Here is a 144,179-nt window from a genome sequence, read left to right as displayed (position 1 = left end):
ATGCACCTACTAGACCATACAATTAATATAAATATCTGAATTCTTTTATTTAGTTAATATCCATAAACATATTGAACTATATTTGCAGTAAAAGGAAACTAAATAAAAGTTTATATGCGTTAAAACCAACTCTTAAAATATGCTATTCTTCTTACAAAACCCAGAAAGATATACCTTCACAATTCAGCCTTTTATTTATTTAACACAATGGGACTAAAAACCTTTAACATCCAAGCAATACAATTCTAAACAGTGTTTATAAAACAATAGGATAATATATATTCTGCTATTTAACTGCAATTTATCCTAATACAAAATTAACTGACAATATCAGAACTTGCATAGATGAGTTACTTGGTCAATCAGACGCAGATTTAAACAATATATATATAGGCTGTGAAATGCTAATTAAAACACACTGTTTCTTTAAATCTATTAAATACAAATTGACTATGCATATAACTTATCTTACAAAACCTTGAATACGTTACCAAAGTAAAAAGCAGTCGATATCCAATATTTCTTGGTAGGAATTATTTTACCTCAGATCACCAATAAGTGTATATCGCAATCAATGAGAAGGGTAGATTAGCTTTGCTCAAGTAAAGTGGTATCTCGCGTCCAGCAGGAACCAGTTACAAGTTTTAGCTTCAGCAGAAAATCTGTCCCTTTCTCTCCATTGCATTCACTTTTTATTTGGTTTTCCCATCACTGGTAAATTGTGGGTGGCCCTGCGGGAGCTGACCTTCCCATTGGTTATCTGGGAAGTCTAAATCGGATTGGCCCTTGGAAATTTCATTTTTAACAACCAGAGAGAACCTTCTGGCTGTAGTTCTCGCAACATAACACCAGGTGGCAGCAGACGTACAAACAAACAAATACAACAAGACCATCTCTAACATTTTTAAGCAAGTTAAAAAAAAAATTTCTTTCATAAAATGGTTATTTAATCAGATCACACTCTCTGCATTAATCATATATAACCCCAATTACAGATGGTTAATATTAGGTTATTTTTTTCTGATTATTCTGATACCAAATATGTTATATTATTAACATTTTATTTTATTTAGGTAATTTAATACTGCTAATTATTAGTTTAAAATGCATTACAATGTTATCGGTATCCTGGCATTTATATGTGAATAATAGCTTATTTTTAATTCAGTATTGTACTGTATTCCAAGTGAATCCTGTCTATGTAGATCTGAAATAAAAATAAATGTTAATAATGACTTCTCTTCAGGTCCATAAACATCTATTCATGTTCTTAAACACACAGAGGCTAAGATATTCATGCTTTCAAAACATACACATATATATACACATATATATATATATATATATATATATATATATATATATATATATATATATATATATATATATATATATATACATCTCATATCCATTAAAATATATACAGTTGTTTTGAAATCATAATGTAAGTCATGGGCCTTCACTGTATTATCCTAACATTCTAACTTTTCAGTAACTTCAGTTGCCAGACTTTTTGTCTCATACTCACCACATGGGGTCAATCCACGAGTAGTTGTAAAAGTCTTAATGCAGCATATTTCCTGTTTAGCTAGTAGTGCAGATGTGTATTTGATGTTTAAGGATGATTAACACCTATGTGTATAAAAGCTGTTTCTCTATGATTTTGATCAGTTCCAAGATGGGTATTTCAGACATTTCGTCTCCATATATTTTGTGTGGTGTTACCTATCTGACAATCTATCCTCTTAATTTGCCTTTTATGACTCATCCTGTTCTCTTTCAAAATTACTTCCCCCAACATTCCTCTAAGTGACTGTATTAAATTGGGCAGGCCAAATGTTCCATTGTATCAAAGTGCTGTCATTTAACATTGGTTCCCAGGCAATCATACAGAGGTTCCTGAAACTGTGTTAATTTTAGTTCCTTGCTAAATTATACAATTGCATAATTTAACATATTGAGTGTGTGAGATCTCTTGTGTAATTGAAGAAATGGGAGAGAACTGAACCTGTCCTACAGACCATGTTCATATCCACAGATCTATTAAATAAAGACAAATATACCTCTATATATTATTTAATAATATTTCAAATACCTTGACATAAATCCCCCTTTCCAATTCAAAAATATGTAGGACACATGTATTTGAATTGGATCAAAGTTAGTGGTATTTGGTGAGGATCAACCGTATACCTCATAGACAGTCTCTTATGAAGAAAGTTTGTTATTTTGAGCTTTCATGTTTATCAGTTAGGCATCTTTAAACTATAGTATGTCTTTAGTTCATTTGGGGATGTGACACTTCATTCTCCCTCTATGACTTGTAGTTGGGATCTGGGATGACACGCTCGCAATTGATTGATATGGACCCATTTATCTATGAAACTTTCATTTTTGGGGATCCGTATTTTATAGGCCACTGGAGATATTTTGTCAGTAATGACAAAAGGACCTTTCCATGAGGGAAGAAATTTCTTCTCCCTAACCTGACCTCTTCCAAAGTTATAAAGATAAACTTTATCATTTATTTCATATTCCTTTTTGGATGTTTTGAGATCATAATAGGTTTTAGTGGCAGTTGCGGCTCTTTCTAAATTCCTTTGAGCAAATGCAAAGGCATATTGCAGGTGCTTTCTTAAGTTTTCCACATATTGATGTGTATTGGCAGCGTTTATCAAATTTTGGTCTGATGTACGGTACAGCAGATGCTGAGGTAGAACCATTCTTCTACCAGTCATCAGCTCAAAAGGTGACATCTTGGTAGCACTACTTGGAGTTGCTCTTAATGCCATTAAGACTAGAGGTAGTTTTATATCCCAGTCTTTACCTGTTTCACTCACAAACTTTTTGAGGATTTTAACAATGGATTGGTTGTAACGCTCTACACCACCACTTGAGGCAGCTCTATAAGCAATATGGAGCTTTCTTTTAACCCCTAGTATTTTCCACATTTTTGTCATCACTTCGCTAGTGAAGTGGGTCCCCCGATCTGATTCGATTCTTTGGGGCAAACCAAATCTGGAAAATACATGGTTGATGAGCAATGCTGCACATGTTTCAGCACTATTGTTAGGTGCACTAATGCACTCTACCCATTTAGTGAACAGGCATGTCACTGTTAACATGTACTTGTTACCTCTTGATGACCTTGTTACCGGACCAATAAAATCAATTTGTATATCTGACCATGGCATTACCATCCCCCTTTTCTGCAATGGCGCTCTATGCGTTGGTGCAGTGGGTTGGAACTGTGGGCAGATTAAACACCCTTGACAGTAGGTTTGAACGTCTTTCAACATGTGTGGCCAAAAAGCGTAATCACGCAATATTTCATACGTGAGTTTGGCACCACGATGACCAGATGTGGGAGCATCATGGGCATGTTGAAGCATTAGACCCCTGAACTTGGTGGGTACTACCCACTGCTGGATGCCAGTTTTGGAGGTTCTAATTAACAAACCATCCTGTAACTTGAATTGTGATCGGGATTTCATTAAGATTCTAAGATCTTCTTTGCCAATGCAATCATCTTTTGAGATGGGGTTGCTTTCAGGATCTTCTATGTGTTTATAGAAGATGCCTACAATGGGGTCTTCTTTTTGACTAGTGATCAGGTCCTCACTAGGAGAATCCTGACTCCATTGTACCAAGTTAGGCTCACTCTGTTGTTTTGCCTGGTTTCTGGTAATGGCTTCTACCTGAATTGCACCCATTAAGTGGTCAATATTAAGGAGTTCTCCAGTTATGGCTCCTTGTTTGGCTAATGAATCCGCAAGGTCATTGCCTTCCTTATCAGGACCTAAAACTCTGGAATGACCCTTGGTCTTTTTCCAGTGTATGGTTAAATCATTGGATACTACCAGATTATCAATCTCGCAGAACAATTTGCCATGCTTGACTGGTTTGTGATTGCTTTTCTGCATGCCATTTCTTTTCCAAGTTGGCAGGTATTCAACAAAGCTGTCACGCACATAATTTGAGTCAGTTATGATCACAAATTCATTAATACTATGTTCAATAGCCATTTCAATGGTTTTGAAAACAGCAGTTAGTTCTGCAACCTGACTTGATCTTGGTCCAATGTTGAAACCTATAGATATATTTGGGAATCCATTTGCCCCAGTTATACCAATGCCAGCGACTAATCTGCGCTCATTATCAATAGTGGCATGGTAAGAACAACCATCAACATATACCCAAGGTAATGTTTGACAATGGTCCTCATTGTACATTTTATATGGGGAAAGCAATTGTTCTTCCAGAAAATCATCTTCTGATAATTCTTCCCCAGGATCTCTAGCAGTACAGTCGTGGAGCTCAGCAAGCCCTTGTGCGACTGGATTCTTTTTATTCTGCTTGTAGCGAATTTCTAATGGCCAGCCTTGCAAGGAAAGAGTCCACGCTGTTATGCGGCTATTAGACAAATTCCCATCTCTTATTCTCTCACTTTGCAAATATAGCAAAGGCTGGTGGGCCGTTTCCACAATAATTTTCTCGCCCTGTATATAGCTGCGGAAATTTTGTAGAGCCCATACAGTAGATAAGAGGGCTTTTTCGCAATCGTTAAACTTTATTTCTACTGGGGATAGATTTTTGCTTGCATAAGCAATGGCTTTGTTCAAATTATCCTGCTTTTGGTATAACACAGCACTCATGCTTACATCTGTGTACCCTGTTTCTAAGTAGAAAGGTTTACCACCTTCAGGGTACGCTAAGCAAGGTGCTTGAGTGAGTTTTCTCTTCAGCTCTCTGATGGCTGTCTCTTGAGACTCACTCCAGTGCCATTTCACATCCTTCTTTAGAAGAAGTAGTAGTGGTTTAGCTAATTCCGCATAATTATCAATGAATTTGCGAGAATAATTCGTCATACCCAGGAATGATCTCAATTCCTTTAAGTTAGTTGGGTTTTTAGAATTCACTATAGCTTCCACCTTTTTCTTCTGGGGATTTAATCCATCAGAGGTAACTTCATGTCCCAAGAAGTTTACACGAGTGCGGCACCATTGAGCTTTTTGCAGGGATAATTTGACACCTGCCCTTTTAAGTTGGCTGAGGACGTGTTTAAGCTCTGCAATGTGTTTTTCAAAGTCTGTGCTTTTGATTAAAACATCATCAACATAAGATAAGGTCCCCCTTTCCAGTGCGTCAGGCATAGCCTTATGCATGAATACAGCAAATTCATGTCCAGAATTTATGTATCCAAATGGAAGTCTCTGGAATGCATATTGGACCTTTTGGAAAGAGAATGCCAGCTTATATTGGTCCTCTTCATGTACCTTTATGGTCCAATATCCCTGTGCACAATCAATGGCAGTGAATATTTTGGATCCTTGCATTTGTGCTAGGCACTGGTCAATGTATGGTACAGGCCAGCCAGACATGTATACTCGTTTGTTTAGCTGTCTTAAATCAGCACACAAACGCCATTGTCCATTGGGCTTAAGGACACCTAGAATAGGATTATTATAAGAGCTGTGCACCTGTCTGATAATACCTCTTTCTTCCAAATTCCTTATGATCTCTGCAAGAGAATCATATGAGGCTAAGGGAAGTCTGTATTGTTTGACAAATACAGGTGGTGCATTAGGATCTGTTTGTATCCTTGCAATGTGCAAGTCTGTAGTACCACAGTCATAAGAATCCTTAGCGAAAATATCCTTGTATTCCATTAGGAGTTCTCGCAGCTGTTGGCGTTCATCATCGCTGGAACAGCCATTAGCTAAGGATATTTGCTCTTCGACTATTTGCTGAAATCCTGGAAAGATTTCAGGCTGTCCTATTTCATAGGCTTCTTCTAACCTAGAGGTGAGATCCCCTTGATTATAATTTACATTGCTCCCATGACTCTGGGTATTGGGGTAATCTTGCTGTTTGATTGGCTGATCAAACACTAGAGAGGCTTCTTCAATTTTACAGATGCCTTCCTCTGAGCTGAAGGGATAAATAGATTGAACATTAAATAGACCCTCTGGCATAGATGCAAAGGATTGTTCTATTAATTGTTCTTCAGTTAGGTATCCTTCAGGTATTAGCCCAATTACATTATTCTGGAATCCAAAAGTGTAATAACTTGATTCCAGTGCATATCCTAAGGTAGTTCCCTTGGATAATGTTATATCCTGTGGGGTCATGTTATGCACAATAATATGTATTGGAACAGTTCCAATATTCACCATAGGAGTGTAGGTTACTGTGACACCCAGATTTTGTATTCTATGGGAGAGGCAAATCAGTGTTTCAGAAGTTTTTAATTTCTGACCTCTCTTTACCTGTAAGGGTAACAGAAATTTATCAGCCCCAGCAGGAATTATAACATCGCTAGATACCTGCATATTCACAGCATATGGCAATTGCTGGTTTGATTTCAGGGCTGCATTTTCATCCTGAAATACTTCAGGGTCCCCCTTTAACCTGCTCCAGAGGCAAGAATTAATCAGATCTATTTGTATGGCATATCTATGTAAGATATCATTGCCAATGTATATTTGATTATGGGGAGTATTTAAAACTAAAAACAGGTGCTTCACTGACTTATTACCAATAGAGATAGATAATAAGCACTTAGCTGTGATGTTATAGCTTTCAGACCTGTCATCCAGGCCGTTGACACTGTGGTCTTGGGGAGAAAGATATTTAATCACTTTAGGTTCAGCTATTTGCGTTAATAAACCTTCGCTTATATAGCTAGCTTCCTGTTTTAAGTTTATTTTAGCATGCTCGGTTTTACCAAGGTCATGCACTTGTATAGGGATAAATAGATCCTCTTTAACTCTCTCAATCCCTGTGAGGTATTGAGTGTGGCCTCCCCCCTTAGGGATTTTATGATCCCCCTTGTGGAGTGATATGGTTAATACATCGCTATCTAGGGAAATATTCGCTATCTTTCCAGGCGATATTTTAAAAGTATTACCATCAGAGCCACTAAAAGGAGTCTGATCATCTATTTGTAGAATAGTGATTTCAGGTGTAGAGTTATTCCTGAAATGAATCTCCACAGCATCTGGTTTCTCTTCCACCACGTGACAGCTGTGTCGGGTGCGAGATATACCAGATTTTTCATAATTGATAGGCCGTTTAACTTGCGACCAAATTACATTATTTATGCAATCAATTATCGTGCTTAATCGTTTCAGGAGATCACTACCAATAATTAAACGATCAGTTGGCAGATCCACTATAATGACAGGGTGTCTTATGACCCTGTTCCCCAATTTAAATTTTAACCAGGCAGTACCGTAAACTTTTAGGGAGTCACCCCCAACACCTATTAGAGAACCGTCAAATTCTTTTATTTTAGGTTTGTGGGGTGTTAGCTCATTTAGCTGTGTGTAGTACCTGTGGGATAAGATAGTTGCCTGTGACCCAGTGTCAATTAATCCCCTGATAGGGTTGGAGACTGAATCTTGCAGCTCAACTAGTACATAATATCTTCCTGCAGTTTCTATCATTTCACACATAAAATTTGCATTCTTGTACATCTGTGGGCTTCGCCACGTTTTACCTGAATTCGCTGTGTCATTCGATGCAGAGGAACCTTCATACCTACCTGTTTCCTCTATGACAGGGTTGGTTGGATTCTTTTGTACTGCATCTGTGGAGATAAGGTTAGGAGAGAGCTGCAAGGGAAGAGATTTGTTAACTTTTCCCGGATGAGGTTGCTTGTCATCACGGCCAAATCGTCCGTTTCCGGTCTGTGGGGAGATAACATGATTAGTATCATTGATATTTATTATTACAGTTTGTATATCTCTACCCTCCCCTTCAGGTGATACTGCAGTATTTATGACTGTGCCTGTGGTCCACTGCTGACCACTGGCTGTACCCCTAAAAAAGTATTGTTCGGTTGCTGAGCCGTAGATTTTTGACTCATATTAGCGATTTGTTCGCTCAACCGATTTAATTGGGTAAACAGCATATCTACCTGATTGTACAAGTTACCTCTACCCCTGGGCCTATCTCTTGGTGCCCCATTGTACTGATTCCTGGACCATTGGGTTCCCTCAGAATCAGGGCCACTATTTCTATTCTGGCGTGGTTGCCCCTGGGGTTCAGCTTGTTCAGTATTAATATTTTGGGGAGCATTATATACCTGGGGTGTCTGGTTACCCTGAGAATATCTTCGCCGTTTATTGTATCTACCGTTGCGCGGATACCAATTATTTGGTGAGTATTCTCTTTGTGAGTAATTATTCACCTGATTATGTCCCCCACTTTGGTTATAGTCTCCCTGCGCCTCAACCTGTGTAGGGGGAGGGGCAGAATTAAACCTCTGTGGAGATGGCCTGTTTTGACTGGCCACCTCTGCATAAGTCCTCTTGTTAGACTCCAAATTGAGGGGGCTAGGTGACACCCTAGTTTCTGCCACAATTTTGGGTTTTGACTCCTTTTTAACCCCCTGCTCACTGGACTGCTGAATAGAGTATAACTTCGTACTCTCTTTGATCAGCCATTCCAATGAGCAGTCCTCATCAAAATCTCTAGCTAAGTTGATTTTGATGGGTGTAGGCAATGCTTCAAAAAATAAATTTACAAATTCTGAGCCATCAAATCTGGGATTATCTTCAGCCATACTGTACGCATTTTTCAATACAGAAAGGAATTCGACTGGACTCTGATTCGCACGACACTTTAAACCATATACCGCTATTTTCGCGGCAGTTTTAGTGCGATATTGCCCGAATTCTTTTCTGCATTGTTGTTTTACCCCATTCCAGGAATGAATATTCATATCCTTTAGTGAAGCAAAGAATTTGTGATGCTTACTGTCAAATACCCAAGGCAGAAATTCAATTTTCAATTTCTCACTTGTAACATTCATTATAGCTAACGCATTTTCAAAAGCCTGTAAATGATCAATTACAGATGTTGTTCCCTTATTGGAGAATATAGGTACTGCGCGTTGTACGAAGGTGATTATTTTATGGGAATCATAGACTTTATCAGACTTATTTTGGGATTCTCTGTTAGAGTTTCCCTCCCCCGCATCAGCTGCGCTACAGCTGTCCTCTGGATTTACATCCTGCGGGGATTGTCTATTTGGGAAATCTACTTCTGACCCGTTAGGGGTCATTTGTCTATGTTGTTCTATATATTTTCGTACCTCGTCCCTTACGCGTTCGCTAAAGGAGTTAGCATTATCTGTATTATTCTCACTGCTAATATAGGGGTTTTCATTATGGCGATATGACCTTTTTAAATCGCTTAATTCTCTCTGGCTTTGCGCAAGCTGTTTATTTAAATCTTGTATCTGCGCGATTAAGTCCATATTGTGCTTATCTAAGGTGGCTAGGTTTTGGGCAAATTCATCCATTTTATTTTTGGCTATTTTTAAACCCTCTTCGCGTCTGCGCGAGGAACGAATACTATTTTCTAGCTCCTGTATTTGCAATCGTTTGTCTGTGACACAAAACGACATTTCGTCAATTATGCATATTAAAAGGGGCCAGGATTTTAGTATTAGTTCGTCTCGCTTTTCGGGAGCTTCGCATTGATTAATCATTAATAATTCCTGGAAGAATTCATTCTCTTCATTCCACATATTATTATTAACGGTAATATTTTTAGCCCTAGTTTCAAGCATATCCATAAAATCATTTAATTCACCCGCAATATTAAACTTCCCTTTAAGGTAACTTAAGATATCTTTCTTAAGGACCTGACCTTTAGTAATAGGTATGGTTATGGGACCAATTTCATTGCTATGTATAGAATTAAATGAGTCACTTCTGGCTACAGACATTATTATATTGGTTTAGTACTTAGTTAAACTAAAACGCTAATACAATTTTTGCCAATAAAAAGAGAGAAGGAAAATTTTTATATTTCAAAAAAAAAATATTATTAATTTTGAAATATGAAAAATTAATATTCCAAAATATGAGAAATTAATATTTTTGATTAACTTTGAAAATATGAAAAATCAATATTTTTGATTAATTTTGAAATATGAAAAATTAATATTTTTATTAATTTTTCAAAATTAATCTTTAATAATATTTCAAGATATTAATGTCAATCTCGAAATATGAAAATTAATATTTCAACTTTTCAAAAAAAATTATATCTTCAAAATATTAATATCGAAATATGAATTTTTTTTTTTATTTTTTTTTCTCTTTTATAATAATTTCTATTTACTTACAAATATATTATATCAATTATGATGGAATATTAATAAATCTCAGAAAAAGTGCCTCCAATTATTATGTCAGTATATTTATGAAAATCTTAGCAGTGCTATCCAAATAATATATATAAGTTTATGGCAGGGTTATAAACACAATACAAAGAAATAGAAACCCTTATCAACCATGCACCTACTAGACCATACAATTAATATAAATATCTGAATTCTTTTATTTAGTTAATATCCATAAACATATTGAACTATATTTGCAGTAAAAGGAAACTAAATAAAAGTTTATATGCGTTAAAACCAACTCTTAAAATATGCTATTCTTCTTACAAAACCCAGAAAGATATACCTTCACAATTCAGCCTTTTATTTATTTAACACAATGGGACTAAAAACCTTTAACATCCAAGCAATACAATTCTAAACAGTGTTTATAAAACAATAGGATAATATATATTCTGCTATTTAACTGCAATTTATCCTAATACAAAATTAACTGACAATATCAGAACTTGCATAGATGAGTTACTTGGTCAATCAGACGCAGATTTAAACAATATATATATAGGCTGTGAAATGCTAATTAAAACACACTGTTTCTTTAAATCTATTAAATACAAATTGACTATGCATATAACTTATCTTACAAAACCTTGAATACGTTACCAAAGTAAAAAGCAGTCGATATCCAATATTTCTTGGTAGGAATTATTTTACCTCAGATCACCAATAAGTGTATATCGCAATCAATGAGAAGGGTAGATTAGCTTTGCTCAAGTAAAGTGGTATCTCGCGTCCAGCAGGAACCAGTTACAAGTTTTAGCTTCAGCAGAAAATCTGTCCCTTTCTCTCCATTGCATTCACTTTTTATTTGGTTTTCCCATCACTGGTAAATTGTGGGTGGCCCTGCGGGAGCTGACCTTCCCATTGGTTATCTGGGAAGTCTAAATCGGATTGGCCCTTGGAAATTTCATTTTTAACAACCAGAGAGAACCTTCTGGCTGTAGTTCTCGCAACATAACACCAGGTGGCAGCAGACGTACAAACAAACAAATACAACAAGACCATCTCTAACATTTTTAAGCAAGTTAAAAAAAAAATTTCTTTCATAAAATGGTTATTTAATCAGATCACACTCTCTGCATTAATCATATATAACCCCAATTACAGATGGTTAATATTAGGTTATTTTTTTCTGATTATTCTGATACCAAATATGTTATATTATTAACATTTTATTTTATTTAGGTAATTTAATACTGCTAATTATTAGTTTAAAATGCATTACAATGTTATCGGTATCCTGGCATTTATATGTGAATAATAGCTTATTTTTAATTCAGTATTGTACTGTATTCCAAGTGAATCCTGTCTATGTAGATCTGAAATAAAAATAAATGTTAATAATCACTTCTCTTCAGGTCCATAAACATCTATTCATGTTCTTAAACACACAGAGGCTAAGATATTCATGCTTTCAAAACATACACATATATATACACATATATATATATATATATATATATATATATATATATATATATATATACATCTCATATCCATTAAAATATATACAGTTGTTTTGAAATCATAATGTAAGTCATGGGCCTTCACTGTATTATCCTAACATTCTAACTTTTCAGTAACTTCAGTTGCCAGACTTTTTGTCTCATACTCACCACATGGGGTCAATCCACGAGTAATTGTAAAAGTCTTAATGCAGCATATTTCCTGTTTAGCTAGTAGTGCAGATGTGTATTTGATGTTTAAGGATGATTAACACCTATGTGTATAAAAGCTGTTTCTCTATGATTTTGATCAGTTCCAAGATGGGTATTTCAGACATTTCGTCTCCATATATTTTGTGTGGTGTTACCTATCTGACAATCTATCCTCTTAATTTGCCTTTTATGACTCATCCTGTTCTCTTTCAAAATTACTTCCCCCAACATTCCTCTAAGTGACTGTATTAAATTGGGCAGGCCAAATGTTCCATTGTATCAAAGTGCTGTCATTTAACATTGGTTCCCAGGCAATCATAAAGAGGTTCCTGAAACTGTGTTAATTTTAGTTCCTTGCTAAATTATACAATTGCATAATTTAACATATTGAGTGTGTGAGATCTCTTGTGTAATTGAAGAAATGGGAGAGAACTGAACCTGTCCTACAGACCATGTTCATATCCACAGATCTATTAAATAAAGACAAATATACCTCTATATATTATTTAATAATATTTCAAATACCTTGACAGGTTAATAAGTGTAAGGTTAGGGGTGTTTAGACTCGGGGTACATGTTAGAGTGTTAGGTGCAGACGTAGGAAGTGTTTCCCCATAGCAAACAATGGGGCTGCGTTAAGAGCTGAACGCGGCTTTTTTGCAGGTGTTAGGTTTTTTTTCAGCTCAAACAGCCCCATTGTTTCCTATGGGTGAATCGTGCACAAGCACGTTTTTGAGGCTGGCCGCTTGCATAAGCAACTCTGGTATTGAGAGTTGAAGCTGCGTTAAAAATGCTCTACGCTCCTTTTTTGGAGCCTAACGCAGCCTTTATGTGGACTCTCAATACCAGAGTTATTTTTATGGTGCGGCCAGAAAAAAGCCGGCGTTAGTTTTTCGGGTCGTTACCGACAAAACTCCAAATCTAGCCGTTAGTTAATAAGAGAAATATTATTTAGATTTATTTAATTAATATTTAAGTTAGGGGGGCGTTAGGGTTAGGGTTAGACTTAGGTTTAGGGGTTAATCATTTTATTACAGTGGCGGCGGCGTAGTGGGGGGCAGGATAGGGGTTAATAAATTTATTATAGGGGGCGACGGTGTAGGGGAGGCAGATTAGGGGTTAATAAATTTATTATAGGTGATGACGGTGTAGGGGGGGCAGGATAGGGGTTAATAGGTTTAATATAGGTTGTGGCGGGTTCAGGGAGCGGCGGTTTAGGGGTTAAACTATTTATTTAGTTGCGTAGAGGTGCGGGATCAGCAGGATAGGGGTTAATAACTTTATAATAGAGGGCAACGGTGTAGGGGGGGGCAGGATAGGGGTTACTAGGTATACTGTAGGTGGCAGCGGTGTCCGGGAGCGGCGGTTTAGGGGTTAATACATTTATAAGAGTTGCGGCAGGGTCTAGGAGCGGCGGTTTAGGGGTTAATACATTTATAAGAGTTGTGGCGGGGTCTAGGAGCGGCGGTTTAGGGGTTAGTAACTTTATTTCGTTGCGGGGGGCTCCGGGGGCGCCGGTATAGGGATAGAACAGTGTAGTTTAGTGTGAGTGCTTAATGACAGGCTAGCAATAAAGCTGGGAAAAAGCAGAAGAGCAGCGAGATCGGATGAGTGATAACTGTCACAGTCCGCTGCTCATCGCCCCGCGGCTTTTTGACAGCTTTATTTGATAACTTAGGCGTATTTTTTCAGGTCCGCGGCGGCGAAGGTAGGCGAGCTTAGGCGGGCGTATTGGGTCGGCGAAGCCAGAAAAGTAGACGGCTTGATAACTACCCCCCCATGTGAAGTCTGCAATATAATTCCTCTCCAAACTAGAGAATCTTTGCTTATCGGGCCCTTAGAAAGTAATAAAGCTCTCTGGGAAACTGAAGCTATCAGTTTTCCAGGCTTCTGTAAATAGGTTAAATACAAAGTACAATGTAATTTGTAGAAAATACACATAAATATACAAAGTATGAGCCTAATTTGTTAAAGTTACACAGAAACTAACAAAGCATAATTTGAATTTGTAAAATCACAATCCTAATTACACTGCGGTATACAAAAAATCAAACAAATACAAAATAGAAAGTGCAAAGTTTAAATGTAATAAATAAAAAAGTCTAAAGTAATATAAAATACAAAGCACAAATGTAACCTGCCTGGTTACAAAACAGCTCAGTCAGCACATAGATGGGAATGCGTCAGCAGTTAAGGGGTTAAACCATATAGAAGAAAATTCAAAATTTTGGTGTTTTGGTGCCATATGTTGGACTTTAGAGAAGAATAGCGATGCCTATTAGAATTTCACTAGGGTCCTCGCATGATTTTATATCATTTTGTCTGAGGGGAGAGTTTTATATCATCAGGCTCTCACTGAGAAGTCAGAGACATTATCATTGACGTTATCCTTACTGAGAGACAGCTGCCACAGTGAATACACTGCAACAGACTATGCACATGATTGGAACAGCCAATAGAATGCATGCTCAATCTGATTGGCTGATTGGATCAGCCAATCGGATTGAACTTGATTCTGATTGGCTGATTCCATCAGCCAATCAGAATATTCCTACCTTAATTCCGATTGGCTGAAAAAATCCTATCAGCCAATCGGAATTCGAGGGACGCCATCTTGGATGACGTCCCTTAAAGGAACCGTCATTCTTCAGTTGGACGTCGCCGGAAGAAGATGGGTCCGCGGTGGAGGTCTTCAGGATGGAGCCGGTCGTCATCGGATGAAGATAAAAGATGCCGCTTGGATCAAGATGGTTGCCGGTCCGGATCGCCTCTTCTTCCCGGATAGGATGAAGACTTTGGAGCTTCTTCTGGACCTCTTCAGCCACCGGATGATGGATCGCCAACCGCCGCTTGGGTTGGATGAAGATTTTGGAGCTAGGACGGATCGGTGATACCTGGTGAGGTGAAGACAAGGTAGGATGATCTTCAGGGGCTTAGTGTTTGGTTTATTTAAGGGGGGTTTGGGTTAGATTAGGGGTATGTGGGTGGTGGGTTGTAATGTTGGGGGGGGTATTGTATGTTTTTTTTTTACAGGCAAAAGAGCTGAATTCTTTGGGGCATGCCCCGCAAAGGGCCCTGTTCAGGGCTGGTAAGGTAAAAGAGCTTTTAACTTTATTAATTTAGAATAGGGTAGGGCATTTTTTATTTTGGGGGGCTTTGTTGTTTTATTAGGGGGCTTAGAGTAGGCGTAATTAGTTTAAAATTGTTGTAATATTTTTCTTATGTTTGTAAATATTTTTTTATTTTTTGTAACTTAGTTCTTTTTTATTTTTTGTACTTTAGCTAGTTTATTTAATTGTATTTATTTGTAGGAATTGTATTTAATTAATTTATTGATAGTGTAGTGTTAGGTTAATTGTAGGTAATTGTAGGTAGTTTATTTAATTAATTTATTGATAGTGTAGTGTTAGGTTTAATTGTAACTTAGGTTAGTATTTATTTTACAGGTAATTTTGTAATTATTTTAACTATTTTAGCTATTAAATAGTTCTTAACTATTTAATAGCTATTGTACCTGGTTAAAATAAATACAAAGTTACCTGTAAAATAAATATAAATCCTAAAATAGCTATAATATAATTATAATTTATATTGTAGCTATATTAGGGTTTATTTTACAGGTAAATATTTAGCTTTAAATAGGAATAATTTATTTAATAAGAGTTAATTAATTTCGTTAGATTAAAATTATATTTAATTTAGGGGGTGTTAGTGTTAGGGTTAGACTTAGCTTTAGGGGTTAATCCATTTATTAGAATAGCGGTGAGCTCCGGTCGGCAGATTAGGGGTTAATAATTGAAGTTAGGTGTCGGCGATGTTAGGGAGGGCAGATTAGGGGTTAATACTATTTATTATAGGGTTAGTGAGGCGGATTAGGGGTTAATAACTTTATTATAATAGCGGTGCGGTCCGCTCGGCAGATTAGGGGTTAATAAGTGTAGGCAGGTGGAGGCGACGTTGAAGGGGGCAGATTAGGGGTTAATAAATATAATATAGGGGTCGGCGGTGTTAGGGGCAGCAGATTAGGGGTACATAGGGATAATGTAAGTAGCGGCGGTTTACGGAGCGGCAGATTAGGGGTTAAAAATAAAATGCAGGTGTCAGCGATAGCGGGGGCGGCAGATTAGGGGTTAATAAGTGTAAGGTTAGGGGTGTTTAGACTCGGGGTACATGTTAGAGTGTTAGGTGCAGACGTAGGAAGTGTTTCCCCATAGCAAACAATGGGGCTGCGTTAAGAGCTGAACGCGGCTTTTTTGCAGGTGTTAGGTTTTTTTTTCAGCTCAAACAGCCCCATTGTTTCCTATGGGGGAATCGTGCACGAGCACGTTTTTGAGGCTGGCTTCTTGCATAAGCAACTCTGGTATTGAGAGTTGAAGCTGCGTTAAAAATGCTCTACGCTCCTTTTTTGGAGCCTAACGCAGCCTTTATGTGGACTCTCAATACCAGAGTTATTTTTATGGTGCGGCCAGAAAAAAGCCGGCGTTAGTTTTTCGGGTCGTTACCGACAAAACTCCAAATCTAGCCGTTAGTTAATAAGAGAAATATTATTTAGATTTATTTAATTAATATTTAAGTTAGGGGGGCGTTAGGGTTAGGGTTAGACTTAGGTTTAGGGGTTAATAATTTTATTACAGTGGCGGCGGCGTAGTGGGGGGCAGGATAGGGGTTAATAAATTTATTATAGGGGGCGACGGTGTAGGGGAGGCAGATTAGGGGTTAATAAATTTATTATAGGTGATGACGGTGTAGGGGGGGCAGGATAGGGGTTAATAGGTTTAATATAGGTTGTGGCGGGTTCAGGGAGCGGCGGTTTAGGGGTTAAACTATTTATTTAGTTGCGTAGAGGTGCGGGATCAGCAGGATAGGGGTTAATAACTTTATAATAGAGGGCGACGGTGTAGGGGGGGCCGGATAGGGGTTACTAGGTATACTGTAGGTGGCAGCGGTGTCCGGGAGCGGCGGTTTAGGGGTTAATACATTTATAAGAGTTGCGGCAGGGTCTAGGAGCTGCGGTTTAGGGGTTAATACATTTATAAGAGTTGTGGCGGGGTCTAGGAGCGGCGGTTTAGGGGTTAGTAACTTTATTTAGTTGCGGAGGGCTCCGGGGCGCCGGTATAGGGATAGAACAGTGTAGTTTAGTGTGAGTGCTTAGTGACAGGCTAGCAATAAAGCTGGGAAAAAGCAGAAGAGCAGCGAGATCGGATGAGTGATAACTGTCACAGTCCGCTGCTCATCGCCCCGCGGCTTTTTGACAGCTTTATTTGATAACTTAGGCGTATTTTTTCAGGTCCGCGGCGGCGAAGGTAGGCGAGCTTAGGCGGGCGTATTGGGCCGGCGAAGCCAGAAAAGTAGACGGCTTGATAACTACCCCCCCATGTGAAGTCTGCAATATAATTCCTCTCCAAACTAGAGAATCTTTGCTTATCGGGCCCTTAGAAAGTAATAAAGCTCTCTGGGAAACTGAAGCTATCAGTTTTCCAGGCTTCTGTAAATAGGTTAAATACAAAGTACAATGTAATTTGTAGAAAATACACATAAATATACAAAGTATGAGCCTAATTTGTTAAAGTTACACAGAAACTAACAAAGAATAATTTGAATTTGTAAAATCACAATCCTAATTACACTGCGGTATACAAAAAATCAAACAAATACAAAATAGAAAGTGCAAAGTTTAAATGTAATAAATAAAAAAGTCTAAAGTAATATAAAATACAAAGCACAAATGTAACCTGCCTGGTTACAAAACAGCTCAGTCAGCACATAGATGGGAATGGGTCAGCAGTTAAGGGGTTAAACCATATAGAAGAAAATTCAAAATTTTGGTGTTTTGGTGCCATATGTTGGACTTTAGAGAAGAATAGCGATGTCTATTAGAATTTCACTAGGGTCCTCGCATGATTCTATATCATTTTGTCTGAGGGGAGAGTTTTATATCATCAGGCTCTCACTGAGAAGTCAGAGACATTATCATTGACGTTATCCTTACTGAGAGACAGCTGCCACAGTGAATACACCACAACAGACTATGCACATGCATTCCGTATTTTTCTGCACATGCATTTATGACTAGATAACATTTTTTTCTAAATGAACTTTCTCCAGCTATTGTGAAAATTAACTTTCTCCAGCTATTGTGAATGCATAAAACTAATACAAAACAATAATAAATATGCATTTTCACTGACTGTGTATTATAAAATCATATATGAATTTTCTGCATCAAGGAATTTTGTTTTAATACAAGAGTAAGTGATTTCAATTGTAATATCACATTAGAATAAGTGGCAATAGAGTTTTTATATATGTTATACTATTATTTTATGTCCCTGCCTTTAATTGTATTATATGTTTAATGTATTTTATATTAGTAGAGGTAATCCCTCTAGTAAATATTAAAAGAAGATAAAATGCAGAGGGAATCTGTAGAGAGTTTAAGTATTAAGCTCTAAACAAACATTTAAGAGTGAATGGTCTATGTATATTAAAATTTTAGGGATTAATTAAGATATATCCTATTGATAATTACTAGATCATTAAGAATATGTATAGATTGCACCTACTTGTACAGTATCTGTCATTAATATGAAAATTAGTAATCAGATTAATTTTTCAGTGTAAGACCTGTTGACCTGACCCTTATCCAATGTTAATGATGAATAGGGGCTCAGCAATTACAGCTTTCTACAATTATTCCAATGAACTATAATGCACCTATTAGAGTCGTGAAAATAGTTGTTTAGCATATAGTGACTAGATATCTGCGATTCGTTTCGGATCGATTCGGAAATTCGGAAAATTCGGAAAATTCGGCAATTCGAATTGAACCGAATTTCCGAATTAAAATACTGCCGAATTACCAAATAAATCCGAATTACTTTGGATTTATTCGGTAAATTCGGATGGCCATGGATTACACTAGTATTGTACAGTATAAATCTAATCCCACCTAACACTTACCGAAATTCCAAATCGAACCGAATTCAGCCGAATTTAGTACATAATACTAGTCTAATCCCACCTAACACTTACCGAAATTCCGAATTTCCGAACCAAACCGAATCGAACCGAATCCAGCCGAATTTATTCGAATCCGAATGAATCTGAAACGAAACCGAATCAAATTTATTTGAATCCGAATGAATCCGAAACAAATCCGAACCGAATCGATTCAAATTTTTCCGAATTTGAATCGCTCCGAACCGAAATTAGAAAAAATCAGAATCGATCCAAACCGAACCGAACCAAATTTTTTCGCCATGCACATGTCTAATAGTGACAGATTTTGTTATGAAAATTGTAATATAAAATGCATAATTGTGCATAGTAAAAAAAAAAACCTTTGTAAAGTATATCCACTTTTAATTTTGCCACATTTTCCAGCAATTTATCTCTAAAAATTGTAGATTTTTCCCATTTTTATTTGAAAGTATGTATTTCAGACTTCACAAACCTTTTGCAGCATTTTACACAGTCATTATTTAATGGCTGTAGAAGCTCATTTATATCTGTCTCTGACCTTTGTAGAGGATATACCTTTATGTCTCATTTCCATTGAGTCGTAAAATGGTTTTGCGCGCTGTCACAAAATAAAAAAACTGCTGCTGGATGCCATTACGCTTATTGGCAGTTTCCAATTGCAAGTTTTCCATCATTAGCATCATCGGACGCCGCCTGCTGAAAAATTTACACGCAAAGAAAATAAAAGATGCTCAATAGCACAAAATTGCACTATTTAAAGACACTGAACCTAAATATTTTCTTTTGTGATTCAGATAGAGCATGCAATTTTCAGCAACTTTCTAATTTACTCCTATTATCAAATTTTCTTCATTCTCTTGGTATCTTTATTTGAAATAAAGGAATGTAAGTTTAGATGCCGGCCCATTTTTGGTGAACAACCTGGGTTGTTCTTGCTGATTGGTGGACTAATTCACCCACCAATAATCAAGCTCTGTCCAGGGTCTGAACCAAAAAATAGCTTAGATGCTTCTTTTTCAAATAAAGATCGCAAGAGAACGAAGAAAAATTGATAATAGGAATCACAAAAGAAAAAAATTGGGTTCAGTGTCCCTTTAACACGCAAACAGGTAAAACAACTTTCGAGTGCTGTTGTTAAAGTCTCAGTGATGCTAAACTAGGTGTAAAATAGGAAAAATAAGTTTTTTTAAGGCATCTTTCCCATTAAGCTCCTAAAATTAATGTAAGCTTTTCTCTTTTTTAAATGTATTTGTATATGTAATATTTAGTGATGTCCCATGCAGGTTGGAGTTATATTCATAATTATATTTCAGTATGTACGTACATATAAAAATATAATCAAGAACATAACCCTAACTAGGCCTATGCCTATGCCTGGGGCAGCACTAAATATTACATTTAAAAATAAATTGAAACAAACAAAAATAAAAGGTTTGCATTAATTTAAATAAATAAATTCTTTAAATTCTTTTGATTATTTATTAGGTGACCAAATCACTTTACCTAGCTCAAAAAACACCAAACTCCTAACACTGCAACTAACTACCATGTCTTTCCCTTTCTAGTCGATCATAGGTAAAGAGTGCATGAGCTAACATTATATTTTTTAATCTAAGGTCAGGTTACCATAGCAACAAACTGGCTATGGTACAATTTTCAAGAAATCTGACGTTTGATGGAAGCATTAACACAATGTTAATTTACACATACATGTAAACACCAACTGAACGCATTGCGCAAAATATTTCAATGGAAACCATATACTAACATGGAATCGTGAATTACTTTTAGCTGTCAAAAACAAACAGAAAGAGAAGCAATCTGCCAGGAATGAACAACATCTCAGTGGCTTGTTCTATTGCCTGCTAACCACCTGGAAGTAGCTTGTTTTAGCCCAGTTGTGCTTTTCACAGAGTAGAACTTTCCTTAAAGGGACAGTCAACACCAGAATTGTTGTTGTTTAAAAAGATAGATAATTCCTTTATTACCCATTCCCCAGTTTTGCATAACCAACACTGTTATAGAAATACACTTTTTACCTCTGTGATTACCTTGTATCTAAGCCTCTGCAAACTGCCCCCTTATTTCAGTTCATTTGACAGACATGCATTTTAGCCAATCAGTGCTCACTCCAGGGTAACTTCACGTGCATGAGCTCAATGTTATCTATATGAAACACATGAACTAATGCCCTCTAGTGGCCAAAATGCATTTAGTTTAGAGGCAGTCTTCATGGTCTAAGAAATTAGCATACAAACCTCCTAGGTTTAGCTTTCAACTAAGAATACCAAAAGAACAAAGCAAAATTAGTGATAAAAGTAAATTGGGAAGTTGTTTAAAATTACATTACCTTTTTTTGGACTTGACTGTCTCTTTAAGTATATCTTTCTGATCCCACCTAACAAGGTTAATACAGCCCCAAAATACCAGGAATTTATCCTCTAAACAAGGAAAATGACAACCCCTAATGGTGATGGGGGAAATTAGATGTGGACTCCTTGCCCAATGTTCTTTGAGGAGTATGGCTTCACCTAACTAATGAGGCCCAAAGAAGGCCGAAACGATCATCTGAGGTTGCCATGTTTTTTGTTCAGAGAAGGATTGCCTGGTATTTTGGGGTTGGACTGACCTTGTTAGGTGGGATCAGACATACACTTTAGGAAATTTCTTCTATGTGAAAAGCACAATAGAATAAGCTACTGAGCTTTTATTCATTCCTGAGAGAGTGCTTCTCTTTTTAAATGTACTTCTAGCTGTTGACAACTTTGCTAGTTTATTGCTCTATTTTTAATAACTCAATGGAAACAAGCCCTAAGTGGGTATTTAAAAAATGGCATTTTGCAAATGAAAGACTTTTAAAAGTATGTTTGCTTGTATTAATTATAGTATGAATCCCTGTTATCTCCATAAATAAATGACCTTATAAATATCATTGGACAAGTCTATGTTGTATTAATTTGTATTTTGTCATCAGTTAATATAAATATTATGAAAACAACCATATATAACAACTGCATTTCATGATGTGTCCTTTAATGTGACAGACGTGACACTAAAGAACCTATACATTTCACTGGATTATGAGATATTATACTATGGAATGTAATACATTTTAATTAATATGTCTAAATGACTGCAGAACCACAATGGCTATAAACATTTTAACTGTTGAGCCATTTTTCACCCCTGTACTGTTTTTTATATGTTGCTCACATTTAAGCCCCACTGTAGGTAATTTTTCAATGACTAACCCACACATATCGTATATTGTTTTTTTTTTTTAATCAGATCCAGCAACGATACCATCATTGTATGTGTATATCATGGAAACAAAACAAGATATGTGGAAAATAAATATAAGTTGTAGTAAATAGTGTGTGTGTATATTTTTTAAACACTATAGTCAAAAGAAGAAGGGTTTATCCTCATATAAATAAGGGCCTTTAAATAACTTTGATGTGCACATATTGGCTCCCATCTGCCTCTACACAATGAAATGCACATTTATTCACTCCAGGTGATAACTATTACCCCAGATTTCCCCTGACTATTACAAATTATTTTTGGGGTTTTGTGCGTCTCCAACCCCCCAAAATAAAAACATCCCCGAATCTAACAATAAACTACCAATAGCCATTTTAAAGGGCCTTTTGTAGGGCATTGCCCTAAGTTAAACAGCTCTTTTACCTAAAAAAAATTACAAAGCACCCCCTAAAAGTAAACCCCCCACCCACACAAACCCCAAAATAAAAAACATAAGTCTAAAAAACCTAAGCTACCCATTGCCCCTAAAGGGGCATTTGTATGGGTATTGCCCTTAAAAGGACAATCAGCTCTTTTGCTGGCCATTAAAAAATAAAAAAAATCCCTAATTTAAAAAAACCCACCCAAAACTCCCCCCCCCCCCAAAAAAATGAAGTCTAACCCAGTTCCTGAAGTCCGGCGGTGAAGGTCTTCTTCCAGGCACCTCCATCTTCATCCAGCATGGGGACATCTTCTATCTTCATCCGGAGCGAAGGCGGTGCGGAGCGGAGTTGACCGCGGAGCAGGACCGGTGGCTGCAGAGCAGGACTGGCGTGGGGGATCCTCTTCATGCGGTCGCCGCCGCACACTGAAGGTTGAATGCAAGGTACCCCATTTAGGTACCTTGCATTCCTAATGGCTAAAATTTTTAAATCAGCCAATAGGATGAGAGCTACTGAAATCCTTTTTCCTATTAGCTGTTCAAATCAGTCAACAGGATTTCAGTAGCTCTCATCCTATTGGCTGATTTCAAAATTTCAGCCAATAGGAATGCAAGGTACCCCAATATAAATAGGGTACCTTGCATTCAGTTTTCAGTGTGGGGTGGCGACCACATGAAGAGGAACTTCCGCCGCTTTTGCTCTGGATGAAGTTAGACATTTATTTGTTGTTTTTTTGGGTGGTTTTTGTTTTTAGATTACGTATTTTTTTATTGGTAGCAAAAGAGCTGATTGCCCTTTTAAGGTTTTTTATTTTGGGGGGTTGGTTGGGTGGGGGGTTTAACTGTTAGGGAGTACTATGAAAGGCCCTTTTAAGGGCTATTGGTAGTTTAGTGTCAGATTAGGGGGTGTTTTTATGTGTGGGAGGGTTTATAGGGGTATTGGTTTAGGTTTTAAAAAACTATTTTGGATAATTACGTGTATTTTTTCTGTAATTTTAGATTTTTTTTATTTTTGGTAATTTTAGTGTTTTTTTTGTAATGTTAGATTTTTTTTATTTTTGTAATAGTTTTTTTTTAAATTTAATCTTAATTCTTGTAAAATAATTGAAGTTAAATTATGGGGTTTAGGTTAGGGGGCTTAGGGATTATATTGATTTTTTTGCAATGTGGGGGGTTGGCGGTTTAGGGGTTAATGCTGTAATTAGATACTTGGCGTTGTAGAGGTTTTAGCAGTTTAGGGGTTAATAGTGTAATTAGATAGTTTGTGTTGTGGGAGTTTGGCGGTTTAAGGGTTAATATTTTAATTATGTTATTTGCGTTGTTTCATTTGCAGATTAGGGGTTAATTACTTTCGGCTAGATTACGAGTTTTGCAGTATGAGTGAAAAAGCAGCGTTAAGGCTCATAATGCTGCTTTTTCACTACCGCTGGTATTACGAGTCTTGCAGGTTTAGGGGCACTGCACACTTTTTTGATTGGAACAGCCAATAGAATGCAAGCTCAATCCTATTGGCTGATTGCATCAGCCAATAGGATTTTTTCACCTTTAATTCCGATTGGCTGATAGAATTCTATCAGCGAATCGGAATTCAAGGGATGCCATCTTGGATGACATCACTTAAAGGAACCTTCATTCGGGAAGAAGACTTCGATTGAAGAGGATGCTCTGCACCGGATGTCTTGAAGATGGACCCGCTCCGCATGGATGAAGATAGAAGATGCCGTCTGGATGAAGACTTCTGCCTGTCTGGAGGACCACTTCTGCCGGCTTGGATGAAGATTTCTCCTGGCTTCATTGAGGACTTCTTGCTGCTTCGCTGAGGACTTCTCCCGGCTTCGTTTAGGATGGATGTCCGGTCTTCAAAACTGTAAGTGGATCTTCGGGTGTTAGTGTTAGGTTTTTTTAAGGGTTTATTGGGTGGGTTTTAGTTTTAGATTAGGGCTTTTGGGCAATTGAAAAAGAGCATTTTTTGTAACGTTAGATTTTTTTAATTTTTGTAATAGTTTTTTTTTAAATTTAATCTTAAATCTTGTAAAATAATTGAAGTTAAATTATGGGGTTTAGGTTAGGAGGCTTAGGGATTAGATTGATTTTTTTTGCAATGTTGGGGGTTGGCGGTTTAGGGGTTAATGCTGTAATTAGATACTTGGCGTTGTAGAGGTTTTAGCAGTTTAGGGGTTAATAGTGTAATTAGATAGTTTGTGTTGTGGGAGTTTGGCGGTTTAAGGGTTAATATTTTAATTATGTTATTTGCGTTATTGTTTAATTTGCAGATTAGGGGTTAATTACTTTCGGCTAGATTACGAGTTTTGCGGTATGAGTGAAAAAGCAGCGTTAAGGCTCATAATGCTGCTTTTTCACTACCGCTGGTATTACGAGTCTTGCAGGTTTAGGGGCACTGCACACTTTTTTGATTGGAACAGCCAATAGAATGCAAGCTCAATCCTATTGGTTGATTGGATCAGCCAATAGGATTGAAGCTCAATCCTATTGGCTGATTGCATCAGCCAATAGGATTTTTTCACCTTTAATTCCGATTGGCTGATAGAATTCTATCAGCGAATCAGAATTCAAGGGATGCCATCTTGGATGAAGACTTCTCTTAGCTTCATTGAGGACTTCTTGCCGCTTCGCTGAGGACTTCTCCTGGCTTTGTTTAGGATGGATGTCCGGTCTTCAAAACTGTAAGTGGATCTTCGGGTGTTAGTGTTAGGTTTTTAAAAGGGTTTATTGGGTGGGTTTTTGGGCAATTGAAAAAGAGCTAAATGCCCTTTTAAGGGCAATGCACATCCAAATGCCCTTTTCAGAGCAATGGGGAGCTTAGGTTTTTGTAGTTAGGATTTTATTTGGGGGGTTGGTTGTGTGGGTGGTGGATTTTACTGTTGGGGGGTGTTTGTATTTTTTTACAGGTAAAAGGTCCTTTTAAGGGCTATTTGTAGTTTATTGTAGGCTAGGGGGGGGCGGGTTATGTGCAAAACAAGAAGAGCCATCAAAGATAGAATAACAGAACATTGTGATGATGTTAAGAATAAAAACCCCAAAAGCAATGTGGCCAAACATTTTGAACTAGCCCATGTATGTAATCCTGACTCTCTATCCTTCATAGGCATAGACAGAGGCATCACCAACAAGGAGGGGACAATGATAAAACCCTACTCCGCAAAGAATGCCGGTGGATCTCCATTTTGGAAACACAATTGCCCATAGGCCTCAATGATAGAATAGACATGGCATGTTTCCTCTAAGATGACACAGCCTTACTATTATTACAGCTTTCATTAATTAACATAGATAAGGCTTTTAGAATTAAGCCATACTTAGTGATCCTTCAATATTAAATGTAGGTGTGTACATATTAATGTGTTTAATTTTGAAATGATGATTGTCTAATTTTTTAATGCTCACTTTTGTTATTGATATGTCTCAACTCTGGACACATTATGGTGCTCTATTGTGTCCTTGCAAACCTTTTTTGTTGTTAATTTAAAGGCTCATGTAAATATATTCACCCTCCAGTAGAGGCACTCACACAATCTAGAATAAAAGAGGACGTAATGTTCTCTGTAGTATTACGCCCTGTCGAAGCCCGAAACAAGGAACGGGTGAAACGTGCGTCGGCATTGGTCCAGCCGACCGGAACATGTGATCTGTGTGTGTACCGGAGGTTATCGAAAGAACACTGCTCTAGCAAACTTTGCTTGGAAATAGACTTATAGAACAAGCATTTTGGAGGTCCATCTGGTTTGGATCGGCACTGAGGAGAAAAATCTTAAATCTGAGATACTTGCATCACTGGAATCAGGTCGTATTTCCTTTTGCTGCTCTCATTTGATTGATGACCGACAGCTACTTATCTGAGTGGAAGCATATGTGCACTGAGTTACCCTGTCGAGGGGGCTTATACCACTTTAATAACTTTTAGCGATATGCTATGAATACAAGACGCACATGCATAGGCACATAGACTGACAAGTTGCTTACAGCGCTTTCTTGCATCCTGCCTGGTTTAGGATAAGAATTGCTTATGCTTGCATGCTTCCTCAAAATGAACTTCGCTACTGACCGACCTCTTCTGTTTCCATAAAGTTTATATGCTATCTCATTATTACTGTTGCCGATTCACTTGTGCCTAACCATTTCTAGTGATACTGTACATATTCAGGGGAAACGATCCCATTTGACTACTTAGATCCCATTTTCGTTAACCTGCTCGGTAATAAGCCTCTCATTGAGAGGTGCCGTTTGCAGCAGGGTGTAGTAGTCAAAGTGGTTTTCCCTCTGTTTATTTCATATTATGCCTTTGTGAACAACATTTACAAAACGAAGTATGATAACTTGCTGCTATTATTGAGGATAATGACTTACCTCTTTATATCCTAAACAGATTTATCTGCCCAGTATTTAACCTCAATGTTTGGTAGGTTTAGACTGTCTAGCTGGTGGGGAATCTAGCACACCTGAAGTAAACTTTATCCCAAAGTTTAAAGAGTTATAGTTAGTTGTAGTAGGTGGCGCAAAACAAGTTGCTATTCCCAATGTGTCTTACTGTAAATATGTGTGATAATATTTAATGTCTAGAGGCTCTCAGTGAGAGAGGTGCCATAAGCAGCAGGGTACTGAAGGGCTAACTAATAACCTCAGTTATATTTGCTCTATTGTTGTTACATGTAATCATTTTCAGTGTGCTCACACAGACCCCTGACCGGTCAGGTTTAAATGAAAATCTATAAATACTTACACACACTACATTTTTTGTATCTTTGTATATAATAATTTAGATGGTAAATCATCATACATTTTGTGTGAAGGTACCGCTCTCCTCTCCTTTGCGGCCTAAGCAATTTCAGGATATACTATTATTATATTTGAGTTAATAAATGTCTTCATAAAAGAGTGCTGAATTCCCTGTCTTTTGTCTTGAATTATATTTCAGGATTTTCTTTCATATTAATCTCATTACAAATACCCTCTACATGAGGGTATCCTAATATAAGGATTTTAGAGGTACCAATATTAACTCTAGCAGTTGCTTCCCCACCGTATATTTCTTGAATATATATATATATATATATATATATATATATATATATATATATATATATATATATATAGTGTTATATAGATGAAAACATGAAAAAGAATATTTATGCAATATTCATATTTATATCGTGTTATACTGTGTATTTACTATAAATATTTCACATTCCAATGTTCTGTACATAGAATATGTTGTATGTATTTTTAAGTCCTATAGTGCAGTATATTTATTACAAGTTAATACATAAAAATCTGTAGCCCCAAACCCTTTTTCAGAGCTACTCACAGGATTTAACCTAAAACAGGTGATGTAATAGCACTCAAGCAAGCAGGATATACCCGAATCAGCATCCTCCAAGCAGTGTAAGATAACGTCCACTGGAAACGTTCACTCTGGGCAATCCTTCAGGCGCTGTTAGATTTGTCTCATCCAGTTAAAATCCTCCAAAGGCAAACTCTCTTTTAGAAGCGCTCAAGAGTAAAACACTAGTCCAAATTGGCGTAATGGCGTAAGTGATGTGAAGGGGGCGTGCCTGACGCGTTTCACGGAAGTAACTCAGCTTCATCAGAGGCAATCTATATCTATAAATATATATTTATGAATAAATAGAACATATTCTGCTATGTAAAGTACATTGGATTGGGAAATATTCATATTTTCATGTCGGGTTAGCTCACTTGTGATCAGGTTTACGTGCAAGTCTCTATTGACTTCTATGGGGGAATACTTTAACGTGATCATGATATTCTAACTTTGGCTTTTTCCATGCATGGGTTAGCAGTTTACTTTCAACTTGTAATATGAGCGCTACCCGACATATGCTAAAACCTTACTTCTAGCGGAGATTGAGCGGGAGTGTTAAATACTGCTCCACTTGTAATCTGGCCAATGACTGCAATATATCTCTATATCTACAGTGGGGCAAAAAAGTATTTAGTCAGCCACCAATTGTGCAAGTTCTCCCACTTAAGAAGATGAGAGAGGCCTGTAATTTTCATCATAGGTATACCTCAACTATATGAGACAAAATGTGGAAACAAATCCAGACAATCACATTGTCTGATTTGGAAAGAATTTATTTGCAAATTATGGTGGAAAATAAGTATTTGGTCAATATCAAAAGTTCATCTCAATACTTTGTTATATATCCTTTGTTGGCAATGACAGAGGTCAAACGTTTTCTGTAAGTCTTCACAAGGTTGTCACACACTGTTGCTGGTATGTTGGCCCATTCCTGCATGCAGATCTCCTTTAGAGCAGTGATGTTTTGGGGCTGTCGCTGGGCAACACAGACTTTTAACTCCCTCCAAAGGTTTTCTATGGGGTTGAGATCTGGAGACTGGCTAGGCCACTCCAGGACCTTGAAATGCTTCTTACAAAGCCACTCCTTCATTGCCCGGGCAGTGTGTTTGGGATCATTGTCATGCTGAAAGACCCAGCCATGTTTCATCTTCAATGCCCTTGCTGATGGAAGGAGGTTTGCACTCAAAATATCATGCTACATAGCCCCATTCATTCTTTCATGTACATGGATCAGTCATCCTGTTCCCTTTACAGAGAAACAACTACAAAGCATGATGTTGCCACCCCCATGCTTCACAGTAGGTATGGTGTTCTTTGGTTGCAACTCAGCATTCTCTCTCCTCCAAACATGACGAGTTGTGTTTCTACAAAACAGTTCTACTTTGGTTTCATCTGACCATATGACATTCTCCCAATCTGCTTCTGGATCATCCAAATACTCTCTAGCATACTTCAGATGGGCTTTGACATGTACTGGCTTAAGCAGGGGGACAAGTCTAGCACTGCAGGACCTGAGTCCCTGTTGGCGTAGTGTGTTACTGATGGTAACCTTTGTTACGTTGGTCCCAGCTCTCTGCAGGTCATTCACTAGGTCCCCCCGTGTGGTTCTGGGATGTTTGCTCACCGTTCTTGTGATCATTTTGACCCCACGGGGTGAGATCTTGCCTGGAGCCCCAAATCGAGGGAGATTATCAGTGGTCTTGTATGTCTTCCATTTTCTAATTATTGCTCCCACAGTTGATTTCTTCATACCAAGCTGCTTGCCTATTGCAGATTCAGTCTTCCCAGCCTGGTGCAGGTCTACAATTTTGTTTCTGGTGTCCTTCGACAGCTCTTTGGTCTTCATCATAGTGGAGTTTGGAGTGTGACTGTTTGAGGTTGTGGACAGGTGTCTTTTATACTGATAACAAGTTCAAACAGGTGCCATTAATACAGGTAATGAGTGGATGACAGAGGAGCCTCTTAAAGAAGAAGATACAGGTCTGTGAGAGCTAGAAATCTTGCTTGTTTGTAGGTGACCAAATACTTATTTTCCACCATAATATTCAAATAAATTATTTCCAAATCAGACAATGTGATTGTCTGGATTTGTTTCCACATTTTGTCTCTCATAGTTGAGGTATACCTATGATGAAAATTACAGGCCTCTCTCATCTTCTTAAGTGGGAGAACTTGCACAATTGGTGGCTGACTAAATACTTTTTTGCCCCACTGTATATGGTTACTTGAATATACATTAAACTCGTTATTATGATATGAATGAGTATTAATTAAGTCTCTTTATACTTTCTATGATGATAGTCTGATAAAAGCAAACAGGCTAATGGGTTAAAACAGGTTTTGTAAAATAAGTTATCAAGGTCATTCTAATATTTATCTGCAGAAAAAAATAAAAAAGACATTACTACTAGTTTTTTATGGAATACAATATATATATATATATAACTATTTTGTTAAATATTTATCTATACTTATATTGTATATCTATGTAAATATATACAGACATATAGATACATATATGTTGTATATACAGATATATACAGCCTTCACTGTGGATGAAGATGTTGGACCCATCTGGAAGAAGACCTTCTCCGCCAGACTTCTGAAACTGTGAGTACCTATTTGGGGCTTTAGGTTTTATTTTAATTTTTTTTTGGGGGGGTTGTTTTTTTCAATTAGGGTTCATTGGGCAATTTCAAAAAGAGCTGAATGCCCTTTTAAGGGCAGTGAAAAAGAGTTGAATGCCTTTTTAAGGGCAATGGCCATACAAATGCCCCTTTAGGGGCAATGGGTAGCTTAGGTTTATTAGTGTTAGTTTTTTTTTTGGGGGGGGCTTGGTGGGTGGAGGGTTTTACTGTTAGGGGGGGCTTTGTTTATTTTTAATGTAAAAAACTGATTTCTTTAGGGCAATGCCCTACAAAAAGCCCTTTTAAGGGCTATTGTTGGTTTAGTATTAGATTAGGGGGTATTTTTATTTGGGGGGTATTTTTTTAGGGGTATTAGTTTAGGTTTTTTATTATTTGGATAGCTTTGTTTATTTTTTTCTGTATTTTTACTTTTTATTTTTTGTAGCTTAGGGGATTGCATTTCTAACACATAGAATGCCCTCTGGACAGGCTTATCAACTAGTAAACACATAAATACACATGTGTGTGTATGTATATATATATATATATATATATATATATATACACACACTCACACATTGGATCCCTTTCTAGTCAAACACCTTGCCATATATCATATCTCTTTTAACCCTTTTAAAAACGTAATATTAAAATTACATTTGTATTAAAGTGTATATATCAGTGTAATACTTATTTTTAATATGTTTTTGATGTGTTTTGTGATTTTCTTTAACTCTTACACTTAACGTTGAGTTAAATATTCTAGTTCAGTTTTTGCCTTCACTCAAGCGCAACCTATAACTTTCAACTTGTAATTCCAGTGCTATTTAGTGGGTCACAATATCTATTGAAAGTACAGGTTGCACTAGAGCAATATAGCCGATCTTACCCTTCTCTGGCAAATGATTTACCATGGAATGTGTTAGTGCAGTCCAGCAATATTGTTATCATAAGCGAGCCACTAGTGATCTGGGCCTAAGTATATCTGTTAACATGAATGATTATTGGAAAAAAACAAAAAATAGTAGTTATAATTAACTCTTTCATAGCCGTGATTATCTAATCACACTGTAAGTAGCCCTTTAAGATTAGGACTTGCATCTGTGATTCTATAATGCAGTTCTAAAACTTGTTATTAGTTTAATGACCCTGACATGAGCAAAACCTCCCACCTGCTCCTATGTAGAAGGATACATTGTATCACTACTAATTAGCATCTGTTATAGCTGAGCTCATCCTGAGCTCTAAACCCATCCGTCTTCAACTGCAGGTGCACAATTGTTCCTGCGACCTTTTACTCTAGGAAAGCTTACTGGTAATAGGGGTGGGTGGGTGACAGGCAGCAGGGCGCAGCATGAGCCGGAGATCATTTTTGAGCAACCAAATGTTATTCTCTGAACATTTAATCTTGCAAGCTATTTATTTCAATCAACTGATTTAGATCATTCAGATGTATAAAATAAGCAGTTTTTTTTACATTCTAATTTGCTCTTGAGTTTACATTATCAGTTTTACTGTAAAGGAGAAAAAAACATCAATAATTATTGAAATAGAGACAGAATGTCTATATCAAACATTGTGCTTTCAAATGTGAAATCCTCTAATGTACTGTAATTGTTCTTGCTAAAATAAATGCTTGCTATAGCATCTTAACTTAAAAGGACATCTAATAAAATCAAAGTGCATTAAGGGTCCTAATTAAATTTACTGTTTTGTGTTGCACACAACAAATGACTTTTTTTGTTGAAGTCCCCCTCCGGCAAAATGGGCTAGTAAAACCAAATGACTATACAAGCAAAGCAGATTTCAGCTTAATTACCACATATAAATAAATATATACAAGATGATAGTAGTATAGGACTTATCATTCAAATTAAAATGTATTTCATTAAATTATTATACCTTTTTGTGTGTGAATGAAAAATTAAAAAAAAATGTATATTTAGTTATCTTTAATATTTTTATTATTGTTCTAAATTTCATGAAGGGAAGGAGTATTTTTAATCAAATATATACATTATTGATCTGTCACTTTCAATATCTAGAGATACTGTATATCCTTACTGGTGAATATGCTATTAGACATAGTTGAAAAGTTAGCTTTACTAATTTTTTTTGATGAATACATCTAAAAATCCACAAAGACCAATTGTTTGCTGTTTCCCATCAAATCTATGAACAGAGGACTAGATAATATGTTACCTTGCTACCTACTTCTAATAATGACATTTGCACAACATTTCAGCAAAACACAGTTGCTATAATAGGCAGTATGCATGCCAAATTTAAGGCTACCCACTTTCAGAATGGTTATTGGATGTGTAGCTGTATTTATTACTGTGTGGTACTTTCTTATCATATTTTCAATGTTTGTTCAACCTCTTAAACTTTAAAATATATTTGGGGTAACAGTCCTTGTGTCTCTAACATTGGTTGATATTTCTAAAAGAACTACAGACTGTTTACCAAAATAAAAAGAGACAGAAACATTTTAACACCTTTTTCTGACCTGTTCTTTTGGTGAACCCATCATAGCAAGCTAAATGTTTGACCAGAACTTGTAATATCAGTGCTAGAATCATTACAGCAATTTAAGAGCTGTGGATAACTGATTTGCGAAACTAAAAAGTTGCATAAAACATTTCTAAAATACATTACAACGTACAGTTACACTCATAATAACTAGGGATGGGCGAGTGTTTAGCAACATTCGAAAAATGAAACAAATTTTAACACATTTGTTCGTTTCAGATTTGGAATGTTTGTACAACATTCTAACATTCAGTTAATGTAATAGTATTTCTAATGCTTTCTTTAAAGTGAAGGTCAAGTCTGGCTTAGTCGCTAACAGTTTTATAAAGCTTATATAAATTAAGTATGATGTTCATTCATCAAAATCTTTATAAATCATAATAACATTTTATTTTTTACCTTCTAAATCGGCTCCGTGTCAGTTCTAATGTCCACCCGCCATATTGCCGAAAATGATCGACAATTTCTCAATATGTGATATCCAATCTATTTTATACCCCCGTGGCGTCCAGCCCCTTTTTTCTTTCGTCATTACTAAGTTCTACGCATGCCTAAAAACACTGAGAGCGTCATCACCATCATGCTCGTGCATGAGACGCGCATGCGTATGCTGCTCTCTCATTATTTTGGATACAATGGTTCAATCACTATGCTCGATCGCAGCAGAGGAAAGCAAGCAAAAAATAATTTTGTGTGTAATCGTAAGAACAGGTAAATATTATGCCGCAACAGATTGATAAACCTCCTTTTCTCACATATATGTTATATGAAACATTCTCCAATTCAAGACTTATTTTATAGTGACACTATTGCATAGCAATGAATGAATCAATAGTTGCAGTCATTGAATACAAAGTAACGCTTGAAAATTAAATGCATGCGCTATTGAGGGTAACATACGCATGTGCATTTACAATAGGCTGTTGTGCAAAAGCTTTAAACTGACGTAGTGAGCTTGTGGGAACGCTCGCTACGTCACTAGTGCCAAATAAGGAAGTGTGGTAGGGGAGGAGTAAATATCGAAAACGGAGGTATAATATATATATGTTTTTTTAGCAAATGAATAATGTTTTTCAAATATAAAGTTAGCGACTTTAATACTTGTATGTTAAGTTTTCAATGGGTGTAGTGCATTGAGTTAAAATTTACCTTCACTTTAAATCTAATATTGAATTTGAAGTTTTTCATAATTTGATTTGAATTATGCAATATTCGAATAAAAAAAATTCAAATTTTTAAATTTGTAATAGTATTTCTAATGCTTTCTTTAAATGTAATATTCAAATTAGAAAACTGAATTTATATATAATAGTATTTCTAATGCTTTCTTTAAATGTAATATTCAAATGATGCAATATTTTCTAAATAGAAACATTCATATAGATATATTTGTATATATTATGTATCAATTTACTAAATTCCCTACCAGATAACTATTGAACTTCTGAATAATATTTGTTAAATTGAATTTTACATTCAAAATGTCAAATGTGTACATTCAATCTAATTATAAATAATCGAATTAGAAAGTGACATTCAAAAACTGTAAATAGAATTCGATTATAGAATTAATAAGAATATTCATTCTTATGAACATTCGATTATGAAAATTGAATTTCTACAATAACATTCTTTCTAACATTCAAATTCAAATATGAACACATTCTCCCATCCCTTTTTTGCAATAATAAAATTATTGCAAAAAAGATATGAGATCCAGGTGTTAGAGAAAAAAAGCGGCCAAAGGGCTTTAACATTGAGAAACATACATATAAATTGCTAAAGATGTATATTTATGTACATATATGTATATATATATATGTATTTAAAGACATATATACACATATAAACACATAAATACAAATGAATACATATATATATATATATATATATACTGTATATATTGTGTGTATATATATATATATATATATATATATATATATATATATATATATATACTGTATATATATATATATATATATATATATATATATACAGAATATATATATATATATACAGAATATATATATATATATATATATATATATATGTGTGTGCATTGAGGCTCTTTGCAGTTAGGTAGATGAAAACATGTTAAAGAATATTTATGCAACATTTATATTTTGGAACATGAAATATTTATATTATCATGTCGGGTTAGTACTAATGAGCATATGTGATGGTGTTCTGATTTTTGCACAGGTTAACACTAGCACAAAATAATTATTTTTCATAGCTTGTAATACTAGAGCAACCCAACTACTGTAAAAAAAAAGTTGCATATAAATAATAAATTGTACTTTTTAAGATAACCCGAGCCTAATTGCCCTAGACAGGGATCGTGTCTGGGCTCTAGAGAGGCAGGCGATATACATCTGCCCCCACTGAAGTCCGCCCTACAAGTGTTGGAAGGAGTAATCGGGTAGGCGACATAAGGAGAGCAGCGGCCATCTTGGCCTGAGTAAGAAGGGTGAACAGGAGTGGCGAAGCAGCCTACATCATACTTGCCCAAGCCCCAGACTCAGCGGTCAGAAGTATTGGTGACCCGCTGCATGTACCGAGGGATGCGCTTTGTCCCTCTTGAATTCTCACGGGCTGAGGAGGTATAGCGGAGAGAAGCCACGTGGCGCTGAAGGCGCGAACAACACTGAAGATCCAGCCAAGGAGGGCACAGCCTTACAACAGCCTGTCGGTGCATCGTAAGGGCCAGATTAATCGGAGTCATTGAAACAAGCTCCCGATCTCTGAGACCTGCTCTGTTTACTCCCATCGCAACTACCGGAGCAGTGAGAGGAGCGACCCAAGTCGGGTAGGCCTGTCGAAAGGAGAACGTGCTTGGTAAGACAGGGCTGTGCTGGCGTACGGCCTCAGCTATCTTTCTCTTCTCAATAAATAGCCTGATAGTGGTGAGGAGGTATAGAGGCTTGGAACTTTTTCTTATAAGATACCTCTAAATAAAGGGACTAACAGGGTTGTCTGGGCTGCTGAACAACCGTTCCCCCCTGAGACTTTCTTTACTAACGCTTGCAAATTTCACCATACTAAGGGCTTACTGGACTCTGCCTACTTCTCCCTTAAAAAATAGACTGTACTTGGGCCAATTCAAAGGTCTGGGAAATATAAGTGATACGGAGTGCATATGCTGGGGAGTGAACCTATACAGTAAAACCCTGTTTTGTCCTAGCCCTTAGACGCTGACTTTTCCGGTTCCATGTTATTCTGCTGGATGCAAGATGCACTATAGAGGCCTGAGAGCACACTGAGGCCTGAACATTAACTTTTTACAGGACCTTTTCATCTGCAGGAGCTTCTAGTATATTATCTCAGACAACCTGTAATTAGATCTCTGCAAAAGAGTCATTACTACACCTCTGTTCCTGAATGTGTGCAACTTAGGCTCTAACCACTTGTTTATTTTGCAGGGTGCATGGCACTTATGGACATATGGATGGTACATTTTGAACTGTATTGATATGCTTTTGGCACTGCTTGCTCATTTTGTGTGATCATAGGTCTGCTCGGGAGAGGAGTTTATGGATAACACATGCAGGGCTAAATACTGACCGCTGCCCTAATCACTTATTTGTCTTGCAGGTTAAATAGTATTTCATAACGTGTTGATTGTGCATACTGACATGTATTGTTATGTTGTATAGATTGATTGACCAATTTGTGTAACAACTGTTTGAGCTGTGAAGGGATTGTAGAGGGTATTTTACCGAGCTGAATAGTTGTTCAAAACCCACGCCGGCAAATAGACCGCTGTTAGTGTATGGAGAAATTTCTAGTACCAAACAAAATGGCTAGCAGGAATAAAAACACTGATCGCAGAGCTAAGCTTGGTTCTGATGTGGGTATACAGGCTTCCTCCTTTGACCCTATCCCAGAAAGCCATGTCCTAGACCCGCACCCTATAGTGAAACAAATATCCACGCTTTTCTTACCCAAGATAGAAAATTTACAAAAAGGGGTGGATACGCTTGCAGAGGAAGTGAAACAATTTTCGACTAGAGTGTCGGAGGTAGAGGGGAGGGTGTCAGATTTAGAAGACACGCAGAATATAAACACTAATAAGCTGGCAGCATTGGAAAAACACACTATAGCTCTCCAACAAAAGATTGACGATCTAGAAAATAGATCACGGCGGAATAACCTCCGTCTGTTAGGTCTGCCTGAATCTATTAAAGCAAATGATATTTTGAAATTTGTTGAAACTACTCTCCCATCTCTGATAGGGATTCCCACTGACACTTTAGTGCATAGTGTAGAGAGAGCACACAGGGTAGGCCCAGAAAGACCAGTAATGGATCGAAATGCACAGGCAAGACCTGTAATGATAAAATTCCTTCACTTTCAAACTAAGATGGCAGTCCTTAGAGCGTATAGGAGGATGGAGGAAGTGTCTTTTGAGAACTCTAGACTTCTACTCTTCCAGGATTACTCTGCAGACCTAGTGAAACAACGCAGGGAATTCTCGGCAATTTGCTCTAGATTGCATAGGGAGGGCAGGCAGGCCTATCTACTTTACCCAGCTAAGCTTAAAATTGCCACCCCTAGAGGTCCTAAATTTTTCGACTCTCCACAGGCAGCACAAGAGTTTTTGGACGCGGAGGATGGCTCCAGAAGTCCTAGATATGCTAGGGGGGGGGAAGGTTAGGAAGAGGGCTGTCTGTACAGAACAATGTGTGGCTCATTTTTTTTGTCTAGATGCAACCACACTTTATGCAGATAAAGAAGGTGGAAGATAAGAAAAGTTGCTATACCTGTGCACTGGTCACGGGTTTGTTCCTTTGGTTAAGGTTCATGGTTCAGTTGGGGGGGGTGGTGTTTGATAAACATTTCTGGGCTAAATATCTGACTTGCTTTCTTTGTTTTGATCTGGAGGGGGGGGGGGTTCAGGGCAAGTATGTCATGAAACTAGGAAGACAATAGGCAGGTTTGATGCAGGATTGCCTTTGCTTTATATGCTCATGTTTTTTATTTCCTGCAGGCTGAGTAAAGGAGTCACCAGTATGTTTGAAAGTTCAATCCTGCAGGTTCACAAGTGTAAAGGTTACTGGTACACATACAGGCATGTGTCGGTAGAGGAAAATGATTGGGGGAAACTTATTCAAGGATGTCTCTTGAAACTGCTCCTTTATAGGCTGTACTACTATGAGAGTTATCCTTGCGTTCTTGGAACTGATGGGCTGGCATGGAGATGGGTGAGAATCTTTCCCTTTTTTTTTTTTTTCTTTCTCTCTCTCTTTTTCCCCTTTCTCTTTCTCTCTGTCTTTCTCTCTCTTACACTGAAAATCACACTAAACATTAACATTTAGTATATACTCTTGGAATGTAGGGGGTATACACTCCCCAGTTAAGCGAAAGACTATACTTACACAACTTAGAAAGAAAGGTGCAGACATTGCGTTCTTACAAGAGACACATCTTAATGACATAGAACACGCTAAACTACAAAGGGACTGGGTTGGTAGGGTGGAATTTGCGTCTTATAAATCAGCCAGCAGAGGGGTGGCGATCCTGTTTGGGAAAAAATTAGAGATGGATAACGTGTCGGTAGTGACTGACCCAGAGGGATGATATATTATAGTTTGCGCTACAATATATATGCACCCAACAAGAAAGACAGATCATTTTGGGAAGGTTTGATTGAGGTACTGACTCCATTCTTGGATGCTCCTATCATACTGGGGGGTGACTTCAACCTCGCCCCCAATCCGCAGTGCGACAGGCTTAGGGACCAGAGTAGACAACTTGGGGGATTGCAGACTAAGGTCAGTTGCAAATTTGAAGTGGATGTATTTCAATCTCTGACATCTGCTCTAGATATCGTGGATATTTGGCGTAAGCTGAATCCAGACGGTAGGGACTTCACGTGTGTCTCCAGATCCTCTCCCACTATGTCACGTATAGATCTATTCATGGTCTCGAACTCCTTGATCCCCCAAGTGGTGGATACTAAAATAGGGAAGGTGGTGGTTTCTGACCATGCCCCTGTGGGGCTCTTCCTAGACACACTGCCCTGGGCGTCGGGGCGCAGGACTCTTAGATTTCCCCAATACCTCTTGACATCCCAAGAGTTTCAACAATATATGGAACAGGCTTGGGATGACTTTCAAACTAATAATGCGCAACATCGCTCGAACCCAGAGCTCTTTTGGCATACAGCCAAAGTAGTCCTAACGGGTGATATTCTAGCCTTCCTGTCACGCAGGAAAAAATTGCACACAGAAAGGCTGGAGAAGCTGAGAGAGCAGTTGGCGGATAAGTTCCGTTTGTATAGGTCCTCGCCCACACTGGTTAACCACCAGAAGTATATGGATACGAAAAAGGAATATGATGCTCTATTGGCGTATCAAGCCTCACAAGCCCTTTTGAGAACTAGGGGTAGATACTACCGCTTTGGGGATAAATCGGGCAGACTGCTGGCCTCTCTGGTCAATTTGAAATCCTCTACTCGTTTCATAGCGGCCATTAGGTCAGGGAGCACTCTGGCTAAGGACCCTAAACGCATAGTGGAGACGTTTGCCTCTTATTATACTGACCTCTATGCTAGCAACAAAGGGGACGCAGAGGAGACTAAGCGGGCATTTTGGGACTCTATCGAGTTACCACAGGTGTCGGACGACCAATTGAGTAAGCTTAATGCGCCTATTTCTAGGGAAGAGGTGGATAGGACAATCATGACTTTGAATTTGGGCAAAGCAGCAGGCCCAGATGGGCTGCCGATCAAATTTTATCGGTTATTAAAAAACAGAGTGGTCCCCGTGCTCACTGATCTTTTTCAGAACTATTTCACGGAAGCTAGTAAAACAACTAAGACCTTCACGGCTGCTCACATCACTCTTATCCCTAAGGCGGGTAAAGATGCCCTTCTCCCGGAGTCTTACAGACCCATATCGCTACTGAACTCCGATTACAAGATCTTGACTAAATTACTAGCGGAACGTCTTAAATTTATATTACCAGACTTGATACACGAGGATCAGACCGGCTTTATGGTAGCGAGATCCTCGGTGGTAAACGTACGTAGAATCCTGCAGGTGCTACAATACTTTTAGAGTTTGAAACAATCGGGGGAAGGGAGTAAGCTCCCGGAGGCCTTCCTGCTGTCCTTGGACGCAGAGAAGGCCTTCGATAGGGTGGAATGGGGACATTTGTTGCATACCTTGTCCAGGTTTAACTTCTCTGGGTCCTTTGTCTCTTTTATCACCAATTTATACTCTTCACCTATAGCTAACATATGCGTTAACAACCTATTCTCGTCTGACATAGTATTACAAAGGGGTACAAGACAGGGGTGCCCACTGTCTCCCTTGTTGTTTAATTTGGCACTGGAGCCACTAGCAATTAAATTACGTCAAATTTTCCCAGGCATTGAAGTAGCTGGTCACTCCCAACATCTCGCACTATATGCAGACGATATGTTGCTGTTTGTGCAAGACCCTAAGGTGCATGTGCCGTCTATTGTACAGACGTTGCAAGATTTCGGGTCCTTCTCGGGCTATAAAGCCAACATGCAAAAATCAGAAATCCTATGGCTGCACAGGGGCGAAGGACCGACACAAGAGTATCCGTTCGCAGTGGCGAATCAGATGATTACCTATTTAGGTGTTCAGATCCATGTGAACCCACAACAAGCTATATTCCATTAATTTGGCCCCCTTATGCGCAAAACTCTGCTGCCAGATGAAAAGCTGGAAGTCATTACCCATATCGCTAATGGGACGCGTCAGCCTTCTCAAAATGGCGATCCTCCCTCGTCTTTTATATCCCATGCTTATGCTACCTCTTCTGCTTAATAAAACTGATGTGAAATCTTTAAATTCTGCAATGCGCTACTTTGTGTGGCGTGGAGGCAGACCACGTATCTCAGCAACAAAATTATCCATGAGTTATCTCAATGGAGGGCTAGCACTGCCGGACTTCAGGCTGTACAATTGGGCGGCCATGATTCGCCTGGTACTCGACTGGCAGATAGGCACAGGCCACTTTTACAGAACGGATTTGGAGAGAGCAGTGTTAAAGGGTATATCTCTAGCGTATCTGCCGCACTTGTCAAAATCGGGAGCGGCTAAATTACTGACTGGGAATCTTCTATACCAGGACCCTATTAAAGCCTGGCACTTAGCTCATAAGTATCTAGGTAAGGTGAACTTGGGCTCTCCATATCTACCACTGAGTGGCAATCTAGATTTTCCAGCAGGTATGGACACAAAACCATTTCGCTCCTGGGAGCAACTAGGTCTGACAAGCATAAATGCGCTGATAGATCCACTGATGAAAACTGTAAAATCCTTTGCAGCTCTGCAGAAGGATTATAATATTCCACAAGCCCATTTCTACGCGTACCTCCAGGTGCGCCACTATGTGAATAAGATAATAAGGGATGAGCCGGGCTTTTGGGAGGGCTCACCATTTCGCCTGTCACAGGCCTTATTTAATATGGGGAGGTTCTCTTTATCTGAGATCTACCAAACTCTCTTACAGAGACGAATGCCGCACGCACATCTGAGCTTTGTGGAAAGCTGGCAGAAAGAGGGATTGCAGGATATCACGTGGGATGAGGTCCGGAGGGGGCTAGAGAGAGTCAAAAAGGCCACCCTGTCGGCGAATTTGCGGGAAACCCAAATAAGGTTCATACATGCATATATGACCCCCAAGTGTCTAGCTAAATGGATACCGGATTGGCCCAATAAATGTTCTAAGTGCTCTGCAGAATCTCCTGGCCTGTTGCATTGTATATGGGAATGTCTGAAAGTTAGTCAATTTTGGAGTAAACTACAATACTGGGTTAAGACAAAAATGGGTTCTTCTTTTGAATTTACACCTAGGGCGGTATTGTTTATGCAGTGGGAGCAACAGCACAGACAGACTGACTCAGAATTGACTTTACTTATTCTGCTGGCAAGGAAGTGTTTACTTAATCACTGGACAACTAACAGGGCACCTACAATGGTTTATTTCAAAAACATGCTAAGAACACAACTATTTATTGAACAAGTAGATGTTAGGGTAGATGTGGGTAGCCGACTAAGCTCATTTCTACGGAAATGGCGCAGATTGATTCTAACATTTGAATTGGAGATACAAAGACAAGTCCTCCTGCCCTTTCATAACTCTATTAATTTTCTGGAAAACTCTCTGAGAGGAGAGTGGAGTCATCTCACTTTTTAATCATCTTCTCTCTCTCCCCCCTCTCCCCCCCCCCCTTTTTTTTTTTTTTTTTTTTCTTTCTCTCTTGCCCTATCCGTTGCCGGTCCAGCAAGATATCTAAGATTGAACATTTGCCTACTTATAAGAGAACAATGTGTACACTATAGGATAAGAATAATTCTGTTCAAGGGGAATATTAAGGGGGGGGGTTGGGGTTAACTGGGTTTAAATTGAGTAGGGGAGAAGTTTTAATCTCTCCACTTTACAAAAAATGAGGGAGTTGTCAACATGTGGGTTACGGACATCCCGGCATATGATAGTGCAGGATACAGTTCGCTTGTGTTAAGGTTGGAGAGTTCTGAGATGTATTCTACCACTGATTATCTGTATCCTGTTGCTTCTATCTCATTATTGTACAGCCTTTATATTGATGTAATATGTGAATTTTATATATGTGTTACATGTCTTACTATGGGATAAATGTTTGTGCCCATGTGTTCACCCTCTCTCTGAATAAAAACTGATTTAAAAAAAAAATTGTACTTTTTAAACCATATATATTATCATTTACATAAATTATGAATTAAAGTATTTATTTGTGATGAGTTTACCACACAGGTATTAGATCTCTGTATCTTTGATGTATCTGTGATGATTTTTCACATTACAAAACAGTGTTTACTCAGACAAGCCAAGAAAATATTCGCATAAGAAGATACATATCTTTCAACCATCAATGGTCATGCTCTTGGTAGGTAGAATTCCCTCTCAAATACAAATAATTGTATACTAATAAATACACCAATACACTTTCCAACTGTAGGCTAGATTACTAGTGGAGTATAAAAATATTAGCACTATTGAGTGCTAAAACCACTAAAGATAAATCAACAGCACTCTTATTCTTGTGCTCATATTACAAGTTTAAGTAATATGATAGCGCAAGAGCAGCTTATTTTGCTGAGTACTATATTGTACACTAAGTGTCTCTCCTTCACATGAAGAATATTAGTCAACTCAACTGTCCTTAATTAGATACATTGTTCCCAAGTTGAAAATTGCCTTTAAAACAATACCTGAGGGGGCTCATGACACTGATGAATCTCAATAAACCAGAGAGCTTTAGAGAACTGGGCTCATAATCTATTAACTCCCCGAATTGCAGCTCAAAAGCAGAATACAGTGGTTGATTATCAGGGTTGTATATCTGTTGTTGCTGATCGGCTCATTGGATGTTTTCTGTTTGGGACCAGCAGTTCTCTGAAGTTCCTAAGCATAACTGTATCTATGTGGTTAACACCTTTGCAGAGTTAAATGTTCCAGGGTGAGTAGTAAAAAAAATAAATAAAAAAAAATGACATGCTCTAAAGAATTTAAGCCCATAAATTTTCCACTAAAATATCTCTTTAAACTCAAATATTCTGGCAGAAGGAAGGACTAATATAAAAACATAATTCTTTATCTTGCTTCTTGGTGCAAGTTACAAAGTCCAGCCATTTTGTTTTAGTGAATACAGTGAAACTGGTGAAAATCATTTTCAAGTCATCCTTACCTCATGATTCTCTTTCAGACATTTGGCATCCTCTGTTTATAGACATACAACCCATTCCTCCAGGCTTCTGCTAATCTTAGTCGTAACTGGGTTTGCGTGTCCTTCTAAAGCTGCGTAATTTTACCTGTGTTTTATTAGAGAAATATTTATCTCTCCTTATGGTATCTTTTTGCAGGCTGACAACATAAGAGAGAATGTAACCTCTAAACTATCATTGTGCATAAACTTTCTCTTTTTTTGTATTATAAACAAGGTCAGGTGAATATTAGGTGAACTGTTGAAGACTGCTTCACTGGCTGTGATAATGCTTTAGGCTTGATTTTCACAAATCATTTTTACTTTTTACCTTCGACCCATTTGACTGCTGGTTATTTTCACCTTTCCAGGTGAGGACTTATATGTACCAGGTGAATATTAGACAGAGGTACATCTAGGTACAGTTTGTACAATTTATTAGTTATAAAACATATTTTCAGTGTTTTGGGTAACCTACTGCTTATTGTTGTACTCATTTTTCTTGCCATATATTTGTATGTTAAATATAAAATTTGCTGTATCTAAATTCATTTTCTTGTGCTATTCATCAAAACTGAACGAGCAAGCTTTCATCCTAATGGTATATTGATTGCATACCTGTGTTTTCCATCTCTCCTTGTGTGCATTTCCTGTTCTCACAACTTTCTCCTGACAGCTGATTAGTAACTTGTGTGACTGAACATGATATTTATTTTTGAATACTGTCATCTATGAGTTTGTAGGTCTAAAGTATATTGTTCTTTTTTTCTTAGATTGGAACTTAGCAAGAAAATAAAACTCAATACAATTATCTAACAATGCATTCCAAATAAAATAGTGTATCATATAATATCAGTACATGTTACTATTTGTTAGTATTATTTGAGGGATTTATTTGAATTCACCCCCAGAGAAACTAAAAATAATTTGAGGTAAAATGTCAGTCATAAAGCACATCATCTATTTGTGTGATCTGCACTCTCACAATTTATTATTCAGTGCAAAATAAACAATAAAACATGTACCTTCACATGATTTCCTATATTTACATATTCTTAGATTTTATTATTTTTCTTTGTTTTTTATGAAATATATCAATAATGGTATCTATTTTCTTATAATTTTAGTATGTTAGATACCAAAGACGTTATTTGGGAGCTTACATAGAACTGTATTAAGAACTCTTTACAGTTACAGTTTATATTAAATTACTTTAATTAAAAACACTATATTCATTTAGTATGGGGATCTTTGCAAAGAAAATAATCTATCAAAAATGTATCCATCAAAATGGACCCAGGCTTTCTAATCAATGTGTTAGAGGTAGAATTATCAGTGCACATACCAAGCTTTTACAAAATGCTAGCACAAAGCACACACCTCAACCGATGACATTCAATTATAGTTAGGAAAATTGAAAACAGGTGCTTTCACAGGATAGTTAATTTTAACCCAGAAATAAAAAAAGCCACTTTAAAGGGGTATGAAATCAAATATTTTATTTTGCAATGCAGAGAGAGCTCGGACAGAGCATACATTTTTTTTTAAAGTTTCCAATTTACTTCTATTATCAAATGTACTTAATCCCCTTGTTATTCTTTGTTGAAGCGATACCTACCTAGGTAGGTGTCTGGAGCACTAAATAGCAGGAAATAGTGTTGCCATCTAGTGGTCTTGCATAACGATAGCATTTTTGCAAAACCATGGACACTAGTGTTCCAGACACGTGCACACTCTTGAGCCTTCACCTCTGCTTTTTAACAAAAAATACCAAGAGAAAAGAAAATTGATAATAGAGTATGCAATTTTAAACAACTTTCTAATTAACTTCTACATAATTCATGAAAGGAAAAAAATTGGGTTTCATGTTCCTTTAAATGTGCGTCACATGTCAGTGAATAAACCTATTTCTTTAATGTGCTTCTCATTATGGAAATATTATGCTATTCTATGGTTCTATATTCAGTCTAAATATATTGTCAATAAAGCATACTTTTTTGGAAGTGCACGAATAAGCTTGTCTGAAATAGAGAATTGAGATGAAAGCTGGTATGTTGAGGAATTGCAGTTGACACTAGGGATTTCAGATACTAGCATAAAACAAATAGACCTCCCACATGCTTCCTAGCCTGCTTCCAGTTGACTAAAGAAATATGTCATCATCAAAAATGTTAAATTGTGCATTGAAATTAACCAAAAATATTTCTGAGCAATGTGCTGTGCCTGAATGATTCATGCTGAATTTATCAGTGAACATTAAAAAATGCCATTTTGCTTGCTGCATCAGTATGAAGATGTGAGGATTACAGTTATTCTTATCAGAAACAGCATCTCAGTTCCTTTGCCTACATGAAGCACAGATATTAATTCATGACAGAATTAATCTCTCTGTTATTGTAACTGATGTATTACAGTGTCCTCTTCCCGTGAAAGCATCCAATGTTTATTTTCCAAAAAACGTACTCACTTAATTCCTTTTATGAAAACCTATAGTTAATAAAAGGGACTAGACATGATGATTTTATACATTATTTACATGTTTAAATGAATTGCTTTATAAAAGTAATAGCCTGAGCCTCTCACAATATTTCATCATATCAAAACTGGGCACTGTAATCTGTGATATTTAATCTCCTTGTCAAATCATCATTCTCTTACATTTAATCTTTTTGTCACATCATTAATCATATCTTTGAGTTCTTACAATTTTACATTAGAGTTTTGTGTGTATGCGTACGTACAATAAAAGTTTTATCAAAACTGCATGCCATAGATATTAACAATCTTTCAATAACTGCTAAATCTAAATTATAACAGTACTCTTAAAGGGACCAAAAAAGCTATATCATGCATATGAAAGTGCACTATTTAAAAATAATAGGGATTGCAATGCGGCCTTAAAGAGACAATGTACTGTAAAATTATCTTCTCTTTTAAGGTGTTCCCAATGATCCATTTTAACTACTGAGTGTATGATATTGGTTACAAAGAACTCCTTTTCCTTGATTTTGTCATTTAAAACAGCTTCTATAGTAAATATAGTATAAAAGTCAATACTGCAGTAATGGCTAAAGGGAAGCTATGAAAGCAAGAGCCATCAGAAGAAATCAACATCCAAGTGAGGGTGGGAAATATAGATAGCCTAGCCCTTTTTAAATAGTGCTCATTCACTAGCTTTAAATACAATGCACTTACATTTTGCCTTTAATAACTGATTGCACACTGGCTGATAAGCAAAACTCAATACAGGATCTTACAAACATATGCAGTAACATATTTAATGCCCTTTGCCATGAAAAACCTCATGATTTTAGGTGCAAGGGGTTAACTTCTTCTCTGTGTTGTATGTCTCTGTGTGTTATCTTTAACCAACAGGCTTTCCTGTCATAAATAGTTTTTAAGTTACACCAAATGTTATTGCATATGTAGTATTGATGCATCAAGTAAGTAAAAATATCAGCACAAGAGAAGTAATAAAGCCAGTGCCCTCTACTAGATGATGTCAATCAGAGGACACAAGTACAACTTGAGTCATGATTTTACCACATATATGACACTAGATGATGAAAATATGACAACCATGTCATATTTGGTACCAAGCTAGTTATCATTATGTCACAGGGACATTGCTTATATGGCTGTATGCACTGATTATGTATAAAATAAGTTATAAGATGTTATATAATTTCAGCCAAAGACTCAGAGCTTTATGACATGTCATTAAAGACAGGGGTGGATAATTCCCTGGCTCCTCTTGAAGGAGGTTTGGTCAAGGAATTTGATACTAGAGGAACAGGTATAAAACTTTTATTCTAACAATATAAGTTGTTCATTCTACATGGGAGCCTGTTACAGCGTAAGTGACCATCTTTTCCTGCCAATCTCCCTGGCGCAGCCATCTAAGCTAGTACAGTATTAGGTAGTATTAGGATATGTTATTTCTCCTTTTTATTTTAAAAACTGTTTGCTTATGTATAATATAATCTATTTGTTAACATTGTTTTATTAATAATGCACCATGACTTGTTTTTTGCTCATAATAAATATTAATTTATTAAATTTTTGCCTTTGTCTAATATTTGAACCATATTACTGAAAGAGACTGGTAGTATTAATTCAGTGGGTTTTTAAAAAAAAAAATTTGCTAAATTGTTTTCTGGGATTTAATATGTTAGTCTGGGTTTTCCTTAAGATTTCCCAATAAAATAAATCTTAAAGGGACAATGAACCCAATTTTTTTATTTCGTGATTCAGACAGCGCATGCAATTTTAAGCAACTTTCTAATTTACTCCTATAATCAATTTTTCTTTATTCTCTTGATATATTTATTTGAAATGCAAGAATGTAAGTTTAGATACCGGCCCAGTTTTGATGAACAACCTGGGTTGTTCTTGCTGATTGGTGGATAAATTCATCCACCAATAAATAAGTGCTGTCCAGAGTTCTGAAGATAAAGATAGCAAGAGAACGAAGAAAAATTAATAAGTGGAGTAAATTATAAAGTTGCTTAAAATTGCATGCTCTGGGATCTTCCGGGCAGCGGCCATATTTAATCACATAGCTGTATGCTGCTACAGCTTTTCCTTGAAAATTACAGAAATTCAAATCCTAGCTCATCGATCTCTTTAATATTTTACTGGAACTGTATTAAGATTTGAGTTCTGCGTCTGTTGAACATTCTTTTGTGAGGACAGCTGCTGGCATCGGCGCCTGGAGCCGCTATAAGATTGCGGCCTACTTTCTACCCCCCCGGCAGGGCGCCCTTGGCCCTGTTGTTACGCAGCACTTAAGATGCTTTAGAAGGAACACATCTACAAATCCATATGCTGATTGTCCCCTAAAATAGACTTAGCTGACATGGAACCTTCTTTCCTACTAAACGAAATAAGCCGCCTGCTCCTTTACCATCAAGAGATATTCTTAGGAGCACCCCACGAACCACGCCATACTCGCCTGGCAGCTCCTACCCTGAATACCTCCCTGATTGCACCGGAGAGTAATCTAAACAGTGATGGCGCAGTAAGCACACATGAAAGGCGACTGACCTCTCTCCAGCCTTCCACATGAGCGGGTCCAATATTCACACCAGAAACAGAAGGCGCATCAGAGATAGATAATGCTGCAGAGCCTGGAGGTCCCTTTGGTTTCGCAGAATGTCTGTGCAGAGACTAAATTACGCCAAGTCACGACCCATGGACCTGAAGAGGTTGGGCGCTTTGGGACATGGTCCGGTTCCAGACACTAGGGATCAGGAAGATGCTACTGCTATACATATGTGGCTTCAACTGCTCTTGACATCGTTCCCTGTCAGTGACCTGTTGTCAGCCTGTGGAAGATAATCTCACCCCTGTAAAGGAGAGAGGGAATTTTAGGACCACAACTGCAGGTTTAGGAGTGTTGTGAATGTATCAGTGATTCTGTGTAAGTGAGGGAAGGCAGCAAGGATCAGAATCATTAGATACAGTTCACTTTATTATAAGGATAGGAGTGACAATGGCTGAGACCTCAGAGCATATAGCCCCACTCAGTATTGACAAACTGGTTCCCACATATAAATAACAAGCAATTGCAAATTAAAGTTTTAGACATACCATATCTAATCATAGGTGGCAGCAGACATAGTGTACAACTTAAGGCAACAAATAGGGTTAATGAGATTTATGCAGCAATTAGGTATAGAATCTGAACTCTTAAGAATATAGGTTGAATAGAGCATTTACATATGAAGGCAACCTAACTAAGATTCTGAGACTTGTCAGGAGTAATTGCTGAATGATCGTAAGTTACTTCGGTATGAGTTTGAAGGAAGCGCTTTTGAGACTTACTAGTAAAAGTAAAGGGTGAGGTCTGTCCGGACAGAGCGAAGTTCCCCTGCAGAGTTTGGGGAAATTGCAGCGTGTGCGATGGCGTGTGACGTCACAGCTTGCCGGTTCCGGTCCTGTGTTTGGTAGAGAGGTGAGCCGCGTCTGTCTCTAAAGTTGCAAGCAGGTTAGAGGGTGAGAAGCTGGATTCAACAATCAAGCAATTTGGTATGAGTAGGAGGGAAATTTAAACTGCTTGTTGGGGAGGAGTTATGTAAGTGTGAAAAGACACAGCTATACAAAGGATAAGGCAAAGAACTTAGTCAATTATTACAGGACCCCCCCCCCCAAAGATCAACTCCGGGGATCGAGTCCAGGACGATCAGGATAACGTTCATGGAACCTGGCCACCAACCTGGGGGCAGAGAGATTGGAAGCCGGTTCCCAGGAGTCCTCCGAATCAGGGTAGCCCTTCCAATGGACCAGATACTGAAGCTGCCCACGAAAACGTCGGGAGTCCAAGACATCTTGTACCTCATACTCCAGGGTGGTATCCTGTAGATGAGGAAGTAAAGGAATAGAAGGATCATGGTGACGAAGTTGTCTATAAGGCTTGAGGAGAGACACATGAAAGGTTGGATGGGATTTCAGATTTGCTGGTAATGCAAGAGTAACAGCGTTCATATTCACAATTTTTATGATGGGAAATGGTCCAATGAAGTTGGAAGATAATTTCCTGGAAGGAAGGGGTAAATGTAGATTACGTGTTGATAACCAAACGTAGTCACCTACACTATATTTAGGCGAGGAAATCCTTTTTTTATCATAATGGAATTTATAGCGATCCTTGGCGATGCGAATATTTTCAGCAGTTAGTGAAAAAGATTCACTAATAGTGTTGATGAGGTCATTCACAACAGGACAACTGTTGCTGTCCATAGAATCCCATTCAAAAGAAGGATGGAAACCATAATTAATAAAGAATGGTGTGAACTTTGTAGAGGAATGGATGGAATTGTTGAAGGCGAATTCTGCGTATGGTAGTAGTTGTGTCCAGGTATCTTGTTTAGCTGAAATGAAACATCTTAAATATTGTTCTATGCACTGGTTTGTCCTTTCAGTCTGGCCATTAGTTTGGGGATGGAAAGAAGTACTGAGACGTCTAGAAATACCCAATGAGTGACAAAGTTGTTTCCAGAATTGGCTGGTGAATTGAGTTCCCCTATCTGAGGTGATACTATTAGGGAGTCCGTGATACTTGAATATATGATGTATCATTAAGGAAATGGTTTCAGAAGAAGTTGGCAGCTTATGGTAGGGCACGAAATGTGCCATTTTACTAAATAGGTCTACGACTACTAATATGGTGTTATTCCCTTCAGAAATAGGTAGGTCCACTATGTAGTCAATTGCTATGTCCTTCCAAGGACGGTCAGGAGTTGGTAATGGGATCAATTTCCCGTAAGGGGGAGTCCTCCCTTTTTTTGTAGTTTCGCAGATTAAGCAGGTTTTAACGTAATCCTCAACATCAGTGAGGCAGTTAGGCCACCAAAAGAATCTGGAGACTAATTCTTGAGTTTTCTTTATGCCCATGTGTCCAGCAGATGGAGAATCATGTAAAGTTTTTAAGACTGTTGTTCTGAGACTGTTGGGTACATAGATTTGTTGTTGATAATAATACAACCCATCCGAGTGTAAATCCAAGACCTGTAATGGTTTATTGGAGTCAGCCTGTTGTGCTGATTTGAACTGAATGTTTTGTTCTGTAGTTAAAGCTAAGAATCTGTCAAGAGGAATTAAAGGTGAAAGGTTTGGATGTGACACTTGGTCCACCAAGTGTCTTGATAGGGCATCAGCCTTCTTGTTCTTGTTTGCAGGACGGTAGGTGATAAGATAATTAAATCTAGCCAAGAATAGGTTCCATCGGACCTGTCGTGCGCTAAGAGTCCTATTAGATTGTAGGTATTCTAGATTTTTGTGATCCGTGTAAATCAAGATTGGAAGAAGGGTCCCTTCTAGAAGGTGTCTCCATTGTTCCAATGATGTTTTGATTGCTAACAGTTCTTTATCACCTATTGGGTAGTTTATTTCAGCTGAATTAAGAATACGTGAATAGAAGGCAACAGGATGCAGAGGATCTTTTGGAGTCTGTCTCTGTGAGAGAATTGCCCCCAAAGCATAATTAGATGCATCTACTTCCAAGATGTACTGCAACTCAGAATTAGGGAATTGGAGGATAGGGGCCATAGTGAAAGCTTTTTTTAAAAAATTGAATATTTCTTCTAAATCATCGTTCCATTTGAAGTGTGTGTCAGATTTGGTCAAGTTAGTTAATGGTCTAGTCAAGTCAGCAAAATTTTTAATAAACTTTCTGTAGAAATTGGCGAAACCCATGAACCTTTGTATATCCTTTTTACTTTTGGGGGAAGGCCAATTTTGAATTACCGATATCTTATCATTATCCATCTGGATACCTTGGGGTGATACAATATAACCTAGAAATTTAATTTCTTTGGAGTGAAATAAGCATTTTTCTAGTTTAACATAGAGAGAGTTCTCTCGTAACCGTGTTAATACTAGGGTGACATGTTTGATGTGTTCAGTAAGTGAGGTAGAGAATATGAGTATGTCATCCAGGTATATTACCATAAATAAATCCAAAAAATCCTTGAAGATATCATTTATGAAATACTGAAAGGTAGCCGGGGCATTACAGAGGCCAAATGGCATCACAGTATATTCAAAAAGGCCATAACGTGTACGGAATGCTGTAAGCCATTCATGACCCTCCTTTATTCGTACCAAGTTGTAAGCCCCTCTAAGATCCAATTTAGTGTATATGGTAGCATTTTGTAATCTATCAAGGAGTTGAGGAATTAAAGGTAGTGGATAGCGGTTTTTTATCGTACGCTTGTTTAACTCTCTGTAATCAATAATGGGTCTTAGGGATTGATCTTTGTTTTTAACAAAAAAAATACCAGCCCCAGCTGGGGAGGTGGAAGGACGTATAAAGCCTTTCTTCAAATTATCTGCCAAATAAGTTTTTAGATGTTGTAACTCAGGATCAGAGAGGGGAAATATATGGCCGTAAGGTATATCAACACCTGGTAGGAGATCTATAGGGCAGTCATAAACCCTGTGAGGGGGTAGATTCTCTGATTCTTTTTTGTCAAAGACATCAGCGAATGTTATGTATTCCTTGGGGATTTGTAAGGGAACATCAAGTAAAATTTGTTCATGATGGAGACACAAATTTTTACAATAAGGAGAATCAAAGATGACATGTGAAGTTGACCATTGTATAGTGGGATCGTGTTGTTTAAACCAACTGATACCAAGTATAATGGGATATAGAGGTGAGGGTATAACATCAAAAGTAAGAAATTCCGTGTGTTGGTCATGTGTGGTGAGCCTTAAAGGTATGGTGTGGTATAAGATGGGTCCTGATGTAATTTCCTTACCATCAATAAAACGAAGTATACTAGGCACCATTTTCTTAACTAGTGGAATTTTATTTACAATAGTGAATTGGTAATCTATATAATTGTGGCTGGCACCAGAGTCAAGGATTGCTTGTGAGTTGAGTCTTTGCTGATCCCACTGTAATAAGATAGGAAGGGAGCAATGATTAGATTGTGGTTGTTTAGCGGATAAACATATACTTGTGGTGTTCATCTTACCCTTCCTACGCTGTAATTGAGAGCAGTCCTTTACAGAGTGATCGATCCCTCCACAGTACATACAGAGATCTAAAGCTTTTCTTCTTAATTTTTCCTGTAGTGTTAATGGTCCTCTGATGAAACCGAGTTCCATAGGGATTTCAGAGGCTTTTGTAGTTGTCTTAGGTGGATGCAGAGTAGTAACTGTTTGTTTGGTGGATGTTTCTAAGTGTGACTTTTCTGAGCGTCTCTCTCTGATGCGTCTATCTAATGTGATGCTAGCATCTATTAGGAGTTCTAAAGTCTCTGGGAGGGGTTGTCTGGCTAGTTCATCCTTGAGTGTATCTGAGAGGCCTAGGCGGAATTGATTGCGTAAGGAAAGGTCATTCCACTGTGTATCAGGGGACCATTTCTTAAACTCTGCGATGTAGTCCTCCACAGGCCTTTTATGTTGTCTCAGAGACCTCATTGCTGTCTCAGCAGACAGCTGTTTGTAGGGATCATCATATAGCTGTCCCATTGCTTTAAAAAACTGATCAAATGAGTATAGCAATGGGTCATTGGTTTCAAAAAACAAATTTGCCCATATACGTGGTTCACCACGTAGATAGGAAATTGTGGTGAGAACCTTCAAATGATCATTGAAGTATGTTTTGGGTTTTAATTTGAAATATAAGGAACATGAGTTTTTGAATTCCCTAAATTCTGAACGAATACCACTAAATGTTTGTGGAGGATTAGGTTGAGGTTCACTAGAACTAATATGTGTAGTGAGGGTATCAATTTTTTCATTGATGTATTGCTTTAAGGCAGAGTTTTCTAATTGTAGTGTATTTAACCCTGTTGTAAGGTTATCTACAGTTTGAGTTAATTTCTCTACATGAGATAATAAGGCTGCTGGGTCCATGGTAAGGCTTGATTGTTATTGTCAGCCTGTGGAAGATAATCTCACCCCTGTAAAGGAGAGAGGGAATTTTAGGACCACAACTGCAGGTTTAGGAGTGTTGTGAATGTATCAGTGATTCTGTGTAAGTGAGGGAAGGCAGCAAGGATCAGAATCATTAGATACAGTTCACTTTATTATAAGGATAGGAGTGACAATGGCTGAGACCTCAGAGCATATAGCCCCACTCAGTATTGACAAACTGGTTCCCACATATAAATAACAAGCAATTGCAAATTAAAGTTTTAGACATACCATATCTAATCATAGGTGGCAGCAGACATAGTGTACAACTTAAGGCAACAAATAGGGTTAATGAGATTTATGCAGCAATTAGGTATAGAATCTGAACTCTTAAGAATATAGGTTGAATAGAGCATTTACATATGAAGGCAACCTAACTAAGATTCTGAGACTTGTCAGGAGTAATTGCTGAATGATCGTAAGTTACTTCGGTATGAGTTTGAAGGAAGCGCTTTTGAGACTTACTAGTAAAAGTAAAGGGTGAGGTCTGTCCGGACAGAGCGAAGTTCCCCTGCAGAGTTTGGGGAAATTGCAGCGTGTGCGATGGCGTGTGACGTCACAGCTTGCCGGTTCCGGTCCTGTGTTTGGTAGAGAGGTGAGCCGCGTCTGTCTCTAAAGTTGCAAGCAGGTTAGAGGGTGAGAAGCTGGATTCAACAATCAAGCAATTTGGTATGAGTAGGAGGGAAATTTAAACTGCTTGTTGGGGAGGAGTTATGTAAGTGTGAAAAGACACAGCTATACAAAGGATAAGGCAAAGAACTTAGTCAATTATTACACCTGTGTGTGATGACTCCATCAAAGCCGCAACATTTAAATATTACAGAGGGCCGAGTGTGGAGGCAACAGTTATTGGACTATTTAAGGCTTTGTCCCGGTCTACAAGGATGGGAGTAGGCTGATAAGTTTCCTGCCGTAAACATATGTTCGCAGTGGGTATGTAATAGCTATTGACTGCTCTATGCCATACATCTCTAAAACTACCCACTAAACTTTCTTTTGGTTGCCAGAAGTATGAACTCGCTTATTTAGTGCAAAATAACCCCGCAATGACTGTCTTCTGTGGATGCTCTTTATAGCCTAAAGATGGTACTTGAGCCGGACACATGGGCGAAAAGTTAATCTATTAGATGCCTGTATTAGTAGTACAATTGTGGGCAGACTTATATTGATTTTTAGTTCTTAGAAAGTTAGTAGTAGTTGTTTATGTTTAAACTTTAGCTTGTTTGTTATTTTATGCCTTTACCATATTATTGAGCTCTGCAACAATTAATAGTTTAGAAGATCCCACTACTTTTATTTCATGGAGCTTATGAAAGTGTATTAGTTATAACCGCTATCGTTCTGAGACCATTTTCTCTTCTGACTTATGCTAGTACACGTGAGGAATCATATATTTAGGCTTACTTGTCCTATTAACTGTTTAATAGTAATACATAACTAGCAGAGACTTGTACAAGCCAAATACATTTGCTTTTCCATTAATATGCCGTTTTTATGCGAGTACCTCTTGCCTAAAATGTTTGCACACTCAGGGCCCTCATTAAGTAGCAGTTTACACCTATACATATATCCCACTATTTGAATATAGGTGGTAATACACAGTTATAAACTTCTATAAATGTCATAATGTACACTGTCACCACTTCACTAACCCAGTTCCCGGATTTCCCCTCCCTTTAGTACACTCTTGCTAAACATATCATGAAACATCTTTTCTTTTTTTTTTAGATGACGCTAACTATACAGGATACCATGAGACGTAAGCTGGCATGTTGATCATAATATATTAGAAGCATGAGAATTACCAATACACTAGTTTTAGGTTGGCTCACCTTACAATTTGAATTTTGCCGCATAGAGAACTATTTGCACGGCCATAGCTTTAACATACAACAATGCTAGTATACCTATTCTACTTTGATGCTATCTTAGCCAATGTTTCTTAGGTCTTTTTATTAGTTTTAAAAGGGGCACTGCCTGCGGCCAGAGCGGTGCAACCTACCATAACAATAGCCAGAAGACCTTCTATATGAACAATTGATTGAATGCTACACCTAGGTAACCCCTGCTTTATGTATTGAGCCATAATGCTCTCTTAACAAAGATTGTGCTCACATTAACTTTATAGCCTTAGGATATTTTGCACCTGAGTCCTCTATGCCTATAAATTTGGTACTTAACTGATGACATCAATTCATCACACAGATGAGGTGTAGACAGCGGAGAGGTGAACCACTACAGCTTAATCCAACATAAGTTCTACGCTGTTATCTTGGTTCATTGCATTTACTATATTCTATATTCAACCTATAATTGTGTGTCCAGTTCAACCTGGCCCTTCTAGCCTCATTATCCCTAGCTTTCATATCTATACACACTGTGGCTTCATAACTAGTTGGCTCCCAAATCATTGCCAAATGATCTAATATTGCTAAGAAACTGAAAGACAATATATTTTTCTCCGCCTCGCATATTGGGAACTCCTCATAATTTCCACATACCTGGCCCCTTTCTATTTCTCTTAGCATTTTTAATTACCACCTCTAATAGGATGTTATTAGATAGGTTACTGCTTTTCATGGAAAGGGTTACCTTATTATCGGTATTTTAGTAGAAGATAGTCAGCCATATATAAATACTTATATAAGCAAGTGTAGGTATACAAGACTTATTATTCACAACTATTCCTAGTAAAATTAAAAAAATAGGTTCTTATCTGGAAATCCAAAAGTGGTCTCCATTGCTTGAAATAGTCTCCCATATATTTTCATACACATATGTATGAGGTCCAAGAGTGGCCTCTTGTATCAGTGGGGGGACACATAAGAATAATAGGCACTCTATATGCACATTATAACTCTGAAATTATTTTTTGAAACAGACTATGTATTCATGGATTGGTAACACATGATCCTAACTTGTTATTATTGTTGTGCTTGGTTTTTCTGTTTATGTATGCCTTACCCTGAATCTCAATAACAATTATTAAAAAAATATATAAAAAATTGCATGCTCTATCTCAATCACGAAATAAAAAAATTGGGTTCAGTGTCCCTTTAAGTGGTGGCAGCTTAGAGATAGTTTAGTGTGGGTGGCTTTAAAGGGGAGTTTGGTGCATTTTTTTCTAGGTCTAAAAAGGACTAGAGAGTATGAATAACCCTTGCAGCCACTGAACTGAATGGAGTAACAAAACTGTGACAAATTGGTTAAGGTGGAAAGGGTCTGTTAACCCTTTCTGTGCCAAACAAGTGACTGGTACAGGGTTGGTTAATCCTGGTCATCACACCCTCATTTAGATGCAAGAAGGAAAAATGGCTTTTATGTCTGTTTAGTGTTCTGATATATTCTTATTTCCATATCATTAGTTAAAGCCAAACTTTAAATTAAAATTTTATATATGAGAACAGGATATAAGAAGTCTATATCATTTTTTAGGCTGGTAAAGTGTTAACATTTTGTTTTAAAAATGCAATATATACCTGGTGTCTTTAGAGCTATAGATAGCATCTGTTTATTTCTTTAATTGAGAAACACCCAATAGAAATAATGTACATTTTCTTTTAGATACTAACATATACATAATAACTATCTTTGCTGCCTTCCCTGAAAACATGCAAAACACATCATATGTCACTCAACAATCTCGGAGGAGTTAAAAGTGAGCAATATATTCAAGGTAAAATAAAGTGAGAACAGGATGAATCCCACCATTGGTTCTACCCTTTACTTAGAAGTGTTGGTAACAGTGCAATGCAAAGAATTGTGTTGAATATCAAGGAAGCCAAAGATTAATAAGATAAGTGGAATATATCATGCATGCATTAATAATCAGCTGATTATTTCACCTGTGCTCCAGTTCAGTTATCCTCAAAATGTGGCCTGTTAGGGAGGTCTGAGGACAGTTTTGAAAACCAGTGACTTAAAGTGATGATAAAGTACCTCAAAGTGTGTTACATATTTATAAATGTTGAGTTTCAGGGATTAAATGTATATTCGTTAAAGGAATAAAAATGCATTTTTCCAGCGGGTTTCCAGCGGAATTTTACAAAAGTCTAGCGGAAGTTTTTAGAGAAATAACAGTTACTATTTCGCTGATAATCCAATCTCAAGCTTTTTTGCAGCAGCAAACATTTCTTTAATGCTGAAAAAAGGGAAGAACCCAGAAGATCCAGCTTCATATAGGCCGATTTCAGTGCTCAATTCGGACTAAAAAATACTAACTTCGATCATCGCCTGTAGACTTGCATTTTGCTTGGATAAACTTATCCACCCCGAACAGGTCAGTTTTATGAAAGCGCAAAACTCTACTAAAAACATTCAGAGATTGACCACCCTGGTAGACTTTATATGGAACAGCGACCAGCTTAAAGAGAAAAATGATTTGAAGCATATAGCGGTTCTCACATTGGATGCAGTCAAGGCCATTGATAGCATTGCTTGGTCTCATCTGTTTATGACGTTAGCGAAATTTGGTTTTGCAAATAATTTTGCACAGTTTGTTCAGAATATTCATCGGGACCCAGTGTCATTTCTGATTGTTAATCGCATGTTTTCCCACAAGATAATTTTAGAAAGGGGTACAAGACAGGGATGTCACCTCTTTTGTTTAACATTGCTCTTGAGCCGCTTGCAACCAGGTTGAGAGAAATCCTGCCTGGGATTCCAGCATTAGATCAAAATTTTAAAGTATTACTCTATGCGGATGACATCTTAATATGTTTACAAAATACTAGTGAGACAATTCCTAAGATTATAAGTACCTTGGAAGAATTTAGCTCTTTTGCGGGATATAAGTCCAATATGGATAAAAGTGAATTAATGTGGTTAGGCAAACATAATAAGGAACAAAATAATTCAATGTTTCGTACAGTCACCGCCAAAAAATATTTGGGGCTGGAGATTCATAAAAATCCTAAACACTGGTACCCAGCGAATTTTGGTGCTATTTTTCAAAAAATTAAAGAAGATCTGGATTTATGGCTTGCTTTTCCTTTATCAAACACAGCATCCATTAATCTGATTAAGACCATAATTTTCCCACGGATTCTTTTTCCCATGCAAAATCTGCCATTAATCATACCAAACAAAGACCTTCGCAAATTAAACTCTTGGTTTTCCAAATTAAGTTTCCTCTATAACTTCTGGGAGAATTAGAGTAGAGAATATCTTTCTGTTACAATTTATGTTAAGCCTGACCAGATTAAAACCATCTCTATTGGTTCTCTCACATACACACTACCACATTTCCTTCTGTCCCTCTGTTAAAGGGAAACTCTACACTAGAATTGTTATTGTTTAAAAAGACAGATAATCCCTTTATTACCCATTCCCTAGTTTTGCATAACCAACACAGTTATAAAAATACACTTTTTACCTATGTGATTACCTTGTATCTAAGCCTCTGCCAACTGCGCCCTTATTTCAGTTATTTTAACCCCTTAATGACCGGACCATTTTTCAATTTTCTTACCCTTAATGACAATGGCTATTTTTACATTTCTGCAGTGTTTGTGTTTAGATGTAATTTTCCTCTTACTCATTTACTGTACCCACACATATTATATACTGTTTTTCTCGCCATTAAATGGACTTTCTAAAGATACCATTATTTTAATCAAATCTTATAATTTACTATAAAAAAATATATAAAATATGAGGAAAAAATTGAAAAAAACACACTTTTTCTAACTTTGACCCCCAAAATCTGTTATACATCTACAACCACCAAAATACACCCATTCTAAATAGTTTCTAAATTTTGTCCCGAGTTTAGAAATACCCAATGTTTACATGTTCTTTGCTTTTTTTGTAAGTTATAGGGCCATAAATACAAGTAGCACTTTGCTATTTCCAAACCACTTTTTTTCAAAATTAGCGCTAGTTATATTGGAACACTGATATCTTTCAGGAATCCCTGAATATCCCTTGACATGTATATATTTATATTTAGAAGACATCCCAAAGCATTGATCTAGGCCCATTTTGGAATATTTCATGCCACCATTTAATCGCCAAATACGATCAAATAAAAAAAAAACTTAAATTTTTCACAATTTTAGGTTTCTCACTGAAATTATTTACAAACAGCTTGTGCAATTATGGCATAAATGGTTGTAAATGCTTCTCTTGGATCCCCTTTGTTCAGAAATAGCAGACATATATGGCTTTGACATTGCTTTTTGGTAATAATAAGGCCGTTAAATACTGCTGCGCACCACACTTGTAATATGCCCAGCAGTTAAGGGGTTAATTAGGTAGCTTGTAGGGTTAATTTTTAGCTTTAGTGTAGAGATCAGCCTCCCACCTGACACATCCCACCCCTGATCCCCCCCTGACCCCCCTCAAACAGCTCTCTTCCCTCCCCCACCTCACAATTGTCACCGCCATCTTAAGTACTGGCAGAAAGTCTGCCAGTACTGAAATAAAAATAATTTATTATTATTTTTTTATTTTTCTCATACAGTCTGCAGTGATGGATCCCCCCTTACCCCACAACCTTCCTGATCCCCCCCAATACATCTCTCTAACCCTCCCCCTCTACCTATTTGCCGCCATCTTGGGTACTGGCAGCTGTCTGCCAGTACCCAATTTGCCCCCCAAAATAGTTTTTTTTTTACTTTTTTATATGTAAAACTTGTTTTCTGTAGTGTAGCTGGCCCCCCTAAATGATCTACATCCCTCCCCCTCCCAGATCCCTTACTAAAGAATGAAGATCCCCCTGCATCTACATCGGTCTTTTTTTCCCTTTCACTTGCCTGCATATTTTGCCACACCCCCCCAGCCGCAATCGCCCCTCCGGTAAGAGCAGCCGCCGACAATGTCAGATCGGTTTGGCAATCAACAGTCACATATAGCCAATAGCTGCTCCCACCCACCAACGAATTTGTTGACATCAATGGCCAATGCAGAGAGGGCCACAGAGTGGCCCTTTCTGCATCGGTATGTAAAATAGGAGATTGCAGTGATGCCTCAATATTGAGGCATCACTACAATCCCTTGGAAGCAGCTGGAAGCGATCATGATCGCTTCCAGCACTTCAGACAACAGAGGACGTACCAGGTACGTCAATTGTCATTAAGGGAGTTTTTTCCTATGACTTACCTAGTACATCCTCTGTCATTAAGGGGTTAAAAGACATCCATTTTAACCAATCAGAGCTGGTTCACTGGAACTCCACGTACGTGAGCATAGTGTTATCTATTTGACACACATGAACTAATACCCTCTAGTTGTGAAAAGCTGTCAACATGCCCTGAGAGAAGAGGTGGTCTTCAAGGGCTTAGAAATTAGCATATGAACCTCCTAGGTTTAGCTTTCAGCTAAGAATACCAAGAGAACAAAGCAAAATTGGAGATAAAAGTAAATTGGAAAATTGTTTAAAATTATATTCTCTATCTGAATCTTGAAAGGTTTTTTTGGACTAGACTATCCCTTTAACTGAATTCACCTTAAAACCAAGCTCAATGTAAGCTTAAGTAATTTTTTCCCATGAAAGCATCCATATTTGTGCTTAATATTAGCATCACACCATTTTGGTCATACCAAACAAATGTAGATATGCTTTTTCCCTAAACATTGTTTAAACAGAGTTTCATAATCCTGGAAGTTTACTTTTCAAAAGCCATTTTTAAGTTTCTATGCCTCTATAAATACATATTTAGATTTATGAACTATAAACATCTTTTAATGATTCAACTACTGTAATCCCTGTAATGCTTCAACTATTGTACTTAGTTAAAATAACATTTTTGTTGCATAAATAAAATATGAAAAGTATATTGCCAACATGCTCATACAAGCGGAATACATGTGTTCCTGGCATGAAAGAAAATACCAAACATTCTACATTTGATTTTAGGTGAATAAGTATCTTTGTTTTTCCTTGCATAAATCGTCAGAAAAGTATAAAGAAATAAATGAGATCCAAGATTAAGATCTTTTTTCAAAGTTTTTATTTCAGCAGTCAACAGATTGTCAGTCAAAAGCCTCGATATGGTTGATTGCAGAGATACACATATAACCAAACATAGACACGTCAATCAGGCTGCTGTATAACCACAAAACAGTTGAGAAATGCACTTTAATATTTGTTAGCTACACAGCAGATAGGAAGCGAGCATCAATATGAACAAAACAAATAGTTCATAAATGTGTTTTTTTATAGTACAGAGTATGTTATGACAGTCATTTATATTTTAATTGCATTAGAAATATGCACATTATATGGTACTACCGGTAGAAAACCCTTTATCCAAACTGCTTAAGATCAGAAAGAATTGGATTTCAGAATAGTTTGGGTTTTGGAACATTTGCATCTTTAAAAGGGACAGTTTGGAAATGAGATTGAAGCAAATGTTTAAAATAATATCTTATGTAATTTACAGTATATATATATATATATATATATATATATATATACAGTGTGTGTATATATATATATATATATATATATAACTATATATTATATATATATATATATATATATATATATATATATAATAGCGCTGCAAAATCTGTTGGTGCTCTACAAATACCTGATAATTATTTATATGTATGAATATATATATATATATATATATATATATATATATGTACACATATATTTACTATCATTATTATTTTTATGCCAGATTATGCTTCTTGTTGAGCTAATTTAGTCAGACTATCCACTACTTCAAAATAGTATAATCCTTCTCTGAAGGGGCAGATCCACAATAAAATCCATGTTGAATGTTTCATCCTTGCACATATATAACAAAATAAAACGAATTGACAAACATCCTTAGCTAACCCAGACCACTAGAAGGTCCTAGAAATAACTTCCAGAGTGTTCCTAACACCTCCCATGGCCAGAAGAAATGGAATGTAACAACCTCATCTGAGGAGGGACAAAAGTATTTTCCTTGTAGAATAACGGTCCACCTTAAGCAGTCAAAGGCATACAAAAGAAGGTTAGAGAAGAGCTAAAAGACTCTATGCAGAATTGATAAACTTTTTGAGTCAACTGAAATCCTTGATAAAACATCTGTTTTCTTTTTATTCTATCCACCACCTTTGGTGCAATTTCACTGGCAGGGAACATTCCAACCTTATGTTGTTCATGCATAGTATGTGTAAATTTTCTGATATCCAATCTAGTATTTTTCCAACATGAAATGGTGTGAACGTTTGGATTGTGGGCACTCTAATGTTGGAAAAGTTGTATCTGTAGCTTAAAAATAGACAATAAACACAATTGGCAAGATCTGAATCAAACTCAATGTAAATGTTTATTAACATGCTTTTTTTTCCATTAAATGGACAGTGTACACCAATTTTTATATAACTGCATGTATTAGACACTACTATAAAGAAGAATATGCACAGATACTATTCTAAAAATCCAGTATAAAACCTTTTAAAAACTTACTAAGAAACCCCAAGTTTAGCAATGTTGATGTTAGGCTGGAACACCCAGTGAAATGGGCTGGGAAAGCATAAAGAGCAGATCCCCCCTTCCCTCCATATGAAAAGACAGATTACACAAACAATAGCAGCACAAATCTGTAGACCATGGTACCTGGTGCAAACTTTATTTTGTGTAGATCAACTAAAATATGGCTACAAAAATATTCAAGAAAATCAATTGAAATTTTTATTTTTAAAAGAAATAAAATAGAAAGAAAAAAAATAATATATATATATATTTATATATACTAGTCCTAAAGCCCGTTCACACAGGCCATTTTTTGCAGTACCGCAGTCCAACCTCTTGCTCTCTCTCTCCCCCTCTCTTTTGTGCTCTCTCCCCCTCTCTTTTGTGCTCTCTCCCCCTCTCTTTTGCGCTCTCTCCCCCTCTCTTTTGCGCTCTCTCTCGCTCCACCTCTCTTTTGCTCTCTCTCCCCCCTCTCTTTTGCTCTCTCTCTGCCCCCTCTTTTTTGCTCTCCCTCCCCCTGTCTTTTGCGCTCTGTCTCCCTCTCTTTTATGCTCTCTCCCCATCTCTTTTGCACTCTCTCCCCCTCTCTTTTGCGGTCTCTCTCGCTCAACCTCTCTTTTGCTCTCTCTCTCCCCCCTCTCTTTTGCTCTTTCTCCCCCTCTCTTTTACGCTCTCTTTCTCCCCCTCTCTTTTGTGTTCTCTCTCCCTTTTGCGCTCTCTCTCTCTCCCACCCTCTTTTGAGTGCTCTCTCTCCCCCTCTCTTTTGCGCTCTCTCTCTTTCCCCCTCTTTTGCGCGCTCTCTCTCCCCCTCTCTTTTGCGCTCTTTCTCTACCCTTCTCTTTTGAGCTCTCTCTCCCCCTCTTTGGCACACTCTCTCTCCCCCTCTCTTTTGCGCTCTCTCTCCCCCTCTTTTGTGCTCTCTCTCCCCTCTCTTTTGCGCTCTCTCTCCCCCTCTTTTGTGCTCTCTCTCCCCTCTCTTTTGCGCTTTCTCTCCCCCTCTTTTTTGTGCTCTTTCTCTCCCCCTCTCTTTTGCACTCTCTCTCTCCCCCCTCTTTTGCGCTCTCTCTCCCCCTCTCTTTTGCGCTCTCTCTCTCTCCCCCCTTTCTTTTGTGCTCTCCCTCCCCCTCTGTTTTGCGCTCTCTCCCCCCTCTCTTTTGCTCTCTCTCCTTTTTATTGCTCTATCTCTCTCTCCATCCCTCTCTTTTGCTCTTTCTCTCCATCCCTCTCTTTTGCTCTCTCTCCCCCCTCTCTTTTGCTCTCTCTCTCCCCCTCTCTCCCCCCTCTCTTTTGCTCTCTCTCTCCCCCTCTTTTGCGCTCTCTCTCTCCCCCTCTCTTTTGCGCTCTCTCTCTCCCCCCTCTCTTTTTTGCTCTCTCTCCCCCTCTCTTTTGCGCTCTCTCTCCCCCCTCTCTTTTGCTCTCTTTCCTTTTTATTGCTCTATCGCTCTCCATCCCTCTATTTTGCTCTTTCTCTCCATCCCTCTCTTTTGCTCTCTCTCCCCCCCCCTCTTTTGCTCTGTCTCTCCCCCTCTCTCCCCCCTCTCTTTTGCTCTGTCTCTCTCCCCTCTCTTTTGTTCTCTCTCCCCCCTCTCTTCTGCACTTTCCCCTCTCTTATGCTCTTCCCCCTCTCTTTAGCTCTTTCCTATCTCTTTTTTGTCTCTCTCCTTCTCTTTCTATTTCTCTCCCCTCTCTGTCGTGCCGACCGCACCCGACCATGCCCTGCCACGCCCGGTCACATCCACTGTCACGTCGGCCACGCCCATGCTCCTGCCCAGTCACACCCACTTTCGCCGCAAACAGCATGGATTGTCATGTAAGGCCAGGTGTGTTTGTCCTCGTGCTGTCTCTACTGCTGGGAAAGCAGAAAGAGCAGATCCCCCCCTTCCCTCCATATGAAAAGATAGATTACACAAACAATAGCAGCACAAATCTGTAGACCATGGTACCTGGTGCAAACTTTATTTTGTGTAGATCAACTAAAATATGGCTACAAAAATATTCAAGAAAATCAATTGAAATTTTTATTTTTAAAAGAAATAAAATAGAAAGAAAAAAAATAAAATAATATATATATATATATATACTAGTCCTAAAGCCCATTCACACGGGCCATTTTTTGCAGTACCGCAGTCCAACCTCTTGCTCTCTCTCTCCCCCTCTCTTTTGTGCTCTCTCCCCCTCTCTTTTGCGCTCTCTCCCCCTCTCTTTTGCGCTCTCTCTCGCTCAACCTCTCTTTTGCTCTCTCCCCCCTCTCTTTTGCTCTTTCTCCCCCTCTCTTTTATGCTCTCTTTCTCCCCCCTCTCTTTTGTGTTCTCTCTCCCTTTTGCGCTCTCTCTCTCTCCCCCCCTCTTTTGAGTGCTCTCTCTCCCCCTCTCTTTTGCGCTCTCTCTCTTTCCCCCTCTTTTGCGCGCGCTCTCTCCCCCTCTCTTTTGCGCTCTTTCTCTACCCCTCTCTTTTGAGCACTCTCTCCCCCTCTTTGGCACACTCTCTCTCCCCCTCTCTTTTGCGCTCTCTCTCTCCCCCTCTCTTTTGCGCTCTCTCTCCCCCTCTTTTGTGCTCTCTCTCCCCTCTCTTTTGCGCTCTCTCTCCCCCTCTTTTGCGCTCTCTCTCTCCCCCTCTTTTTTGTGCTCTTTCTCTCCCCCTCTCTTTTGCGCTCTCTCTCTCCCCCCTCTTTTGCGCTCTTTCTCCCCCTCTCTTTTGCGCTCTTTCTCTCTCCCCCCTTTCTTTTGTGCTCTCCCTCCCCCTCTGTTTTGCGCTCTCTCTCTCCCCCCTCTCTTTTGCTCTCTCTCCTTTTTATTGCTCTATCTCTCTCTCCATCCCTCTCTTTTGCTCTTTCTCTCCATCCCTCTCTTTTGCTCTCTCTCCCCCCTCTCTTTTGTTCTCTCTCTCCCCCTCTCTCCCCCCTCTCTTTTGCTCTCTCTCTCCCCCTCTTTTGCGCTCTCTCTCTCCCCCTCTCTTTTGCGCTCTCTCTCTCCCCCTCTCTTTTTTGCTCTCTCTCCCCCTCTCTTTTGCGCTCTCTCTCTCCCCCCTCTCTTTTGCTCTCTTTCCTTTTTATTGCTCTATCTCTCTCTCCATCCCTCTCTTTGGCTCTTTCTCTCCATCCCTCTCTTTTGCTCTGTCTCTCCCCCTCTCTCCCCCCTCTCTTTTGCTCTGTCTCTCGCCTCTCTTTTGCTCTCTCTCTCCCCCTCTCTCCCCCCTCTCTTTTGCTCTGTCTCTCTCCCCTCTCTTTTGTTCTCTCTCCCCCCTCTCTTCTGCACTTTCCCCTCTCTTATGCTCTTCCCCCTCTCTTTAGCTCTTTCCTATCTCTTTTTGTCTCTCTCCTTCTCTTTCTATTTATCTCCCCTCTCTGTCGTGCCGACAGCACCCGACCATGCCCTGCCATGCCTGGTCACACCCACTGTCACGTTGACCACGCCCATGCTCTCGCCCAGTCACACCCACTATCGCCGCAAACAGCATGGATTGTCAGGTAAGGCCAGGTGTGTTTGTCCTCGTGCTGTCTCTACTGTGCATGACAGCTTCGGACAAACACACTTGGCCTTTTATATAATAGGATGTATATAAGGAAGGGTGTGGAAGAAAGAAACCCATTTATCAATATTCTTTGCTCCAGCCCAACTATGATACAAGACATGCAGGGGAAATACATATGGAAACTCTTTCTCAGTCAAACTACTATTACCTATTTTCATGGATCTTTAATTCATAGGACGAAAATCAAAGGATATATTAATATCTGTAACTTTCTGAACAGCCTTCCATGCTTTATATCCAGCATTGCAATAAAGTTTCAGCTGAGAGGATTGAGATTCCGTACAATATTTTCAAAATTGTTAGGCTGAGAATATGTGAAATTTATGAAAGTGGAGACATTGTTAGTTTGAAATGCAGTGATTTTTACTTTTCTTATGTTTTTGTTGATAAAGACATCATGATAATTGGTGAGAACAATCTGCTAAGAAATTCATTTTTGTTTTCATTAAAACATGTTCTAATTTATATATGAGTGAAAAATAGATAGGAGCGCTAAAAGCTAAAGGTGATAAGTTGTATTACTGTGAGACTTATTAGAGAGAGAAAATAAACAAAGTAGATGAATGTCTAAAGAAACATAGATTTATTCACATTATTTGATATAAAAATGTAAAAACGGACGTCTCCGTAAATAAAAACAATTTCTACAATTAAGTTGCCATCACTTAATATATGACTAGACTTGCAATATAAAGTTCATAATACAGCAGAGATAGTCCAAATCCACACTTAACTTTTCAATCGGGAGTTGGTTTGCTAGCAAGACAGGGGCTTACCCAGACGAGTGCACAATCAGTCTTCTCCGTGACTCATTGTACGGCCGTAATGACGTCACTATTGAGGGCGCTGTCCTGAAAACACTTTCTGATTGGTGTAAATGCGATGTTAGTAAGTTACACTGTTTCTTGGCTTCTTTTGCTCCAATGTAGCGTTCAAACGAAGAGAATAATCCTGCACTTAGTGCCAAATAGCACGCAGGATACCCAATCCAAGAATGTATTATAAAGTAGTGTCCAGAGTTGACCCGTTACAGGTCTAGTGGCAAGTTGGAAATGGCTAACAATGTTAGCAGTCTTGCACACTTTTAAGTGACAAAAAGTAGCTTTGGTTTAGTTGCAGTACATCCCAAATCCAAGAATGTAGTAAGAGTAATGTCCAGAAATGACCCGTTAAGGTCTAGTGGTAAAATCGGAAATGGCTAACAGTATTAGCAGTATTGCTCACTTTTAAATGGCAAGTATTAGCTTAGGTTTAGTTGCAGTAAAACCTAAGCTAATACTTGCCATTTAAAAGTGAGCAATACTGCTAACACTGTTAGCCATTTCCGATTTTACCACTAGACCTTAACGGGTCATTTCTGGACATTACTCTTACTACATTCTTGGATTTGGGATGTACTGCAACTAAACCAAAGCTACTTTTTGTCACTTAAAAGTGTGCAAGACTGCTAACATTGTTAGCCATTTCCAACTTGCCACTAGACCTGTAACGGGTCAACTCTGGACACTACTTTATAATACATTCTTGGATTGGGTATCCTGCGTGCTATTTGGCACTAAGTGCAGGATTATTCTCTTCGTTTGAACGCTACATTGGAGCAAAAGAAGCCAAGAAACAGTGTAACTTACTAACATCGCATTTACACCAATCAGAAAGTGTTTTCAGGACAGCGCCCTCAATAGTGACGTCATTACGGCCGTACAACGAGTCACGGAGAAGACTGATTGTGCACTCGTCTGGGTAAGCCCCTGTCTTGCTAGCAAACCAACTCCCGATTGAAAAGTTAAGTGTGGATTTGGACTATCTCTGCTGTATTATGAACTTTATATTGCAAGTCTAGTCATATATTAAGTGATGGCAACTTAATTGTAGAAATTGTTTTTATTTACGGAGACGTCCGTTTTTACATTTTTATATCACCTAATGTGAATAAATCTATGTTTCTTTAGACATTCATCTACTTTGTTTATTTTCTCTCTCTAATAAGTCTCACAGTAATACAACTTATCACCTTTAGCTTTTAGCGCTCCTATCTATTTTTCACTCATATGTTCATTTCTGCTACCTAGTTGGGGACCCATAGGTATTTTTAGGAGTTTGGTGTATCTTCCTGCGCTCTCTAGTACTATTCTCATACTATGTTCTAATTTATCCTATTCTTGTATATTTACAATGGAATTAAGTTAATAATAATTTTTCAAGCGTACCCTATAAAACAGTAGGGATGTCATCGGAGGTGGTGGAATGCTGTCTTCATCTAAGCTCCTAGCCCTAATAGGTTAAATAAATAAATATGTGCAGAGAATACAAAATATTCTTGTATTTATGTAAACCTTGCATTTATATAAAGGTCAGCAGGGAATAGTTACAAGCAGCCCAAAGGTGTATTTTGACCTTTATATGGAACATGCATCTTCATTCAACAAGACTTGTACCTGTCAGTGGATAAGGACTCACTTTGAAAATATATACAATCTTTAGAGTACAATTTTAAACAGTATATTTGTACAAATTAAATTTTTAACATTGTAAAAATACAGACAGAAGTATTTGAAAAATCATTAATTAAAAAATAAATAAAAAATATTGCATTAATGTGCTTAATTTGGTAACCGCAGGTTCCATTATATTAAAATAAATAATTCTGCACTATATTTGTATGTACATTAATAAAGTATTAACTGTTTAAAGGGACATTACATTGCATAACTCCTGATCCACTTAGAGGCACACAATGCCAAACTTGGGTCAAATGCACCTTTTGATTGGAGTGTATCATTAAATTTGCATGGTGAAAGCACCTACCAGAAACTTGTAAAATGAGTCAACCTCTAAGCAATTTAGATTTATTTTAAACTTGGAAAGTTGCTTTTGAAAACCCAGAATAGTTTGCCTTGGCATATCCTTTATTGTAACATTAATATTGGTGTTGTTATTATCTTTAAGACAAACTGGGACAAAAGGATTACAGTGCCCTGTTCCTTGAGAGTGTATTATTGCAATCATTTAATGGTATAGAACCGCAAACTTCTTTAGATTACAAGCGACTAAATTACAAGTTTTGCTTTACCGCTGCAAAATTGTCCATTGTGCATGGAATGGCCGGTAACGCATATTCCGAGTAGCAGTGGTATAGCTATACCGCAAGCATTTTAGCCTGTAACGCAACGTTCATTCCGCACTCAAAAAAATGCAGTTTGAGTGCGTGATTTTCCATAATGCCGTATTACAGGTTGTGTGGTCCAGCTAAAATGCTTGCGTTACAGCCTATTCTGACATGAGCCATTCCGCGATCTGAGACCGGTAGTTATAAATTTTGTTAAACAAAAATGTTTCACAAAACTCATAACCAAAATGTTACAAAGTACACTAAAACCCATAAACTACCTATTAACCCCTAAACCGCCACCAACCTGCATCACAAATACTATATTAAACATATTAACCCTTAATCTGCTGCCCACCCACATAGCCAACACTAAATAAAGCTATTAACCCCTAAACCGCCAGCCACCCACATCGCCGACACTAAAATAAACCTTTTAATGTAATGCTCGTGGGATATTCCACTATCAGACCAAACCTGGCCAGTATTCTTCTTATCTCAGCGTCAAGTAGATTGAAAGGAAATATCCCAGAGCAGAGAGAGAGTTTGTAAAATGAGGTACGCAGTACTCACAGTAGGCAGGGCATTACTCAGCGGCAACAGGTGAATCAATCCAGCAATTCAGGGGTTAAGGCAAGCAGCATAGTCAAACAGGCAGAGTTCATCAACAGTTAAGCTATCCAGCAATGCAGAGTTTAAGGCAAGCAGCATAGTCAAACAGGCAGAGTTCATAAACAGTTAAGCAGTCCAGCAATTCAGGGGCTAAGGCAAGCAGAGTAGTCAAAACAGTCAGAGTTCAGCAACAGTGAATCAATACAGCATTTCAGGATACAGATATACAGCACCCAGGACACAAGAAGTAACACCTATTCTTGGGCACAGGTGAGAGAGACTTAGGCCTTTACATAGGGAAGACAGGGCGGGTGGTGATGATGTCATCACCGTGCTGCAGTTACACTGCTGTATCCCTAGCAACAGGAGGAGTGCCTGTGTCCATGGGAATGGCCACAGCAGAGCAGAGGAGCAGCATGACAGAGCCCACTTCTCAAAGGGTACCTCCGGGATCCTACATAGGCTTGGTGGGATGTGCTGCATGAAATTTGGAGACCAAAGATGGAGCATCCACATCACAGGCTGGAACCCAGGAGCGATCTGCCACGGAGAAGCCCTTCCAGTGTACAAGGTACTGTAGTTGCCTGTGCCTGTACCTGGAGTCCAGGATCTTAGCAACCTCATACTCAGGGTCACCATGAATCAGGAGCGGGGAAGGACGTGGTTGGAGCTGAGTATATCTGTTCTTTATGTAAGGCTTGAGTAACAAGATGTGTAAGACAGGGTGTATGCACAGGGTTCTCGGCAAGGCCACTTTGTAGGCAACAGGAGACAATCTTTTAAGGACCTTATAGGAGCCGATAAACCTAGGCTCTAGTAGAGACCCAAACATGGTCACCAATGGAAAAGGCATGAACAGAAGCTCTATGATGATCAGCAAACCTCTTGTATCTGGAGACAGCTGAAAGTAACTGAGAGCGAATACATTGCCAATGAGTAGTGAGGTTAGTAATAGGTCAGTCTGCAGCAGGAACCTCTATAATATATAAGAATAATTTAATGCTCGTGGGATATTCCACTATCAGACCAAACTTGGCCAGTAGTCTGCTTATCCCGGCGTCAAGTGGAATGATAGGAAATATCCCAGAGCAGAGAGAGAGTTTGTAAAATGAGGTAAGCAGTACTCACAGCAGGCAGGGCAGTACTCAGCAGCAACAGGAAGGTAATCCAGCAGTATGGCAGTTCAGGGGTAAACCAATAGAATAGTCAGACAGGCAGAGTTAATCAACAGTTAAGCAATCCAGAAATGCAGAGGTTAAGGCAAGTAGAGTAGTCAAAACAGGCAGAGTTCATCAATGGTAAAAGCAATCCAGCAATTCAGGGGTTAAGGCAAGCAACGTAGTCAAATAGGCCGAGTTCATCAACAGTTAAGCAATCCAGCAATGCAGAGTTTAAGGCAAGCAGCATAGTCAAACACACAGAGTTCATCAACAGTTAAGCAGTCCACCAATTCAGGGGTTAAGGAAAGCAGAGTAGTCAAAACAGGCAGAGTTCAGCAACAGTGAATCAATACAGCAATTAAGCATACAGATATACAACACCCAAGAGCACAAGAAGTAACACCTATACTTGGGCACAGGTGAGAGAGACTGAGACTTTACATAGGGAAGACAGGGCTGGCGGTGATGATGTCATCACCGTGCTGCAGTTACACTGCTGTATCCCTAGCAACAGGAGAAGTGCCTGTGTCCATGGCAATGGCCACAGCAGAGCAGAGGATCAGCATGACAATTAACCCCTAAACTGCCCCCCACATCACAACTAATAAACTAAACCTATTAACCCCTAAACCGCCAGCTCCCCACATTTTAACTAATAAACTAAACATATTAACCCCTAAACCGCCTGAACCCTACATCGCAAAACACTAAATTAAACTATTAACCCCTAAACCTAACACCCCCTAACTTTAAATTTAAAGTTACAATAAAACTATCTTTAAATAAATAAAGCCTTAACTGTGAAATAAAAAAATAACATTAAACTATAAATTAACCTATCATTAGTATTCTAATAAAATAAAAAAAACTACCAATTAAAAAAACGAAATTACAAATTTAAATAAACCTAATACTACGACAAACAAATTAAAAAATCTAAGATTACAAAAAATAATTAACATTAAAAATAGAAAAAATAAAAAAAATTTAGATTACAAAAAATAATAAAATTATCAAAAATAAAAACAATTACACCTAATCTAATAGCCTCTTAAAAATAAAAAATCCCCCCAAAATCCCCCCCAACCTAACATTAAACTACCAATAGCCCTTAAAAGGGCCTTTTGTAGGGCATTGCCCTAAGTTAAACAGCTCTTTTACATAAAAAAATTACTAATTCCCCCCTAAAAGTAAAAACCACCCACCCAACCAACCCCCCAAAATAAAAAACCTAAGTCTAAAAAAATCCTAAACTACCCATTGCCCTAAAGGTGCATTTGTTTGGGCATTGCCCTTAAAAGGGCATTCAGTTCTTTTACTGCCCAAAGCCCTATTTTTAAAAAAAAAAAACACTAACCTCACGGTTCCTGAAGTCTGGTCATCCATCCTCATCCAGGTGGCGAGAAGTCTTCATCCAGGCGGCGACATCTTCCTCCATCGCGGGACCATCTTCTATCTGTGGAGTCGTGGAGCGGAGCTGTCCAGGACCGGCGATGACATCCAGCGTGGCGATGACATCCAGCTCTTAATACCATCACCGCCATACACTGAAGCTTGAATGCAAGGTACCCATTTAAAAATGGGGTACCTTGTATTCCTATTGGCTGATATTTTCAAATCAGCCAATAGGATGAGAGCTACTGAAATCCTATTGGCTGATTTGAAGTTTCATCAGTATTTTTTCATTTTCTGTAAATTTCATTGGTGCATTCATTTGGATATTCATTTTGAGAAAAGGAAACAAATATCTGTTTTTGTTATGAATTTGCATTCTTAACAAAACAAATGTTATGAATTTGCATTCTTAACGAAACGAAGATGTAAATTATTTAAGTGCAGATCTCAGTACCTGGTTTATTTTTTTATAATTCAGACATGCAGACCGGAATCTTTTCACAAAGAAGCATCGTACCATAATAATCAGAAAACATATTAGGATACTCGCACTCAAACTTTTTACTTTCAACTTGTAATGCGAGCACAACTAGATTATTGCAAAAAGCCTCTGTCTAGCGAAGTTAAAACTCAAGCAGGATCGCTTATTATTATTATTATTATTATCGGTTAATTGTAGCGCCCCAACAGAAACAAAGGTGGAGTACAAAAAAAATATAGGAATCAAATGGGTAGAGGGCCCTGCAAAGAGTTGTACTGTGTTGTAGTCCGCTCTTAAGAAGGTGATCTACAAATAGCTGGACTCTTAGGTTCAGGTGATAGCAATGGAGGAGAGGAGCTGGTATAAAGAAAGGTTGTATGCCTCCCTGAATAGTAGAGTCTTTAAGGAGCCCTTGAAGCTTTCAAAACTAGGGGAGAGTCTTGTGGAGCGAGGGAGAGAGTTCCACAAGATGGGAGCCAGTCTGGAAAAGTACTGTAAACGGGAGTGTGATGAGGTAACAAGAAAGGAGGAGAGTAGGAGGTCATGAGCAGAGCAAAGGGGACGGAAGGGAGAGTATCTGGAGACAAGGTCTGAGATATAGGGGCAAGCAGTGCAGCTGAGGGCTTTGTATGTCAGAGTGAGAATGTTGTGTTTGATCCTAGAGGCAAGAGGAAGCCAGTGAAGAGATTGGCAGAGAAGTGCAGCAGATGAAGAGCAACGTGTAAGGAAGATGAGCCTGGCAGAGGCATTCATTATGGATTGTAAAGGAGCTAGGCAGCAGGTGGGGAGACCAGAGAGGACAGAGTTGCAGTTATCGAGGCGGGAAAGGATGAGAGAGTGGATTAAAATCTTAGTTGTGTTTTGTGTAACGAAGTGTCTAATTTTAGAGATGTTTTTGAGGTGGAAGCGGCAGGCTTTAGCTAAGGACTGAATGTAAGGAGTGAAAGAAAGATCTGAGTCAAATGTGACCCTGAGACATTGGGCATGTGAGGTAGGGGTAATGATGGAGTTGTCGACAGTTATAGAGAGATTGGGGGTGGAGATTTTGGAAGAAGGGGGGAAAATACGGAGCTCAGTTTTGGAGAGATTTAGCTTGAGGTAGTGAGAGGACATCCAGGAAGAGATGTGAGAAAGACAGTTAGTAACATGTGTTAGCAAGGAAGGAGATAGGTCTGGTACAGAGAAGTAGATTTGGGTGTCGTCGGCATACAAATGATATTGGAAACCGTGTGACTTTATTAGGGAACCTAGTGATTGTGGTACTCCGACAGAAAGTGGTGACGGTGCAGAGGAGGCCCCAGAGAAGGCTATACTAAAGGTACGGTTTGACAGGTAGGAAGAGAGCCACAAGAGGGCTGTGTCACAGATGCTGAAGGATTGGAGGGTTTGGAGCAAAAGAGGGTGGTCAACAGTGTCAAAGGCTACAGACAGATCAAGGAGAATAAGCAGAGAGAAGTGGCCTTTTGATTTTGCTGTAAGTAGGTCGTTGGTACCCTTAACAATTGCTGTCTCTGTGGAGTGATGGGGACGAAATCCAGATTGCAGTGGGCCAATGAGGGAGTTTAATGTAAGGAAGTTGGATAGGCGTGCATATACTAGTTTTTCGAGAAGCTTTGAGGCAAAAGGGAGGAGGGAAATAGGGCGGTAGTTGGATGGGGAGGTAGGATCAAGGGAAGGTTTTTTGAGGATAGGTGTGACCAGTGCATGTTTCAGAGCTGAGGGAAATATACCGGTGCTGAGGGAAAGGTTGAAAATGTGTAGTATAGGGGAAAGGGTAGCAGAGAGGGTAGGGAGTAGCTGTGAGGGGATAGGGTCAAGGGGACAGGTAGTGAGGGGAGAGCACAGTATAAGTGCCAAAACTTCTTCCTCAGTAACAGGGGAGAATGAGCTAAGTTTAAGGTTATGTGCGTTGTGGTTGATTGAAAGCATTTGAGGAGGTGAGATAATGGAATTATGTTGAGAGCTGATTTCATTTCTGATGGAGTAGATTTTGTTAATGAAGTGACTGGCAAAGTCTTGAGCTGACAGAGAAGTTGTATTAGGAGGTGGGGGAGGGCGGACAAGAGTATTGAAAGTGGAGAAAAGACGTTTTGGGTTTGAAGAAAGATTAGAGATAAGAGTAGAGAAGTAGTGTTGCTTATGGAGATTAAGGGCAGAATAGTAGGAGTTCAAGATGAATTTGTAATGAAGAATTTGAATTTGTAATGAGTTTGAGATTTGTAATGAATTTGTAATGAAGTTTATGAATTTGTAATGAGTGCTTAATAACACTCCACTCATAATACAAGAATAGGTTTTGTTTTACAGGATTTTTTACTTCTTTTAAACTGTAATTTGTGATCCTGCTGTCTTGCTGCTTTGTATCTTTCTAAAAGACCTTTAAATGAGATCAAGTATGTGTAAATGGGTTTTTATAGGACACAAGCCTCCATGCATGCTATATTATTAAACTTGTAATCTGGAAGAACATTCATGACCATGAGTTCAATAATATATGCACTGTTGTGAACAAGTTTTGACTTAGTGTGCATGGTGGCTTGCACCTATAAAAAACCTTTCACAAATGTGCAATCTCGTTGTAGCGACTGTTAGAAAGATACAAAGCAGCAAGGTAGCTGGGTCACTAATTACAGTTTAAAAAAAGCAAAAATTCTGTAAATAAACAGTGTTTTGCATAGAAACTCGTAGTCGCCATTTTGTTTATAGTTCACTTCAAAATGGAAAAGTGCCTTTAAAGGGACAGTCAACTCCAGAATTGTTTAAATAGATAGATACTCCCTTTATTACCCATTACCCAGTTTTGCACAGCCAACATGGTAATATTAATATACATTTTACCTCTGTGATTACCTTGTATCTAAGCCTCTGCAGACTGCCCCTTATTTCAGTTCTTTTGACAGACTTGCATTTTAGCCAATCACTCTCATAAGTAACACTACGGGCGTGAGCACAATGTTATTTATATGGCACACATGAACTAATGCCCTATAGCTGTTAAAAACTGTCAATTGCATTTAGATAAGAGGCAGCCTTCAAGGGCTTACAAATTAGCCTACCTAGGTTTAGCTTTCAAGAGAATTTGATGATAGAAGTAAATTGGAAAATGGTTTAAAATCATATGCCCTATCTGAATCATGAAAGATTAATTTAGACTGTCCCTTTAAAACAGTGCACAGTCTGTCAATTCTAACAACATAAAAGATGGATTTAAATGGGTTAGCAGTGGTTTAGATGGAAATAGATTGTAATAGTTAATTATAATAGCTGCGACTAAAAGATCTCTTGTAAAAAAAAATTGTAATAACACCAGTACTGTTGGTAGCAATAACGACAATGCAAGTGAGACTTACAATCAAATATTAATGACATATAATAAAATGCCATTTGTAGATGTTTGGTCCCAAAGTGACTATGTCGATCCTACCAAGATATTTATGCCCATCATTTGGATACTAAGGATAAGGATGGAGTCTGACAATAGGTTATTGTCACACATGCAAATAAGTATTTTCATTCCTGAGTAAACAAAGTTGTTAAATTAATAGAGCATTCCTGTAACCTTAAAGAGACATGAAACACAATTTTTTTGCATGCAATTTTAAACAACTTTCCAATTTACTTCTATTATCTAATTTGTGTCATTCTCTTGAAATTCCTTGTTGAAAAGCATATCTAAATAGGCTCAGTATCTGCTGTTTAGTGGCTGCACATATACGCTTTGTGTGATTGGCTCACCAATGTGCATTATTATTTCTTCAACAAAGGATATTTGAAGAATGAAGAAAATTAATTAACAGTAGTAAAATGGAATATTGTTTAAAATTGTATTCTCTATCTGAATCATGAAAGACATTTTTTGGGTTTCATGCCCTTTTAAGATATGTGAATGGGCTTTTGAATTTGTCAGTTCCAGGAGACCCTGCAGTTTCTATTTTTAAAACAGGCATTTATCTTTTTCAGAAGATCTTCTGAAACTATACCATATAGCATTGTGATTACTTGAGAAACACGGCTTCCAATTCGATTGGAGAGCAAAAATAACCAATGGATTGTGATTGGGAACTGACATACACTGGTTCAGCAGCTACCAGATTCTATAATGAGAGATGGTTACTTGATTTGCAAAGATTCGTTTGTATTTCTAGTGCAGCTCAAGTTCCAAATCTCCAACTGTTTGCTTTAAAACATATTTAGACTTAGCAGATATGTTTTTATAACATACAAGGAGAAAAGGAATGACGATGGCACTACTGGAATTGTTGCCCTAATAATTATAATCAATCCCAAACAGTAGGGGGTACCATAATCAATAACTAGAGGGCGGGTGCTGTACATATGTGGAGAGAAATATACAAAACGAATTCAGTACAGGACTGAACAAGCAATGTACATGGATAGCACTCAACAATTAGATAAGCATATGTCAATATTAGACACAGGATAGAAAGGATCCATGCAAGAACATTCTGTCTGCATAGAGACGTTTAAAACTTAACTTTTATTTCACAATAAAAACAAATTGAAATGATACACACAATTAAAAACACTGTAACAAGAGGGGCCCCCCAAGGTAAAAGGGTAAAGGAACTGCTCCAGATAGCAGTGGGACAATAATGTGTGGGTACCCGGTACAATGCAGGTAAATTATAACATTGGTCTCCTCCAACTGCCACAGAGCGTATAGACACACTGACTGGGGAAGGGATCCAGATATCTACCCAGACATGGGATTAAAGCAGTGTGGTTAAATCTAAGATAGAAAAAGATTTTCCAAATGCTCAGAAGTGGGGTTTGGGGTACCAAACAAAAGCTAACTCGGTTGATATTGAATAGCGTGAGGGTGAATCAGTGTAACTGAAAAACCGATCTTATAATCCGATTAGAGTTTACAAATATATGAAGTAGATAATATCCCTGATAGTCAGTTGTATGGTCAACAGTGAGTCAATTAGCATAAGTTATTTGCGTGTGAGTCTATATATCTATAAACGAAATGGAGACAGTAAATATTTAATATTTAACAATATTACGTGCCTACTGAAGGTATGTATCTACTGGCAATATTCAAATCACACAGTGCCCAGATACTAGAACAGAGTATATATCCTGGTAATTAATATTTCAGATCTCCAACCATCTAAGTTTGATCCTATTGATTGAATTGCACATCTGGTGGGGTATAATAGTAGGATACAATAACTACACCCAAAAGGAGGTGGATTTAATATTCTTAAAATCAATATTTATGGTACCACATAGATTAGGTTAACATGTATTAATATATAGACCCTGGATAGAGGAGGTGCAGTAAAGATAAGACCAATCCTTTACACTAGTACCTAAAGTAAGGATATAACTTATAGCTGTTGGCTATGAATATAACCGCTAAGAGGTAGTTGTATTATTCTGTAGGTACAATACCATAGACAACTCAATAGGTATACTGTAGTTTTGGAAGACACACAACCCACTCCCAATTAATTTTGGGGGGATAACTAGTAGTCAAGATTTTTCTTATAGTAGAGATTTACCTGTAGCAATTAGCTGTACATATAACTACTTAGAGGTGATGGTATATCACTGTGGGTCCTACACCATAGAAGGCTGAGTAGGTATATTATTAATATTTATATGTAAGTTTTTGCTATAGTGAATAGGCGATTTAAGAAACAATACATTTTATTTCAACTGAACAACAATCAGGTGTGTTTGGTGTAACTGTATTTATTAGAAAGCACAAATCCCTCTCCCAATTGGTTTTGGGGGGATCATTAATATTCAGGAGATCCAGCTGTATTTGCACGTGTGCAATTTAAATTCTATCTAGTATAAGCCTTAAATAAAATATCTATATATATATAGAGAGAGGAATGCAGTGTAGATTAGATCAATTTAACAGTCTGCCACAGTTGTCATGTGACTTTAGGAATAAGTATAATTAAACACCGCCTAGCTCTCCCCACTCTAAAGTGATACAACTGAGTATCTTCATGTATATCTCTCTTAACTGTCTGAGATTGTATAGTTCAAAAATTGTAATTAATTAAATTAAACACTAGGCAGTGTGAGAGCGTGAAGGTTAAACCTTATAGTTAGCAAATAAAGTTTTGCAGTGTTTTTAATTGTGTGTATCATTTCAATTTGTTTTTATTGTGAAATAAAAGTTAAGTTTTAAACGTCTCTATGCAGACAGAATGTTCTTGCATGGATCCTTTCTATCCTGTGTCTAATATTGACATGTTTTTATAACAGCTGAAGTGTCTTGTAAATAAAAGCGTTTACTGTCCCTTTAACACTCCTAAGCCTACCCCAGTATGTAAAAATAAATGCATCGTCAGACTTGTTAATCAGCAGACTAAATTCATGACAGTTCAGCACAGCCAGGTTAGGAAACGACTCACTGTTTCTCCAGAATTGCGGTGTCTTATCCAGTAGAGCTGCAGATCCAGAACACTGATAATGTAAACAGAGTAGAACTCTTGGAAACTAGCGATCATTAAACGTTTATGTTACACTCTATAATGCCAAATATCCAAAATATTTATTGAAGCATTAAAAAAAATAAAGAATGTGTGAAGCACATAGATATGCCAAACCTGACATGTTTCATACTATAAAGTGCTTTCTAAAATTCTAAGCTACAGGAAAGATTCACCCACAACTTACAGAATTTGCTATGTTAAATCTTTCCAATGCCAGACTTTGCCACACATTCAAAGTACATTAAAACAAAAAAATAAAGGAGACACATTTTCAAATCCTGTAATTTATAACTGAGGCAAATATACTTATGTATAACTAAATCTTGAAAACCACAATATATATATATTAGGTTGTTAAATGGGTAATAAGCCTATGTTTGCTTCAGTACAGCACCTATTTGTTGCTTTAATACTTCTAAAAAATGCAAATAAAAACAATAGAATCAACCAGAATTAAAATCATTGTATATACAATAAAAGTAGCTTTATAGCATGAAGATAAAGAAATGAAGAGGAAAAAATACAAGACGTAAGAAAAACTCATGTTGGTGTTAATCTTATTTAAACTTTATTTTGATTCCTTGGTCCAGGTTGAGATCCAAACTCTAAGGTCCAATGGTATCTAAATAAAAAAAATCAATTGCACCTCTCTTTTTAGTAATCTCTTAAAACAATAACCAACTTTGTGATTCCTATTGAAAAGAAATGTTTAGCTTGAAACGTTAAACTCACTTTAACCCCTTCAGACCATTTTTCTATTTTCTTACCGTTAAGGACCAGGGCTGTTTTTACATTTCTGCAGTGTTTGGGTTTAGCTGTAATTTTCCTCTTACTCATTTACTGTACCCACACATATTATATACTGTTTTTCTTGCCATTAAGTGGACTTTCTAAAGATAACATTATTTTCATCATATCATATAATTTACTATGAAAAATTATAAAATATGATGAAAAAATTGAAAAAAAACACATTTTTTTTCTAAATTTGACCCCCAAAATCTGTTACACATCTACAACCACTAAAAAACACTCCTGCTAAATAGTTTCTAAATTTTGTCTTGAGTTTAGAAATACCCAATGTTTACATGTTCTTTGCAAGTTTTAGGGCAATAAGTAACACTTTGCTATTTCCAAAACTTTTTTTTTTCAATATTAGCAAAAGTTACATTGTAAGTTACATTGTAACACTGATATCTGTCAGGATTCCCTGAATATCCCTTGTATATATATATTTTTTAGTAGACAACCCAAAGTATTGATCTAGGCCCCTTTTGGTAGATTTAATTCCACCATTTCCCCGCCAAATGCAATCAAATTAAAACATTTTTTTAACTTTTTCACAAACTTTAGGTTTCTCACTGAAATTATTTACAAACAGCTTGTGCAATTATGGCACAAATGGTTGTAAATGCTTCTCTGGGATCCCCTTTTTTCAGAAATAGAAGCCATATATGGCTTTGGCATTGCCTTTTGGTAACGAGAAGGCCACTAAATGCCACTGCGCACCACTGGTATTATGCCCAGCAGTGAAGGTGATAATTAGGTAGCTTGTAGGGTTAATGTTAGCTTTATTGTAGAAATCAGCCTACCACAAGACACATACCACCACCTAATCCCTCCCTGACCCCTCTCAAACGGCTCTCTTCCCACCCCACCCCCAAAGGTCACATAAAGTCTGCCAGTATTAAAATAAATGTTTTTTGCTTGTTTTTTTAATTTTTTGTTTACATATTTTCTGCAGTGATGGATGCCCCCTTCCCACGCAACCTCCCTGATCCTCCCAAACAGCTCTCTAACCCTCCCACTCTACCTGTTTTGTCTGCCAGTACCCAGTTTCAAGTAAATTGTACTATTTTTTTCTGTAGTGTAGCTGTCCAACTCAATACCCTACCCCCCACCTCTCCCAGATCCCATTCCCAACAGATATCCCCCAATTCCCTCTGTCCAAATCACTACATTTTGTTTAATAGTGTAGCGCTCCAACCCGCTCCTGCCCCCTCCCATCCTTTCCAATCCCTCTGATACCTTGCTCCCGCCCCTCTCGCATGACCTCCCTCCCTCCTCCCACTCCCTCTAGTGATGGGCCTTCCACCTTCCTCCCTCGTATCCCTCCCACGCCACAAACGATCGGCACCAAAGCTGGCCGATGCAGAGAGGGCCGCAAAGTGTTTACCAGAGGATATTGCATGGTTCCTCAATACCCTGAAAGCGTCTGGGAGCGATCATGATCGCTTCCAGGGCTTGAAATCCCTGAGGACGTACCAGGCACGTCCTTGGTCATTAACAACCATTTTTTGTAGCTACATAATTGGTCATTAAAAGGTTAACATTTTGTTATTCTGATGTTATGAAAAATGTTGGCAATGGCAATTGGTGCTTTGTCAATTGAATTTAAATATTCTTGGACTCTTTCTTTGTGCAATAATGATTTTAAATAATAACCACACATCCTATGTCTATTAAATGGACATGAAACCTTCATTTTTTCTTTCATAATTGAGACAGAGTGTACAATTTTAAAATTGTCTTCTGTTATCAAAATTAATTACTTCTCATGGTATTCTTTGTTGAAGACACATGCTGACTACTCAAAGCCTCTTTATCACCTGGAACAATTCAAATGTAAAGTCTCTTCAGGGATTCAAATTGTTTGTTAGTCAGATTACCCTTTCTAATCTTCTGTTTCAGTAATATTATGTGTAAATCAATAGGTCAATTACATTATTACATTATTTTTATAATGTATAAGATAAAATTGACATGGTTGCTTTAGATGTTTATTATATTTTCTATTTTTATAAGTAAAAAGTATATCCCTTTCCCCACAAAAGAGAAAAAGAGATAAACAAATACTTGTTTATATAATGAGGCAATTATATCTTTATATAATAACCAACTTAACAACATTATTATAATAGACATTGTGGTTTCTAGATATGTTTATGTATTGTTTCATTCATACTTACAATGTATTTTTAATGGCTATTGCTTATATGGCTGATTTATGCACTATACATTGTTAAAAAGGAAAAAGTTTGAATGGAACAATATATTTAATTGTAATAGTGTTTTATTGAGTTATTGTGTATTCTTTACAACAGGGTATTGTTGTTTTACTATCATAGCATAAAACACAAAGTATGTCGCTGCCTGAATGACTCAATATTAAATTCAAGAACTCAGTGAAATGTACGTATTTAAAGGTCACACAGAGGTAAAGTAAATATCTGAGTTTGGAATCTAACCCAGATAAACATCACATAAAAATAAAAAGCATAGGGAAACAAAACAAAAATTGAGAAAATGTTTTCAGATAAAACGAGACGGCTTAGCATGAAAAAATAATGGTGAAAGATTTCATGTTCTTACAAACCAAAGTAGAGGTTACCCTGTGTTATAATCGCTGGAGTGTAAGGCCCCCGTGGCCTAATTTTAACTGCTAAATTTTACAATACTACTGTTTGTGCTTCATGTATAATTAAGGATTGCTTTCTTACTTGAAGTTAAAATAGTTGCTTTTTATGAATTATACAGTCTTTCTTGCGATTTTTGTTTGTTTTAGGGTTAAGGATATCTTAAAAAGAAAAGTTTCTTAGGTAAATTGTCTACAAGCGGCCTTTAAATTACATTCTGTGAAGCTCCATAGTCCATCCTACTAATAAATAAATTTAAAGATTTATTAAACATAAAAATAAATTTAAACGTGAAATAAAAATAAACTTAAATGAATTTAATAAAAAATCACAGTGGCTGGATAAAATCACATTTGCAGTAGAGACATAGCAGATAAATACCTAATCCACGAGCTGCTGCTAATAATTAAAAAAAAAAACACACAAACAAGCTAACCATAAACATATTATCATGCGTGATCATTAAATACTCCTAGCTTTTCATGACTGGAACTCAACCATTCCAAAAATATACAAAATGTTATAATATAATTTGTCATTTAAAGGAGCAAAACTAGCACAGAACATTGTCAATACAAGATAGATTTACAAAGTGATTCAAGTACTTAATATACATTAGAGGCCAGGAGAATAGAATAATGAGTGTCTAAGACATCTAATAAAACGAGTAAAAAATGCCACAAATTATGAAAAATGTAACTAAATCAAGAACATGGTTGCGACACAAACCTACAGAGAGGTCATTTTTTTTTATTTAAGACAAAGAGAAAACACATACACAGACATGCAAATACCCAAATAACCACACATACATACCCCTTGTTTCCGGTGAGCTTGGAAACAGAAGTTATGAAGCAGCGTTCTAAAGATCGCTGCTCCATAACGTGTCCGTCTGCACTGAGGCCGTGGACAAAAATCAACCTGATCGAATACGATAGGGTTGATTGACACCCCCTGCTAACGTATGCTTTCGGCATTTATCAAGGTGCGGCGGACACGCTACATTGTATCATGTCCACTCGCACATTATAAAATAGGCCCCATAGCCTGTTTAAAGGGACAGTATACACTAATTTTCATATAACTGCATGTAATAGACACTACTATAAAGAATAATATGCACAGATACTGATCTAAAAATCCAGTATAAAACGGTTTTAAAAAAACTTGCTTAGAAGCTCCCAGTTTAGTTCTGTTCAGGTAGCATGTGTATTACAAGTTGAACATGTAATACATTGAATATTGCAAACATGTTGACATATTCTCCCAGACTTCGATGGAGCGTGAAAAGTGAGGGGGGGAACTAACAGCCTTACTTCACATTCCGATGTTCTTCAAATAGCAGAATATATATTCATAAATACATATTTATATATATATATATATATATATATATATATATATATATATATATATATACAGTATATATATATATATATATATATATATATGATTTTTTTTTAAATGTATATATATATACATATATAATTATATATAGGTATAGATATATACACATATATGGATATCTATTAAAAATACTTAGAACTTATTCCCTATATGAAGAAAATTGGAATGTAAAATATTTACACTACATACATAGTAAAACACTTTATTAAATATTAATATTGCATAAATACGATTTTTTTTCTGTTTTCAGCCACTTGAATGCAAAGGGCTATAATGCTTTTATATATCTCTATCAGTGTATACATATGTATTTATGTGTTTATATGTGTACATGTGTCTGTACTAACTTTTTCACAAACTTTAGCTTTCTCACTGAAATTATTTACAAACAGCTTGTGCAATTATGACACAAATGGTTGTAAATGCTTCTCTGGGATCCCCTTTGTTCAGAAATAGCAGACATATATGGCTTTGGCGTTGCTTTTTGGTAATTAGAAGGCACACCACACTTGTATTATGCCCAGCAGTGAAGGGGTTAATTAGGTAGCTTATAGGGAAAATTTTAGCTTAAGTGCAGTGTAGTAGACAACCCAAAGTATTGATTTAGGCCTATTTTGGCATATTTCATGCCACCATTTCACCGCCAAATGCGATCAAATAAAAAAAAAAAGTTAACTTTTTCACACACTTTAGGTTTCTCACTGAAATTATTTACAAATAGCTTGTGCAATTATGGCACAAATGGTTGTACATGCTTCTCTGTGATCCCCTTTGTTCAGAAATAGCAGGCATTTATGGCTTTGGCATTGATTTTTGGTAATTAGAAGGCCGTTAAATGCCACTGCCCACCACACTTTTATTATACACAGCAGTGAAGGGGTTAATTAGGTAGCTTGTAGGGTTAATATTAGCTTTAGTGTAGAGACCAGCCTCCCACCTGACACATCCCACCCCCTGATCCGATGCTGAACCCTCTCAAACAGCCCTCTTCCCTCCCCCACCTCAAAATTGTCTGCCAGAATAAAAATAAAGGTGTTTTGTTTTTTAAGATTTTTTTTTATATTTTTTTCTGAAGTGTAGGATCCCTATTACCCCCCAGCCTCCATGATCCCCCCCCCCCCTAAACAGCTCTCTAAATCTACCCCCTTGACCTATTGGCCGACATCTTAGTTACTGGCATTTGTCTGCCAGTACCCAGTATCCCAAAAATGTGCCCTTTTTTATTATTTTTTAAAAAAATAAAAAAACATTTTCTGTAGCTGCCCCCCTCAATACCCTACCCCCTTCCCCTCCCAGACCCCTTTCCCAATACTTATAAATCCCTCTCCCTCCTTCCCCATACTTATAAATCCCTCTCCCTCCTTCCCCATACTTATAAATCACTCTCCCTCCTTCCCTTTCACTACAGATGTCCTACAGTGTATAGGTCCCTCCCGTGCCCCCACTCACGCTCCCGCCCCCTGTGCTCCCCACCCACCCCGAGCATGTGCACGCTCCTGGACCCATCATCCCCACTGACAGGAAATCGGCTACCAGCGATGGGCCAGCCACCCGCCTCCCTCCAAGCCCTCCCACGCCACCAACAAACGGCACCATCGCTGGCAGATGCAGAGAGGGCCACAGAGTGCTTAAAAAGGGTATTGCATGATGCCTCAATATTAAGGCATTGCTGCAATACCCTGAAGGTGGCTGGAAGTGATCCGGATCTCTTCCAACTCTTAAAACCCCAGAGGGCGTGCCAGGCACGTCCTACAAAAAACAGACATTAACGACCAAGGACGTGCCTTACCTTATAACATAGTATATCTTTTCTTTCTAATTAAATAATAGAAAAGGGAAAATATGTAGTACTTAATAATAAACCTCAAGTGCTTATTAAAGTGCTTTACATTTGCATATAAAGCTCCAAAGACACAGTGGCAGCTTGCTTCTTGAATCGTCCCTCTCAGTCTCACTCAGAGTCACTGAGCGAAACGGAGGGCCGCTTGCTTCAAGAAGGAGTCAGGACCAGCATTTATCTATCCTTATCCTCCCTCTCCACCGCAAAACAGGTGGCGGATACTGCAAGGACCAGTCAAGGACACCTTGCCTATCCGTGTTTCAGAGCTCTGGTTTCTTGTTGAATAGATATTTAGATAGGCAGTGTGCACATGTCTGCAACCCTACATGATAGGAAATAGTGCTGCTATCTAATGCTCTTGCTACTATATAACATTGTTGTAAAATGCTGCCATATAGTTCCGCTGAACTTACCTTCCTGCTTTTCAGCAAATAGAAGTACATTGAAAGGTTTAAAACGGTAAGTTCTATCTGAATCATGAAAGAGAATGTTTGGGTTTTATGTCCCTTTAATATTTTATAATGTGTTTCATTGTTTATGTGCTGTAAATATTTTACATTGCAATGTTCTTCACATAGTAGAAAATGTTCTTTGTATTTTAAATATATATTCCTATATATATCTATATCTGTATATTTTCATATAGATATATAGGTATAGATATATAGAAATCATATATATATATATATATATATATATATATATATATATATATATATATATATATATATATATATATATATATATATATCAAAATAAAACATTCTTCTACATTGGAATGTAAAATCATCATAACTTTCTAACGCGGTGTTGGGTTAGGGCGCAAATGATAAGTGTTGTTTTTTTTTAGTGTACTCCATTTAAGTCTATAGAGAAGAAGTTAAAATGGTTGTAATATCTGAAATCCTGAGGTTAGCATGCATCAGTTTTAACTACAGCGCAAACAATTTACTTTCAACTTGTAATACACTTGTTAACCCATGCTCTTTAAAAGTTTACTTCCATCTGTGTTTTGCGGGTGAGCAAAAGCGCTAAATAATGTGCTATTTGTAATTGTGTTATTAATCTGTCATACTCTGTATACCATCTTTTTTCCTTATATATATATATATATATATATATATATATATATATATATATATATATATATATATATATATATATCTTTATAAAATATATTTTATTAAAATGGCAATTCTGGAACAGAATTTTTTCAACACAAGTTAGAATTACACACTTTTTTTTTTACTTCTGCTGTTTCTCTGGCTTTTGTCTGCTAAATAAAATTAGACTTTGATCAGCCAACTATCAAGGGAATGTCATTTACTATATCCTGAGCTAACATTTATCCAAAATAAATAACATTTGTTTAATATAAAAAAAAAAAATATTTATTTATTTTTTAGAATATATTCTCCATGTAAATAAATGGAAAAAAAAGTGTATTATTCTTTTGCAGCTTAAAGTTTTTTTTTTTTTTTATTAATATATACTTCTTATTGTTTCTCTTGTATAAAATATTTGAATGAATGTTCTTATAACAAAGTGTGAAGCTTTAGACTAACACATATTTTTGGACATTACCTTTGGACGTTTTAATTTATTTTTCTAAGGTTGCAGAGTCAGATTGGTCTAAACAGTGGTCTAAAAAATTGCAATGGTAAAGTAAATCTATCCTGCTTTTTTACTAAACACAAAGGGCCAAGCGTTACCTCTGCTAGAAGTAAGCTTTTTGCGCTTGTATTACAAGTTAAAAGTTAACTGTTTTCGCTCGAGAGCTTACCCGACGGGCATAAAAAGTAGAACCAAAAATATTGCGCGTGCTGTAACGTATGCCCCATAGAAGTAAATTGAATGGAAAAACTTGGAAAAAAAACACACTACTTGCATGCAAACCCAATCACATATTCTCAAGGGTGCTAACCCAACATGAAAATATGAATATTTAACATTGCAATGTTCTTCACATAGCAGAATATGCATATTTCTATATATATATATATATATATATATATATATATATATATATATATATATATATATATATATATATATATATATATATGATTTTTTAGCAAAAATATATATTTTTACCTCTATATACCTCTATATACCAATACCTATATATGTATAATACTGTATATATATATATATATATATATATATATATATATATATATATATATATATATATATATATATATATATATGTATATATATATATATATATATATATATATATATATATATATACATATATAAAAACCATAGAAAAATATGAATGACTGCATCTATGGTACCACTCTCAGGGGATAAAGTTACACACTAATGTCTATATAATTTAAAGAACATTTTAAAGTCACACTTTAGCATGTGGTTCAAGGTTATTTGAGACAAAAAAGAGTCCACCTTATCTATCTTATCAAAAAATTATTTTCTAGCATAAAATATACAATAACTCACAATAAAAGTTGTCACTTATATGGGACACCTAGCAAAAACAGCATACATGTCACGTGTTATAGCTAGCCACTATATTCGCTATAGTTGCAGTCCCATATTATATAAATGCAGCTTTCATTGATTAAGTGTCCTGTATTATAGTCATCAAACAGGAAAACATACGTAACGCTTATTGAAAGATTTTCTAATTCAGAACCAAGCTGGCTGTAAAAAACTTAAAGTGTATAGATACAACCTTTAAATCCTTTTCTGAGGGAATGCAGTCTTTGCTTCTGGCTTCCACCTTATGAGATACTGGTCAGTGCTGTGGTTTGGAGATTTTCGACTTTTATTCATTGCCTCCACACTTGTGGATTTCACCCACACTTCCAATTAAGAGACAGCTTGTGATCCTGCAGTTAAGGATTTTTGTCTTATTATCCTAGCTTCCACACTCGCGGATAGTCCTTAGAGCTCCCAGATCTGTTCCACATCCTTTGGAAACTTTGCTGTATCCTGTGTTACGGTTAGAAGCATTGTAGGTCTGTAATTATGGCTTTTTCAGGACTTGCTGCATCAGAAGGTTTTACTGCTGAGACAAACTTTCCCTGTTGACGGGCATTTCACCCCCCCCTTCCTTTCTGGGTACTGAAGGCTTAGTCCGGACACTGGACACTGGAAGAAGCAGGGGCAGAACTGCCGGGGGTGCAGAGGTTGCAACTGCGACTGGGCCCAGCTTCAGAAACAAAAAATTAAACTTTTTTTTTTCAATGGGGCAGTTAGGGTCAGGCCAGCCATCTTACCAGCAGATTACAGACTGTGTCACTAACTCACTACCATCTCACCAGCAGATTACAGACTGTGTCACTAACTCACTATATACAGTACTGGTGGGTTAAACAGTATCACTATATACAGTAAATGGGGGTCAGACCATCTCATAGACTGTGGGCACAGGGTACCCCCTTTTGCAGATATGTAATCTGATTCACCATTTTTTTCTGTGTTAAATGTTAAAAAAACCGATATGTATCAAATTCACATTTTGGGGGTGGGGGGCCCTTCTTAAATTTTTGCACCTGGGCCCTGTGGTTTCTAGTTACGCCTCTGGGAAGAAGCCCCCAAGACTTAACTGCAAAGGGCTCCAATGCACATATATATATATATATATATATATATATATATATATATATATATATATATATATATATATATGTGTGTGTGTGTACATATGTATTTATATGTTTATATGTGTATATATATATATATATGTCTGTAGATACATATATACACATATACACACATAAATATACTTATACATTTTTAGACGTGTATTTATGTGCCTGATTTTTTTTCTTCCACCTGAGACCTCATATCTTTGAGCTCTAATAATGGTTTTGTGCAATATTTTTTTTTATATATCGTTTTTATTAGATAGTGAAATTATGATTGTAACTGTACTTTGTAATGTATTTTTAATGTGTTTTGTGACACTATTTTTTATTTGTGAAACAGTTAACCAGAGCTCTGAGGTGTCAATCTAGCCTAAATCGCAATTGTGCTCAAGCAATCACGTTAACTTTCAACTTGCAATACGAGCGGTAATCTCTATACGTGCAAACACCCACGATAAACCCATTTTTGCTTGCGCGTAACTATTAGTCCTTCACTCGTAATCTGGCCCAATATATTTTTATGATAATGTAATATTCTCAAACACTTGTTTTTGTTTATATCTCCTTAACCTCTTAAGGACATATGACGGAATTTTTCCGTCATAAAACAATTGAGCAAACTGAAAGCTGTGTCTTTAAAGGGTTAATATATTATTTAATTTTCACAATATAAGCAAAAAAAGAAAGAAAAAAAGAAAGAAAAGCAAACTGCTAGAGAGAAAGGAATTGGGGACGTTATAATTTTATAGTACTATAATTAAGATTAATTTAATCATGTCTTTCCAACTGGTATTCCATGTGACGCATTTACCAGAAGGCATTTTGGCTTGCAAGCCTGAGTGCATCTTTTGGATTTTATATTTAGATGTATTTTTCTCTGTCTTCAGCCTTTAAATAAAACTAAATGCAGGGAGTCTACACTCATATTGTATAAGATGCAAGATAACATTTTTTTTTTATATTGATAATAAATACTTTGGTTTGTGTATTTTAAATAAGCAAACAGAAAAAACAAAACAAAAAAAAAACATACATAGACGGTTAGGATTGTAACACAGTCAGGCTTTTAGTAGAATGGCCAATAAATTAAAGGTTTAGGTCAATGTAAAAAAACATAATTTATGTAAGAATTTACCTGATAAATTAATTTCTTTCATATTGGCAAGAGTCCATGAGCTAGTGACGTATGGAATATACGTTCCTACCAGGAGGGGCAACGTTTCCCAAACCTCAAAATGCCTATAAATACTCCCCCCACCACACCCACAATTCAGTTTAACGAATAGCCAAGAAGTGGGGTGATAAGAAAGGAGCGAAAGCATCAACAAGGAATTGGAATCATTGTGCTTTATACAAAAAAATCATAACCACCACAAAAAGGGTGGGCCTCATGGACTCTTGCCAATATGAAAGAAATTAATTTATCAGGTAAATTCTTACATAAATTATGTTTTCTTTCATGTAATTGTCAAGAGTCTATGAGCTAGTGACGTATGGGATAGCAAATAACCAAGATGTGGAACTCCACGCAAGAGTCACTAGAGAGGGAGGGATAAAAATAAAGACAGCCAATTCCGCTGAAAAATAAATCCACAACCCAAATCAAAAGTTTTAATCTTTATAATGAAAAAAACTGAAATTATAAGCAGAAGAATCAAACTGAAACAGCTGCCTGAAGTACTTTTCTACCAAAAACTGCTTCTGAAGAAGAGAAAACATCAAAATGGTAGAATTTAGTAAAAGTATGCAAAGAAGACCAAGTTGCTGCTTTGCAAATCTGATCAACAGAAGCTTCATTCTTAAAAGCCCAGGAAGTAGAAACTGACCTAGTAGAATGAGCCGTAATCCTCTGAGGCGGGGATTTACCCAACTCCAAATAAGCATGATGAATTAAAAGCTTTAACCAAGATGCCAAAGAAATGGCAGAAGCCTTCTGACCTTTCCTAGAACCAGAAAAGATAACAAATAGACTAGAAGTCTTTCTGAAATCTTTAGTAGCTTCAACATAATATTTCAAAGCTCTAACCACATCCAAAGAATGTAAAGATCTCTCCAGAGAATTCTTTGGATTAGGACACAATGAAGGGACAAAAATTTCTCTACTAATGTTGTTGGAATTCACAACTTTAGGTAAAAATTTAAATGAAGTCCGCAAAACCGTCTTATCCTGATGAAAAATCAGAAAAGGAGACTCACAAGAAAGAGCAGATAATTCAGAAACTCTTCTAGCAGAAGAAATGGCCAAAAGGAACAATACTTTCCAAGAAAGTAATTTAATGCCCAGAGAATGCATAGGCTCAAACGGAGGAGCCTGTAAAGCCCTCAAAACCAAATTAAGACTCCAAGGAGGAGAGATTGACTTAATGACAGGCTTGATACGAACCAAAGCCTGTACAAAACAATGAATACCAGGAAGATTAGCAATTTTTCTGTGGAACAGAACAGAAAGAGCAGAGATTTGTCCTTTCAAGGAACTTGCAGACAAACCCTTATCTAAACCATCCTGAAGAAACTGTAAAATTCTAGGAATTCTAAAAGAATTCCAAGAGATGCCAAGAGAATTTATGAGAAGAACACCATGAAATGTAAGTCTTCCAAACTCTGTAATAAATCTTTCTAGATACAGATTTACGAGCCTGCAACATAGTATTAATCACTGAGTCAGAGAAACCCCTATGACTAAGCACTAAGCGTTCAATCTCCATACCTTCAAATTTAATGATTTGAGATCCTGATGGAAAAATGGGCCTTGAGATAGAAGGTCTGGCCTTAACGGAAGTGGCCAAGGTTGGCAACTGGACATCCGAACAAGATCCGCATACCAAAATCCGTGAGGCCATGCTGGAGCCACCAGCAGTACAAATGAATGCTCCATTATGATTTTGGAAATCACTCTTGGAAGAAGAACTAGAGGCGGAAAGATATAAGCAGGTTGAAAACCCCAAGGAAGTGTCAACGCATCCACTGCTTCCGCCTGAGGATCCTTGGACCTGGACAGATACCTGGGAAGTTTCCTGTTTAGATGAGAAGCCATCAGATCTATTTCTGGAAGCCCCCACATCTGAACAATCTGAAAAAACACATCTGGGTGAAGAGACCACTCTCCCAGATGTAAAGTCTGGTGACTGAGATAATCCGCTTCCCAATTGTCTATACCTGGGATATGGACCACAGAAATTAGACAGGAGCTGGATTCCGCCCATGCAAGTATCCAAGATACTTCTTTCATAGCTTGAGGACTGTGAGTCCCACCTTGATGATTGACATATGCCACAGTTGTGACATTGTCTGTTTGAAAACAAATAAACGGTTCTTTCTTCAGAAGAGGCCAAAACTGAAGAGCTCTGAGAATCGCACTGAGTTCCAAAATATTGGTTGGTAATCTCGCCTCTTGAGGTAATCTGCCCTGTCAGAGATCCCCAGACAGCTCTCCAACCTGAAAGACTCACATCTGTTGTGATCACAGTCCAAGCTGGATGAACAAAAGAAGCCCCTTGAACTAAACAATGGTGATCTAACCACCAAGTCAGAGATAGTCGAACATTGGGATTTAAGGATATTAATTGTGATATCTTTGTATAATCCCTGCACCATTGGCTCAGCATACATAGCTGAAGAGGTCTCATGTGAAAACGAGCAAAGGGGATCGCATCTGATGCTGCAGTCATGAGACCTAAAACCTCCATGCACATAGCTACTGAAGGGAATGATTGAAACTGAAGGTTTCAACCAGCTGAAATCAATTTCAGACGTCTTTTGTCTGTTAGAGAAAAAGTCATGGATACTGAATCTATTTGGAATCCTAAAAAGGTTACCCTTGTCTGAGGAATCAAGGAACTTTTTGGTAAATTGATCCTCCAACCATGTCTTTGAAGAAACAACACTAGTTGATTTGTGTGAGATTCTGCAGAATGTAAAGACTGAGCAAGTACCAAGATATCGTCCAAATAAGGAAACACCGCAATACCCCGCTCTCTGATTACAGAGAGTAGGGCACCGAGAACCTTTGAAAAGATCCTTAGAGCTGTTGCTAGGCCAAAAGGAAGAGCAACAAATTGGTAATGCTTGTCTAGAAAAGAGAATCTCAGGAACTGATAGTGATCTGGATGGATCGGAATATGAAGATATTCATCCTGTAAGTCTATTGTGGACATATAATGCCCTTGCTGAACAAAAGGCAGAATAGTCCTTATAGTCACCATCTTGAATGTTGGTATTCTTACATAACAATTCAAAATTTTTAGATCCAGAACTGGTCTGAAAGAATTCTCCTTCTTTGGAACAATGAAAAGATTTGAATAAAACCCCAGACCCCGTTCCTGAAAAGGAACTGGCACAATTACCCCAGATACCTCTAGGTCTGAAACACACTTCAGGAAAGCCTGAGCCTTTACTGGGTTCACTGGAATGCGTGAGAGAAAAAAAAATTCTCACAGGCGGTCTTACTTTGAAACCTATTCTGTACCCTTGAGAAATAATGTTCTGAATCCAATGATTTTGGATTGAATTGATCCAAACATCCTTGTAAAATCTTAGTCTGCCCCTTACCAGCTGCGCTGGAATGAGGGCCGCACCTTCATGCGGACTTGGGGGCTGATTTTGATTTTTTAAATGGCTTGGATTTATTCCAGACTGGAGAAGGCTTCCAATTGGAAACCGTTCCCTTAGGGGAAGGGTCAGATTTCTGTTCCTTATTTTGATGAAAGGAACGAAAACAGTTAGCAGCCCTAAATTTACCCTTAGATTTTTTATCCTGAGGTAAAAAAGCTCCCTTCCCCCCAGTGACAGTTGAAATAATAGAATCCAACTGAGAACCAAATAATTTATTACCTTGGAAAGAAAGAGATAGCAACCTTGATTTAGAAGTCATATCAACATTCCAAGATTTAAGCCATAAAGCTCTTCTAGCTAATATAGCTAAAGACATATATTTTACATCAATTCTAATGATATAAAAAATGGCATCATAAATGAAATTATTAGCATGCTGAATTAACTTAACAATGCTATACACATTATGATCTGGTACTTGTTGTGCTAAAGTTTCCAACCAAAAGGTTGAAGCGGCAGCAACATCAGCCAAAGAAATAGCAGGCCTAAGATGACCTGAACATAAATAAGCCTTCCTTAGAAAAGATTCAAGTTTCCTATTTAAAGGATCTTTAAAAGAAGTACTATCTGCTGTAGGAATAGTAGTACGTTTAGCAAGAGTAGAGATGGCCCCATCAACTTTGGGGATCTTTTCCCAAAACTCCAATCTATCAGTTGGCAAAGGATACAGTTTCTTAAACCTTGAAGAAGGAGTAAAAGAAGTACCCAGTCTATTCCATTCCCTAGAAATTACATCTGAAATAGCATCAGGAACTGGAAAAACCTCTGGAATAACTACATGAGGTTTAAAAACCGAATTTAAACGTTTACTGGTTCTAATATCAAGAGGACTAGTCTCCTCCATATCTAATGCAATCAACACCTCTTTTAATAAGGAACGAATATACTCCATTTTAAATAAATATGAGGATTTGTCAGTCTCAATATCTGAGGTAGAATCTTCTGAACCAGAAAGATCCTCATCAGAGATAGATAAATCAGAATGCTGTTGGTCATTTAAAAAATCATCAAATGTATGAGAAGTTTTAAAAGACCTTTTATGTTTATTAGAAGGTGGTATGACAGACAAAGCCTTCTGAATGGAATTAGAAACAAATTCTCTCACATTAACAGGAATATCCTGAACATTAGCTGTTGAAGGAACAACAACAGGTAATGGATTATTACTAATGGAAATATTGTCTGCTTTTGATAGTTTATCATGACAACTAGCACAAACTACAGCCAGAGGAACAGTTACCACAAGTTTACAACAAATGCACTTGGTTTTGGTAGAACCAACATCAGGCAGCAGGTTTCCAGCAGTAGATTCTGATACAGGGTCAGCTTGAGACATCTTGCAATATGTAATAGAAAAAATAACATATAAAGCAAAATTATCAATTTCCCTATATGACAGTTTCAGGAATGGGAAAAAATGCAAACAAAATATGCCTCTGGAAAATGAAAATGAAATAAGGACTTAAATAATGTCAAAAATCTGGCGTCAAGTATGACGCACAACTGACAAAATATTTTTATGCGCCAAGAATGTCTGCAACAAACACGAGCGTCATAGATGACGCAACTACATGAAAACTCTCGGTGACAACTAAGACGCCGGAAATGACGAAATTGCGTCAACAAACGTAATTCTCGCGCCAAAAAAGTCTTGCGCCAAGAATGACGCAATAAATTCTAGCATTTTGCGCTCCCGCGAGCCTAACAGCCCGCAATTTTAGAAAGAAAGTCAATTTGAAAAATTTTCAGGTAAGAATTTTTTTTTTTATATATATATATATTTATAAATGCATTTCCCAAAAAATGAAACTGACAGTCTGTAAGAAGGAAATATACTGATTAACCTGAATCATGGCAAATATAATTACAAACATTATATTTAGAACTTTACATATAAAGTGCCAAACCATAGCTGAGAGTGTCTTAAATAAAAGGAAAACATACTTACCAAAATACACTCATCTACATAAAGTAGATAGCCAAACCAGTACTGAAACGAGAATCAGTAGAGGTAATGGTATATAAGAGTATATCGTTGATCTGAAAAGGGAGGTAGGAGATGAATCTCTATGACCAATAACAGAGAACCTATGAAATAGATCCCCGTTAGGATGACCATTGTATTCAATAGGTAATACTCCCTTCACATCCCTCTGTCATTCACTGCACTCTGAGAGGAACCGGGCTTCAGCACGCTGAGAAGTGCATGTCAATGTAGAAATCTAGCACAAACTTACTTCACCACCTCCATAGGAGGCAAAGTTTGTAAAACTGAATTGTGGGTGTGGTGGGGGGAGTATTTATAGGCATTTTAAGGTTTGGGAAACTTTGCCCCTCCTGGTAGGAATGTATATCCCATATGTCACTAGCTCATGGACTCTTGCCAATTACATGAAAGAAATAAAGTTTAATTCTATGGGCTTCATTTAACAAAGGTTGGATGAACAAAGTTCCTCTCCATAAACCTTGTTCACTACGTGAGAGCAGGGCTTTTTAATTATCCCAATCAGATGGGATTGGGATGACTTTATTCTGACACCTCTTAAAATCGCACCTACTTAACTAGCCATTAAGGTCAACTCACATGGGCCTGCAACACTCTGACACAGTTTGAAAGAGTTCTATAAATCCAAGCACTGTTACAGTTAAAGTCTTCTAAGTGTAATAAATTATTATTTAAAAGTAGCAGAAATCATGTTAATTAGCATGGCTGTTATTTTCTGTTATTTTAAGAAAAGAGAACCCTAGAGATAGTATGTGTAATTTTCTCTATGTAGAAATGTAGAAAGGTAATGTCAGTAGGTGAGCAATAAAACTAGAAGTGGAAAAAATGTTTCTTGATGAAGGTTACAGAATTGGTTGCCTAGAAAAGGGTAGAACAGAGTATAGGAAGAATGACAAATGCTGTATTAATGTAGACTCTATTTTTTGTGGCACAGCAATTTTTTTGGATAAGATACTGCAGCTGTTTGGGATTTTGTCAAATTCATATCTTAAAGATACGGGTGATTTTTTTAACAAACTTCAGGGTTGACCATGAGCAAGTGTAAATTGTTCACTTTGGATGTGAGCAGTCTCTATACTGTAATAAAACATGAAAGTGGTGTAGCAGCAGTGAGAAGGGTATTGGATAACAGTACACAATATGCACATGCTCACGTTGACTACTTTGAACAATTGCTTAGAATGGTTCTATACTTTAATTATTTTATGTTTCAGGACACCTTCTTTTTTCAAAAACAAGGTAAAGCCATGGGTTCCAATGTTGCCCCCACATACGCGAATATTTACATGAACATCTATGAAGAAAAATTTGTCTATGAAAATGAATTATTCATCAAATACTAACACCCCCCTAAGTTAAATATAATTTACATCTAACGAAATTAATTCACTCTTATTAAATAAATTATTCCTATTTAAAGATAAATACTTACCTGTAAAATAAATCCTAATATAGCTACAACATAAATTATAATTATATTATAGCTATTTTAGGATTAATATTTATTTTACAGGTAACTTTGTATTTTTTTTTTTTAAATAGATTTTTTTATTGAGGTATTTCAGGTTAGGCTTACAAACAGTATAAACATACAAGAGAACTAGTCATGCATTAGATTGTCATGCAATATCTTAAAAAAAATGTATAGTCCAGCTCAGTTCAATAATATACAATAGGCCATATACACAACTTCATGCATTAGATTGTCATGCAATATCTTAAAGAGATGTATAGTCCAGCTCAGTTCAATAATATACAATAGGCCTTATACACAACTTAGTAAACAGTTATAGGTATCAAGGCTGATACATGGTGCCTATACATAAGGGAACCTTCCATAACCAACTCGAAAGGTCACTCATGGACCTAAAATAAAGGAACATATCTGAAATTAAAGAAAGGCATAATGGACTGGCGAGACCACTTTTGGATCTCACTTTGATAACCTCAGTTTTTGAATTTTCTTTTTCTGAAATGATAATATAAAACTGCATAAAACTTGGAAATTACAGCTATGTATATATATATATATATATTTTAAAGGTTGGGAGATAATAAGTTAACAAGGTGGTATAACTTCAAAAGAGTTACAAATAGGGCTCTGCCTTACATGTAGCCAAGACATACCATCTAAATACTGAGTAAAATGTTAGGCTACACTGAAACTTGGAGATTACCACTATGCGTTAATATATTAAAAGGGTTGGGAGATAGTAGGTAAATACTTGTGAACATTTAACAGGGTAGTAGGACGGTATATCAGTGAGAAAATACGTAGATAGGACTCCACCTTGCCCGAACTCAAAATATGCTGTTTAGATACTAATGGAAATATAAAGCAACTCTGGAACTTAGGGATTACAACTATGTAATGATATATTGCAAGGATAGGTAGGTAAAAGGAGGCTATATATAAAACAAGAAGAGCTGCTCCATATGGTAATTCCCTAGACCCAATCCACAAATACATAGCATGCACATATAATAAATGAAGATCCCATTAGAGCATATTGGGAAAAAGATGATCTGTCCCCAATTACCAAATGTATATTTTACAACAATATGCCAACCAAAACCTTTACAAAAAGCTGATGGAAGTTAATAAAAAATGAAAAGAAAGTAAACAAAAAAGAAGGTGGGATACCCGCCGCCACGGCCGCTGGCAACAAGACCCCCCTTTAGACTAATATATTACACCATTGGAGGTAAAGATAGGCATAAAGGCTATGGGACAATTGAGGGAATAGGTTCAGAGATGGCTGAGTATGCTATCTATGGGCATCTAGGGAAAAGGGCTAGTGTAAACACTCTTAAGAGAAGGGTGAACCTAAGTGCATATTATGGAGCAGTAAATAATACCCAAATAGACATTGCAGTGGACCTGCAAACCTTCAGCAAGGGTAGGGTACCGTGTTGTGAGAATTAGCATCTGTATGTACACAGTAAAGGGTAATGCGATAATACACAGTACATTGATAAACATCAGATGGATCATAAACATTGTAGGGGATCAGCAATCTGTGAGCGGATCGTGTGGAAATAGAGAGACAGACAAAATATTCCAGCTGGGCTCCAGCAGACACATGCTGATACTGACGCTAGATCCTCTGAGCTTATGCTACAATAACCAGTCCGATATGTAAGGAGAAAGAGAATACCAAAGTCTCAGCATGGACTTAGTAAATCTGTACTGGTAGTGATATCGGGTCTCCCCTACTCGTACTGCAATAGTCTCCAGGAGCAGTCCTGTGCCACAAACATCTTGGGGATCAATTAAGTGTTGCCCTCCGGGATCCCAATTTAGGCTCAGCAGAGCTTTGTAAAAGCAGGCACCTGAGAGGCAGGAGGTTTGTAAGGTGTGCGCTGCTTTCAATTGTGTGGGGTTGTTGGTCTGAGTACAGTTCCCTGCTAATGGCCCTTTGGTATCATATTTTACGGATAACTGTTGTGCAGCAAGGTTTGAACCTATTATACCGTCCTCCATTCTTACCGCAGGGAGTATGTCATGGGTCTGCCAGGGTGCAATTGTTTGTCCCGTTCCATCAGTGGGGATCGCATATGAATCCCCTTTAAAAGTGTTCCAAGGCTGTGATAGATTTGAATCATGCTTTATGGTTGTAGCCTCCTTTGTCGGGGGTAGAGCAGGGGGGGTCTCCGTGTAGTTCCCAAAGCGATTTGCCAGCTCTGTAGACCCTGCGATCACTTCTTCCGTAGTGGTACCGGGGGCAAGAGGTAGGCGCCGGGGCCCCAAAGCGCCACCTCCCCCCCTTCCATTTCGGCAGGCTTAGGGTGCAATAATTGTGGGAATGGGCCACTACCACAAACAAATGTTAGGCTGTTTAGCGTGTCTGCTAGAGCAGCGTAGTGACCATCAATCAGATTGCGTATCTCCCCTAATAAATAGTAGGGTATCTCCATAGTGTATATGTGGTGGCGCTCCTTTGGCAGACGATTAATACACAATAAATCCAGTAAGATCTTGTAATCGGCACTTCGTGCCTCCTAACGACAAGGCCCAACTGTGCCTCGCTGGGGGTGTAGAAAAAAAAGGCCTCAACCTTCCACTGTGCTCCGGGAGCTCAAAACTGCAGATATCTCGTTGATATTGGGCTCATCAAATGCAGGTTGTTTAGTAAGATAAAGATCTATTAGTATACCTAATGATTGAGCTGTTTGGAAAGTTATTTCAGTGAGAAATGGATAAAATGCAGGAGCAGTATGGAATTATGCAGCCTGTCATGGCTGCCACCCGGAAGTTCCCCCACTTTGTATTTTTTTAACCAGGTACAATAGCTATTAAATAGTTAAGAACTATTTAATAGCTAAAATAGTTAAAATAATTACAAATTTACCTGTAAAATAAATCCTAACCTAAGTTACAATTAAACCTAACACTACACTATCAATAAATTAATTAAATACAATTCCTACAATTATCTACAATTAAACCTAACACTACACTATCAATAAATTAATTAAATACAATACCTACAAATAACTACAATGAAATAAACTAACTAAAGTACAAAAAATAAAAAAGAACTAAGTTACAAAAAATAAAAAAATATTTACAAACATAAGGAAAATCTTACAACAATTTTAAACTAATTACACCTACTCTAAGCCCCCTAATAAAATAACAAAGCCCCCCAAAATAAAAAATGCCCTACCCTATTCTAAATTACTAAAGTTCAAAGCTCTTTTACCTTACCAGCCCTGAACAGGGCCCTTTGCGGGGCATGCCCCAAGAAGTTCAGCTCTTTTGCCTGTAAAAAAAAAACATACAATACCCCCCCAACATTACAACCCACCACCCACATACCCCTAATCTAACCCAAACCCCCCTTAAATAAACCTAACACTAAGCCCCTGAAGATCATCCTACCTTGTCTTCACCTCACCGGGTATCACCGATCCATCCTGGCTCCGATATCTTCATCCAACCCAAGCGGGGGCTAGACATCCACTGAAGAGGTCCAGAAGAGGGTCCAAAGTCTTCATCCTATCCGGGAAGAAGAGTAGATCCGGACTGGCAACCATCATCTTCCAAGCGGCATCTTCTATCTTCATCCGATGAGGACCGGCTCCATCCTGAAGACCTCCACCGCGGACCCATCTTCATCCGGCGACGTCCAACTGAAGAATGATGGTTCTTTTAAGGGACGTCATCCAAGATGGCGTCCCTCGAATTCCGATTGGCTGATAGGATTCTATCAGCCAATCGGAATTAAGGTAGGAATATTCTGATTGGCTGATGGAATCAGCCAATCAGAATCAAGATCAATCCGATTGGCTGATCCAATCAGCCAATCAGATTGAGCTCGCATTCTATTGGCTGATCGGAAAAGCCAATAGAATGCGAGCTCAATCTGATTGGCTGATTGGATCAGCCAATCGGATTGAACTTGATTCTGATTGGCTGATTCCATCAGCCAATCAGAATATTCCTACCTTAATTCCGATTGGCTGATAGAATCCTATCAGCCAATCGGAATTCGAGGGACGCCATCTTGGATGACGTCCCTTAAAGGAACCGTCGTTCTTCAGTTGGACTTCGCCGGATGAAGATGGGTCCGCGGTGGAGGTCTTCAGGATGGAGCCGGTCCTCATCGGATGAAGATAGAAGATGCCGCTTGGAAGATGATGGTTGCCGGTCCGGATCTACTCTTCTTCCCGGATAGGATGAAGACTTTGGACCCTCTTCTGGACTTCTTCAGTGGATGTCTAGCCCCCGCTTGGGTTGGATGAAGATATCGGAGCCAGGACGGATCGGTGATACCCGGTGCGGTGAAGACAAGGTAGGATGATCTTCAGGGGCTTAGTGTTAGGTTTATTTAAGGGGGGTTTGGGTTAGATTAGGGGTATGTGGGTGGTGGGTTGTAATGTTGGGGGGGGGTATTGTATGTTTTTTTTTACAGGCAAAAGAGCTGAACTTCTTGGGGCATGCCCCGCAAAGGGCCCTGTTCAGGGCTGGTAAGGTAAAAGAGCTTTGAACTTTAGTAATTTAGAATAGGGTAGGGCATTTTTTATTTTGGGGGGCTTTGTTACTTTATTTGGGGGCTTAGAGTAGGTGTAATTAGTTTAAAATTGTTGTAAGATTTTCCTTATGTTTGTAAATATTTTTTTATTTTTTGTAACTTAGTTCTTTTTTATTTTTTGTACTTTAGTTTATTTCATTGTAGTTATTTGTAGATATTGTATTTAATTAATGTATTGATAGTGTAGTGTTAGGTTTAATTGTAGGCAATTGTAGATATTTTATTTAATTAATTTAATGATAGTGTAGTGTTAGGTTTAATTGTAACTTAGGTTAGGATTTATTTTACAGGTAATTTTGTAATTATTTTAACTAGGTAACTATTAAATAGTTCTTAACTATTTAATAGCTATTGTACCTGGTTAAAATAATTACAAAGTTACCTGTAAAATAAATATTAATCCTAAAATAGCTATAATATAATTATAATTTATATTGTAGCTATATTAGGATTTATTTTACAGGTAAGTATTTAGCTTTAAATAGGAATAATTTATTTAATAAGAGATAATTAATTTCGTTAGATGTAAATTATATTTAACTTAGGGGGGTGTTAGTGTTAGGGTTAGACTTAGCTTTAGGGGTTAATACATTTATTAGAATAGCGGTGAGCTCCAGTCGGCAGATTAGGGGTTAATAATTGAAGTTAGGTGTCGGCGATGTTAGGGAGGGCAGATTAGGGGTTAACACTATTTATGATAGGGTTAGTGAGGCGGATTAGGGGTTAATAACTTTATAATAATAGCGGTGCGGTCCGGTCGGCAGATTAGGGGTTAATAAGTGTAGGCAGGTGGAGGCGACGTTGTGGGGGGAAGATTAGGGGTTAATAAATATAATATAGGGGTCGGCGATGTTAGGGCAGCAGATTAGGGGTACATAGGGATAATGTAAGTAGCAGCGGTTTACGGAGCGGCAGATTAGGGGTTAATAATAATATGCAGGGGTCAGCGATAGCGGGGGCGGCAGATTAGGGGTTAATAAGTGTAAGGTTAGGGGTGTTTAGACTCGGGGTACATGTTAGAGTGTTAGGTGCAGACGTAGGAAGTGTTCCCGCATAGCAAACAATGGGGCTGCGTTAGGAGCTGAACGCGGCTTTTTTGCAGGTGTTAGTTTTTTTTTCAGCTCAAACAGCCCCATTGTTTCCTATGGGGGAATCGTGCACGAGCACATTTTTGAGGCTGGCCGCTTGCGTAAGCAACTCTGGTATCGAGAGTTGAAGCTGCGTTAAATATGCTCTACGCTCCTTTTTTGGAGCCTAACGCAGCCTTTATGTGGACTCTCAATACCAGAGTTATTTTTATGGTGCGGCCAGAAAAAAGCCGGCGTTAGCTTTTCGGGTCGTTACCGACAAAACTCTAAATCTAGCCGTATGGTAGCCTGATCTAAACAAACAGGCATTATTTGCAACGTTTCATGCTTTTTATATTTATGTTACTAAATGTTTGAATGTATTATAAGCAATGCAGTGCAGCTCAATATGGAGAAAAGTGTTTTCATGAGCTTTCATGTGTTAATAAAATGAGAAACTTTACTTTACAGATGGATTGCATTTGACAACATTTTCCAGCCAGAAATCATCCAAGCAATGATAAAATTACTCTAAATTTACTGTCACAGAGCTTCAGATTGCTTTATCAGACAATGAAAATCCATGTTGAAAGATGTAGGTAATGCATTAATACTTTAAAATACTGGAACTTAAAAAAATTAATTTGAACATATTGTGAAAGATTTAAAAATATTTTGCTCATGTTTAAACCAGAATAATCAAATAGTCTTAGGGCTAATTTAGAGATGGTGCACATAAGTGACTTTGTGGGGCAGGTTCACATATGCGAGCCTGCTTCCCGCAATGTAAGAAGCAGCGGTAATTAGACCGCTGCTTCCTACACCTTACGCCACCTCTTAGCTGGCGAAGCAAAATCACAGAGAGCACGCTTGCTCTCGTGATTGACAGCCCCTTCAGTCATGTGATTGGTTGCGCGATTGAAGGGGCGGGCATTACACACTCCGATCAGTGTGTAATGATACATACGGGCAAGCGGATCAACAGATCCGCTGCCCGTATGTAGCGAAGGCGGGCGGACAGCTTCGCGAGTTGAGAAGCTGTCCGCCCGCCATTTAGTACATGGCGCCCTATGGGGGCAATACGTTAACCCGGTTAAAAGAATGGTCCAAAAAGTTGAGAAGAGGTCATCGCCCTTCACAAACAAGGAAAAGGATACAAAAAGACAGCAAAGGCACTGAATGTTCCTAGAGACACCGTTGAAAGCTTAGTTCGTAGGTTCAAAGTTAAAGGAACAGTGGTTACACTACTTAAACAGGGCAGAAAAAGGATGTCTGCAACCAGAATTCTGAGAAGGAAGGTTGATATGTTTATGTATGTGTGTGTGTGTCTGTATTTATCTCTATTTTAAAGCCTTTTGATGTCCTTTTTTATAACACATGGGGCATCATATCTTTGAGCCCTTATAACTTTTTAATGCCATATTAGTTTTTAATATTTTTTATTAGATAGTTTTATTATGAGTGTAACTATACTGTTAAATGTATTTTTGATGTTTTTAACCAGAACTCTGAAATCCCACCACACATTAAATTAAACAGCGCTCCTTCAAACACATTTGCTTTTAACTTGTAATAAGCGCTTTACTTTCGATTCACACAAAGAGCCACAAAAACCCTTTTTATTTGTGCGCAACAGTAGTACGCCACTTGTAATCTAGCCCTATGAAGGGCTGACTATAAAGGGAAACTGTAAAGTATTATTAAAAATGATAAAGTATAGTTATCCAGCCACTATTATACTACTGATGGCAGCCCAGGGGGCTATTGCTACCTTGACCCCATTCCATTCTGCCCCTATTACTCATGTATTCTAACATATTATGTAATTTAGGCATTAGCAATAATAGTGATCATGCCAATTATAAAAATAAATAGACCAAACCAATTTTTATTTAGCCTTAAATATAATTTGCATTTGATAATAGTGTATGGTTTACAAAATATCATCAATTAATTTACTCATTGAAGTATAATAGAAAGAATAGATGGATTTCTAAGCAGACACTGCAAACTGAGCATTATTTTAGATTTTTAAAAAAGAAATAATGAAGCTATCCCAACTTAAATGATATATTTGCAATAGACAATGATTGATGTAATATATTCAAAATCATGCCTAGACGTGATTAAAGGGACATGAAACCCAAAAATGTTCTTTCATGATTTAGATAGATCATACATTTTTAAACAACTTTCAAATGTACTTCTTTAATCAAATTTGCTTCATTCTCTTGGAATCTTTTGTTGAAAATCATATCTAGATAGGCTCAGGAGCTGGGAGCTAGCTGCTGATTAGTGCCTGAACATATATGCCTCTTGTGATTGGCTTACCGATATGTTCATCTAGTTCCCAGTAGTGTATTGCTTTATTTCTAGAAAGGATACCAAGAGAATAAAGCAACATTGATAATGGAAGTACATTAGAAAATATGTTTAAAATGTATGCTTTATCTAAATCATGAAAGAAAATTTTTTAGGTTTCATGTCCCTTTAAGATAGATTGAATCTATAATTTTGCAATCAGTAAAAATGTAGAAGTATATTTAACTATTTATATCTATTGATATATTTTTGTATTACAATTTTATTTTATCCTGTGTGAAGAAAAGAACTATTCTTTTTTAAAGTGTCTGACTTAGCGCACCTTCAAGTTAGTGCTTGGGAGACAGCTAGCACCTGAGTTTTATAGCGTGTCACATAGAAATTTGATTAGGTGATGGATTTTGAGAGGCCTGCTATCTGTCTATGGGGAAAGGGATTTAGCACAGTTGCCATTTCCGAAGTCCTGAAGTTAGCGAGCCGGAGTCTTTCGCTCGCTTGCTAACTTTTTTCTTTCTTTTTGTAATACCAGCATTGTATGTTTTACTGTCAGTGCAGTTAGCATCTGAGTAAAAAATAATTAGCGTTCCACTTGTAATCTTGCCCTTTTTTTGGTACATGGATAATCGGCTCAATTTTAACAAAAATATGGGTTAGCAAGGTTGTCATCTGGGCAGCCTTTCCACTTGCATTTGGGCAAGCAAGCAGCATCCAATGCCTGCATTTAACATTACATAAGCAAATGATATTGCAGCCAAGAGCAGAGCTTGTCAATCATTTCAGATAAATCAGTGCCAGATGATTTAAGTCCACCATCACTGAGGTGGCAGAGAGGTTAGGAAGCAATGATCATCTAATGCTCAAAAGGAGCATTGAAAAATCTTGAAAAATAAGGACTCCCAAGCTGCGTCTGTAACTTAATAAATGGCGCCCACTTTGTTACAGTTATGTTTCCAGCTTCTGTTACATATAGTATGCTGATTTAGATGTAGAATTTCATATTTTTAGGTTGCACTGAAAGCCGTGATTTCCTTGGATTTTTTTGCATTTAAGTTAGAACTGAAATGTGTCATAATTTTTTGCCATTTAATTGGGCTGAGGAAGATTAGTAAATTGAGCACTGCTTTTGTTAACCTGATTATTTTAAACCCATGATGTTATTGATGATAGGTAAGAAGTTTTAAAGACGCGGTGTCATATTTTAGTTTGACTTTTTAAATCCATGCATGACATTAAACGCTTTTTTTTAAAAAAAAATTGAATAGTTTATATATATACAAACACGTATGTGTGTGTGTGTGTTTTATATCTACAGTAATGGCCAAAAATATTGGCACCCCTGCATTTCTGTCAGATAATGCACCACTTAACCCAGTAAAATTTTTCAATTACACATGTTTAGGCATTCTCATGTTTATTTGTTTTGTTTGTATTGGTATGACACAAAAAAGTGGAGATAAAAAAGCCAAATCTGACACATTCCATGCAAAACTCCAAAAATGTACTGGAAAAAATTATTAGCACCCTGAATTTAATATTTGGTAGCACACCCCCTTGGAAAAAAACTGAAATCAATCGCTTCCTGTTACCATCAATGAATTTCTTACACCTCTCTACTAGAATTTTGGACCACTCTTCTTTCTCCAACTGCTCCAGGTCTCTCAGATTGGAAGGGTTCCTTTTCCCAACTGCTGTTTTGAGATTTCTCCACAGGTGCTCTATGGGATTGAGATCTGGACTCATTGCTGGCCATTTCAGGACTCTCCAGCACTTTATCTTGAACCATGTCTTGGTGCTTTTGACGTGTGCTTTGGATAATTGTCCTGCTGTAAGACCTATGACCTCTGATGGAGACCCAACTTTCTGACACTGGGCCCTACATTGCATCACAGAATTATTTGGTAGTCTTCAGGTTTCATAATGCCATGCACACAGTTAAGACATCCAGTGCCTGAAGCAGCAAAGCAAACCCAAAACATCAGTGAACCTTCACCATGTTTTACTGTAGGGACTATTCTTTTCTTTAAAATGCTCATTTCTTTTTCTGAAAATAGTAAAATGATGGACTTTACCAAAAAGTTGTAATTTTATTCGTCTGTCCACAGCACATTCTCCAAAAAGGATTTTGGCTTCCTCAGGTAAGTTTTGGCAAACTCCAATCTGTCTTTTTTACGTTTCTGTGTCAGCAGTGGGTCCTCCTGGGTCTCCTACTATAGCGTCTCTTTTCATTCAGATGGTGATGTATAGTGAGAGCTGACACATTTGTACCCTGTACCTGAAGGTCAGCTTGAAATTGTCTGGAAGTTGATCGAGGTTCTTTAGCCACCATTCGAACAATCCTTTGTTGTAATCTTTGATACATTTTTCTCTTTCGTCCACGTCCATGGAGATTAGCTACAGTGCCATGGGCTGTACAATGTTGTGCACAGTAGACACATGAACATTAAGATCTCTGGAGATGGACTTGTAACCTTGAGATTGTCCATGCTTTTCCACAATTTTTGTTCTCAAATGCTCAGACAATTCTTTGCTGCTCTTTCTCTTCTCCATGCTTAGTGTGGCACAGAGACACAACACAGAAAGGTTGAGTACATTTTTCACCATTTTTACTGGTTGCTGGTGTGATTTCTATATTGTCAGCGCCGGTTAATTGATACAGGTGAGTTTAATTACAAATTACAGGAGCAGCAAAAATTTTGAAAGCAATTATTTCTTACACTTTTGAGAAGGTGCCAATAATTTAGTCAAGTCCATTTTTGGAGTTTTGTGTGGAATGTGTCAGATTTGACTTTTTGTCTCTCCACTTTGTTTGTGTCATTCCAATATTGTGTGCTGTATCGAGTTAGCACCTAGGCGATCATCTTAGTTTCCTTGCAAAAAACTCGTCCATAGGGCTCACCTACACTAACAGTTGGATACTTGGAGAACGCTACCCGGGACATTGAACCGGAAGTACAAGCGCAGCACTCTCGGAGCAGCGGCGGTGAAGAAGGGAGCGGCATAACTGACAGGAGCTGCATCTCGTGTAAGTCCTATCTTGCATCTCTTTTAATGTACCTATATTCAACAGAGAGTGTTGTATTTGATTCATATACACATAGGATGTGACTGTATGTTAAGCGTACACAGCTTAGGGTTGTGTCTGAGTGACTTGGAATCTTGTAGTCAAGTGCTGGTGCTTAAATTGTCAATTGGAAGTTGATAATCTTAGTTTGCAAGCAGATTCACTGTTGGTTCTATATACATTATGTATAACACACACACATATATATATATATATAGATAGATAGATAGATAGATAGATAGATAGATAGATAGATAGATAGATAGATAGATAAACAAAAGAGGGGTGAGGAGCAGTGCAAGGATGAACAAAACAGACCGGAAAAAGAAGACAGGGACTAATAAAGTGTAGTATAGTCAGCAGTGAAAGGTTATTATATATTCATGATAAGTCCACTCAACTGTTCATACCTTAGCTAATTGGGTAAGTTATTTGCTCAAGGAAGAAATGTAGATTCCAATTTGTATTAATGCTGTTTTCATGCTGGAGTATGTTAGAAACTTCTTTATTTCCAAAGAATACTCCAAAACTTCCAGATAAAATGAATTTATTTGATAGTTTAAAATATATGCTCCACCAAAACTCCCACTAGTAATGTGGTAGAAACTATTGTCAAATGGTTGATACACTTGTTGGAGAGGGAACAGATCCATATTTATTTTGCAGTTACGATATATCAAAAGGACAAAGTTCCTGCCTTTTGGTTATATGGCCCTAATATGTCTTCTCAGGTGCCAATGTTGAGAGCTGGGAAAAACTTGTTCCCACTAGAAGGTAGAAGGGAAAAACTTATTTTTTCAATATATATACGTATATATATATATATATATATATATATATATATATATATATATATATATATATATATATATATATATATATATATATATATATATATATACACACACACACACAAAATAATGCCTCTTTAAATGTACCTCATTGTCTAATGTCATAAAAACACATTGTCCACTGTATTTTACTGTAATTAAATTATGAGTTTTCAGCAATATTAGAGATGGAGACTAAAAGCATTCTTTTAACACTGTGCCAGAATGAAACATAAGGTGAGATAAGCTTGACAAATCAATTTATCTTCCCAGAGCAATGTCAAATTGTGAGAAGTGCTTTACCTTAATACTCAATGTTTTTACAAGTTCCCTATTCACAGAGGCACAACATTCAAAACCCCCTGGGTGTGACATATCTCTTCTTAATAAATCATCAGTAAATGTTATATAGGAAACCTTAGATGCTCTCTGTTCCATTTTACATCATTTGCCTAGACCTGATAAAAGTACTCCTGGGATTACACATTGTGTTCACTTTGTTGAAGCAAAAATATCATTACCTTATAATGCTGTATGTCCTTTACTTAACGTGAAAGAAATCAGAAATAAAATACTGTGTTGAAAATAGCTTATAATCAGTCACAATACAACAAAGAATAATATATTTGCAACTATTTAAGAATTTTTGATGATGTATCTAGGAAATGTTTATCAATCTAAAAATATAAATTTATATGGACATAATAGGGGCACGATCCGATATACGGCGCAGGTTTTGGCGCAAACATGGAAACCTGTGGCACCCATAGTTTCAGCTCGCACATCGAGCTGTCACATATATACGGTGCCGGCAGTTGCTAAAGTGCCATAAGTCGGACAAACTAGCGATGTCCAGAAATAAGAGTAAGTACAAATTTCTGGAGTCACCAGTGACTTATGGTACTTTAGAAACTGCAGACGCTTTAAAAAACTCACTAAAGTATAAAATATCCCGTAACTGTCTAACCTGCCTCCAAAACATCCTCCCGACACGTATACCCCCTCTATCAGCAATCCCCCCTCTCACTCATAACAATAAATGTATTAACCCCTAAACCGCCGCTCCTGGACCCCGCCGCCACTTATATTATATGTATTACCCCCTAATCTGACCCCCCTAAACCGCCGCCACCTATATTATATGTATTACCCCCTAATCTGACCCCCCTACACCGCTGCCACCTATTTTAAATATATATACCCCTAATCTGATCCCCCTACACCGCCGCCACCTATTTTAAATATATATACCCCTAATATGATCCCCCTACACCGCCGCCACCTATAATAACTACATTAACCCCTAATCTGAGACCCCTACACCGCCGCCACCTATAATAACTACATTAACCCCTAATCTGAGCTCCCTACCCCGCCACCACCTATTTTAACTATATTAACCCCTAATCTGAGCCCCCTACACCACCGCCACCTATATTAAATTTATTAACCCCTAATCTAATCCCCCTACACCGCCGCCACCTATATTATATGTATTACCCCCTAATCTGACCCCCCTACACCGCCGCCACCTATTTTAAATATATATACCCCTAATCTGATCCCCCTACACCGCCGCCACCTATTTTAAATATATATACCACTAATATTATTGCCCTACACCGCTGCCACCTACATTAACTCTATTAACCCCTAATATGATCCCCCTACACCGCCGCCACCTATAATAACTAAATTAACCCCTAATCTGAGACCCCTACACCGCCGCCACCTATAATAACTACATTAACCCCTAATCTGAGCCCCCTACACCACCGCCACCTATTTTAACTATATTAACCCCTAATCTGAGCCCCCTACCCCGCCACAACCTATTTTAACTATATTAACCCCTAATCTGAGCCCCCTACACCGCCGCCACCTATATTAAATTTATTAACCCCTAATATAATCCCCCTACACCGCCGCCACCTATATTAAATTTATTAACCCCTAATATAATCCCCCTACCCCGCCGCCACCTATATTAAATATATTAACCACTAAACCTAAGTCTAACCCTAACACCCCCTAACTTAATTATTATTAAAATAAATCTAAATAATATTAATATTATTAACTAAATTATTCCTATTTAAAACTAAATAATTACCTATAAAATAAACCCTAAGATAGCTACAATATAATTAATAATTACATTATAGCTATTTTAGGGTTTATATTTATTTTACAGGTAACTTTGTATTTATTTTAACTAGGTACAATAGCTATTAAATAGTTAATAACTATTTAATAGCTACCTAATTAAAATAATTACCAAATTACCTGTAAAATAAATCCTAACCTAAGTTACCATTACACCTAACACTACCCTATATAATAAATTAATTAAATAAACTACAATTATCTCAACTAAAATACAGTTAAATACACTAATCTATATTACAAAAACAAACAAACACTAAATTACAAAAAATAAATAAAGATTACAAGAATTTTAAGCTAATTACACCTAATCTAAGCCCCCCAATAAAATAAAAAAGCCCCCCAAAATAATAAAATTTCCCTACCCTAAACTAAATTAAAAAAGTAATCAGCTCTATTACCAGCCCTTAAAAGGGCCTTTTGCGGGGCATTGCCCCAAAGTAATAAGCTCTTTTACCTGTAAACAAAGAACAACCCCCACCATTACAACCCACCACCCACACACCCCTACTCTAAAACCCACCTGATCCCCCCTTAAAAAAACCTGTCTAACCCCCAAGTGGTCATTACCTGTCCTGAAGACCGGCGGAGAAGGTCCTGTTCCCGGAGGTGAAGTCTTCTTCTAAGCGGCGACATCTTCTTCTTCCAGGAGCCAGCCGGCGCGGAGCAGAGGAGTTGAAGACTGATGACCACAGAGCTGAAGACCGTCCACTCTGGAACTGAAGACCGGCGATGCTGGAACTGAAGATTACCCCCTAATCTGACCCCCCTACACCGCTGCCACCTATTTTAAATATATATACCCCTAATCTGATCCCCCTACACCGCCGCCACCTATTTTAAATATATATATCCCTAATATGATCCCCCTACACCGCCGCCACCTACATTAACTCTATTAACCCCTAATATGATCACCCTACACCGCCGCCACCTATAATAACTACATTAACCCCTAATCTGAGACCCCTACACCGCCGCCACCTATAATAACTACATTAACCCCTAATCTGAGCCCCCTACCCCGCCACCACCTATTTTAATTATATTAACCCCTAATCTGAGCCCCCTACACCGCCGCCAACTATATTACATTTATTAACCCCTAATCTAATCCCCCTACACCGCCACCACCTATATTATATGTATTACCCCATAATCTGACCCCCCTACACCGCCGCCACCTATTTTAAATATATATACCCCTAATCTGATCACCCTAGACCGCCGCCACCTATTTTAAATATATATACCCCTAATATGATTGCCCTACACCGCTGCCACCTACATTAACTCTATTAACCCCTAATATGATCCCCCTACACCGCCGCCACCTATAATAACTAAATTAACCCCTAATCTGAGACCCCTACACCGCCGCCACCTATAATAACTACATTAACCCCTAATCTGAGCCCCCTACACCACCGCCACCTATTTTAACTATATTAACCCCTAATCTGAGCCCCCTACCCCGCCACAACCTATTTTAACTATATTAACCCCTAATCTGAGCCCCCTACACCGCCGCCACCTATATTAAATTTATTAACCCCTAATATAATCCCCCTACACCGCCGCCACCTATATTAAATTTATTAACCCCTAATCTAATCTCCCTACACCGCCGCCACCTATATTAAATATATTAACCACTAAACCTAAGTCTAACCCTAACACCCCCTAACTTAATTATTATTAAAATAAATCTAAATAATATTAATATTATTAACTAAATTATTCCTATTTAATACTAAATACTTACCTATAAAATAAACCCTAAGATAGCTACAATATAATTAATAATTACATTATAGCTATTTTAGGGTTTATATTTATTTTACAGGTAACTTTGTATTTATTTTAACTAGGTACAATAGCTATTAAATAGTTAATAACTATTTAATAGCTACCTAGTTAAAATAATTACCAAATTACCTGTAAAATAAATCCTAACCTAAGTTACCATTACACCTAACACTACCCTATATAATAAATTAATTAAATAAACTACAATTATCTCAACTAAAATACAGTTAAATACACTAATCTATATTACAAAAACAAACACTAAATTACAAAAAATAAATAAAGATTACAAGAATTTTAAGCTAATTACACCTAATCTAAGCCCCCCAATAAAATAAAAAAGCCCCCCAAAATAATAAAATGTCCCTACCCTAAACTAAATTAAAAAATTAATCAGCTCTATTACCAGCCCTTAAAATGGCCTTTTGCGGGGCATTGCCCCAAAGTAATAAGCTCTTTTACCTGTAAACAAAGAACAACCCCCCCCATTACAACCCACCACCCACACACCCCTACTCTAAAACCCACCCGATCCCCCCTTAAAAAAACCTAAGTCTAACCCCCAAGTGGTCATTACCTGTCCTGAAGACCGGCGGAGAAGGTCCTGTTCCCGGAGGTGAAGTCTTCTTCTAAGCGGCGACATCTTCTTCTTCCAGGAGCCAGCCGGTGCGGAACGGAGGAGTTGAAGACTGATGACCACAGAGCTGAAGACCGTCCACTCTGGAACTGAAGACCGGCGATGCTGGAACTGAAGATCGGCAACGCTGGAACTGAAGACCGGAGCCATGGAGCGTGGAGGATCCTCTTCATATGATCTCCGCCGTACACTGAATAGGAATTCAAGGTACGTGATTAAAAATGGTGTACCTTGAATTCCTATTCAGTGTACGGCGGAGATCGTATGAAGAGGATCCTCCACGCTCCATGGCTCCGGTCTTCAGTTCCAGTGTTGCCGATCTTCAGTTCCAGAGTGGACGGTCTTCAGCTCCGCGGTCATCGGTCTTCAACTCCTCTGCTCCGCGCTGGCTGGTTCCTGGAAGAAGAAGATGTCGCCGCTTGGAAGAAGACTTCACTGCCTGGAACAGGACCTTCTCCGCCGGTCTTCAGGACAGGTAAGGACCACTTGGGGGTTAGACTTAGTTTTTTTTAAGGGGGGATCGGTGGGTTTTAGAGTAGGGGTGTGTGGGTGGTGGGTTGTAATGGGGGGGGCTTGTTCTTTTTTTTACAGATAAAAGAGCTGATTACTTTGGGGTAATGCTCCGCAAAAGGCCCTTTTAAGGGCTGGTAATAGAGCTGATTACTTTTTTAATTTAGTTTAGGGTAGGGAAATTGTATTTATTTTATTAGGGGGCTTAGATTAGGTGTAATTATCTTAAAATTCTTGTAATATTTTTTTATTTTTTATAATTTAGTGTTTGTTTGTTTTTGTAATATAGATTAGTGTATTTAACTATATTTTAGTTGAGATAATTGTAGTTTATTTAATTAATTTATTGATATGGTAGTGTTAGGTGTAATGGTAACTTAGGTTAGGATTTATTTTACAGGTAATTTGGTAATTATTTTAACTAGGTAGCTATTAAATAGTTATTAACTATTTAATAGCTATTGTACCTAGTAAAAATAAATACAAAGTGGGGAACCTCCGGGTGGCGGCCATGATAGGTCGCACAATTCCACTCTGCACCAACATCTATGAAGTTTTAGCTTGACACAATACTTCTGAGGGCTCATCTGTCAACTCCACGAACATATCTTTATTTTATTACAGATCCTGCATCGGATGAGCCCTTCATTTTTTGAGATCACTGTGATTTGGAGCCCCCGGAGCAAATTTTAAGGCTGAGGCCTTCACCTTCACCCCCCGGCGAGGCTCATTTGGGCCTTGTCGTTAAGCGGCATGCAGTGCCGATCGTATTGTGCCTGGTTTCACCAGTTGGACATTGCATCTGACCGGGCAACATCGTTTACAAAGTCCCTGTCTAACGCCTGAAGATCGCTATATATTATGGAGATCCCAGCAACCTTCTTCGCACAAATGCATAGCCTGCTAATGAGGCATCATGATGCATTGGCAGATCAGCTTTATCCCGTGCCCAACAGTAACGGTGCATATTCGGTTCCACACCTGACTCAAACTAAATCTAACAACCTAGATAGTGGGATGGATGGCATCTTGTGGCCCCGGCGCCCATACTGTACCCACGAAGAGCATGTGAGCAGTCGGGATCTTGAGTCAGAGGAGCTGACAGGACCACAGGAGAGAGGGACGATACTGAACCTGGGAGCCGCTTTAGGCAGTACTTCTTACCTGCTCCAGGTATATCCCACTATTGTCACAAAGTTCCCGGCTAGCGACCCATAGGAGCGCGCAATTACAGATATTGAACCGCAACTGAACTCGGCTCCAACACAGGTTCGTGAGTGTAAATACTTACCACTATTCACTGAATACCCCTATCTAGCTATGCAGGAGCCGTGCTTACGGATTCAGACAAGACATTGCCACATTTAGTATGGAACCCTGGAGGCATGTTTATCTCTTTTGTTTTGGGGACTAGGCGAAGATGACTGCCTGTTTTTATTGACTCCCGTAGGATCTGTTGCTGGCTCATTGCTGTGGAGGCGAAGCATGTTAGACTATTAGTCACTTTAGACTTCAGTAGTGGCATTCAGATATATGCATATGGCTGATGGACTTCATCACAAGTCACATTTACAGTATTCCCTGGACTAGCTATCAATACAGTGTTTGTATATGCCGAATATTTGTGAGCCCGGGATGAGGGTGTCTGGGTTCACTCTATCTAATCACATATTGTCTCTAATGATTATTCATGTAGCTAACTCCCACTCCTGTGGCCCAACTTAACTAATTATTTACAGAGTAAACGCTATCTCTACCTGATATGCCTAGTACTAGAAGGCTAACTTTTTTCTCTCCCTTTAATGTCACCATTATGGGGAATAATGGAGAGTGCTGTATATACTTGTTTTATTCCTTGTGTTACAAGCAAATGTTAAAGTGGTAACTGTTCATATGGCGTAGTGTCTGAGGGTATTGGCGGGGCAGAGTATTTATATACGTGTTCTACAACTTATTAGTTAGCTGTTTAATATTCAAGGCCAACCTGCTCTTGTTCTTTCACTCACCAGATTAGCTTATCCTGAACTTCTATACATTGCTCAGTTTAGTAGTCATGTCCTACTGCATGAGGTGAACCATTGTGCCCTACTTTAAATATTAATTTTCCTCAAGAGTTATACCTTATAGCTATGAGTACTGTGGGGTGCCTCAACATTACATATAAGTTACTCCCCTGGGCAACCGCTTTTCCCTAACTCAGTCCATACTGGATCTTCTCTCTCTCAAACTACCGGAAGGGATCTCCAGACCTATACACATGCCCTTCTTTAGTTCTATATTTTGCCTAACAATTTACTAATAGACAGGTGCTAGAGCTCCTATATTATCTCTAATGCCCTTTGTAAAAGCTACCAGTCATTACTATGTACTAAATATTCTAAATCTACCCTATTGTTGAAATATTTCATCTTCTAGTTTTAAAACATTAAAAAAAAAAAAGAGGTTCTTCATTAAGGGTCCATAAGTGGCCCTGTAACACTAATGTTTACCTGCTTTATATTATTCTATAGCATTTTTGTGGTACAAAAGTGACCGCTTATATCTTATAGTGGGTGTACTGTTTGAATGACGTTTACTGTTTATATTTTATGGATAATTTGTCATTTAACTGTCTTATGATTTTCCTTTTCATCTGTATTGACAATTACTAATTATTTGTGTGGAAAAGAACCTCAATAAAAATTATAAAAAAAAAATAAAAAATACAAAGTTACCTGTAAAATAAATATAAACCCTAAAATAGCTACAATGTTATTATTAATTATATTGTAGCTATCTTAGGGTTTATTTTATAGGTAAGTATTTATTTTTAAATAGGAATAATTTAGTTAATATTATTAATATTATTTAGATTTATTTTAATAATAATTAAGTTAGGGGGCGTTAGGGTTAGACTTAGGTTTAGTGGTTAATATATTTAATATAGGTGGTGGCGGTGTAGGGAGATTAGATTAGGGGTTAATAAATTTAATATAGGTGGCGGCGATGCAGGGGGATCATATTAGGGTTTAATATATTTAAAATAGGTGGCGGCGGTGTAGGGGGCTCAGATTAGGGGTTAATATAGTAATTATAGGTGGCAGTGGGGTAGGGGGCTCAGATTAGGGGTTAATAGAGTTAGTATAGGTGGCGGCGGGGTAGGGGGCTCAGATTAGGGGTTAATTTAGTTAATGTAGATGGCAGCGGGGTAGGGGGATCAGATTAGGGGTTAATATAGTTAATGTAGCTGGCAGCGGGGTAGGGGGCTCACATTAGGGGGTAATACATTTAATATAGCTGGCAGTGGTGTAGGGGGCTCACATTAGGGGGTAATATATTTAATATAGCTGGCGGCGGTATAGGGGGTCAGATTAGGGGGTAATACATTTAATATAGTTGGCGGCGGTGTAGGGGGATCAGATTAGTGATTAATACATATAATGTAGGTGGCGGCGGGGTCTGGGAGCGGCGGTTTAGGGGTTAAACACTTTATTAGGGATTGCGGCAGGGGATTGCGGTTGACAGGTAGATAGACATTGCGCATGCGTTAGGTGTTAGGTTTTATTTTGCAGGTAGTTTAGGGAGTTACGGGGCTCCAATACTCAGCGTAAGGCTTACTACGCCTGCATTTTGTGGCGAGGTGAAAATGGAGTAAGATTTCTGTACATTGGATACCAAACTGCGCGGGTTTGGTATATCACTCTATGGGCCAAAAAACTACGGCCGAAGGGTGAAATATACGAGCGTAACTTCTATGTTACGCCGTATATGTGATACCAAACCAGTGCAAAATTTGGCGTTGCCGGCTTTTGCAGGCAACGCTGCATATCAGATCGGGCCCTAGGTTTTCTATTTTATTAAACTTTTTCTTTAAACAAATTCCCCTCTATTTTTAAGTGTTTAATCCATTCTAAAGCATTAAACTCATATTCAAAATCACAAGCTGCCACACACTACTGCGCCACCCCTAAAGGGTACATGGGAGAAATGGAGATATATCAAAAGTCAGGAGCTTATTTTGGCTTAGGCCAACAAGGCTTTAAACTAGTGCAGTAGGATTTGGGAGCATGTTGAGCAGTAGTTATAATCATATATATGTTCTCAGAAGATCTAAGAATTTTTTAAAATATTTTTAGTTTGCAAAACATGTTAGGGAATAACAATGTGTGAGTCATGTTTTCTAAATGGTGCACTGTAATATTCTATAATTCTACATACATTATTGATTTATATAGCAAAAACTCCATGTTTTCTGGTAAAAAAAAAAAATAGTAACTGAAAACCTTGTCATTTTCCTCCATCTTGTATTTTCTAAAGAAAATTTGTTAACACATTAGATTACAATTGTGAATAACTCTTACAACATCCAAATTGTGGAAAAGATACTTATTCAAACTCATAGGAGCTGGACAAAAAGAAGGAACCACAATTTCAGATTAACAGTATATATATTTATATATATATATATATATATATATATATATATATATATATATATATATATATATATATATATAAAGAAAGTTCATAGGTATATGCACTCTCACCAACAGTTCAACTGCCAGAGGAAGGGATGTGTGAAGTCCCGAAACGTCACATCAAATAAATTTTATCACGTTTGAAGTCTGAAGTCCAGTGAGTGCTTTATCCTATGCATGTATATATATATATATATATATATATATATATATGCGCTACCTTAGGAAGAAAAGTATAGCTATTGCAATGAACAGCCTTACCCTGATGAAAAAAAATAGGTTTGCATGACAAAGCTAAAAGCTCAGAATCCCTTCTAGCTGAAGAACTAGCTAGAAAAAAAAATAACCTTCCAGGATAAAAGCTAAAGGTTTAAACCATGCATCAGCTCAAAATGAGGAGTTTGAAGAACCCTCAAATCCAGATAAAGATTTCAAGTTGGAGAAACTGGATGAATACTGAATGAACACAACTGATCCAGGAGTCTTGAAAAATTCTGCAGAGGTCAGACGAAACGCGTAGATGGATCGGTCTACAGCTGTTCTACCACTAACTATACAGCTTGATTTTGTATTCCAGTAGTCGTAGCCAACGGACTGCCTAAAATGCCTGGACTACCGCTGGGAGCCACATATGGATTGACTATGTTTTAAGGCAATGTTTTTATTGAATTTTAGTAAGTGCATATGATTGTGTGCTCAATAAATGTTTTAACATTTCTACCTTGAATCGGGGTTGCGCTTCTCTGTGCTTGCATTTCAGTGGATGAATAACTGGTTTAATTTTAATCAAATCCTGAACATAAGCCTGAAAGTAAGGAATTTTAGCAACTTTTTTTTATGAAACAAAACAGAAAGAGCTGAAATTTGATGCCTCAGAGTAACAGTAGACATACTTTTTTTTAATTGAATTTTTATTGAGATTTTTGGCAGATACAGTATAGAGCCTTAGTCTCTTTACAACAGCATGGAGTGTACAGAGTATATACAAATAGATACAATAAATAATTCACTACTTAACAGGTTCGTAAGCCCATAATGATAAAGAAAGACAACACCACTATCTTCTAGAAACAAGTTTGTCCATACATCATTATGGAACAAACCGTACCTGTGTATTAGGGTGTAAAAAAGAAAAAGTATTTTCGGTTATGGAAGTGCTGAGCACGTGTCTAATAGTCCTCTCTAATTTCAATCATTGAATATGTAAATGGACTTGATACAGTGAAATCTCGTTTTTTATAGGGTTAACATTAACAGGCCTCCTGTAGTGTGCTAGGCCACTCTAGGACCCCAATAAAGATAGATGGTATGAGGGAGGAGCTTAATTGATGAAGACTGTTACCCTTGGACTAATGATAGGAGTTAACTGGGAATAATTCAGCGGGCAAGAGCCGCTCTGTATGGGGGGGAGGTAGAGTTATTAGGGGGTATAGTTAATATTATGAGACGAATGTTAAGAGGAGGCTTATGCAAGATTTCATGTCTAGTAGTGGTGGGATGAGGGCATCTAGAAGAGGGCTATAGGAGGGGTTCATGAAAAATTATAAGTGCAGATGCGAAAGGTAGTAGAGGCGATGAATAGATGAGCTAGAATGGGTGGGTACTGATTAAAACAAAGAGATCGGGATTACGTTGAGTTTTGGAGTAAGGTCTTGTAATGGGAGTGGGGGGGGGTACTGAAAAGCTCCCTGTCACAGTGGGACCATATAAAGGAAAGGAGTAGGTTATAAGGTGTAGCTGATAGGGAGTTATGAGGTAAGGAGTAATAGACCTACTGGTACATTAGGATCTGATTAGATAAAGAAACCCAATGTGACCTTAAGAAGAACAAATATACTGTTAGACCTAAAAAAAAACCAAGGAACACTTTGGTATTCCATAATAAAACTAAGCAGTTAGGGTATATTCTTAGGTCCCCTGAGAAATAGCTTAGATGAGTCAAAGAGACATTTAAACTAAGGTGACCAAAATAACATTCTAGAAGAATCGCAATGAAACATAAACACCTTTCTGAACTGCTAATACAATTGCCCAAATTCACAGAGATCAGACAAGGGAAGCTGGGTATACATAGCTGGGAGCTATCTTGTCACTTAGGTCTTTCAATGAAAAAGGTACTGCTAGGATGGGTTCACTAAAATTTGTGTGTCTAAATAAAGGAAGGCATTTGTATAGCTACTGTTAATGTGGAGGAGCAGAATAATAAAGGTTTTGTCGGCCAACATTGTTATGTATGGTGAAGGTTATTATCTAATTAGTTTTGGGGAATATCAGTAAAGGAGGGGTTACCTTTCTGTGAGATGTCAGGGTCAGATTGGGATACATAAAATGATAGCATGCCTTCATAAACATAAACAAGTAACTTGTCTCAATAGCAATGAGAATAGTGGAAATAGTGTTTTCCTCTGTGTTATCCCCAGGATTGTTATTGTTCCCTGTATAACATTATTGACAAGTTGCTAACCTAGAAAATTAGGGGTGCAGGGTTAAAGCTAATATTGATTATTAAAGATGGTTAAGTGTTTTATGAGGCATTTAGAAATACATACAGTTCATTGGAGTTCCCAGTCAAAATCTATATTAGTTCTTACTAATATGAACACCCCGTAATCAGCTGGTGTGTCTCTTAGAGCCAGACATAAAAATGAAAATCCTCAGTAACGAACAGGGTACTATAACAACTCTAAACTTCTAAATTCTGCTGCCATCGTAAGGAGCATGAAGAATGCCATGTGGTCAGAAGAGTGTCAGCCTATACCAGATCGCTTGATCTTAGGGTGCCTTATTCGATCATCCAACTAGTTCTGTCCAGATTCTGTAACTCCTTCAACTCGTTGGGGCAGAGGAGGAAGCAGGCAGAGCAAAGGTCCGTTTTCTCCATGTATGTAAAGAAGGGCATGGATCTGGTGCGCCCCATTGAGGTAAGTATCGAGTTTCTCTGTGCAATGGCTACGCATCCCAAGGGCATAGGAGACTGTTCTGAGATGCTGTATTCTGCTTCCTAAGAAGCCGATCAGGGGTATCAGTGCTCCGCTAGAGCCAGGGAGGCCGGCCGCATCACTCCCGGCATCAGCAAAGGGCCCAGTCAGGTTAGATTGAACTATTGTAGATCGTTGAGGTTGCAGGTAACATACATCAGTTCCACATGATTGTGTGTTGGAGAACTTCCCTTGCCCCTCAGTCCGGATCTCCTTCTGGGTCTGTACTCCAACATGTGAAGAAGAGGGGACAGACATGCTATCCATTGAAGGTAGGGTCTCATCTAGTAGGGTAGTGTCGCATCTACTCACTTTGCAGAGCATGATAAAATCCTCAAACTGATTATTCATTTTAACCTCAAAGTCCTGTAGGAGAGATCTTATGACTGTGTAGTTCCTCCATAGCGATGTGGTTCCACAAGCGTGATACACTCTGCAGATGTCCTCACACTGTCTATAATACTCGCCAGTTTGGTCTCTGAATGAATGTAGTGTCGTCCCAATTGTCAGGAGTTAAGGAGAAAAGGGGTTCAGAGGCCCCGGTCAATGAAGTAGCACTCAAAACAATAGCTTTCTCAGTTCCTTTAGGCAGTGGGTGATGTATCTTTGGTTAGCGTTTTCACTAAAGTGGAGTACTGGGTAAAGTCTCTAAAATATATGGACGCTGCTTCCCGCCATCTGGGCCTCTTCATACAGGAGTACTGTACCGCTATTCCTATTTTGAGTAAGCACCCAAATATGTCGTCTTTGTGAATGTGGGTTCCCTTGTGTGAAGTTGTAGAAGATTATTGACTCTTTTGTCTAGAAATCTTAATAAATTTAAGTAGATTGAGGTTATAAGTGGGAGCTTCAGGGAAACACGTCTGATCGCTTCAGCGATTAGCTCTGCCCCCCCTAGCAGACATACTTTTATCTATACCTTCCTGGAGGAACTCAAGAACTTTAGGAATTCTTAAAGAATTCCAGCAATAGCCTTTGCTAGAACACCACGCAAAAAAGGATTTCCAGACACTATGATAAATACTAGGGATGGGAGAATGTGTTAATATTCGAATTTGAAGAACAAATGTTATTGTAGAAATTTGATTTACATAATAAAATGTTGATGAGAACGAATATTCATACAAATTCTATTATCGAATGTTATTTACAATTTTTGAATGTTAAATTCGAATGTCACATTAAAATTTGAATATTAAATTTATAAAACACAGTTGTAGATTAGAAATACTATTTTGAATTCAAATGCTACATTTGAATGTGACATTCAAATTTGAATATTACATTTATACAACACAGTTGTAGACTAGAAATACTATTTCAAATTCGAATGTGACATTTGAAATTGAATGTGACATTCGAATTTGAATATTACATTTATAAAATATAGTATTAGATTAGAAATACTATTTTGAATTTGAATGTCACATTCGAATTCGAATGCTACATTCAAATTCAAATGTCACATTCAAATTTGAATATTACATTAATACAACACAGTAGTAGACTAGAAATACTATTTCAAATTCGAATGTGTTATTTAAATTGGAATGTGACATTCGAATTTGAATATTACATTTATAAAACACACTATTTGACTAGAAATATTATTTCGAATGTCACATTTGAATTTGAATGTAGCATTCAAATTTGAATATTACATTTATAAAACACAATTGTAGACTAGAAATACTATTTCGAATTTGAATGTTACATTCAAATTCGAATATCACATTCAAATTCGAATATTACATTTTGAAATTGAATGCGATATAAAATACATAGCTAAACATTCTATTATTATATTTTGAATGTTATTAAAAAATTCAAAAACGAAAATAGAATGTTATAATATTATATAAACATTCAAAATTTGATTCGAACGAACGTATCAAAATTTATTTTGAATTTTGAATTTTTAGAAACATTCGTCCATCCCTAATAAATACGTCTGGTTACAGGATTCCTAATCTGAATTAGGGTATCAATCAATCAGCTGTTTTTCTCTCCAAATATGATTTCACTGCATCAGCTGTGTGCTTGGGATCATTATCATGCTGAAAAATAAAACCATTCCCAATCAGGCGCTTTCCAGAAGGAACGGCAGGATGAATTAAAACCTGTCTGTACTTTTCTGTATTCATGATCTCATCAATTCGGATAATATCGTCATCACCACTGGCAGAAATGCAGCCCCAAACCAGGACAGACCCTCCACCATGTTTCACTGAAGGCTGCAAGCACTCATTCTTCCATCTCTCTCCAACTCTTCTTCTTCTTACATATTGTCGACGATTAGTCCCCAAAATTTAAAAATTGGATTCATCACTCCAGAATAGTCTTTTCCACTGAACTTCATTGCAATCTTTGTGAATTTTGTGAGCTTTAGCGTATCTTAGTCTTTTCCCCCTGTCCCCCTTCTGAAAAATTGGTTTCTTGGCTGCTACCCTTTCACAAAGACCATTCCTGATCAAGCTTCTTTGGACTGTAGAAGGGTCAACTTGGCATCCCGATGAAGCTGCCAGATGCTGAGCCAGGTCCTTGCAGGACTTCTTCTGGTATATCAAAGAATAAACTCTGAGAAACTTCTCATCAGATTCATACATATATGTAAAAAATACAAAGTGTGTGTTTTTTTATTGTAAAATGTGCTGAACATGGCTGAATCCTCGCCTAAATCAATAAACATTTCCTCCTTACAGATCACAAAGTTTTTTTCTCAAAAATTAAGAGGTGGCGAGCTTTTATCAAAATACTCAAAACACTTATTACGCTGAAAGGAAAACCTATGCATACAAATATAACAGTAATTTAAGGTACAGTGCACTAAAACAGCTTACTTTGATTTGTATTAGGTGTAATATAAAAGTTTAAAACATACAGGTTCTCCCTCTGCATTTCCTCCTCTATTCCAAACTTTTAAATAGCAGAAAGCTCTTAGGCCTTCCCTGCAAGTGTCAAGCTTTTTCCCACTCTGCCATAGAAATAATCATTTTTCAGATATTAATATGAGGGCTGCAACTGCGTCAGTGTGGAAAATCATGTCAAGCTCAGCTGACTGAAAGGTCCATCCATTATTCATAGTTTATTAGGAACCAAAATATATATATATATATATGTTGGGATAAATGGTAGTGCAACTTTTTCTAACATAACCCCAAAATATTCAATACGACTAAGTAAGTACCAGACAATGTATTCCAGGAAAAGGAGGTCTCTGGTTTGCAATGTACCACTGTCCAGGGTCAGCCATCTTTTAGTAGGTGAAAAAGAGATGAGAGTATTTAGTTACTGTTTTTTTCTACAATTTTTTGCCCAAATAACTAGGGTGTGGTCTGTTATATATCATTCAAAGGATATATGGGAATTTACTTAGACTAGATCAAAAGCCTTGTTTAGAATAAAAAGGTATATTTGGGGGGAAGGGATTTCTTTAATGATATAGGATTTTAAACAGTTTGCTTTAAGGAGTGGCTATGTGAATATTATAGGGCTTAAATTTATTCCCAAAGTTATAATACTACAGAGTATTCCATCCTCTTCCATTCTTACCAATTTAATTATTTACTTTTTAAACCCCACTTCTCCATTCTTTACCTACTCACTGGATGTGTAAAAAATGCTCATACCTGCAAATTCATCTCAGCTGGCACCTTTGACATCTAGGGGTGCCACAATAATGGAAGAAGGTACATAGCACCCCAAGATCCCAAAAAACAGACTGCCTGATATCAGTAGCAAAGGTTCAGAAATCACTGGATAAAGATTATGCACATATATGAGTTGTAAAATATAGACTTATAGATTTAATCAGAATGTGGTAAATGATGTAAAGGTCTGCAACAGATGTAGAGAAATGATTACGGTGTTGTAACACCAAAACCGGTCAGACGTTTTTCTGTTTGGCCTTTTTGAATTTTTTATTACCTCCTGTGTGCTTTTTAACTTATGCACAATAAACCTTTTAGCTTTTTTTGTTTTACTTTATGCTCATTTACAAGGCTTTTTGGATTCTTTTTCACACATTTGTAAAATATAGAGTTTATTTGTCAGAATTCATATTTAATTATTTTTAAAAGTTAATCTATGTGAAACATTTTTTTTTTACCAAAATGATTAAGATTTAATATTGTCTATGCCAAATCCTGCTTCTCCAAAATCATAAATTAGGAAATACTTCTAAAAAGTAGTATATTACTTTAATTTAAATAGACAAATGCTAAGTAAAGCTGTTAGATGGGTAATGAGAAAATTCATTGTGCGGCGTATAGTAAATTGAACCAATATTATTCTCTAATGAAATTAGTTTCCATCACATATAATTCTAAGAAAGCATTTAACAGTGTCTAGTACAATCCCCGGGAGCAGATTTTACTATTATTTTCTTCGAAATTGCAGTCTTGTGTTTTTTATGGTTGTTAAATGCTATCTGACATCAGTGACCAATACATGAATTTATTATAACTATCCATGACTTACAGACAGAAAGCTAAGTATTTGGTATTTTTGAGACCCAATGAGGATAAGCAAATTGTTCCATCTTAAAGGGACATTGTACTGTTATTTATTTTTTTCAGCGTTAGGGCTAGATTAGTGGCTGTTTAATGCTACCTCTAGCTTCCTGTAGCAGTTAGCGCTCCGAGAATAAATCAGAGATCAAATCTCTGGTTAATTATAAAAATGTCCCCCAATATCCCCCAAAATAAACTGTATGGTTGACTTTAAAAAAAAAAAAAAAAAGGAGCTACTTAATTTGTAAAATAATAAGTGCACAAAGCAGATTTTAGGCGTTAAAGTTAGGGCATGTGAGGTGTGTGAAAAGTGCTTTTACATTGCGGTCTATGGGAACTGTGTGTTCACTGTAAATGTATATGTATATGCTTATATACATATATATTCATGTGTTAATATGTGGTTATACACATATAAACAAATACATATATATGTACAGTAGGTATTGAAAAGAATTACCCTCCTTGAAAATAATCACATTTTGTTGCTTTGTAGCCTGAAATAAAGACAGATACAGTTTTTGTTTATCCAGTTGTAATTACCCAGTGCAACTTATAACATCTAAGTGAAAGATATAACACCATGTAAGGCAAAAATGAAGACACTTCAAAAACAGAATCACTGAGTTGGAAAAAGGATCACCCCCTCCTAAAATTACTTGTGAACTCAATCAGGTGTAACTAATCATTTTCTCAACGGCACATACAAAGCCATTTGACCTTCCACTGTGATCAGCTGTGCGCATTTTGATTAGCTCAGCATGAAAAGAGCTTTATTGGGGCATCACAGTCCCTGGTAGTGCAACTGAAGCAAGCAATCAACTATGGGTGACAAGGCACTGTCAAAAGATCTCTGGAATAAAGTTGTGGGCAGGCACAGGTCAGGAGATGGATACAAGAAAATATCAAAGGCTTTATCACTGCCTAGAAGCACAGCAAAGTCTATTATTAGGAAGTTGAAGGTATTTTGTACAACACAGACCCTCTCTGGATCAGGACATCGCTCCAAACTGGATGAAAGAGCCAGGAGGAAACTGGTCAGAGAGGCTACCAAGAGGCCCACAGAAACTCTGAAGCAGTTGCAGGAATTTATGACAAAGAGTTGTCATTGTGTGCATGTTACAACAATATCACAAATAATCCACAATGGCTTGTATGGGAGGGTTGCAAAAAAAAGGCCACTTCTCAAGAAAGGCAACATGCAGTCACCACTGAGCTTTGCCATAATACACCTAGGAGATTCTGAGGCCACATGGAAAAAGGTGTTATGGTCAGCTAAGACTAAAATTGAATTATTTGGCCTCAACACCAAACAATATGCCTGGAGGAAATCCAATACAACTTACCATCCAAATAACACCATACCTACAGTAAAGCATGGAGGCGGTAATATCCTGTTATGGGGGGTGTTTCTCTGCAGCAAACACTGGAGCACTTGTCAGGGTTTGAAAAATAGAAGAAAAAAACAGCGGCACCTACAGAGCACTCATATAACAATTCTATTAATTGATAAGGGAAAGGGGAAAAGACCTCTCAGGTTGTTATAAAACATAGCATTTAATGATATCAATTAAAAATAATGAAGGCATGTGTGCAAAAAAACTTATATTAAAGTAAGGTAATGATTCCTGACAGCCTAAAAAATCAGTGAGAGTCAGTGAAATATCACAAATGAAATCTATTAAGATTACCACAAAAGCCAAGGGCCCAGTTAGCCAGGTGACAAGTAACACCAAAAATTTAACTAGAGCTAGAGGAGAATTCTTACACAATTAAACCTAGCTAGGGTGTGTACTTGTGAGAGCCGGTATTAACTGGGTGGTCACCACGGCAAATAGCCAGAATTACAATCAATTTAATTTCAAAATAGAAAAAGGCTGAAGGGAATTAGGAGGAGAAACGTCTGATGCAAATTTCGCTTGGACGGCTTTATCAAAGGCTAACCTGAGCCTCTTTACCCTTCCTCTATAAGTACAGGTAATTGACCAATCATTGAGGCAAGATGTAACACACCCTCTAATACACCTATCACAAGGAGAAAGCAAGTAATTGGATGGTAGTCGGTCATGTGACATCATGACGTCTTAGACTACCCTAGTAACGTTTAAACAAAAAGAAATTGTCAGATAAGATACTGAGAAGTATCGTTAGCACGAATCAGTACATGTAGATCAAATTGTATCACTACAAGTTCACACTAAAGCCATATGAGTGACGGTAATATTGACTAAGTTAAAATAGATTGTTAAATTATGAACGGTTATTAAATAAGCAGTTATGTAGTACGGAGTGATTAATCATTGGTTACTCATCAATCACATGGTCGTGTTATGTCATGGAAAATATGCATATACAGTCAATTATTAAATCCAAACAACACATCCGTACAGTGATATGACTACACTATAACAACCCTGATAGTTACAATGAAGCTGAGAAATCTGTACACAGAGATCAGATTGTATCACTATTGGTTCGCACTAAAGCCATGATGAAGTGACCAATTTATTGACTAAGTTAGACTAGACTAGACTGATTTGAGGAGTAGGATTTTTGTACCGATCTTATTAAATAATAGCCATTAAATCCATTCTCACATAGAGAAGGAGGTATTATGGTAAGTATCCAATGAGGGACACACAAACCAAAAGTGGCTGGTAATATTATTGTCCCATACATATCAATGTACATGTATTACATATTGTGAGAGTCATGATAAGCAGATGTGAAAAATTATGAATAAACCAACATACAAGAGGGGTAAGCATTATTATAATCCATAGATAGAATATCCGTCAGCTGAAATGTAGAGTTGGGTTATACTCTGGTCAATAAAAATCTGGATCAAAACATTGAATCCCAAAAAGGTGGTATAGGGTAAACCTATTAACCCCTACTCATATATAGATTGAGTTTTACGGGGGGGGGGGTTACTCTTTGATATAAAATAATCCAGATTTAATCTATAAGAAAGACCCATAGCCATCCTGTTCATTCAGGCCAAATGGTGTAAGGGTCTGCAGCCAGAATATCCACCTACACCTGCTTGCAATAGCATCAATTCAATGTTACCCCCACTTATTCATGGTTTGATAGTTTCTAAAACTGATACTCTTAATTGCAGTTTGTTACCATTTGTTCTCAGGTAATGTTTAGCTTGCTAGCAGGGGGTGTCAATCAACCCGATCATATTGGATCTGGTTGATTTTCGGTGATGTCTGTCCGCTGCCTCAGAGCAGGCAGACAGGTTATGGAGCAGCGGTTTTTAGACCGCTGCTTCATAACTTGTGTTTCTGGTGAGCCTGAAGGCTCGCCAGGAACACGGGGCATCAAGCTCCATATGGAGCTTGATAAATAGGCCCCTTAGTGGTAACTTGTAGTTATACAATTTGATCTGCATGTACTGATTTGTGCTAACGATACTTCTCAGTATCTTATCAGACAATTCCTTTTTGTTTAAAATTACTATGGTAGTCGAAGACGTCACGATGTCACATGACCGACTACCATCCAATGACTTGTTTTGTCCTTGTGATAGGTGTATTAGAGGGTGTGTTACATCTTGCCCCTATGATTGGTCAATTACCTGTATTTATAGAGGAAGGGTAAAGAGGCTTAGGTTAGCCTTTGATCAAGCCATCCAAGCCAAACGTGCATCAGACGTTTCTCCTCCTGATTCCCTTCAGCCTTTTGCTATTTTGAAATTAAATTGATTGTAATTCTGGCTATTTGCCGTGGTGACCACCCAGTTAATACCGGCTCCCACAAGTACAGACCCTAGCTAGGTTTAATTGTGTGAGGATTCTCCTCTAACTCTAGTTACATTTTTGGTGTTACTTGTCACCTGGCTAACGGGGCCCTTGGCTTTTGTGGTCATCTTAATAAATTTAATTTGTGATATTTCACTGACTCTCACTGATATTTCAGGCTGTCGGGAATCATTACCTTAGGTACTTTAATATAAGTTTTATTGCACACATGCCTTCATTATTTTTAATTGATATCATTAAATGCTATAATTTATAGCAACCTGAGAGGTCTTTTCCCCTTTCACCTTACCAATTAATAGAATTGTTATATGAGTGCTCTGTAGGTGCCACCGTTTTTTCTTCTATTTTTCATATTATACCTGGCAAAGAGCACCCCTCACAACTTATTGAGGATCAATTATTTTTCCTTTTTTGGGGGATATATTGCCCAAATTATTATTGAGCTATTGTGAGGTATATTGTGATTTTGATTGTTCCCTATTTCTCCACTTTCCACTTGTCAAGATAGAAGGAATAATGGATGGGACAAAATATCGTCAAATTCTTAAGGAAAATCTGCTTCCCTCTGCCAGAAAGTTGTCAATGGAAAAAATGTTTACCTTCCAACATGACAATGACCCAAAGCACACAGCAAAATGACCACACAGTGGTTGAAGGAGAAAAAGTTGAATGCCATTGCATGGCCTAGTCAGAGCCCTGATTTAAACCCCATTAAATATCTGTGGCATGACTTGAAGACTGCAGTCCACAAATGGTCACCATCAAATTTAACGGAACTGGAGAAGTTCTGCAAAGAAGAGTGGGCAAATATTACACAGTGTAGATGTGCAAAGTTAGCAGAGACATATCCCAACAGACTAAAGGCTGTAATTAAAGCAAAAGGTGGTTCAACAAAATACTGACACAAGGGGCGGATCCCTTTTCCAACTCAGTGATTCGGTTTTTTGAATTGTCTTTATTTTTGCCTGACATGTTGGTGTTATATCTTTCAATTGGATGTTATAAGTTGCACTGAGTAAATACAAATGGAGAAACAAAAACATGTGTCTGTCTTTATTTCAGGCTGCAAAGGAACAAATTGTGATTATTTTTATGGGGGGGAATTATTTTCAATACCCACTGTATATAAGCATATACTTATATATTTACATTTGCTGCCCATCACTGCATGACTTACCCCCTTCACTGCGCTAGGTTCTCTGCGCGCCTCACAACATGAGAATGAGGCTCCTATTGGAGCCTATGGTAGCACGCTCTTGTGAGCTCAAAGCTTCTCTCCAATGCAAACGTGAGGTTACGTTCACATTGTGCCTCACCTCTAAAATGATCGCGCAATTGCTTACGCTGGTATTATGAGTGGAGCACAAATATCCCACTCGCAAAATCGCAATTTTGCTTTCTACTTATAAGCTGGCCCTTAATGTGTTCATCGTCATCCATTATACCTGGTTGAGAATATTGAATTGTTTTCAAATCCAACCTTTACCATTATTTTTTCATTTGAAATGACTGCTGTCATTTGTTCAAACAGCCACCTATAATGACAATTTAAATGTTGACGTATTAGCTATACAAAAACAAACGGCTAGTTCACGAGTTTGGCGTTAGGGTAAAAAAGCAGCGTTAAGGGGTCCTAACGCTGCTTTTTAACGCCCGCTGGTATTATGATTCTGACAGGTACAGGTGTACCGCTCACTGTTTTTCCACGACTCGAGGCTACCGCAAATCCCCTTACATCAATTGCGTATCCTATCTTTTTAATGGGATTTGCCTAACGCTGGTATTATGAGGCTTGGAAGAAGTGAGCGGTAGACCCTCTCCTGTCCAGACTCCTACCGCATTTAAAAGTCAGTAGTTAAGAGTTTTATGGGCTAACGCCGGAACATAAAGCTCTTAACTAAAGTGCTAAAAAGTACACTAACACCCATAAACTACCTATTAACCCCTAAACCGAGGCCCCCCCAACTGGCAATCACTAAAATACATTTTTTTTAACCCCTAATATGCCGACCGAACATCGCCGCCACCTACATTATACCTATGAACCCCTAATCTGCTTCCCCTAACATCACCGACACCTACATTATATTTATTAACCCCTAATCTGCCCCCCCAACGTCGCCGCCACTTACCTACAATTATTAACCCCTAATCTTCGGACCCCAACATTGCCACTACTATAATAAATTTATTAACCCCTAAACCTAAGTCTAACCCTAACCCTAGCCCCCCCTAACTTAAATATAATTTAAATTAAACAAAATTATTTTTACATAATTAAATAAATTAATCCTATTTAAAACTAAATACTTACCAATAAAATAAACCATAAGCTAGCTACAATATAACTAATAGTTACATTGTAACTAGCTTATGATTTATTTTTATTTTACAGGCAACTTTGTATTTATTTTAACTAGGTAGAATAGTTATTAAATAGTTATTAACTATTTAATAACTACCTAGCTAAAATAAGTACAAATTTACCTGTAAAATAAATCCTAACCTAAGTTACAATTATACCTAACACTACACTATCATTAAACTAATTACCTAAACTACCTACAATTAATTACAATTAAATTAAATAAACTAAATTACAAAAAAAACAAAACACTAAATTACAGAAAATAAATAAAGAATTACAAGAATTTTAAACTAATTACACCTAATCTAATCCCCCTAATAAAACAAAAAAGACCCCCAAAATAATAAAATTTCCCTACCCTATACTAAATTACAAATAGCCCTTAAAAGGGCCTTTTGCGGGGCATTGCCACAAAGTAATCAGCTCTTTTACCTGTAAAAAAAAAATACAATACCCCCCAACATTACAACCCACCACCCACTCACCCCTACTCTAAAACCCACCCAATACCCCCTTAAAAAACCTAACACTAACCCCCTGAAGATCACCATACCTTGAGATGTCTTCACCCAGCCGGGCACAAGTGGTCCTCCATATGGCAGAAGTCTTCATCCAATCGAGGCAGAAGAGGTCCTCCAGATGGTAGAAGGCTTCATCCAGGCGGCATCTTCTATCTTCATCCTTCCGGAGTGGAGCGGGTCCATCTTCAATCCAGCCGACGTGGAGCATCCTCTTCAAATGAAGTCCAAACGAAGAATGAAGGTTCCTTTAAATGACGTCATCCAAGATGGCGTCCCTTGAATTCCGATTGGGTGATAGAATCCTATCAGCCAATCGGAATTAAGGTAGGAAAAATCCTATTGGCTGATGTAATCAGCCAATCGGATTGAAGTGCAATCTGATTGACTGATCCAATCAGCCAATAGGATTGACCTCACATTCTATTGGCTGTTCTAATCAGCCATTAGAATGCAAGCTCAATCCTATTGGCTGATTTGATCAGCCAATAGGATTGAACTTCAATCCTATTGGCTGATTGCAACAGCCAATAGGATTTTTTCTACCTTAATTTCGATTGGCTGATAGAATTCTATCAGCCAATCGTAATTCAAGGGATGCCATCTTGGATGACGTCATTTAAAAGAACCTTCATTCTTCAGTTGGACTTCATTTGAAGAGGATGCTCCGCGTCGGATGTCTTGAAGATGGACCTGCTCCACTCCGGATGGATGAAGATAGAAGATGCCGTCTGGATGAAGACTTCTGCCCATCTGGAGGTCCTCTTCTGCCCGGATCAGATGAAGACTTCTGGCTGTCTGAAGGACCACTTCTGCCCGGTTGGGTGAAAACGTCTCAAGGTAGGGTGATCTTCAAGGGGTTAGTGTTAGGTTTTATTAAGGGGGGATTGGGTGGTTTTTAGAGAAGGGTTGGGTGTGTGGCTGGTGGGTTTTAATGTTGGGGGGAATTGCATTTTTTTTTACAGGTAATAGAGCTTATTACTTTGGGGCATTGCACCGCAAAAGGCCTTTTTAAGGGCTATCTGTAATTTAGTATATGGTAGGGCTTTTTATTATTTTGGGGGGCTTTTTTATTTTATTAGGGGGATTAGATTAGGTGTAATTAGTTTAAAAAACTTGTAATTATTTCATTATTTTCTGTAATTTAGTGGGTTTTTTTCGTACTTTAGATAATTTTTTTTCAATTGTATTTAATTGTAGTTAGTTTAGGTAATTAATTTAATTATAGTGTATTGTTAGGTGTAATTGTAACTTAGGTTAGGGTTTATTTTATAGGTAAGTAGTTTTAAATAGGAATAATTTAGTGAATGAAAGTAATTTTATTTAGATTTATTTAAATTATATTTAAGTTAGGGGGTGTTAGGGTTAGGAATGCAAGAGGTGATTATACGATTCAACACTCTATCTCTCATAGGCTGATCCCCAAAAAAGTGAACCAACCTCTAAAGGTTCACTAACATACCAAAGTGAAAAATACTAATTGGCATAGCGCTCCAAACGGCTGAGAGAACTGAGGAGAGACAATGATTAATAAATGAAAAATAAACAGAAAATAAAAATAACAATAGGAAGAGTAAACAAGGACTCTAATACTAATGACTGGGTACTAATGTAACCCCGATTAGGATATACAATGGAAAAAAAGAAGTTGATATGTATAATTTTAAGAAAAAATGCCTAATTTAATTGGCTATGAGTGTGTGGATCTAAGCGGTATATCTCGAGTTAAAAAGTGTGATCGTAATTGGCAAAACTAGTGAAGCCCAAAAATAGATTGGAGATATATGGTATCAAATAAAAATTTAATAAATAGAATTCAATGTATAAAATCTGATGCCGGCATCTAAAAGTAGCGAATACTAATAATTACATAAAATCAACAATCTGGAACAACCTGAAACAAATTCATATGGCAGTATATTGTCAATAGTAACTGTATATATATATACAATATGTAACTAGTTAATGCAACAGGATGATTTCTAAATGTATACATTGGAAACCTGTGTCCTTTTTGTTTCTGCAACAATACCGATTCTGCAGTAGGAAGATCTGTGTAAATGTTATTGCAATCTCTGCTTTCCGTAATTGAAAACGATAAGTGTAAATTTAGTAGCAAAGGTGGTATACTCTCCGTGGGCTTGTGCTTTTTATAACTCTGTACAACAGGTTTTTGAAGATGTTCAGCGTTCTCAATGAACGGTTATAGTAGTAATCCTCTCTGTGATGGAATCAGATCCGGGTTAGAGTTCAGGAGTGTTCCTCTCCCTAGAGTACCTGTGATCCAAGAGGCTTTGCATTAACCCAGTAATCAAACAGGAATTAATCACTCAAGGTGGGTCCGTATGAGTAGGTCCTGGGGCAGGAATTATACATACAGAGACAGTTCAGTAATGCTGAAACGCGTAGAATTTGCCTACTGAACTTGCTAACGTATTATTTCAGACCCGGTGTGGTAACATAAGTAGATAGGACAGGTACATTGAGCAGTCACGACAACATTACTGAACTGTCTCTGTATGTATAATTTCTGCCCCAGGACCTACTCATACGGACCCACCTTGAGTGATTAATTCCTGTTTGATTACTGGTTTAATGCAAAGCCTCTTGGATCACAGGTACTCTAGGGAGAGGAACACTCCTGAACCCTAACCCCAGATCTAATTCCATCACAGAGAGGATTACTACTATAACCGTTCATTGAGAACGCTGAACATCTTCAAAAACCTGTTGTACAGAGTTATAAAAAGCACAAACCCACGGAGAGGATACCACCTTTGCTACTAAATTTACACTTATCATTTTCAATTACGGAAAGCAGAGATTGCAATAACATTTACACACGGATCTTCCTACTGCAGAATCAGTATTGTTGCAGAAACAAAAAGGACACAGGTTTCCAATATATAAGTTTAGAAATCATCCTGTTGCATTAACTAGTTACATCTTGTATATATATACAGTTACTATTGTCAATATACTGCCATATGAATTTGTTTCAGGTTGTTTCAGATTGTTGATTTTATGTAATTATTAGTATTCGCTACTTTTAGATGCCAGCATCAGATTTTATACATTGAATTCTATTTATTAAATTTTTATTTGATACCATATATCTCCAATCTATTGTTGGGCTTCACTAGTTTTGCCAATTACGATCACACTTTTTAACTCGATATATACCGCTTAGATCCACACACTCATAGCCAATTAAATTAGGCATTTTTTCTTAAAATTATACATATCAACTTCTTTTTTTCCATTGTATATCCTAATCGGGGTTACATTTGTACCCGGTCATTAGTATTAGAGTCCTTGTTTACTCTTCTTATTGTTATTTTTATTTTTATTTTCTGTTTATTTTTCATTTATTAATCATTGTCTCTCCTCAGTTCTCTCAGCCGTTTGGAGCGCTATCCCAATTAGTATTTTTCACTTTGGTGTTAGGGTTAGGGTTAGACCTTGATTTAGGGCTTAATACATTTAATACAGTTGCAGCGACGTTGGGGGCGGCAGATTAGGGGTTAATAAATGTAGGTAGGTGTCGGCAATATTAGGGATGGCAGATTAGGAGTTAATAAAATTAAAACTAGTGTTTGCAATGCGGGAGTGTCTGGCGGTTTAGGGGTTAATATATATTTTATAGTTGTGGCGATGTCCGGTTCGGCAGATTAGGGGTTAAAAATATTTTGTTAGAGTTTACGATGTGGGGGGGCCTCGGTTTAGGGGTTAATAGGTAGTTTATGGGTGTTAATGTACTTTTTAGCACTTTAGTTAAGAGTTTTATGTTACGGCGTTAGCCTATAAAACTCTTAACTACTGACTTTTAAATACGGTATCAGTCTTGACAGGAGAGGCTGTACCGCTCACTTTTTTGCAGACTCGTAATACCGGCATTATGCAAGTCCCATTGCAAATATAGGATACGCAATTTACGTAAGTGGATTTGCGGTATTAACGACTCTGGCCAAAAAAGTGAGCCGTGAGCCTGTCATTTCAAGACTCGTAATACCAGCATTAGGAAAAAAGCAGCGTTAGGACCTCTTAACGCTGCTTTTTAAGGCTAACGCACAACTCGTAATCTAGGCCTTAGTGTTTGTTATTTTTTGTAACTTAGGCCTAGATTTGGAGTTTCGCGGTGGCCGTGAAAACCAGCGTTAGAGGCTCCTAACGCTGGTTTTAGGCTAAATCCGGTATTTGGAGTCACTCAAAAAAGGGTCTAACGCTCACTTTTCAGCCGCGACTTTTCGATACCGCAGATCCCCTTACGTCAATTGCGTATCCTATCTTTTCAATGGGATCTTTCTAACTCCGGTATTTAGAGTCGTGTCTGAAGTGAGCGTTAGAAATCTAACGACAAAACTCCAGCCGCAGAAAAAAGTCAGTAGTTAAGAGCTTTTTGGGCTAACGCCGGTTCATAAAGCTCTTAACTACTGTACTCTAAAGTACACTAACACCCATAAACTACCTATGTACCCCTAAACCGAGGTCCCCCCACATCGCCGCCACTCGATTAAATTTTTTTTAACCCCTAATCTGCCGACCGCCACCTACGTTATACTTATGTACCCCTAATCTGCTGCCCCTAACACCGCCGACCCCTATATTATATTTATTAACCCCTAATCTGCCCCCCACAACGTCGCCGCCAGCTACCTACAATAATTAACCCCTAATCTGCCGACCGCAAAGCGCCGCCACCTACATTATAGCTATGTACCCCTAATCTGCTGCCCCTAACACCGCCGACCCCTATATTATATTTATTAACCCCTAATCTGCCCCACTCAACGTCACCTCCACCTGCCTACACTTATTAACCCCTAATCTGCCGAGCGGACCGCACCGCTACTATAATAAAGTTATTAACCCCTAATCCGCCTCACTAACCCTATAATAAATAGTATTACCCCTAATCTGCCCTCCCTAACATCGCCGACACCTAACTTCAATTATTAACCCCTAATCTGCTGACCGGAGCTCACCGCTATTCTAATAAATGTATTAACCCCTAAAGCTAAGTCTAACCCTAACACTAACACCCCCCTAAATTAAATATAATTTTAATCTAACGAAATTAATTAACTGTTATTAAATAAATTATTCCTATTTAAAGCTAAATACTTACCTGTAAAATAAATCCTAATATAGCTACAATATAAATTATAATTACATTGTAGCTATTTTAGGATTAATATTTATTTTACAGGCAACTTTGTAATTATTTTAACCAGGTACTATAGCTATTAAATAGTTAAGAACTATGTAATAGCTACCTAGTTAAAATAATTACAAAATTACCTGTAAAATAAATCCTAACCTAAGTTACAATTAAACCTAACACTATACTATCATTAAATTAATTAAATAAAATACCTATAATTACCTACAATTAAACCTAACACTACACTATCAATACATTAATTAAATACAATATCTACAAATAACTACAATGAAATAAACTAACTAAAGTACAAAAAAATAAAAAAGAACTAAGTTACAAAAAATAAAAAAATATTTACAAACATAAGAAAAATATTACAACAATTTTAAACTAATTACACCTACTCTAAGCCCCCTAATAAAATAACAAAGACCCCCAAAATAAAAAATGCCCTACCCTATTCTAAATTACTAAAGGTCAAAGCTCTTTTACCTTACCAGCCCTGAACAGGGCCCTTTGCGGGGCATGCCCCAAGAAGTTCAGCTCTTTTGGCTGTAAAAAAAACATACAATACCCCCCCCCAACATTACAACCCACCACCCACATACCCCTAATCTAACCCAAACCCCCTTAAATAAACCTAACACTAAGCCCCTGAAGATCATCCTACCTTGTCTTCACCTCACCAGGTATCACCGATCCGTCCTGGCTCCAAAATCTTCATCCAACCCAAGCGGGGGCTGGCGATCCATCATCCGGTGGCTGAAGAGGTCCAGAAGAGGCTCCAAAGTCTTCATCCTATCCGGGAAGAAGAGGCGATCCGGACCGGCAACCATCTTGATCCAAGCGGCATCTTCTATCTTCATCCGATGACGACCGGCTCTATCCTGAAGACCTCCACCGCGGACCCATCTTCTTCCGGCGACGTCCAACTGAAGAATGACGGTTCCTTTAAGGGACGTCATCCAAGATGGCGTCCCTCGAATTCCGATTGGCTGATAGGATTCTATCAGCCAATCGGAATTAAGGTAGGAATATTCTGATTGGCTGATGGAATCAGCCAATCAGAATCAAGTTCAATCCGATTGGCTGATCCGATCAGCCAATCAGATTGAGCTCGCATTCTATTGGCTGTTCCGATCAGCCAATAGAATGCAAGCTCAATCTGATTGGCTGATTGGATCAGCCAATCGGATTGAACTTGATTCTGATTGGCTGATTCCATCAGCCAATCAGAATATTCCTACCTTAATTCCGATTGGCTGATAGAATCCTATCAGCCAATCGGAATTCGAGGGACACCATCTTGGATGACATCCCTTAAAGGAACCGTCATTCTTCAGTTGGACGTCGCCGGAAGAAGATGGGTCCGCGGTGGAGGTCTTCAGGATGGAGCCGGTCGTCATCGGATGAAGATAGAAGATGCCGCTTGGATCAAGATGGTTGCCGGTCCGGATCGCCTCTTCTTCCCAGATAGGATGAAGACTTTGGAGCCTCTTCTGGACCTCTTCAGCCACCGGATGATGGATCGCCAGCCCCCGCTTGGGTTGGATGAAGATTTTGGAGCCAGGACGGATCGGTGATACCTGGTGAGGTGAAGACAAGGTAGGATGATCTTCAGGGGCTTAGTGTTAGGTTTATTTAAGGGGGGTTTGGGTTAGATTAGGGGTATGTGGGTGGTGGGTTGTAATGTTGGGGGGGGGTATTGTATGTTTTTTTTAACAGGCAAAAGAGCTGAACTTCTTGGGGCATGCCCCGCAAAGGGCCCTGTTCAGGGCTCGTAAGGTAAAAGAGCTTTGACCTTTAGTAATTTAGAATAGGGTAGGGCATTTTTTATTTTGGGGTCTTTGTTATTTTATTAGGGGGCTTAGAGTAGGTGTAATTAGTTTAAAATTGTTGTAATATTTTTCTTATGTTTGTAAATTTTTTTTTATTTTTTGTAACTTAGTTCTTTTTTATTTTTTGTACTTTAGTTAGTTTATTTCATTGCAGTTATTTGTAGATATTGTATTTAATTAATGTATTGATAGTGTAGTGTTAGGTTTAATTGTAGGTAATTGTAGGTATTTTATTTAATTAATTTAATGATAGTATAGTGTTAGGTTTAATTGTAACTTAGGTTAGGATTTATTTTACAGGTAATTTTGTAATTATTTTAACTAGGTAACTATTAAATAGTTCTTAACTATTTAATAGCTATTGTACCTGGTTAAAATAATTACAAAGTTGCCTGTAAAATAAATATTAATCCTAAAATAGCTACAATGTAATTATAATTTATATTGTAGCTATATTAGGATTTATTTTACAGGTAAGTATTTAGCTTTAAATAGGAATAATTTATTTAATAAGAGTTATTTAATTTCGTTAGATTAAAATTATATTTAATTTAGGGGGGTGTTAGTGTTAGGGTTAGACTTAGCTTTAGGGCTTAATACATTTATTAGAATAGCGGTGAGCTCCGGTCGGCAGATTAGGGGTTAATAATTGAAGTTAGGTGTTGGCGATGTTAGGGATGGCAGATTAGGGGTTAATGCTATTTATTATAGGGTTAGTGAGGCGGATTAGGGGTTAATAAGTGTAGGCAGGTGGGGGCGACGTTGTGGGCGGCAGATTAGGGGTTAATAAATATAATATAGGGGTCGGCGGTGTTAGGGGCAGCAGATTAGGGGTACATAAGGATAATGTAAGTAGCGGTGGTTTACGGAGCGGCAGATTAGGGGTTAAAAATAATATGCAGGGGTCAGCGATAGCGGGGGCGGCAGATTAGGGGTTAATAAGTGTAAGTTTAGGGGTGTTTAGACTCGGGGTACATGTTAGGGTGTTAGGTGCAGACGTAGGAAGTGTTTCCCCATAGCAAACAATGGGGCTGCGTTAGGAGCTGAACGCAGCTTTTTTGCAGGTGTTAGGTTTTTTTTCAGCTCAAACAGCCCCATTGTTTCCTATGGGGGAATCATGCACGAGCACGTTTTTGAGGCTGGCCGCTTGCGTAAGCAACTCTGGTATCGAGAGTTGAAGTTGGGTTAAATATGCTCTACGCTCCTTTTTTGGAGCCTAACGCTGACATTATATGGACTCTCAATACCAGAGTTATTTTTATGGTGCGGCCAGAAAAAAGCCGGCGTTAGCTACGCGGGTCCTTACCGACAAAACTCTAAATCTAGCCGTTAGTTTTTTGTAACTTTGTAATTTTTTAGTGTAGATTTAAATTATTTGAGTAGGGTTAGGTGTTTAAATATATAATATATTTAATTTAATTTGTAGTTTTATGTAATTTTAGTATAAAAGTTAGGTTAGATTAATTTTTATTTTAATATAGTTTAATGTAATTTTAGTTTAAAAGTTAGGTTGGATTAATCATTCATTTAATATAGTTTAATGTAATTGTATTGTAATAGTTAGAATAGGTTAATTAATAGTTTAATATAGTTTAATTTAAATCTAAAGGTAAGTTTAAATTTATTATAAGATAGGGATGAGTTAATATTTAATGTAAGGTTAGCGGGTTTTTAGAATTAGGGGTTAATAGTTTAATTTAGTTTATGGCGATTTGGGGGGCTGGCGGTTTAGGGGTTAATAGGTTTAGTAAGTGCTAGTGATGTGGGAAGCCAGGGGTTTAGGGGTTAATAACTTTATTTAGTTGCGTTGGGCTCCGTGAGCGGTGGGATAGGGGTTAATAACTTTTATTTAGGTGGCGGCGGTGTCGGGGCGGCAGATTAGGGGTTAATAAGTATAATGTAGGTGGCGGCGGTGTAGGGGCAGCAGATTAGGGGTTAATAAGTATAATGTAGGTGGCGGCAGTGTATGGGGCGGCAGATTTGGGGTGTTTAGACTCGGGGTACATGTTAGGGTGTTAGGTGTAAACGTTACTTTTATTATACCATAGAAATCAATGGGATATCTGGCAGCAGTGAACATAAGCTTTCGCTGCTTTCAGACTCCCATTGATTTCTATGGCATCCGCCATCTCCAGGGAGGCGGATTGAAAACTAGGTATGCTGGGCCGGAATAGTGGCAAGCGTACCTGGTAGATTTTTGATAAATAGCAAAAGTAGTCAGATAGTGCCGAATTTGCATTCGGAACATCTGTAGTGACTTAAGCATCGATCTGTGTCGGACTGAGACCGGCGGATCGTATGTTACATCACAAAATTCTACTTTTGCCGGTCTGTAGCCTTTGACAAATAAGGCGAATTAAGCTCTCCACAATTACGCTGCGGAATTCCAGCGTATTTGCATCTGACGGCTTGATAAATAGGCCCCAGAGCGTGCAATTTTAAGCAACTTTCTAATTTACTCCTATTATCCAAATTTCTTCATTCTATTTGTATCTTGATTTGAAATTCGAGAATGTAAGTTTCTGAGCAGGCCCATTATTGAACCTGGGTTGAACTTGCTGATTGAACAGCACCAATAAACAAGTACTGTCCAGGGTGGTTAATTTAATTTGTATGTCTCCTTAGCTTAGATGCCTTATTTTGCACATAAAGATAACAATAGAACATATAAAAATTGATAATAGGAGTAATTTTGAAAGTTGTTTTCAATTGAATGTTCTATCTGAATCCTGAAAGTTAATAATTGTGCTTAGTGTCCCTTTAATAAAGGTTCAAGGGTTGTAATCTTGCTTGAGATGTTCTTCTATGATATTGGTGTCCCTTTAATTTAGGAATTATTTTAGAAAAAAAATAAAAATAATAATAAATACATATTCATATATAT

The sequence above is a fragment of the Bombina bombina genome, chromosome 4, assembly GCF_027579735.1.
Source record: "Bombina bombina isolate aBomBom1 chromosome 4, aBomBom1.pri, whole genome shotgun sequence".
Classification (NCBI taxonomy): Eukaryota; Metazoa; Chordata; class Amphibia; order Anura; family Bombinatoridae; genus Bombina; species Bombina bombina.
This window is presented reverse-complemented; position numbering follows the sequence as displayed.